The sequence below is a fragment of the Tympanuchus pallidicinctus genome, unplaced genomic scaffold, assembly GCF_026119805.1.
Source record: "Tympanuchus pallidicinctus isolate F22 unplaced genomic scaffold, pur_lepc_1.0 scaffold16, whole genome shotgun sequence".
Lineage (NCBI taxonomy): Eukaryota > Metazoa > Chordata > Aves > Galliformes > Phasianidae > Tympanuchus > Tympanuchus pallidicinctus.
The window spans coordinates 25681671-25825849 of NW_026294679.1; the positions used below are offsets into that span (position 1 = coordinate 25681671).

At 38.8% G+C, this 144179-nt stretch overlaps 2 long non-coding RNA genes across 2 annotated transcripts; both read right to left on the reverse strand.

Moving 5' to 3' along the window:
• Window positions 1–11983: 11983 nt before the first annotated feature.
• LOC128078131 (uncharacterized) lies at window positions 11984–15561 on the reverse strand. Its single transcript, XR_008205307.1, has 3 exons — window positions 13905–15561; window positions 13308–13490; window positions 11984–12464 (listed from the first exon to the last, which is right to left on the reverse strand). It is a non-coding gene; the product is annotated as an uncharacterized LOC128078131 (long non-coding RNA).
• Window positions 15562–24171: 8610 nt separating this feature from the next.
• LOC128078129 (uncharacterized) lies at window positions 24172–87774 on the reverse strand. The gene is made up of 3 exons (XR_008205304.1): window positions 87700–87774; window positions 29574–29747; window positions 24172–24670 (listed from the first exon to the last, which is right to left on the reverse strand). It is a non-coding gene; the product is annotated as an uncharacterized LOC128078129 (long non-coding RNA).
• Window positions 87775–144179: the final 56405 nt, after the last annotated feature.

The following is a 144179-nucleotide window of genomic DNA, read 5'->3' on the forward strand; positions in this document are numbered from 1 at the left end:
CCTTAAGAAGGCATGTCTTTATTTAAACAGTGGATAAATCAGATATCTACATGCTGGAAAATTTATGCCAGTATTGAGTTTCTTAATACTAATAATTCACCATTGGTAGCAGCAGTAACCATGCTTTGAAAACCAGTTCCATAACAGCAGTTTACCATTTCAGAATATTTTGTGCAGGGAAAGACATCAAAACCACATTAATGCATTTGTCTGCTTAAATAAGGAATTTGTCCGGCTTCATTCTAGGAACACTGCACTGGTACTTTGACTGGAAAGATCCTCCTTCACTTGTGTAGGAAGAAAAATTATACAGTTTAAATGATAATGAGCAGAACTGCTACAAGGAACCTTGTAGTTCAATGTATTAGGCCGTGGCTCAACTGAGAACACTGTGGATTTCTGAACAATACAGCTGGCTTCTTCATATATCACTGCAAGAAAAGAGCATTTAAGTAAATAAAAGGTCTGATCTCGCTTATTTTCAAGTGTGAGGGCTTTCAGAGGGCTGGAGCACCTCCCCTACAAAGACAGGCTACCAACAGCTCCATGCCGTTCTTGTGCTGGGAGCCCCAACTCTGCACACAGTACTACAGACGGGGTCTCACAAGGGTAGAGCAGAGGGGGACAATCACTTTCTTCTCCCTGCTGTCTCCCCCTCTTTTGATGCAGCTCAGGATACTGTTGGCCTTCAGGCTGCAGGAGCACAATGTTGGCTCACAGCAAGCTTTTTGTCTGCCAAAACCCCCAAGTTCTTCTCCACAAGACTGCTCTCAATGTGTTGTTCTTCACCCAGTCTGGACTGCACAGTATTTCATAGAATTCTTTTAATGTATTAGCTGAGCAGCAGACTTCAAAATATTTCACTTTATTAATAGATTTAACAAGCAGTAGCCAACTGCTGTGGAGTTACCAGCTGGCCAAGGAAATAACTAATCTGTAAACATATATTTCAAAATCAGCAAAACTGAGAGTCCAGTGGGCCAAGGACAATATAGCATACAAAGTTACACCATACACAGTGGTACTGAGCCTTAAAAAGAGTCAGCAACCGAAACAAGATTTAAAAAGTGTGAAAATCAAAACTGCATTTATTTATTAGTTAACTACCACTCATCCCCATCAAGTAGAAAGACAGCAATCTAGTAACAATTTGTAAAATAATTAGGAGACTTCTATCAAAAGCTTTGGTTCAAAAAAGATTCTAAAAGTCTAAATTTGGTTAGCACACGACAGTATGTTGAAACAGTATGTATCTTCTGTAAAATACAGAGATACAAACTGACCAAAATTCATGCCCTTCAAAGATACCGGTCTTGTCTTTGTCTGAAGGACCTCAGCAGTGTGTGGAAAATCTTTCAGGAGTAGCTATAATCATTCTTAGACATAAGTTTATTTAAATGCATGCACTGTAACTAATAAAGTTATTCATGAGAACTGTGTCTTAATTCTCACAATTACTTAGTTTATAAAGAGCTTAGTGTAGCCAGTTTCCTTAGAAAAGAAATTAGCGGCCATGTTGAATACAAAGAATTCTGTAAAGTTGACTTCTCTATGCACTTCTCCCATCAAATTGACTGTATTGCAACCTCACAATAGAAGTGCAAAGAAATGTATTAGTCCAAAGTATTCGTTTTTAAAAGTTATTTGTTTACCTTTCAGCAGTGAAGACAGGAAATAAAACCACAGACATGAGAAAACAAGACTGGCAATGAAAACAGTATACCTGTGGATGAAGGGAACATGAGCTGCAGGGAATACATGCAGCATAGCTTGTCTTTTAGTGAAGGAGTAGGGAAAGATGGAATAACAAAAATACAATGGAGTATAAAGACAAAAAAATAGGGAATGGAGATTATAAAATTGAGGCTCATAGTGCTGTCTGGATATCACAAGCACTAATAAATCCATTTTAAATAAAACGTCATCAAGTGGTTTTATACTAATCTAAAAGAAATACAGCAGACAAAATAAATGGATGAATATGACCAGAAAAGTCAAAAGGAAAAAAAAAAGCTTTTATCAGGAAGCATCACATGCTAAAACTTGCTTAGTTTTGGTAGGGGTTTTTGTTTGTTTTGTTTTGTTTTTTAAATGCCTGGCACTAAACAAAGTCAAATCAAGAGAACTTGCTGGCAAAAACAAGTTGATAATTGGGAGCCTGGCTTGGAACTGCACCATCAAAGCACCATAAAGTGCCTTACCTAACTGTTACAGTTATCCCCAATTCAAACATTAAAAGCTGGCTTTGAGCTCATACTGAAGAGAAACCCACAGGTATTAAAAGTGGAAATGCATAGTTAGGGCATATGTATATCCTTAATTATGGCACATGGTGGCACAATCAAGAGTGAGATTATATTATCATCCAAAATGTATCCATTTATTTTCCTCTAATGCACAAACAAAAATGTGAAGATACCCAAATTAGAGCCATATGGCTAGTGTACAGACTCACTGTTGGGTACTGTTAATGCAGTTTGACTGCCCAAGCTATGCTCATTCAGATGTTTTTGAATTACATTGAATAGTTAACAGATAATAGTAATTAACTCTGAAAATATTGGTTGAAAAGATCATTGGATTTGAGATAATGATAACATAACACTTGCACTGTGTCTAACCACATAGTATAAGCATACTGATTTGATAATAACACAAACACACATCCACAGAGTAGATTTGATTTGGTTATCCCCACAAGAATGGGTAGTTTTGGAAAGAAGCCCAGGAAAAAGCAGCTTTAAGTTAAATTACTGATTCAAGTCCATGTTACTGTGCCATAGTAACATTTGGAGATAGTGAGAAGTGGCAAGCAGGGTCTTGTAAAACCAGCCCCTTAGAAGAGTCAGAAGTCAACAAACAAGGGTGAAAGCAGTAAAATCTATTCTAAAATCAGAAAACACGGGGAGTTCAGTGGACAGTCAGTGCACAGGAACATTGGTTTCTGCTGCAGCAAAGGTGAAAATAACTGAGAGGTAGCAGAACTCCATTTCTCATATGATATTTTAATGGAGATTAAAATAAAATATTTTTAAAAAGGCAGTTCAAACATATTGAATTCTGCTTATGTATTACTTCATCACCTGACACACCAGAAGAAGAAAGATGTTTATTCAGCTTGCCAGTAATGAGGACAATGGGCAACTTAACAAGGTTCCTGAACTGAATGTAGGAAAAACTGTATGTACTAAAGCAATACTCAATTATAAATGTGGGACTATGGATGATCAACAAATAAAACCAGATAATAAATTACTTGTTGACTATTCACCTATTGATCATCTTGCCTCTGTCAGACTTTTCCTGTCTCACTGACCATATCCATAATGATGATCTTGCTGAGACAAACACTCCCTCTCACTGTTGCTGACACCTCCTTCAAGTCAATGAGATATGGTAATTTATATCAGCTGATGAGGTAGCACGGGCAATAAAAATTAGATCTCTGCCTTGAATTCCTTCTCACTGTAAACACTAGTAGTTGTTAATGAGAGATTTGGAATGGAGATTGAGGCAAAACTAACTTTTTAGCATTTTTCAGTCTTAAAAAAAAAAAAAAAAAAAAAAAAAAAAAAAAGAGGAAGCACTTTTATCACTAGAAAAGGAGGAAACTCTTTCTTTACAAAATCAGAATGTTTATAAAGGTCAAAGAAATAACACAAACAAAGAATCCTGTTCCTCTCTCTACTATCTAGGATGTTAAAATGTTGGGATAATATTGCATAGAGTAAAATGCCTTGCTGCTTGTTATTTTCTATTCAACAATAACAAGGGGTTTTTTCCTACATTTCTTCATTTAAAAATCTAAGAGTATTATCTTTGTGCGTTTACCACAAGACACCACAATAAATCAAACATGCTGCTGTATCTTCAGTGCTCCACTGCTATCAAGAACTGTCTGTTATTTCTATCATAGTCCTTGTATTTATTTCCCTTGTGTATTTTGGATATATCTCTCATTAACTAGAGGGAGTAAAAAGCTGAAAACGGAGACAGCAGAAATAATGAAAAGAGGGCTTCCTATTCTATGGCTGCCTGTAGACTGGTGTGCTGCCCCTGCTGTTACTGCAACTGCTTTCCGGCCAGCATACTGAAGAACTCATTTCTGCTTTTTTCCTTTTTCTAAACCAGATAACTGAAACCTCATCCAAAGACTCTGCTCAGGAGCGTTTTCCCCAGTTTTAAACTATTTTTTGATCCTTATATATAAATTCTGCAGACCTAAAGACCTAGCTAACACACTTTAGAGAAGTAAATGTACTTATTGTTGTTAACACTGATGAAGTGAATATACTTATACTTTCCTATTTCTTATTCAGCAGTGAGTGATAATGTAAACGGCAGTGGAAAGACAGTAGGAGAAAAGTGGTGTGGAAGAAGCACAGCACCATCCTTAAAAAAGATATCTAATATCTTGATTAGATTAACAGTGCTGCTCCAGATCTGGTCTCTCTCTTGCTAACCAATTGTCATTACCATGGCTACAAGAAGCTACACCTGCACCAACTAAGATCAAAACTCCTCAGTTCGGTAAAACATCTTCTCTCCAGCAATAGCCATGAACAGTTTCCCAGTAAAAAGTAAAAGATATGACACAAGCTGAAAGTGATGATTCCTCCATCACCCCCAGACCTCTGCCTGACTTCAGAAGACTGTAGGCCCAGAGCCTTCTGGGATGAGAAAAGATGTCTCCCTTTCAACAGTCATTGATGGATTTTTCTTTCATAAATTTCTTCTGATTTCTTTTTTTTATTTTATTTTATTTTAATTTTCTGGCTATTTTCATCTAAATGTATAACACTGCAATTTTTATTCTGGCAACTTCCCATTCATTGACTGATGAACCAATAATAAAAGAATATTGTAGGGGAAAAGAAAAAAATTCTAAAATTATATCACTATTACTTCCCAAATAAAACACTTGTTTATAGTTTATGATGAAACAGTGTTTCTAAAATCTAAGCCAAATTTCAAGTATATTCATAGCAAAAATTATAGATCTATTTTAATTCTTCATTAATTGTACATCCATGCAGCAAATAATGTTTCTCATATACAGAGATTCTCCCTACAAGTTTTTGATTTCCAAATAACATTTATTCTGTATATGTAAAATAAATATCCAGGAAAAAAAATAATATTTTAAAATTAAATTTAGAAGTAATGTTGAAGTAGTTTTAAAAAGTTTTCAAGTTATTTTCATGTTTCTCAATATCAGTTACTACTACTGTAACTATTAAAAAAACTTCAGCCTGGGTAGAAAAGTTCTTATTAGCAGAAGTATTTGAGAACATCTCACTTTAAAAGAACACAAAAACAGATCCTAAAAGGAAAAGGATAGCCATGGTTTTGATTCTTTAATGGTATTCTAGTTTTAAATGTTGAAAGAATTTGAGCTATTTTATTTATTTTTCATTCAGAATATGTGCCTCAGGAATCATTAAACCAGCAGTCTTTTCCCAAATATGCAATCAGTTATAAAAGTGTTTCATAAAAACTTAGTGATGTAATTTAATGCTGCTGACTGGCAAAACTACTTAGATAATTAATTGATGGGAGGCAATATGTAATGATAAGTTTAGTTTTAGACTTCAAGGAAAAGGTAAAACTGATAAGTTCCAGTTTCAGCAGATCTTGATGCTAACATTTTTTCCTTCAATCTGTTTATTTCATTATAGTGACATGTGCATATGCAAGTATATGTAGAGACAGTCCATTTGTAATTTCTGATTGTTCCAGAAATTAATGGGCTTATCCCAAGATCACATCTGGCAAACACAGACCAGTAGACATGATCTGGATCACAGCCCACCCATTACAGTTCAAAGGGCCCTGATCATTATCCCAGAACGAATCCCAAAAATCATAATTTGTCACAGGAAAGCAGTAGGAAATCTGGAGCGTCCTGGTGACATCTCAATTCTTGGGAATATGAGGTAACAGTTTAGGCAAAAAATGTTCTTGTGTGTGTGAAGTGAACTTTCCATTGGGTTGTGCAGACAAATGTCCCTGTCTACTGCAGACTCTCAGAGGAAAAACCAAGAAAAAATAACAATTAAACCTTCCAAGATTTTCATAAACACAATAAATAATGCCCTTAGCTACGATTATCATCAGACATTCAGAATCACAGCTAGGTCTCCACCCAAGTATGGGAATTGGTATGTTTTACTTCTTGATGAATTTGTGTACATATTGTTCCTGAAAATGTAAACAAAATGTAGATAACTTGGCATACAGTATTATGCTCCTTTGGCCTTGAATGGCTGCTTTCATACTTCTTGAGTGGATACACCGGATATTAAATTAACTTCACTTGTGACTTTAGTAGCACTCTGATGTAAAATTAAATGTTCTTTCCCTGCTTGAGCAATGGAGTTGGACCAGATCATTTCCAGAGGTCCCTTCAAACCTTAACCATTCAGTGTAAGCCGAAAAGAGGACTGTCCTGCTATCTATACACAAGCAGATCTGCCATGGCACAGAAACAGTATGGAAAACACCACCCAGAACAGTGGTGAAGAGCAAGAACTGCCCTGGCTTGCAGAAGAATATGCAGAGACAGCCTGATGTTCTGGCATGGCTCACCTAGCCCAGCCAGCCCACCTGGGCCAACTTCAGGCTCACACTCCTCCCCAGATAAAATAATGCTAAGTGATGGCAGAGTGAAAAGGGAAGCTGTATAATTAACTTTGCGGAAGAATAAGTGCCATGGAGTATGTGAGATTCATTTAAGGAAAGCAGAGAGCTTTTATGGCCATAGAAAAACAAATGCTGTCAAACCAAATTGTTGCTCTCATCCTCTGTATCTTATGAGAATGTGCCAGTTCATACTGCATTGCCTGGTTCTACACATGACAAAACTCTCTAGACTGGCGAGTTTGCATACTCATGTTAACAATGTACAGACCAGATACTACTCAGCATATCTTGAAATGCGATGTTAGTGTCCCAGTAGAAGTTCAAGATGTAGTCCCTCCTGTTTTTTAATATTTGTACAGACTGCATGGCTGATAAGCATTTTATCATATAATTATTTTGCTGTTAGAGTTCTTAACTATCAGTAACACTTCGTTTTAATGATGCAATGACGTAATGTATCACCTTATCATCTAAACAGCATTAAGAATTGCCAAAGTGGGGCTAGACTTTTCAATTTCAAAACCATCACGCCTTTAGCTAATTTTACACATGTATTTGTCTTCTGCCTTGTCTGCATGCAGCACCCTTCTTTTAACAATTTTAGTGAACTAGCCACACTACTATGGTTCACTAAAATATTCACTTACCCAAAGCTGAGACCAACAGCCAGAAATTGATGTTGTCTGTCCTTTCCCTTCTGGAAGCAGGAAGCTTTCTGGCAGTCATGAATTTTCCATCATCTCCATTCAGTGACAACAGTTATGTACGTTTAACCTCTGCTCTCATTGACTCATTCTGTCCTTTGCTTTGCTCTGTACATTGCAGGTCTGAGGTTACTAATACCTGAAAACAATGGGGAAAACAAAAACAAGTAAAAAAATTATGTGAAGCATAGGAACTACTTCTGTGTACTTATCTTTCATCTTCCCTTGCTGGAGGAGTAAAATGCCCTTGTTCAGTAGCTGGTCTCCATATTAATAAAATGAAAAAATATATCTATTTACAAGATACATAGAAAGTAATTATTGTCTCTTTGAACTACAGACTGAACCTACAAAAACTGTGGTCTCTTACAGAGATTAAAGCTGGTCTACCGCACTGCCAGGCTAGTAAGTCTTAGGACCTGGAATAAGTCAGCAAGCACAGTATTTTTAGTAACAATACTTCAGATTTCACAGTTCTATCAGCTTTTATAACTAGTCAGTTTAACATAATATCAATTTTCCAGCAAAAATCTTATAGGAGATTTATTTGTTCAGATTGTTGATTTTTGTTGTGTAAATACAGAGCTATCTGTATTTAATAATGTAACACACAACTATTTCCCCTGATCAGGTCTATGGATTTGCTGTACATGACTTTTCGCAAGAATGTTTGAGTTTAGATTTGTTTAGTGTCTGTGGAAATATTTACTTGGATTAGTCAGGAGATGAGGTAACATCTAAGAAAATCTCCATTTCTTGGCAATGTACATTACTGCATGAAGAGAACTGTTAAGAGAATAAATACTGAAAAATACACAAAATACAATTTAAGCATACAAAAAAAAAAAAAATCAAATGCTTCAGATAAGATTATTTCTCAGTTTAACTCTACAAACGTAAGTAAAGAATGTTAAGTCTCTCCCTATACAAACATGCATAGAATTCAGAAGCACATACTGCTTAATTTCTTGATTCCAGTGAACTGGTGAAAGAAAACAGAAGTATACATTCACGTTGCTGTTCTGTATTACATAACAATATAAGAAAGATAAGCAGTCTGTCTAAAACTCAAAGACTATGCAGATCCTTCACTGCAATTAGGAGAACAGAATGAAAATGGCTTATAGGTAAATTTTCTGTCTCACTACAATTCTTATTTTACTTTCTTGAAAGTCTAGGAAAATAAATAATTGAATTTGTTTGCATTTTGAAACTGAGACTGGAGAGAGACAAGGAAAAAAAACCAAAGGCAGGTTTTGATTCAACAAATGAATAACAAAAAAAATTCTGTATCCTTGGCAGATGACACAACCAGATCATGAGAGAAAAATTATACCCTAATCAGATTCACATTGGAATATATTCTTCAGGACAAGACAAAGAATGATAGCGGACCATATTGATCATGATGTCTGCTTCTATTCCAGAAAGAAAAAAGTAAATAATATATCTATTTTAGGGTTCATACAGTACAGGCTAACTCCCTGGGGGACTGTAGGAATTCTTCCTCTCCTCTATTATTGACATAAAAAGTCTCTGTTTGGAGAAACACTTACAAATTACATCCACATCCCTGAAGGTAGCTCAGGACAGGGACTGTCTTAGATGATTTGAAAACATTTGAATCTTGCCTTTTCTGTTGTAGTAAGACAAGAATATCTTTTAACAACACTGTAATGGGGAAACAGACATAGATGTCACATTTCTCTCCCCATGGAGGGGTCCCGCAATTGCCTGCAGCAGGGTCCTTTGCTGCTTTCTGGTAAAATGGCAGTGGTTTGTTGTTTTTTTTTTGTCAACTGGTGAAACTTTGCTGCTGCCCCATCAAATTATAGAGTTCAAACAATGTTAAGGGACTCCATAATCTCACACAGATGCACTTTTTACAGTCCACAGGTTAATTCAGTTCTATCCTTCATCCCCACCAAATTCTTCAAAAAAAAAAAAAAAAAGAAGCTGTGCTTTTTCAAAAGAGGCGTTGAGCCTTAATGCCAATACATCGATTATCATGGAGGGTGGAAAAAAAAAGCTCACGTCAGCAGTTACTACCTACATGTTCACATGACCAGTGTTTAAATGGGTTGTGTCACAGTTATAATCTGTTAGCTGACGATGCTGCCTGATTTTTTTTCTAGAAAGATCCAAAAGTATGTAGATGTGAAAAAAGATGTTCATGATTCTACATAGGTCTATTTATTTCCATGGAAACTGCAGCAGATACAAAGAGCACAAGAACACTACTCGATAGAGCAAATTCTCAGCTGCAAAACACTATTTTTCAGCACTGTCACCACCATTAGTCCTGCATTTTCACCAAAGACGAACAAGAGCCTGCATGCTGTGCTTGGAACAATCTACACCAGCAGAGGTGACTCACCGTCACCATTGCTGAAACTCATCACCCTCCACCTCACTGTGTCCACATCCACTGGTTGGTATCTACAAGTGATTAGCAAGTGTTGATGAATGTCAGTGGGTGCCATTTTTTTCTGTATGGAGGAATTCAGTTACAAACTTTTGCTTCATCTGCACTTCCATGTCAGATGCCATTCTGTCACATAGAATCAAAATATAATGAAATATTGTCAGGAAGGTTCAACCTCTACTGCCAAACCACCAACTTCTACATCTGATGTCATGAGTCAACAGAATAAAACAGGAGGCATTACTTCTGGATATATACCTTGTACGTATCTTATTTCTACCCCTCCTTAACTCTATTCCTTTGACAGCCTGACTCAGTGTCAGCAACCTTGAGGGTATTCTTATGTATTTCTACTTCACATTTTTTGTCAAAGTCTCTTAAGTCTGCAACTCAAATTTTCTTTTTACAAGGAAAATATCACTCTTAAGCATGCTGTAAATCTCTTGCCCTGTAAGTGAACCTTTGTGCGCTGCAAGATGAAGTCTGGCCCTTGCTGAATGGCTATTTCAGCAATCCACATATAGTGAATTTCACATGTCCTGGCTCTAAGGGTCTTCAATAATTCATTACAGTTTTCCATTAATATAGAGCTCAGACTGCAAGAACTGCCAAGGGAAATGAACACCCACAATTCATGTTTTCAGGACACTTGAAATCTTCCTGGTAGCGTTGAAAGCCTTGGCCTTCGTAGTTTCAATTTCTTTGCACTTACCAAAAGCACAAGATGAAATCTTGTTCCAAGTAAAAGCTGATGGAAGTTTTGTTATTGATTTCAAGATTTCACTCAAGAAATTCAACCAATGACGTTAATGATGCACTGTCTTTGACCATCAGTGTCTAACTATGTACCATGAACCAGGCAAGACATAGTGCCTCTGCCAGGGTGCGTTCATTGAACTCTGCTGACTGAGACAGTTGCCCTTGTCCCATTTTTTGTGTTATGTTCAAGTCCATCCTTGATCTGCTTTCCATACAGTGGCCTGAACTATCTCACACAGATAGAGATAGCTCCCTCAGATGTGGAAACTACTTAATATGCTGCCCAGTCTGTCCGCTGCCTAACTCTGGATTACTTTCTATTCAGTGTTTCTTCTTGTGAAACTCCTCTGCACATTTCCCTCTCTCTGTGCAGTATCTGGCATGCATACACAACAGTCCAGACTCTACCCCACTGTTTGACGCCCTTTTTCATAAGTACCTAGTAGGTACCAGAAGTTGCAACATGCATCATCTTGATGCATATAGAAATACAGATATATGAAAATATAGATATAGAAATACAAACACTTCTAGTGTTAAAATAACTCAGTACACTTTCTAATGCATTCCATGTACGTAGATGGTCTTTGTGACAAAAAGGGCACTGCAAAACATTCAACAGAACTCTTTCCATTTGGTTGTTAAATGCTTAAAATTGCTACAGTCACTAACGGGCACCTCTGCTAGTGCTAGAAGCATAAGTGCCCTAGCAATCAATCCTCTGCCACACATGTGCCCAGAGCAGAGTGTGACTGTGATATCTGCTCACTGTCAGAAGATATTCTTGGATATCAGGTATTTTGTACATTTGCTCTTCATCTCTACGTTGATTTAAGCTTCCTTGTCTAAAACCTTGATTAGAAAAAAAATAGTTATCCTGTTATCCCCTGCCTCCATGAGAATACAGTGTGGTCAGGCTCAGATGACATGGGTAAGCACACTGACATGGGTAAGCACACTGACATGGGTAAGCACACTGACTGACACGCTTCATAGTACAAGGGCTACTTCACAGAGAGATAAACTGAAATAGTTTTGCTATGGAACAATTCAGCCTTCTAACTACTGAGTGTTCTGAGGAGTGGCCATCATGATTGGGCAGCATTTCGTTGTTGCCTGTTGGTTTTCTAGATAGCCTAATAATTGAGAGATTTTTGCACAGAAGCAAACTGTTTGATAGCTCCTGAAGAGAACAGCTCACTGGATCTCTTCTTTGTAGTTACTAACAAGATAGTCACTTTTTTTTTTTTTTAAACTCACGATGCATCATGAGACAAAGCATAAGCTGAAATGCAAATAAAACAAAATACTTCTCAGTTTGATTTTCCTGTTTCTTAAATATACCATATAATTGATTAAATATACCATATAATTGCAAGTAAACAAACTGTAATTTAAAATCTGACAACTAAGTATTTATTAATAAAAATACTAACAAGAGAGAGATGTGGTTTTGAATCTGGACTTGAAAAAGTAACAAGCTGAGAGCTTTAGAAAGGATGAGAAATGACTGATTCAGTTTAAACAAAATAAGCACACCCTTGAGACAGTCCAGCTGAAACTTTCCATTAAAGTGTCTAGGAGTGCTCAGTACCTGGCAATTTCCAGCCAAATTGCCAGAACAAATTAGCAGCTGTGCTTTCACTGTGCATCTCAAACACATAAAATCCATACAAAAACAGGCACTATGACAATGGGTAAAAACAACATTAAGAATTGCACAAGGAAAAAAAAATCACTTAGAAGAAAGAGTTTCTGCTATTTTGAGTAGTGTTCAGAAAACGAGGAGTTTTATCAAACTAAACTTGATACACAGGAAAAAATAATTAGTTGAGTAACACAGAGAAAGCATTTAGTGCTATCTTCTTTCGCTTTCTGCCTCTCTCCATGAGAAAGACGAGAATGAGAAGAGAGGAAGATGTTACATCAACCATCTGGAAATAAAAGATGCACAGGAAGATGTTTTAGGCCAATTTATCAGAAATATCTTGCACAATCTCTAAAACGGGAAGGCAATCATTTCTTGTTTGGCTATGACACTTCTGCCACAAGTACTGACACCAAAGTTCACTGTCTAGGATAAATACAGCATTAAGTTTAGCAAGTACTGAATCTCTGTCACAAATACCCCATCTTGTACAAAATTCCTAGCTGGGGGTCAGAGCAGATGCGACAACTGTCTCTACTGTCAGCATTCAGAAAGTTTTATTCCCACATAGTTCCCTGTTTTGAAAAGTGCCAATTCTCTACTCTTCTCTTGGCATTAAAGTAAGAGATTTATGGTCTGCCATGTCGATCTTATTCCAATTGCTGCTTTCTTTAATCTTGTGAATCTAGATCACCACACACAATTGCACAGGTTTTTTTTATTGATTTTACTATTGGTTTATATGGCCTGGCTGACATTTCACAAAGTCAAATTCAATTTAAAATGTATGAAGATGTCATTATTCATCAAAATTTATTTAGCCTTTAAATTAAAGAAGAGGCTGAGTAAACTACAATATATAGTATGGGACAATTCCAGTTCACTGCTTTTACCCTTCTGAATTGCCTTACATATTCTGAAATGCATTTTACAGCAAGGGAAAAATTTCACAGACACTAATACACTTAAATATTTATTCAGGTCACACATCATTCTGCCATTCACTGAACAGTAAGCGTTAGTAAAAAACACCATTTCCATTATTCATTAGACATAGAAACTGGAGGGCAGCTCATGTAACATATCAGCTAGTGCTGGTCTTGATGTAGGGAGTTACCGAGCTACTCACAGTTAGGCACTGTTTTCAGCTAACAGGTGTTTGAGCTATGAGAGTTTCAGTTAACAGAAGTCACTCCTGAGTGCACAGCAACATCTTCAATGAGATCCCTTGTTTTCATTGGAAGTATTTCAGGCTTCCACAAATTCATAGTGTGAATTATTACTTTCTGGTACTTTCTTCTCAATCTTGGAACTGTAAAGAAAATTCATCAAAATTTTCAAGACCATTCACTAATCCTCTATTCTGTCACCCAACTCCAGGGCTGTTCTGCACTCTGAAAACATAGGCCACTCTGAAAGAAATTTGATTAATAACATTTGTCAGCATTTCAAAGGTTAAAACTAGAACTTAAGCAAGCATGAGCAATTTATCTTGCTTCTTTTTTTTAAATCTTTGTAGAGATAAAAGAAGTTCAAACTTCTATCATATATTTCTACATTAGCCTCCCTGCTTCTCCCATGAAATACTGATAATAAATTATGGTACTTAAAGCTTTTAGAGGACAAAACGGAAAGTAAATTCTAATGCATCATTTGCCTTTTTTAGAGAATCATCTTGCAGAGACAGAACAATAAATCTGCAAGACCAGCTTTGGTAAAGTCCCACCTTGCAGAAGTATCTGCTATTCTGGGCTAGCATAGTGGACATCATTCTTGGAGAGCAAATACATCTCCTTGTGTTGATTTTTAAAAATATTTCCAGTCAAAGCCTCCCATGCTGCCAGGTGCTGAATTCTGTACTACCAAGGGAGAGGAAAAGCACACAGGTCATACATTGGTCTCCAAACAAAATAAAAACTAAGATCACCACTGAATACAATAGCGCTAGCAAATGTCAACACTCTGCTTGGAATTAGATTTTTGCTCTCATTCTCCCTACACTGCAGAAAATAATTTCGGTCCACAATGATCCCACAGAGTGCAGAAAAAGTTTGATAGTAAGATACAAATCAACAAAAGCAAAAGGATCTGAATTGGATGCAGTGGCTTCCCTAAACAATTGTCAAAATTTTCTACAGAGTTTTGGTAGATGCTTTTTTCTAACTTTCCTTAGCTTAGTCAAAGGAGAGATAAATTAATTATTTGCGTAATTCTTCATATATAGCAGACATCGTATTTTAGTTAACCTGACAAAAAGCACCATCTGGTCTGGAGGAAGATTTTTTTTCCATCAGAGGCATTCAGAGAAGAGTTGAGAGCAAATCCTAATTAATACAGAAGTATACAAGAATACAAGACTGTATCATATATTAATTTAAAGTAAGAACATCACACTTGTTGCACCTGCTCAAATATTAATAAACCATAATGCTTTTCCAAATGAAATGTTAAACAGAAGTGCTATTAACAAAAGTTTAAGTTTTTTTAAAATGTTCAGCTATAATTATTTCCTTTGGGATTTTAACATCATCTAATAGGAGACAAAAAAAGAAACCTATCCTAATGTGCCTTCTTTTATGTTACTTTTGCTACAGATGAATAATATTCTTTGTCTCAAACTGAAAGACCTATTCAGTATTTGGAAAGTGAGTATCAGTGGAGAACTTCTCCACGAGTAGGTCTTGACTTAACTTCGAAAATTTTCTCTTAATTTTATTTAATGACAACACAAACACCTAATCACTGATGCAGGTACTGAGGTAAAATAAAATGTGCACTATTTAATCTATGGCATACTGATGACTGGACCAAACATTTTAAAGCCTGCACTTTGTGCTTAATACACAGCAAAAATTGATTTGCCTGCCGCAGCTCATTCTACAGCATAGTGCCTTAAGAACAGGTGAACAATGATGCTGCTTGGGATATGCCTGAAACAAAGCTTTGAGGAGAAAAAAAAAGGTACTGTAGCACAACTGGTCAATTATCACAGCTGGCCATTACAGAATCACTGAATCATAGAGGTTAGAAGGGAACATCTCTCCAACCCCATGCTAAAACAGGTTCCCTGCAGTAGGTTACAAAGGAAAGCATCCAGGTGGGTTTTGAATATCTCCAGAATCTCCAGAGAAGGGGACTCCACAGCAGCTCTGGGCAGCCTATTTCAGTGTTCTGTCATCCTTAAAGTAAGGAAGTTATTCCTCATGTTTGTACAAAACTTCCTATGTTCTTGTTCGTGTTCATTGCCCCTGGTTCTGTCACTGGGTACTGCTGAAAAGAGTATGGCCTCATCCAGTTGAAATCTGACTTTTAGATATTTATAAGCATTAATAAGATTGCTTTTCAGTCTTTTCAAAGCAAACAGTCCCAGGTATCTCAGCTTTTCCTCACAAGGGAGATGCTCCAGGATCCATCTTAAGACAAGATCTTTTGCAAGCCTTCACTGCTGAATGGTATGAAACTCAGTTTCAATTTCTCGTTACAGGCTTTTAAGTCATACACACTTATTCTACAGTTCACACTGAACATTTTTCCCCCAGAGAAATCAGATTTTAATAGTGTATATTAGTCATACCCATGTCACATTATTTCAGAATTTCTTTCGCTTCCTAAGAGGTTTGTCCCATTGAGAAACAAGTGAGCTTTACTTACGACACAAAACATTTCAACTAAGTTCAGCCTAAAGAAAGTAAAATGGGAAGGTAAAACTGACGGAGTCCTTATAAGAAAATGTTTTAGTTGGCTGAAATGTCATTTTAAGCAATTTCTAATTTTACTTTTTCTTGCCTTCAGCAAATGCAGCTTTAGCCTATTTAATAATTTGTGACTACTTCACAGAACCACAGAGCAAGTGACAGCCCACTTTGAACACGTGTTCTTTGCTACATCTCTTAGTGATGCACTAGCCAGTGATTCCAGTTTTGTAGGATTTCCTAAACTTTATGTGATAGCCCCCCAGTTCCTATGTATAAGAAATATAATACAGTAACCCAAAGATCCTCTTGCCAGCTTCTTAGCTACCTGAGGACATTTTATCCACCCATGTTTTACAGGCTACTTGTTGCACCACTGTGGGTTATTTCCTAGTTTATGTCTATAAATACCAGTATACAAGACTTACTCTGGAATGCCTCCAAAATACAGTCAGAGCTAAACTGTTTTCAAATAACTTCTTCCTTGCTTTAAGCAAAATCACATACTTTGGAATTTGTTAAGATTTCACATAAGACAGTAAAGATGCAGAGGAAGAGGGCAGTTCACTTGAAATTCAGTTTAATGAGAACTCAGTTCTTCACAATAACCTGTACAGACATTTTTTCAAACTTGTCACTCCTGTTACAGATCCACTCCTCTGTTAAAAATGTAGTTTACTCCTAGCTGAAAAGAGACATAGGACTATATCAGAAACCAGCTAGCTCACCTCAGTCATCTCACTCCAGTACTAAAACAACCACATTTTTTTTTTCCAAGTGGAGATTAGAATCCAAAGTTCACTCCTTTGACTGATATTGCAGTGAAATGTCAGTTAAGACAAAGCAATACTCACATTGAAAATCTCAACAGGAACATGCACTGTTGTGTACCACATGCACTGTTGTGTACCACATAGACGGGATTCTTCCCTCCCTGATTTTTCAGTAAGAGAAATATTCAACTGCTAACTAATCCTCAAGGGAGAATTCCCTATGCGGAATATGGAATCCTAAGATATATCCTAGGATGCTGTGACATTGCCTTTTATATCTAATTGTTTTTTGACACTCACATGAGACATTGGTTAGTGTTTTCTGCAGTTGAACAGTAAATTTCTCTCTGGACTACAGACCACTCTAAAATAAACAAAAATTCGACACAGTGAAGTACATTCACTAATTTAAAAAATATACATACATATATGAAAAATCAATTTCATCAATTCTACCTTAAAGATGTTTTGCTAAAATGAAAAATATACTCTTTCATATCCATCTTCTTATAAAAGAAAGATTCAAAAACCTTTCAGTTTACCCACCTTAATTCACATTTAGACTAACTGGTTTTGCTGACAGGATGATGAAGGTCAAAGACTGACACTGTCCATGAAAAGCATCTGAAATAGGAAGAACTGAGCAGGAAATAAATTTGAGGAAATAGAATCATAGAATTCTTAGATTTGAAAGGGACCTTTAAAAGTCACCTAGTCCAACTTCCCTGCAATGAACAAGGACATCACAGCTAGATCAGGCTGCCCAGGGCCTGATCCAGCCTCACCTTGAAAATCTCCAGGGACAGGGCATCAACCACATCTCTGGTCAACCTCTTCCAGCGCTTTACCACCCTGACTGTAAAAGACTTTTTTCCTTTCATCTAACCTAAATCTACATCATTAAGACAAAATCATTTCCCCATGTTCTTTCACAATAGATCCTGCTAAAAGAGTCTGTCCCCTTCTTACCTGTAGCTCCCCTGTAGATATTGAAAGGCCGCTATCAGGTCGCCTCAAAGCTTTACTCTTCTCCAGGTTGAACAGCCCCAGCTCTCTCAACCTGTCCACATAAGAGAGGTGTTCCATCCCTTGGAACATTTTTGTGGCCCTCTTCTTGACATGCTCCAACAGGTCCTTCTGTATGTCTCCTGAAGACTCCATATCTGGACACAGTTCTCCAGATGAGGCCTCACCAGCACAGAGTAGAGGGGCAGAATCATCTCCCTCAACGTGCTGGCCATGCTTTTTTTGTTTCAGCCCAAATCTACCTAGAACTCTTAAATTTCAGTGACCTTCTACCAATATTGTCTGGGGAAGAGAAGAGAATGTGCTTTTTCATTCGGTCCGGCAATCCACTTGAAAGGAGCTGATGCTGCAGAACATGTGGGCAGGAATAAAGCAAATAGCTTCTGGGAGGAGCACACCTCTGAGACAACTGAAATGGTCACGACTACTTTGTACCCATAATGTCAGAACCTGAGAACCAAGATAGCTGCTGATTCTCCTACTGTTTGTACTAATTGAGGAAATAGGAGATTCTGCCAGGGGTACAATTAATCTTATTTCTCTTTCTCCTCTGTTAGCCTGCAATGATAGCCTAACTACTGTAAAGGAGTATTTTGAAAGTAAGACCCAAGGGAGACAAAGATCATATTAGCAAAAAGCATGCACAAGGACTTATAGACTAAAGCCTCATTTTTCCTGAAAATATGCCTTTCTTCTACAGCATCCTTGAAGGAGAGAAGTACTGATACCCTCAGTGAGATGCCAACAGGACACAGAAAGTCCTTCAGAACTGCAATTCCACATAGACAAAATACTGTTCTGCAATAAGTCACTGCCATTATGTAAATATATATGTACTCTCCTTCCTATTTCTATAGAAGACATTTCAGAACATCTTATTTTTTTGTTTGCCTCCAGGGTAGTGGATGAGAAAATATTCTTCCTCCCCACTTCTCTTTGGAGGAGGTGACTCTTAGCATAACATTATTTCACCGGAATAACTTTATTATCAGTAGTCAGCTGGTGATAGAACCCTTTGTAAAGTAACATAGTTGATCTTTCAGAGAAACAAAGAACGGGTATTCCTGTCTTCTTCCTCTTTGAAAATTTCCCTTGGCAATGCTCTGTGACTTTCTGCTCTGTTTGGTAACAGCATCTAGGTTTTTTTCCTTCTTCCACTTGAAAGAAATGCAGGTCATCAAGACAGTGTAAGAGAAGCAAACAAAATAAAAGGATGAGTCACTTAGACATTCTCAGAGTACTTGAGGTTTGGGGCCATTGTTATCTCATGTAAAGGCAAAGTGAAAGAAGTGTAATGCCAGAAAAGACATAAATTTTGTTTTAACTTTAGTTTACACTTTGAAAAATGGAAACCACAGAAGTGCTCTACTTTAGGCAGTATTCATGCTGTAACTCCCCTACTGACATCTTTGTGGAGATGCTGAGAAATTTCATGCTTGAAAGCAATATAATTAGTAATAATGATTAAGAATTATCTTATAACTAGTACTTAAGAAAAACAGTTGCTCTTGAGAGCTTTCAATTAAAATAAATCAGAAGAAGATAAATAAAAAATGATCCAAATCAGTAATACAATACTTTGGGACATTAACTGGACCTGCTTTCATGTATTGGTAAGAGCCAGGCTCTAGCCATAATTCCACTGGCTGAAAATACAGGACTTAAAGATAGGAAAAACACTGGAGAATATTCCAAGTCAAGAAATAAATGAGCAAGTATTAGTCGATAAACAACTTCTTAAAAAGAAAAAATATGTATAAAATTTGGAAATAAGATACAATATTTTGCTAGCTCTAACAAAACTGATTAACCAATGCAAGGTTATTCCAATAAGATAATATCATATTCTTATGAAACTATCTCCTGGCAATCTGCTTCCAGCCTCTGAATCTTCGTGTCTAAAAGCTTTACTTGCTTGTTTGATTTCTATCTGCGCAGTACTAGACACTACTACTCTCTGGCTCACCAAAATGAATGCTCACTAAACCCAATCTCCAGCAGAGAGCTTTGTCTCTAATCTGAATAATCCATCTGCACTGATTACAAGACTGACTGCTTACAGCTTGAGTTACTCGCTGCCTGCTACGAACAATCAGTGGCTTTGCTCACCTTGCTTACTGTCAGTGACATTAGAGTCATTCTGGAACTGTTCTTTTATTATTTTATACCATATGCTGTTCCTCTTCAGAACACTGACAACATCTTCCGAGCATCCAGCAAAGGCATAAGGTTGTTAGTTCTCATATGTTCACTTTCTCAAGATTGTTGTCCAACATAAAAGTGTAAGTCAAAAAATCAGAGAACGGGAAGAGAATCCATTGTTAGCCCTAGAAGGGGTGTGAATCCATCCTGTTTCATTTTACAACCATATTGTGAAAGCACAGATCACCAAACCCACTGGTTTTCACTCTGCTGTCTCTATACACTCTTTTGTCTGCATAGTCTTCTTTTCAGTTAATGCACTTCACAGGCAAATCCCCATATGATCACCCGAGTACACACACACACAGCACTGTCTGGCACTTCCAAAATTCACAAGCTGACAAGATTTTGGGGCACTCCATGTCTAAAGTGATTTCTGGAGTGAGCGTTTGACAATTTGGGCTGGAATTTTTTCATAAAACAGCCCAGAGCATTCACATAATTAATCTTAATGTCACTTCCAGAAGGTTTCCAGGTCAGAGAAACTGATTTTATAGCAGGCTCCCATGCAGTGTTCCCAACCTCATTCTCTCTTGTTCATAATGTATGTACATACCTGTCCAGGAACTTATTGCTTGCTTTTACCTAAGTGCATTTTTCCACTTTTTAAGTCTGTAAATCTGGTCATTACCTTATACAATCTATTGCCCTCCCTGAATACTGCAGTGTTTAGCAGCTCTCAATAGTACTGCTGGTTTCAGATCTTATTTTAATACTTCACCTTCTCCTCTGGATCACTGTACCCAAAACACAAACTCCCTCTTCATCCATGAGGTGCCACTCCATGCTTCATTCACCTTCATTGGTTCAGAGATGTTACTCTCTCAGTCCCTAACAAACTTTCACAGCTGAAGACAGGCCCACAGTGCTGAGCACCTCAGGCTCAATCTCAAGAGATTCACATTTTCTAGCTTTTAATTCCTTCTCAAAAGAAAAACAAAAAACCCTTCATCTTAAAAACAATATCATACACCTTCAACTGTAAGCACAGATTATCTGCAAAAAGAAGAGTATTTATTTAATTTTCTCTAAGAAATGTTGCTGCATGTTCCAGGAGATGAGCTGCACTTTGCCTCAAAATCTGTCACCTGCAACTTTCCACTTCTTCTATAGCTCTGATTGTTTTACAGATGCTGCTCATCAGCATCAATCAGAAACAGATTTTCTTGCATTTAGGTTTATATTGATGCAACTAACAGAATCGGGTGCAATAACAGCAGCTGTGCATATGCACCAGATGAAAAATATTTACCCAATTTTCTGTTCAGTTTCTTTCTTATATACAGTTCTTTGATGTGGGGAGTAAGGTGGGTGTAGACACAACAAAAGGAAGTACTGATCAGATTCACACAATCTGTTAGGCCTACTGCAACAACTAAAAGTTATTTCAGCCACATGAGGTCAAAACTCTGAACGAATAAACTGTATTTGGTCTGTCCTTATTTTCATCAGCTGAGAATTTTGACCTTAATAACCTTGGTGATACAGACTTCAGGGACTATGAAGATTGGAGAACTTCATTTAGCTGCATGCCATAGCACTAAAATTTCCCCCTCTACCTGCTCTAAGTTTCTTTCCCTCTCAGCACCATCTACCAACAGAAACATAGCAGCCCAGTTACTGTCTCAGGTACACAAAGTGCTCTTGCACATGACATGCACACAGACTGCTTCTGAGCAGCAAAAAATTGCTTCGTGGGATACATAAAACGTAGAAGGAGCTGCTCAAAAGAATAGTTGTGAAATGTAGGTCCTTATTGTGCAAAGCTGTGCAGAACAGTACTCATGGCAAAGGAGAGTCAGAAGGCCCTGACAAGAGGGAGGGACCCTGAGCCACAGTGAGTCAGGTTGCAGTTAAGTGTTCCGCTGCTAGTGCATATGTTTGGTTGATTGATACAATCCTTCCTTTGCCTGTGGCAGGATAAAATCAATTTCATATAAATTGGAACATACACACAAATCTTATCACTGCTTGCAGATATATTGCCCTTAGTATATTTTCTGTTTTTTTCAATCAGCTTTATATTTATAGGGTAACTGAAAAAGAATGCTATACATTATTTATCAACATTGATTTTAAACAAGTCATTCCATTTATAATCACAAATTACCTAAGAAAATTGTGTTTATCTTACTTTTTCTCCTTAAAGAAATTAAGTATTTAATTATTAATGAAATTTTACTGTTGACCTCAGTAAACAAGTCTTCAAAAATAAGAGGGGCATAGAGATAACTAGCCATGGTACAGTTACATAATGTCATCAGTAATTCTAGTGTTTACTGCATTTCTTAATTTAAGAAAATACTGGTGCTGATTTAGAAAGAAGGCTGCATCTAATTAAGAACAAAAATAGTGCTCTGTTCCAGTATTTCCTGAATTCACATTTGAAAAAGGCTCATTTTTACCAGAGGCCTTTAATCTTCTGTCTAGACCAGTTCTGCTATGCTGACTCATTACAGTAACAGGTTGCAAAGAAAAATTCCTTGGAGGATGCTGTTCAATTACTCAATGACATTCACTTACGGATATTGATTAGACCACACATTGTTTGACTTCCCCTTTGATACTTTCTGTCACAAGCAAATGGCTACACCCTTTCTGAGAGGGCAGAGGAGGATGGAATTCATGAAAATGAAATGACTTCGAGGTTTATAAAACTTCGATTTAGCTTGAATGGAAAATGGCCAATTAAATACTCTACACAGCAAATCCCAATAAAAGAGCACAGGTTCAGATTTTCGCTCTCAACATGTAAGTAGATGCAGTAGATGATTTTGAACAGCCTCACACAATGACCAAACTAATAGTATCTGGAAATGCAAATCTGCCCAAGTACTAGTTTTCAGGTAGTTTCAGATAATACCTTCTTCAATCTCTTAACAGATTTGCATGCTCCCACTTTCAATTTCCTGAGTTTTTGATTACTTTCACCCTGTTACATTTGCTATCTTCTGATGATAGGTCTGTTATACTGCAAGAATATACATAGCTGTTCCACTAATACATTTTTCTGTTGTTTTATCAATCTTGAAAATGTCAGCTTTTTCATTACTGCAATGTTTTTTATTCTTCTAGAAATCTTAAAAGTAGCTATTATTTTTTTATGGCTTATCAGTTACAATCCATTTATATCCAGTCAAAGTGCAACAGTTCATAAAATTGTGTTGTATGATATGTGGCTGATGAGATGCTGTAAGTTATTAAGCAAACTATTTCCCTTAGTCTGCTCTTCTGAAATTATTCTTACAGCTGAGAAAGTCTTATGGTCAGGCCAAAGCCTAACTGCCTACGTCTGCTTTCCTGCTTGTTTTTATTGCTCTGGCTAATGAAGTGATCAACAAAGAGATGCAGCCTGCCAGAAACAGCATATCTCATAGCCTTAGCACTCCTGCTGACTTCCCAAGCCAAGGCAACTATAGGAGCACACAAGGATTGGACACTACTGCAAGCCCTCCAGGGCACCCACATGCAATTTCTCTCATGCTGCACGTTGCCAGTGGGCAAACAGCACACTGAAGCCAAGAGGAGATTTTGGTAAAAGTCCTACTCACGGTGTATTGCCCACCTTAAAACTTCTCTAGTGTGCCTGGAAATTTATTTTCCAGAAGGCAATTTCTGCAGCCTAACTTACTCAGATAACATAAGAACTATCATCACCACTGTTACCTGCTCAGGTCTACCCCAGCTTGTTTCCTGTGCTGCCCTTTTTTATGACAAATTTGAGTCCGAAGCCCTACTGAGTGCTCAACAGACCCCTCCACCACTGCCAGCACCCCCTTCTCATAAATGCCCCCTATGTCTCCCAACTCCACACAAACTCCCTCTATGACCTGCATCTTAACAGCGATACTTTTCCTCCCCTGCTTCCTCTCAAGACAAAGGCACCCTGCACTGCTAGCACCACTTCCCTGCTGTTATTGAGAAATCCCTCTCAACATCTGTGAAGCCATGCAGAAGGCAACGCCAGTGACTTCTCAGGACATTTCTCATCACCTGCCTGCACTTTCTTCCTTCTCGTTCTTTGCCATAGCAAGAAGACCGTAGCTTCACATCAGCTGTAAAATTAGAAGATCCTCAATCAAATGCCAAAAAACGCATCTCTATAAACTAAACGCATTAAGAGCCAGCCTTCAGCTTGTTCCTTACAGCTGTTTCACCACAATGTGTATCTGCTGAGAGTAGCAACAGGGAGAACAAAGAGTGTCAGTGGGAAAGGTATGTTCTCATCTGACCACATAGCTATTTGGAACTGGCAGGATCATTTCAATGCAGGTTAATTCCCCTTGAAAAAACAGAGATGTATGAATTTTATTACGGCTAATACACAATGACAACTAAATCCCAAAGGGATACCTGAATACAGGGGAGAAAAAAAAAAAAGAAAATGAGGGATTGCTTTGAAGTTTCTAATCCGCTGCTTTGGAGTTTCTATTTCAGGTTAACAGTGTTTTTTGAAGGACACAGTGTAGGTCTGATTGTTTAGCTTAGGGAGCACCAAGGAAGAATAAGAATAGGAATACACACGCATATAGTCTCAGGGACTCCTGACTGCACCTAGCTTTAATCCAGTAGTTGAATAAATTAATAAATTTACCAATCTGTTTAAAAATGGTCAAAAACCACTGCAGGCTGGCTGGTGCCTGCTCTGGCTTTTCTGGTCCATTCAGTATTTCTGGCACATCTGTGTCTTCACAGGGTTGAGAAATGTTGATTTTTGATAACACGGTGAGGGATTTACAAAGATATCTCTTTCCTGGAGTTTTAGGGCCGTTAGATAGAAAAGCCTGTCACTGTTGTCTCTGTAAGAGAAATGAAAAAGACAAAGAATAGGTGCTTCCATATACTTGCATCTATAATACAATACCTAAATCATGTTTCTTTCTATTAACATTTTGTTAGCTATTATGCTTTGTCATTGCTTATAAAAGCTATTGCATTGCAAATATACCAAAATCATTCTTAAGAAAAAAAATGAATAAAGATAGTAAATTCATTTCATTCCCACCCAGTTTCACTGATCAATATAGTCCATTTCCCACAATTCTGTTCCTCTCATAAAAACCTTTTATTCATGTCTTTGAGGATATATTTTAGAAAGTTTGAAGGTTTAGAAAATGACAGTCTGTCCAGGTTTTTTTTCTAACTTATCAATAATTCTCTTTTTTTCATGCAGAAGAGGAAGAAAAAAAAAACAAGAAATATAGTAGGTGTGTCACTGAACTTGGAAAGTAACAACCCGTAGATATGAGCAAGGTTTAACTTGCAGTGACTGCACTCTCATAAATCCAAACAAGTGATTTGCAGTCCACTCACACCTCCTGCTGGTCTGGGAAACATGTACCACAGATCTTCTTGCATATTATCTCTTAAATATCTCAATCTATCTCTTTTTTTTCATGCTCCTTTCCACCCAGAGCAAAAAGCACTCTCTGCCTAACCAAGAGCAGCAGTGAGTGCTGCTCTCCCACTGCCATGCATGTAGTCATGTAGTCGTGCCCTGCCCTTTCTGGGGGAACAGCTCTCATCATCAGAGCAATACTTGTGCCTTCGCCTTTGCAAGCATCTCTTCTGCCCCTCTGTCCCCTGCCTGCACCGTCATGTCCTGCACAGGGAGGCACTCTATGACTCTTTCCAGACTGGCCAACAGCTGCCAGGAGGAAATCCAGTCCTGGTGTCCTCCTTCAGCCCCACAGCACCCCCCTGAGCAAGTGGCCTGCAGCCCCTCCAGGCTCACTGTGCCCTGCATGCCCCACACTGCAACTGGGTTCAAGTGCTGCTACAAAAATCAGATAACCCCAAAGGGAGATAAATATGCTCCTCATTTTCCTTTCTATTTGCACAGTAAATTTGCATTTAGGTACAGGCATTTGATTAGAGGCGTGAAATGCGTTTTAGCATGTCCATTAATTAGTTTTCCATAATTTCAGTTTCTGCATAACTTTAGAGCACTGAGGTACTTTCACAGCTAAATACAAAGATGCGTGCAAGTATTTTTGCATCACACATGGACAGATTTACCCAACAGGACTATTGATGAGTTACAGCATACCTTAAATAATACCACCAAAAATTTATTTTGTAAAACAGAAGAGTACAGAAGTTGTGCTAAGTTTTGCAGTGTCTCATGGGAATGCTTGAAAGGAGAAATAAGTACAATATTCATACTTGGTATTCACGGCCTGTTCATTACACATTTTTAGAACCATATCTTCCCCCCCTCCCCAGTATTTAATTAAAAAGAAAGCAGAAAGAGTAGGAGGAATAAAAACCTTCTCAACTTCAATGACACTATTGGAAAATAATTATTTCAAAACTGCTTATCTGTTAAAAAGCTGGCAAGCCACCAGGATCTTGATTGCTGTAAGCAATTTTATAACTGCTCTACACAGATAAATTTAACAAAGAGAAATTAATTTCAGTCTCGTAATAAGTCTCATCTCATTACCAAAACAACGTCTTGTGCAAAGGACTGCAGGTAGAGGACTGGCATGCAGGCATTTAAAAACTGCCTCAAAAAAGTCCATCTCAGAACTCTGAATTTCATTAATGCTTCTCCTTCCTGAACATCATTTTTCCTAATTGTATAAAGCAAAATGAATCCATTTGATATTTTGCTCATTGTGATTGAGGAAGCCAGCTGACATCCTTTATTCGCAGCCTCTGAGGAACATACCCCTGGGAGCAGTAATAAGAATATCATTTCTTCGAAGAACGATATCAACTATGCTCATGTCTACCTGGTTTTTTTGTTTGTTTGTTTTTGGTTTTTTTTTTTGTTTTTTTGTTTTTTACATTCCAGAGCACATAACAGCATGTTAATTATCCATCAGGCTTATCTGTCTACAAATACAGTAACAATACAACTGAAGAATGAAGATATTCTGTGGGGAAATAGCGGTCTCTCTTCTTTATGCCTGCATACTGGCCCTTTCCTAGAAGTAGGCTTCCCATAGGACAGTTCTATTACATCCCTACATCCTTCAACACATATTTGAAAATCATTCAAAACACAGCATGACCAAGATCCAAAATACAAACTTGACATCAGATTCAGCAATAACTATGCTCTGCAAAAGAAAAAGCACAAAACAATCAGAGTACGTAATGAGCCATAAATCCTGCCCCACTAGAACTCGTGCTTGCAGCTCTCAGATGGCACTATTTGAGATGTTATGAATTACCTGCCTTTCTCCTTCTACCACTTATTGGTGATCTTGCTATAGCACATCAGCCAGGGTTTATAAAAAGGAACACGTGATGTATCCTGCTGGAACTTCTAATATGGATTTCAGCATTGCCAACACAAAATATCCCTATACGGCATTGCATCCTTGGGAGCCACAATAAAATTTTCTGCTACTAGACATCCCATTCAACAAACTGCAGAGAGCAGATACACCAGTACAGACAACATTTTTTCACGAGGCACTCCTCACACATTTGCTGATGTACTTGACCACGCAAATCAATACCTCTTTGCAGAGCACACACTGTGAGCAGCAAGAAAATGAACTGTTTTCTTTAATCCAGTATATCCTTGCTACCACAATTTCTAATTTCTTCATTAGTTTTTCTCAATTAAAGAATTAATTTGTTCATCAGTTTTGCTTCATTGGCATAAAGCCATCTACAATTTTATGGAAAATATATGCATTTAACAAAGCAGATGCTGTATTTAATCTTGAACTTTTCCACACAAGGAAAAAAAAAAAAACAAAGGCATGAATATGTCCCTAAGTTCCTTTGGTTATAATTAACACAGCAGATTTTCAATCTAAGTTTCTTGACCTATCACCTCAAAGATGTTTTTAACTGTTCCTTTTCTTGTTTCCACAGCAACCTTTCCACAATCTTTTTTTTTTTTTTCCCTCTTTTCTCTTAATTCTCTGAGGAATCAATGACTATTCAATAGTAACTTTGTTGTTGCTGCTTTTCAAAAAAACAAACGCAAAAATATTTATGTGTGTGTCTTAAAGCAAAACAACAGTTCTGGGAAAATTGTCCTTGTCCAGATGACTGAAAAATCTCATTTCAATCACAGAACTGTTGTTAGTATATCACCTTGATAGGTTTCATAATACCACAAGCTTCTTGCCTTCTAAGTTGGGGGTGAATCATTTTTGGACCCTTCTCAAATGTTTCATACTGGAACATCTGTCAACAGCACAATGCAAGACATCTTTTCTGCTTCAAATTTCTGAAGAAATGCTGAACAGAGTTAATGTCATTCTCCAGTGATTAATGCAAGCCAGTCTGTACCTAGGGAGAAATACTGAGAAGCTGTAGTTGAAAATTTTGATGGTGATCCATGTGAAGACCACCCACCTTTATCCACATTGTATGAGATGCCGTTTTAAAGGGAAAAAAAGAGCCTGAAGCAATAATCTTTGTCACTTTGTGCTGTTATTGCCATCCATTTCTTCCTTGTTTTTGTTTTCAGCACATTTTATAAAATGCACTAGAGTCAGCATTAAATACTTAAAGGCAAGTATCATAAAGTCATAGAATGGTTTAGGCTGGGAGGAACCTTAAAGCTCATCTAGTTCCAATGCCCTGCCATAGGCAGGACACCCCTCCACATCAGGTAGTAAAGATATTAGCTTTACAAGTAGAGAAAAGTTCCAGTTCATATAAATGAGTATTAAAAGGCAGACACTTTGAGACCCATTTTTTTTTCTGCATTTTGCTTGTACTTAATTGCCTAAGTAATAGATTTTGAGTGGAGAAAGGAATGTTCCTAATGTTGCGTTCCCCACACTGCAACTGCTGGTTTCTGAAGATCAGTTGAGTAGGAAAATGCAGCTGAGAGGATTACATTCCAGTTCCAGCCCAGATCTTTGCTAATAATACTTTGTTCTTTTCTTCACCATAAGCAAATACAAAGTTCAATCTCCCTATCTAATTTTTGCCTTTGAAAACATATGCCTGAACACTTTCTATAAGCCTCACTTTATGGACTGTATTTTTTAGAACAGGCTGTTAACAGCACCTATGTGGGGTTCTCCCACTGGGTTTCCAACACCTCGAAGTAAGGTAAGTTTTCAGTTTCCAGACCTCCTCAGGTTTTATGCTGCTTGCATCAAGGGGTACATTCACTATAGCAGCTGTTCCATCCGTATTTAATGGATTTTGAGCTTCTAAAATAGCTACCTGTAAAAACTGAAGAAACCGTAAGGTACAACAGTCAAAGGACTATTAATTTCAACAGCTTGGAATACAAAAATGCTTATCTTGGGAAAAAAAAAAAAAAAAAAAAAAAAACCACCCTCTTATGTTGTATGGAACAGAAGTAAAGCTGAACAAGTACTTTTCTTGAAAGATTTTTCTTGGGAATGCACTGACTTCATGAAATATTTTTCTACTGAGTCATAACCTTTAAGGAAAGTTAGCAATTTCAATAAAAGCTTTCACTGACAAGTATTTCTCAGCTCCAAACTAAACCTTCAGTCCAAACCCAGATAAAATAGTCATCCATGCCCATTGAGAGTACAGGCTGGCTTTCTGCTATTTAAGTAGACCAGAAAAGCAAGAGGTACATTTTACTCTCAGAGTGATTGGGGCTCTGACTGAATAATGCTTCAGAATTGATTTCTTTATCAGGATATGTTCTTACTTCACAGGTTTAACAGCTCTGCCTTCTGGCTTGCAGCAAACTGCATGAGGTTTGTTCTGTGCTCCCTAGGAAGTTTGCTTCTTTAGTACCTGGGAAGTTTGGCTGGGTCCGATCCCTGCTTGCCTTTGCAGCTTTTTCTGTGCAGGAGCTGCAGATTCTCAGAAGGTTGCTGCAAGTCTCTTCTGTCCTGAATCTCAGTGCACATGGAAATCTTCTCTTTAGGTCAGCAACCTAAAACTTCTCCAAATGCAGCACAACATTTACTGGAAGGAAAAGAGAAATGCATGATTCTAGGTGATCTTCAGCCCTAGAACACACAAGTACTGCTGTGAGACCTGGTAGCAAAGCACAGGAAATTAAATCTGGCAGCTTATCCTCTGCAGGGCCTATGAAGCAACTACTGGAGACACGCTCACAGAAAAATACAAAAGATAAAAATACTAAGATATGGTAAGTCAGCTTTACATCAGTGGATTTAGACTACCACTGGATACAGTTCTCCTAATTAGAGAACCGCAGAATTTGTCATTTGCTGCAGGCATTCTTCACCTCAGCATTTTGCCCACGCTTTTTTATTCTGTTCAGTTACCATTTTATGGCAGGCCCTTAGCAATACAAGTGTTCACACTCCAGAACTGTATCTATGGCCAGTGCTGCAGGACTTTGTTTGAATAGGCTTTGGTAGGGCATTTCCTCTCAAGCCAATGCTATTTACTTCAAATCATTTCCTATCAGAATCTGAGAGTCCTTTTTTACAACATTTACTTAAGTCAGTTTCCACAGTACTGCAAGAAGCTTGGTTATGAACAGTGCAGTTCATTCAAGCTAGTGCTTGAGTGAGCTGAGGCTCCTAAAACCTGACTGAAATGAGGTTTTTGTCTGATTTCAGTAGGGTCACCAGGTTTTTAATTATGTTCTTTCAGTGCCTTTTGGAAGATGCTCCAGACAAAGGCAGGACAATTCTGCCTATAAATTATCTGCAACTTCCTGAGGGGTCAGACCTCAGTAGATCTGCTGCAGTCCACTTAGAGCTAGAAGACATTTTTGAAAGATGTTACATTCGAGAGCTGATAAGGCAGAGCACAATGTGTGCAAAAATATGCTCTACAGCTGAAAATTGAGTACAAATAGCTGTGCATTAAGTCAAATACTTCCTTATTTAATTACCACATTTACATGTAAAGGTTCCTTTTATAATATCTATATTTTCAGACTAAGTCCAATTCTTAGCCCCAACTGGGTTGTTAAAGCACATTTAAGTAAAAATTACCTGGTTCCTACACTATTTTCAAGATCACTCAATCATCTGCACATAGAGACCTTCCATAAGTCTAACACAGGGCACATTTATATTTATACTTTAAACTTATTTCCTACTTTAACATCAGTGCTAGAAATAAGCTTAAGGCTAAAAAAAATGAGTTTTAAAACCATTATTGTCCTTCATTGATGCCAGATCACATCAGTTCAAGACATTTAATTTCCTCTGGCTTTTTTATTTAAATCAATCATTCCAAAAAGTTCATACGTGTTATTCTTGTAACTTTTTTTGAGTTAATAATTAAAGACACAATGACAATTACATCTAAAATAAAAATGCTTAAATATTCTAAAGCCATCTGATTTCATTATGCAAATTAGATAACAAGTTAATAACAACATTTGTAGCTTCAGTAATATGACTTGACTTCGTACTCAGACATTTCATTAATTATGTGGAAGGTAGAACAGTAAATTTAGGTCATAGGCAGGTAGCACACATATGGCAGTACACCATAAGATATACCTGTGATAACAGAATTAAAATAAAGTTTTAAATGTATATGTTAGTCACTCTCCACATTTTCAGCATTTCATATTTTTAAATTGTGCATCCTGTCTCCATACGCTCTACGGAGGCACACAAGCCCTCACACGAAGGAGCTGCTCCCTCCTGCCTGCAAGGAGACACACAGCCCTCCCATCCTACTGCCAGCTTACCTCCGTGTCCTGCATCAGCTGGGACAGAACAGAAAGACTGATTTCTTGCTAGGCATGTACATTCCATACCAGAAGCATCTGTGGGCTGCCCAGGACTTGCTAATGAGACAAACCAGGCCACAGATCCATGATCAGAAACCCGGACTAACCCACAACTACCAGACTGTTGTTAACTCAAGAGGCTGCTGGCAAGCAGCTGAATAACATCTTCAATTCCTATGCTGTTGTCCTACTTCCCTGCAATGCCACACATTTGCTCACTGTCCTACCTAGATATTACAGCACAGGCAGTGCTGTGTTCTAAAAGAGATGGATTGTGTCACTACAAAACGTAGGCAAATAACCTGCTATAGTTTTATATTTCTCCACAGCAAGGGCACATAGTGTAATAATCAACACTTAAAATGAAAGGGAGCTGACCAGTGAGTGTTGGGAAACATAAGGATAGACAAAGAGAAGAATTTCAAACTTTGAGGAAGAAATGAGATAATGCTTTCCTTCCAGAGGCAGACTGCTATTAAGACCGCGGGTTTAAGGATTGGGCACTGGCAAAAAACACAACCATTTCTGCTTAACTATCTCTCTCAGCTTGAATTAGGATAACTTTGTTAGGGAATGTAACAGCATATGGATCCGGTTTCCAGAAGACTTAACCAGTAATCATAGAGGAAACCATTGAAAATCCTCAAAAAGAGAAGGAAAAAAACACAATAAAAACACTTCAAAATATTTTTTTATTATAATGTCTCAGATAAATTTTTACCTGCAAACAAAACAAGATATTTGATGCAAGTTTTTTAAAGGCTACCTTGAAAGAAGAATGACCTTGAATAAGACAGGAAAACGTACAGTTTGTAATAAGGAAGAAGGCCCATTTGCATGTGTTTATACAAATCCAAAAAGAGGCATTCAGATCAAAGGAGCATTTGAATTTTGACTTAAATAAGCTGCAAAGACTGATACTGCGAAGTGTCAATCATTTTTGCGGCCTTGTGATAACTTTTTGGTTGAAATGAAATAATCTCTTACACTACAGAAAAAATATTTTCACTGCAGATAAAAGATCAAATCTTAAAAACATGGCAGAAAGTTTGCTTCTTGACTAGACACGTGTAGCCTTTCTGAAGACAGCGCAGATGCAAATTGCCTGAATTTTATCTTTGATTTCTATTTTCAGGTAAGATTTTTGTCATATTGTGAAATACAAAAAGCAATGAAGAATTTCATGTGCTGAACCCTGCATCCAACGTAAATATAGTTAAAACTGAGAAACGAAAACGAAATCAATAGCTTGGATGATCAAGTACTGTATACACTGATTCCGTAACTTCTCAGTAAGCACAAACAATTATAACTACAATTCCCACTCCATTACATATCTGTGTCCTGTTAAAGTATATGCTCTTTGTGCATGAATACACAGAATTAAATTCCCCACAAGCTTCTACTCTTTGTGCTGTGGCTGCAACTGGTTGTAACCATGATAAATTTGTTTTATTAGTTCATTACTTTTCAGAATTTTGCCATCATAAGAACTTCTACTCCTAAAGAAGTTGGATCCCCCACCAGGTTTATGAATTGGCCTTACAGATTTCTTGACCTTTTTGAGAAGGTGCTGAAGTAACAGCAGCTACTTGAAAGATGTGGGAACAAACTATGCCAGTGCCATAATAGTGATAGCTAATCATTAGCAAATGTACTCAAACAGTGCTTGAGCGTGGCACCCTATCCAGGATAATATAGTTTCTTCTAAAGCAGGTAGAGTGAGTACTCTCCCACAGCAATCCCACTAACTGGCTGTCTGGAGCTGTCTCACAGAACCATAGTGTATGGGAACTGCTGAGTCACAGCCTGAACCTCTGATGATCACCTGAGGTGAGCCTTGAGTCAGCCAGAGGAGCACAGGTGAAGGCAATTCACCTGTGCTACCGGAAGGGGTGGAGCCTGGCTGCACCTCTCCTAGACCTATTTAAGAGCTGACTGCCAGCAGGGAAGGATCTCTTCTGGAGATCCCCTCTTTTGGTATCTGCTGGTGAGCTCAACCCAAGGGTAAGCTCTTCCACTTATTCTCTTTTTGTGATCATTGTCTGCTTTGCCTTACTCTCTTGATTATATTGCAATTATAACATCTTGATATCTATTGATTATACACAATTATATTGTGACTATAACATCTTGGTTATACACATAGGCAACAGAGAAATTTGTTATTTGCCCCATCAGACCAGGCCACTGGACAACCTGTAAGCACAACAGGCTGATGATCAGTGGACAGGTCTCTACTTAGCTGCCTTTACAGAGGCTGCTGGTCAGCAGAAATATCTGTTTTCCACAGCAGTGCAATGACAGCACTGTTAGCTTGCGGCTCTTTGAATGACAGCAGGAAATCACGCTGGACTAACAGCAGCAATGTATCACAAAGATAACCTGTTCAAAGTGGAGCTATAACATTTTTCTGAGGCCTTTGGGGATGTACAGAAGGGTGAGGCCTCAAGTCAAGCAGTAGGTACCCTTGCCCTCCCCACTGAACCACCACCTCTATAGGAGAACACAGCTACACAGATAGTGGACATACCGAACCTGGAGTCCCCCATATCAGGGGCACCTGTTTCACAAGTGGATATCAGTTTCTTCTCCAGCACAGTAAAGCTAGGAAACTGTGGGGTTCATCCCTCTGTGGGGAGTCAAAGAGACCACATCACCCATAGGAGAAGTTGAAAAGTCCACATCTCCTGTAGCACGATTTCATTTTGGATTGAACAGTCGGGGCATGCAGCTTCAGCAAAGACCCAGAAGGTTTTACTTTGCTTAGAACTATAAAAGCCTCCAGTTAGCCATGAAAACGATGCAATAGCTAGCAGAATCTGATTGTTCACAGACAACAGCTGCTTCTGGGACCTTAATAACTCATTTGTTATGCTGCACCTTTTATGAGTGCAATTAAAAAGTTATGTCAACTTACAATGGAAAATGTGTTTCAATATTCAACAGCCTTATTTGTCCTCTCAAATATTCCTGTTACTACAACAACTTTGATATTACCTCAGGAGGTTTCTGATTCACTTCCCATCTTCTTTTACACTTTGATGGAACCTAAAAGTCGTAATCAGGATTAGACCACACTCTATGAAACTCCACATGTGCTAATCCTTTTTTAAAGCTAGTTATTACTCAGCCTCTGTGGGAGACGGCCCTTACCAAGCTTTTCAAGGACAAAGTAATTCCAGTACAGAATTCAGAACAGTGACATAGATATTCCTTTTTAACATTTTATGAATTGCATGTTGTATAGGATGCATAAATTCAATATGCATTCAGTCTTTATAAAGTAGTTTCTCCTTTTTTTTGCATTGATTACAGATTTGTTCTATGAACCAAGATTGAACAGGTTCAGCAGAGTCCAGTGTAAACATCTGCACCTGAATTTGCCTGTCATCAGTAGACTGGCAATTAAGGTAGCAGTAATTTATGGAGGACAGTACTTGCTCCATTTCTGAGTACGTGTAATGTGAATAAATCAAGAACTCCTTCCCAAGCGAATGAAAATACTGACATTACTGTAACTGCTGTTCAGCGTGAGCAGTGAACAGGGCAGCAGTTGTGTATGAACAAGATGCAGGATGCTGTCACACAGAGAAGCACAATAAAGAAATCAGGAGCAGTCTTCACTTTGCATTTACAAGCACAACTTGTTTACCAAGCAACATCCTAGATTTTGCTTTTCCTGAATTATCTCACTGTTAGTCACATCTTAGGGGAAAATATCAAAATGTCACACCGAGTGATACAAAGCCAACTTGAATTTTCAGTATGAGAATAAATAGCATCATCCACTAAGGAGAAAGCTGAGCAAACAAGAATCACAATCATCAAAGACTGCAGTCAGAGCATGCCAATGAACACAGCTGTTGTGCTATGACATAAATGTTGCTCAGTGTGACCAAAATAATTGAATAAAGATATAGATCTGATAATCATAACTCAGATAGCATTAAGAGCATGTATTTCAATATGTTTTTATTGCTCAATAAAAATCCTTCCTTGATACGAGTATCTTAGCTTAGCTTCTAATGCAACTCTGAACGTTCTAAGTGAATCTGGCTTTGCACTATCACAAATGTGCTTACAAATAAAAACATCTTAAGTATTGTTATAAAGACCTACTCAGTAACTTTTGGATGTCCCAGAGAAGGTCATCTCTTGACTACACATTTTCTGTAACATCTTCCATGAGCTTGTGTAATTTCTCAGTGCGACAGATCTGCAAACAAAAAGTGCTATGAAACGGAATAAGTGTCCATAAACTTCTTTGCTACCAGATGGTTTACTCATGCCTCTTGAAATTCTCCATCTTCCTTTTCTCCCTTAACCTGTATCCCAGAGCCCGAACTAACATTATTAATTTCTCCCAAAGACAAAGAAACAGGGAATATATATTTAGCATTAAGAGGATCCAAAGATAACATACTTAAAAGCTTTGTCATTTTCAGTAGGCAGAGAAAATTGGTTTAGGCCACCTTCAGTGCTTTAAAGTTTCTGCACAAGTCACACATCTTTTAAGTCAATGGCTATTTTGCAGTTATTACTTGTGTAAGCAACATCCGTTCTGCTCTATGTTGTCTGTGCTATCAAGGCATAAGAGCTTTATTTCAACAAATACTTCTCTGAGCCAGTAGAATGAACAACCAATGGGACAGAAGAGAACAATTGCAAATAAACTGTCAAATGATCAAAAAGTAATCTTCAGGTTGTTCTACCAATGGCTGGCAAATTTTACGTGGCTGGAAAGCATGACAAGATCTATAATCCTTAATTTAAGGGAATATGCATAACTGATTCATGGCATCAAGCTCTGTTGACCCTTCTCAAATCCTACTCAGCAACAAGAGTAATAATATCATGCATATGTAAATATAACAAATACAAAGAATACATGCCAGCAGTATTTATTTCCATACTCTATGATCATGTTCCCAAATCAACATCTGGGATACAAAAAGAGTTGATTTCCACTGTGGTTTTGGTTTTGTACAATCCTGTTTCTCTCATCTCTTTGGACGATCTCGTGTTTCTGGTTTGGTTCCCTTGCTGCTGTGTTGCGTGTTAGTGCCGCACATCACAAGTCTGTTAGGATTCCTTTTGATGCTTTGAAGTTTGAAAGCTCCAGCAATAGCCAAGGGAAACACTCACTAGTATCTCCCTTTTGGGAAAAAGGTCTCAGCTTCAGCAGGGAGGAATTCCTCCTGCTAACAGGTGCTCCTGATGGAGCCCAGCAAGCACACAGGTTTTCCTGACTGTGAACTGCAATCAAACCAACAGTTGTGTTTGCACATGTCCTTGATAAAAGCTCATTTAGACAGAACATTAGGCTGATTTTTTTTCCTACTGTCTTCTTTCATGTAGCTTTCACTTACACATAAAGGCATTTTTCTTCCAAACTATACAAAATAACCATGTTTCAGAGCTCCTAGTAAGTCTGAAGTATTTGTCATAACATCAGTTCTCAGAGGGGATCTACTCATCTACTACACCTCGTGAAGGCTAGAAGCCAAAGAGAATAGTGGGAAGGATTATTATTATTCTGTGCCACATACATCTGCAGTATAGTTAGCTTTGGTAAAGGAAAGCACTGGAACCACTTACAGTATCAATCTTAAGCCACAAGTGAGGCATCACTGCCCCTTGACAGCAGGTGACATTCACCCAGCAGCAGGCTCCACAGTGGCAGCACACGTGCACTGACAAGACTGCTGTGTCCAACTGCCAGCAGCTCACCCTAAGCATGGCTCAGCCCTGCATGCATCCCCAAAGCTTCTTCCGCACACTGGTCCTGCCACATGCTGCAAGACTCCCTGCTGGGGCTGACACTGAACATACACATTATTGTAAGAGAAAGAGTGCTATTGGGAAGTTTGCTGGGTTTCAGCATTCCTCCTGGTCTCCCAGACTCTTTTGCTGTAGGGTTGTCAGCTTGTTTGTAGCTAAACCTCCTAAGTGGAAACCTGCAGTACAGGGCTGAACTCCCCCACTTACACTCCTGAGCTGCTGCTACCGTGTCTTCCTTTCTCTTTCATTCCCCCACATTTCTGAAGCACTTCCACCCTCCCCCTTCTGGGATCCTCATCTTTCTACTCCTTCTGCACTGTCTCAAACACTAAAAACCCACAATCACCTCCTCTTCCTTTCTGCACTCCTGCCACCCCTCAGCCTCTGCTGTCATTTACAGTTGTAGAGGAGGAGATGCTCAAATGGGTCTCTAGCAGTGCCACATAAAATTTATTCACTGTAGACAGAAAAACAAACTTCTTAAAGTAGACTGTAAAAACACCCAGAGTAAATATCATTCTTAAGATGCTAAATCATCATCAAAGCAAAACAGGTATTTTTTTTGCATTGGGATCTTACTGTAAAAGTAAAGATTTAGGAAAAGAAAATGTATAAACCCTTGTCCTGGGTGCATTACATGCTAGACTCAGAATGAAATAAATTTAAGAAAGTGCATAAGAAAAAAACCCTCAAATGCTAGAGCTCACATGCAGGCATCATTCAGCACTGAGACATATTGTTCATATCTGTTGGTTCACTGTTTCTCCTGTCTCTTTTGCCACACCAGCAAATCAAAAGTAATCATTAACAAAGTATGGAACTTCACAGCTAGAGAACAACACAGACATATGAAGTATGCCTGTCTTCCCAGTGAACCCTGTGTATCTACGCTATGCCTTGAACACAACTGAGAACTAACAGCATACAGGCAACACCCTCTTTACTAAACTTTTGCCAAAACAGTATGAAAAGTATCCAACCTCAGACTACTAGCAACAGAACCATCCCAAATATACCAAAAATCAAAACAGTGCTACCAAAGCTTAGCAAGTGAGTTCACACGTCTAGAAGGGACATGAAACAAAAGCATAAAAAATGCCTCTTGCAAGTTACATCCAACATAAGGAATGCAGCAGTTCATCAGGCCTCTTTTCTGTCTTTCTTGCTCAAGAGGGAGCTTCACTGCACTGTGGTTATTCACCATTACTGCCCTCACCTGTCCTACATTTCTAGTGCTTAGTGCTCACAAAAACCCTATCACTTCTTGTTTGTGAACTGGCTTAAAAAAAGACAGAAGTTTTATCTTTGCAAATTATTTTTTCTGCGATTTTTACTTGGTTGAAGTCAAGCAATGCACAGGCTGTGTAACAATCACATAGACGTAGGGGGTTAAAAACTATGGTTCAGGGTAAAGGCACTGCAGGTGTGCAGTTTAATGAATTCTTAATTGAATAGTGGGTGAGCATAAAAAGGAAGTGCAGAAGGTGATTACAGGGTTCTTTCAGCAAAGGGAGCAGTGCAAGCACTGAACTCTATAATCAAGAATAAAGAAAAACAGTTCACCTCTAATTTTCTCTGTACTGCAGCCTTTGTTATTCATGAGCAGAATGCAAGATTAGAATTTCTACTCAGGAAAGTCTTTCTACCACCAAGTTAACTGACAAGATTAGCCTTCTCAGAGATGTACTTGTTTTAGGGCTAAGACTGCAAAAAATCAAGAACCAACTTTTACCTGAAAAAGATATTGCTTCCACTCCTGTTTTGCTAAACAGTCAGATTTCTCTCCTGCTTCCTCCTGGTCTCTGCTGCTGAATAGGTTTCACAAGAGAAATGTGCAGAGGAAAAAATGGGTGACTCTCCATGGAAGGAAAAAGGTAGCTGGGTTTACCATACTGCCCTACGTTTTCTTCCTCATCTCTCCAAAAAACAAACAGCCCAGAACCTCTTCCCTGCTCAAGAAAGGCCATCTGCAAGACTTACAGCAGACCACTGCCTAGGTTGGTACTGCAGGAAGGCATTGACACAAGGGGATGATGGGAAGGCTTGTGAGAATGCCAAGGAAATTTTCTGCATATTAAGGAGACTGTTTTGTATATGTTAAGCATTTCATAAATGCTAAAAAGAATTTATAGACCGCAACTGTGGCAGTTTAGACCTCCTGACATCCATTTGCCACCACGCATAAATGTGACAACAGATCAGACAGCCTCAAGCTTCAGTGGGGCAGAAAACAGTCATGGATAATACAGCTCAGTACCACTTTGAACAACTCCAGACTTCAGTCACTTGGATTATCAGATTATTATTGCTTTTTATAGAAGAGAGAAGCAAAATGAGGCATCATTTCAAGCAGATCTATGTTAAAATGTTACCTGAAATTTCTTTTTTATTCTTCAAATTTAGTATTTCAAACTATGAAATTCACAAGCAAGCATTATTTACTTCAGCCTCCAGGGAAAAATGCATTTTTATATATGAAGACTTCCACTCTATAATTTCCATTTTGTGAGAAAACTCTTATATTCACACTGCTACACCAAACTCTTATAATCATTCTGTATACTACATATACTTTTTGTCTAAGCACTTTTCAAATCATTTTACAACAGGCTTTAAGACTTTAAAGTGCTTTTGTGATTGTTGGTGGTGGTCTTTTCCCCGTAAATAATACTTCAACTGGTTCCTTTTAAAAAAAGATTCACCAAGCTGGTTGCAAAGTAACTGATATTTGTCCCAGTTTTGTGGCCTCTCTCACCAGCACTTTCTGACTCAGAGAGGTGACACAGGGAAGAAAGATGATGAGATTAATAACCACTGAGGCCCTCTGGAATCATTATCATCTTCTATTCCAATTTCCCCTATAACTTACATTACAGAATATCGCCCATTACTTCCTCCATCAGGCTCATAATGCTTAATTCAAATATCATTTCAAGAATCCAGTGCATTCATCTCCAAGATTCAGGAAATATAGCTGTTTAATGACATGAAGCCTGATCTAGAGCCCACTTATGTCAAATGGGAGTCTTTCAGCAGACTAATAGTCTTTGCTTAAGGGCCATCAGCTCCAATAAATCAGGAGGCAATTTTAGCTCTAATCAGAGAGATCTTGAGAAGTTCATGTAAACACATGCACCAAGTTCCATCAGCCATCCCAAAGAATCAGCAGCAGGGATGCTCATGCTCTCAGCACTCTCCAAGCAACTTCTCAGCAGCTCAGGCACACACACACAGGAAAACATGCCCAGGATTTAGTGGCACAAAACGTGTTAAGCTTGAACAGCACAGCGCTAGTAAGATGGTGACACTTGCTTAGAGCCACAGAAGATCTGGGATGTGTAGATTCTGCTCCCTGCTCCAAAGCACCATAATACATCTCACATTCTCTCCTTGGGGGTAGGCATAGCACTTTGCCAAGCACTGTTACAAACTGTTTTACATTATTTTGTTGCTTATGGATCACCAGTGCAAATTGCAAATTTGCCTATCACAAGCAAGAAATGTCTCACTGTAGTCATCAAACCACATGTGCTACCTGGAAGCTGAAAAACTGATTTAAGAATATCAGAAATGCTTATTTCCAATGACTGAAGCTTGCCTGCTGCCAAATGACCTTGCATTTCCTAAATGCCAGGCTCCCTCTAGCTGCTATTTCTCCTCTGTCCTGTGCTACAGCATACAGCTACATCAACAGCTATCTTCCTTGCACAGATCCATAAATTCATTTATCTACATTGAAATGTTAAACATCTGAAGGAAGGTTTTATTCTAACATTGGAGAAGAACATGGGGCAGGAGTCCTTTTCAGGCTGTCCAAGAGGTACAGACATTTGCAGTAGTGCCTTACTAGCTTCTGAAATTACTTCCATTTTGTTCATATAGTTGCTGGGTTTTTTTGTTGGTGGTGGTGGTAGTTTTGTTTTTTTCTAAATTGAAGGTCTGGTTCTTTAATCTTGCATGTATTGTCATTACTGATTATACTGCTTATGAAGTAAAAAATAAATTTGCTGATGTTAAAATCTATAAGCCGTGGTAGTAAATGAAAATGTGAAGCTGGTTCTCCAAACAGTAAGAAATCCTCATTCAAATCCTCGTTTACACCCAGATGACGATAGGTTTGAACAGTATGTAGCAGTGGAAGAAAACATTGATGATTCAATAATGGCTCTCTAAGGATGTATTTGCTTTATTTTTAAGCATTCTTCTCCAAATGCAGCTACAAACTCAGGCAGTTCCACCCCATTTCAAACCTTGCGAATGTCAGTAGTCCTCAAACTGCATGTACACATTTCACAGGAACAGTTATTAAAATGTTTAAGCCTAAGACACAACTATATATTTCAATGCAGTAATTGCTAACTTCCACCACTTTAATGGATACTTTGAAAATACACTATTCAAACTTTGTCTTTCCACCAAGGAAAAAGCATTTTTCATAGGATTGTGATAAAACTATTTTCCACAGCAGCTGCTGTACAAAGCTAAGCTTTTAGGATCATACATTGTGCAGTGCATTGCAGTAGTAACAGAAAAGTCCTTACATATTCTAGGGTAGAGCTACACTATTTCATGTATACAGCGTATGTTCTTTAAAGACATTCAGTGTGAAAAGTAAAGGAAATACTCCATAGTCTTTTACAGAAGGAAACTGAACTTAAAATCCCAAGCACATGGTCTTTGTAAGGAAGACCAACTGTTCCTCAGAAGTGAAGGTACTTTACAGGAAAGACCTATATAAATCTCAATGTAAAAAAAAAATAAAAATAAAAAAAATCATATTTGTCATAAATCATAAGCCTAACAATTTCAAACACTTTCTTCATTGGAGGAGTTTTACTACTTCTTTCTGGGCATTAAAGTAAAATTAGATGACTTTCAAGCCTTGTTGTTTGCTGTTTATTTTACCCAGTAGTTCTACTTACAAGGCCAAGCACTAACTGAGTCAGCTCAAAGATCAATGAAATTAGTGTAATAAAACCCAACCAGCTAAAACTTATCCAAGATAAAAATATTCATAGTGATCTTTCAAAAGGTGAAGGAAACACACAAGGGTATTCTACGCTAATTGTGCTGTCTGGTTTTCTTTTCCTTGAATCTTGTTAATTGTTTCAACAGAAGCTCTAGCGAGTGCATTCTGATCTCCTGGAAATGCTGCCACAAATCCCTATCCAAATGGCCAGCAGGGAAATTTCTAATGTTCTGCATCCCTAAAGTTACTTTCTTAAGCAAGTCCTGCTTCTTCATTTTCTTCATTCAATCTCTGAAACTTTATTAAACAAGACCCATGTGACTAAAACTGTGCAGTCTTTAAAATATGGTCTTCTAGTTCACTGACATCAAGATTAAAATGAATATGCTCAATTTTTAAAATTTTTTTATCTCACTTCAAATTAATAAAATGTGAACTCGAGGCTCTTGGAATTCTGATGTGGAAGTAATAAAAATAGATCTGATTTCTACAGTTTACACTGTAGCACTGTAAAACACTGGTAAAAAAAATCAAAATCATCCTGCCTTTCCTTCCAGCTAAGAAAGTACCCTCAATCCGAGTATATCCAAACCAAGACTTTGCCCTCTTTTGAAATTGCTGATGCACTATTTTAATTCCAAAATGCATAGCTGATGCTTTCTAAAAATTATGTTCTGCTGAAAATTTGTAACATTTAAGAACTACAAATGAAACACATTCTGAAGAAGAGAGAGTGAAACAAGTTGTAGCATTTAAAAGTGATAATAGCCCAAGGCTAGGGAAGGTTTTGGAACAAGGACAACTTGCTGTGAAAGTAATTGCAGGTAAGTGGCCAAGCTTTCAGATGGACCACTCAGAGATTTTGGATCCAGAACCACTGAATAAAAGAAATAATCTACCATAATGTGGCCTGTTATTACTATTATTACACAAAAAATGAAAGAGCAGCAAAATAGGAAGTTGCACCACTTAAACATATGCCACTGTTTAACAAAAGATTGCCATAGATTTTGTTTTGGTTAAATATTGTTAAATCAAGTTTAGACTTCAGACTAAATTAGTACTATGCCCTCAAAACCAAACAAACCATTCGAATTACTGAATTTGGAAGAAGGAACCTGTAGAAACTTCAGTGTGATTATGAATCCTGATTGAAAAAAAAAAAACAAAAAAAAACCACTGGATTCAAACTTTAACATGAAATCAGCTAGATATTTGGAAAGTGAGTTATTGCCTAATGAATCCATCACAATTTTAGAATCAAATATGGATTAAACATAGTTATCATAGACTGGTGAGTGCACCTTTCTTTCAGAGAGCAGCAAAACGTAGTCAGCAGTAAACCCATCCTTTGTTGAAGGAGCATTTGAAAAATGTCTTTTGTGTACACAAATATGTCTTGTGCTGCACTTCAAAATACACATTAATGCTTCTCTTTTCCTGGAACATATTTAGTGCTACCTAGCAGCTGTCTCAAACACAAGTACACAGATAAGAATACATATCTATACCTGTTAATACAGATCAGGAAGAACTTGGCTCTCCTCTAACCAACAGAGGCCCAGAGCACATTATGGGGCAGGCAAGGGCTACTGGTCTGCACCTTCCCAGTACTCCAGGAGCTATCTCAGTTAACCAGGCAGTGGGCACCGGCTGCTGCTCCAGCTCCACACACCCACCAGGATCTTGTTCCTAATATCCAACCTGAATGTCCCTCAGCACAATTTAAGGCCATCCCCTCCCATCCTATTACTGTTACCTGGGAAAATAGGCCAACACCCACCTCACCACATCCTCCATTCAGGTAGCTGTAGAGAGATGGATAAGGTCTCCCCTGAGACTCCTCCAGACTGAACAATCCCAGCTCCCTCAGCCACTTCTCATAAGACTTGTCCTCCAGACCCCTCACGGCTTTGTTACCCTTCTATGGACACACTCTAGGGCCTCAATGTCTTTCTCGTAGCGAGGGGCCAAAAACTAAACACAGTACTTGAGGTGCAGCCTCACCAGAGCTGAGTACAGAGGGAGGATCACCTTCCTGTGCCTGCTGGTTATGCTATTTCTGATACAAGCTGGGGTACTATTGGCCTTCTTGGCCGCCTGAACACCCTGCTTTCTCACATTCAGCTGAGCATCAACCAGCACCCCCAGGTTCATTTCTTCCCCACAGTCTTCCAGCCACTCTGCCCCAAGCCTGTAGCACTGCCTGTAGTTGTTGTGACCAAAGTGCAGGACCCAGCACTTGGTCTTGTTGAACTTAAAGTAGCAATACCAGCCACTCTGAATCCATCCATTAGAAGAAACAAAGAAACACCCACAAAATCAATCCTATTGTTAATACATACAAGAGCAACCTCTACCAAAAACAAACAAACAAACAAACCACATACTTATATTTAGGAGAGGAGCTGTAAATCACATAATTCTAACAAGATGAAATTTTCAAAAATAGGCATTTTTAAAATTAATCTAGATGTACCTTAAGTAAAAAAATAAAAATCATAAGCCATTTAGGACATCTCTTATTCATTTTTGCTTTCTCTCAGTCAGATGATGTCTTGATGACAAGAAAAAAATCTACAGGATACATCAGGTTTTAAATAGCTTCTTCTCAATTTTGTCCTGGAATATTTTATTACATTACCTCTCACCTTGCACTTATTTGTGCCCTTCTCATTAGGTAACATCCTCGAAGTTTCTACATGGTCACATAGAAAAGATATTTCTTAAAGTAAGCATGAAATTTGTTCTTTAACATGTCTGAATTAGGGGCAGCTTTGAAAAACACTGCTGATTCTCAGGGATATTGAGAAGAGCTGACCTGTAGGAGTACTACCATTGAACTAGCCACTGCAAAAATAACTGCCATTGCCCACATTTCCATGTTATTCAACTGGTAAATATATTCATTTTAAATTAAATTTTGAAAGTGCTGTTTTTGTCTATTGACTCTAGTTTTTAAAAAGGCCACTTTACATATAATTTTGTGCAGTAACAAAAAAACTTTCTCTTTTATTAAGACATTAATGGATTTCAGCCTTAGACAGTGCTGTCACTTAAAATCTCATATCACTTGGGTAGATATCTACTTTTTCACTATCATATCCACATGAGAAAAATTGACAAAACTGACAAAAAATTTTAGAATGATAAAGGTTGCCAGGGTAACAAATTATGCACAGGTAAAAGGGTAAAATATTATTATGTAAATGGCAAAATAAAAGAAGGTAATTTACAACTGATGCAGAAAATTGCTGGCACATTAAGCACATCCCATAAATCAGTTAGTTAACAACCTAATTTATAACTTCCTGAAAAACACCAAATATAAAATAGAGACCTAGAAAGGAATTTAAGTGCCCTGCATCTTTTATTTCAGTAATGCACCTACCGAGGGCAACATTAATAGACCAGTTGCACGTTAAATAATTGATGCCATATTATTACCTTCCTCCCCACCGCACTAATGAGCAATTACTTCTTGTGATGACTGACTCTTTCCAACAGGGAAAATTGTCAAGCTTTTGCAGAAGAGAAATGGCAACAGCTCTCAGATTTGAAACTACCAACCAGAACACCCATTTGTTCTCACACACACCAGCAGTGGCTGCGTGGGCCGTGATGAGAGAGGCACTTATGTGTGTTCGTAGGAATTCACTAGGAAGCACAATAGGAACTGAGATCTGCCTCCAACCCAGAGAAAAACATGCAAATTTGAGAATGTTTTTGGAAAAGCTGTGCACAAGAAGCCATGTACCTTCTTCACTCTCACCTTTTTTATTTTCCTAATAATAATGAGCTACTTTGGGAATTAAAACTCCAACAATTGCATAGCTCTGAAGAAGCGATCAAGGTCACAGTGGTTTACAGGCCCTTAACTCTCTCAGTTACTTCAGCAGAACATAAAAACTTCTAAACACTTGTCAACGGTTTATGGGCTGGTCCGGCCCAGTTCCGTGACCAGCAGGGCGGAGGGATCTGCGGATCCGCGCCTCTGGAAAAGGGGAAGCAGGGGACCCCAAAATACTTGAAAAAACAACAGCACTGATCTGAGGTGGAACAAATGATTTTACTAAATATAGTATTAGTAAACTACAAAGAGAGAGAGAGAGAGAGTCTGTTTGAATTGTATAGACCTCACCACAATCCTGGGGTGAGAAGTGCAGTCCAGTTGAGTGACTGAAGTACAGACGGCGAAGTGTAGATGGCGAAGCGCAGGCGGCGAAGCGCAGATAGCGAAGCGCAGACAGCGAAGCGCAGGCAAAGAAGAGAGCTCAGGTGACCTTGCATGGAGCTATATCCCCTTGCTGACCGCAAAGCCTCCTGGGGAAATGTAGTTCTTCTCCGACGGACGAACATTCGGCAGATATCAAACCCCACCCCCAGTGCATTACATGATGTTATGGTGTGGAATACTGATGACCAAAAATCATAAAACCATGACAACACTAAACTTCTCTATAAGTCCTATTGACTCAGGCACAGATCTAAATGATTTTCTGTATCAAGAGGAAAGCAAATGGGAGAAGCAAAGGATGAATGCGTAAGATAGGCAGATGATGTGACATTCTTCAACAGAGGAAGAGTACAGCTACTAAATGAGAAAGCAACCACAGGAACACATAGCACCTGCCAAAGAGACAACACGGTGGCAAGAAGGGTAGACTTTTAATTTTCAAGAAAATAAGTGATCTCTGTGTGGCAAAGTAATAATACCTAACTAGAAGATAGGTAGAGTACAGTGGTAGCTTACTTAGGCAAAACATACCAGCACCTTGCAGCAGATAGGGACTTTGATAAGCACTAGTGTGGCTAGCCTAGTGATGTTGCAGCATTTGCTTCAAGGACAGAAGCAGCAGCTGTACAAGTTTGTATTAAGAAACAGGCATCACTTCAGAAACAGTCCTGGCAGAAAGGAATAATAAGTAACTGCAAGGTCATCTAATTTGTGACATTAACTCATTAAGCTGATTATGTGTCCATCTGCTCTGCTTTGCAAACTGGCATTCTGTGTCCATCAGCAATCATAAAGCTGGATATATTATGACATAGGCTAGGAAATACATGTACAAACAGTCATGAGCACAGACCTGAGAGCACTGCAGTAAGTCAGCTACATAAATGCTAATTAATGACTTTAAATCATACAGTCAGCCTACTGGAAGTAAGCACCTTTATAGCAAGTCGACTATAAGGCAAGATTACATTAAGAAAAATGATTTTTCACTGTAATATGCACAATAGCAAAGCAACTTTTATCTAGCGTAACAGAGACGGCTAACAAGGAGAGAACTGGGAGCAGTAACAGTCACCACAACCACCCTATTTTCACTGGAACAGGCTGCCAAGGAAGGTCGTGGAGTCTCCTTCTCTGGAGATGTTCAAGACCTGCCTGGATGCCTACCTGTGCGACCTGGTGTAGAGAACCTGCTTTGGCAGGGGGGTTGGACTTGATGATCTCTGAAGGTCCCTTCCAATCCCTACAATTCTGTGATTCTGTGATTCTATTTTCTTTCTACTTGCCCAGTGGATTTCCCTAAGCTGTTCTCTAAAGAGATACCAGGCATTTGTTTCTGTTTCTCCTTCCTTCACCAGATGCTCATACCAAACATGCTCACACTCTGCTCTAAATAGGATTTTCTCAGCTGCTCTCTCTCCCTAAACCATGCTACACTGAGCTCATTTCACCTCTGTTTAGACACACACACAAACATCTGCACTGTGCCAGCATCAGATCAGCAAGCCAAATCCATTCCTGATTTCATTACAGAATGAATATGATGCAGACATTTAAGACCAGATTAAATACAATGTTATGTAACTAGAACTCTTCTGGCATTCCGAGAAAAGATATCTTCCCAAATGCTGTTTTTATGATTTGTATGTTATGATAGCTAATGGATCGATTATTCAGAGCAAGCTCTTGCACTGTAACGTATTTTTGTTAGCTACACATTCATGCCAAGGAAGGTGAAAATAGTATAGTCCTAATGGATACATTTCCATTCATGCATTCTACATTTTTCTCATTCTGCCCTAAGGCCATCGTTATATACGGTAAGGAAGGAAATTAAAATGATTCCTGTTGCCACTCTTCTTTATTAGTCTTTAGCGATTTTTAATTTTCATGTTTTAATCCATCCTCTCATGGAAAAGATAAAGCAGTAATATTTGAATGGCCTTTTGTCTTTTTTTTTCAGCCATACCTTAATAAAACAAAGTTTTCAAAAACCATGTAGGAACTTTGTTTCTGGGACATGCCTCCCTGTTCTAACAGCATTTGAAGAAGCAACTAAGGACTTGAACCTGCACTCATCACCAGCATATGGAGTGACTCAACAGAGCACATACGCCTAGGTTTCTCTTTAAGCATACAGTTAAGTTGATCCTTGTTCAACAAAGGATTTAAGCAAGAGCTGTTTCCTGTTAACATTGCTCAATGTCACAAGTAATCCTTTTTTTTTTTCTTTTTTTTTTTCTTTTTTTTTTTCTTCTTTTTTTTTTTTTGAAATTATGAGAATTAAGATAAAGGTAGAAATGAGACTATTAAAGGTAGACTATATGTTGCTTATTGGTGACTTAGGGGGAGAGCCCAAGATGGAGGAGCCTTTCTTTGTAAAAAGCCATGGGAATAGGCAGGACAGCACTAGGTTGGAAGCCCAACACATGCAGCTGGCTTCAGGAGGAGGAGAAGAGCATGGAAGGAAAACCCAGGCAGAATAAACCCTTCTGACCCAGACATCACTGCCTCCTGCAGTCACTGCTGAGCACCTGAAGCAAACCTCCAACTCATTCTATCTATACATCTGCTGTCACAGTTCTTACAGTCAAACACCTGTTAATAACTCAACCCTACATACCTAAGCACAACACTGCCATCCATTCACACACAAATCTTTGGGGTCAGGACAAGCATTTTCTTATTTCAGATCCACACTGAAAGCAAAACAACTGAAAAAATATAACACTGCCCAACGTCTCAGCATAGAAGCTTGGGTACTTCTGAATGTTTTACAAGCCTTGAGTATTCATGGCCCTGAAATCTTTCTAAGTAATTCCAGCATTTCACATGCACACTGCTTCCTAATAACACTTGGCAGAATACAATTTTCCAGTCTTTGGATTTCTTTATTTTTAATTTTGGTATTTCAAAAACTTAGCATTAGAGCATCAAGGCATAATTTTGGAAAGATCCTCTTCCAGACACAAATGAACAAAGTATCCCTTGCCTGGAGCCAGAAGCCGTGAAGCGTGAGCACGGGTCCTTTGGAGCCCAGATCTGAGTGGGCAGGGGAAGGACAAGTCAGCAACATGTCAGCTTCCAACTTCAAAGCAGGAAGTACTGACATAACAGCGGCAGCTCTCCACAGGCAGATTAACTGCCTCTAGCAGAGCACTGTCAGGACATTAGCAAAAATTTAGATGTTCTGATTCATCCATCTTTCCCACTGGAACTGTCCATGTATAAACACCCACGTGTTTGTTTATACCCTTATCTGCAGAGAAAGAGAGAAATAGCCAGGGGATTGTGTCTGTTTTCTGAAACAGAGGCAAGCAGATTCAAGTCCTCACTCTGAGAAACAGCAGGATATTTGTCCAGCAACCACTCTGCAAAATGATTGTTCCACTACTGTGAAGGGTCCCTTTCTTTGAACAGAAAAGCTATGGAAGCCTTCAAGTTCAATTAACTAGCTTTCATTTCACTTAATTTATCTTGAATTTAAAAAAACAAAACAAAACAAAACAAAACAAAAAAAACAAACAAACAACATTCTGACCCAGTTATTTCACACATAAAAGAAGCCTTTGTAGCAGGTGAAATATTCCTAGGAGGTGGTTAATGAGAAATACACATCAGAGATTAACTGAAAAGATTCTTTGATGTTGCTTGGCTTACCTGTTCTGGCACTAAAGAAGTTCACAAAGGAGAGAGTGAATGTACATTGCATCTCTACTGGGGGCCATTACAACAGGTTAAACTACAGTCCCTCTGCTGCTACACTTCAGTTCATGCTCTAGCTTTCTGAACACCATGCAGTCCCATACTAGGACACTACAGCCCAAGGAAACAGATTCCCCCAGCACTGCCCACAAAAGACCAATCTTCATCTGATGGTGGGGGGCTTTGATTTCAGCAGGTTTACTTCAGCATGAACACCATCAGGTCACACAGCTCTAAAGATAACCTAAACAACATTTACAGCTGAGATGGAAAAAAATACATTAAAATATGGTTCTTTTTTTCCCAGTGCATTGAACTCAACTGAACCAAGCAGAAGAAAGTTCATTTCTAACAAATGTAACTTATTCAGAAGATTTGCTTTCAATAGACATTCTTTAAATATACATAGTAGCAGAGGAGGGTTTTGTGTGAATGCCATTTGATGATGGTTAAGCATGAGCACTATTGAGCCAGAACATCAGTTAAGCAGAGATGTGAGAAAAACTTGACTGACACTGTGAGAGTTCTCCCTCCCATTTCAATTATTGCAGCCACAAGAAAGGAGGCACCTGTAAATTCCTGTGTCTTTGTGCACAAGACTATAACCATAGCAGGAACCCCATCTCCATAATAAAAACTTTCTAAATCCAAAATATTAAATGGCCACAAAATTCACATGTAACATGCACGAGAGAATGAGATATGTGACTGAAAACCATTAACAAACAATAGTACACTCTATTCATTATTACATATTCACTGTATACTGTTATAAAAAAACTCTAAAACACAGCTTCATGTTACTTTATCAGAATGACTATTTTTCATATGAAAAAGCATCAGAAAGGCTGAAAGGATTTTCTTGTTACTGGTTTAAAAGTGATTTTCATGCTTGAGTACATTATATTGTTTAATAAGCAAACAAATGCACTTTACTGAGTGAATATCTAATTCCCTGTGTGTCAGCAAGTAAAAATGAAGGAAGCTGTCAAGCACCCAGGAGACCTGCTAGTCCTGCCACAGTCAGAGTTCTTGAATATTCCTTGTAAATCACCAACGTTTGTGCCATGTCTTGTGCCACTCTGCAAAATGAGGGAAATCTGTGGCGTCGTACTTGTTTGTACTTGAGCTTGGCTTAAATTTAGTTCACTGTGGAGAGTTTGTGCTTGCCTAAAATATGAGTAGAATTTGTTTGAACATTATTAACACTCGCAAGAGAGGTGGGATTTAAATTTGTGAATAACAACAGAAGAGCGGGGCTGAGAGGAAGGCAAGGAGGATGAAAGGAAGAACTGGAAAAAGAGAAGAAATGTTAACAACTACAAGACCCTTACCAAAACTCAGTTTAGGAGCAGAACACAGAACTATCCCTTTATTGATGTATTAGGGCATCTCAGACTGTGCTGTCTAATGAATGCTTGCAAAATGTGCTTTTTGTCTTTTCAATTAAACGGGAACATGCGCTGATCTGTTTTCCAATACATTCAAATGAATGTGACACAGAGGTGCCATTCCAGTGGTGTATTATCAGTTCAAAGCAGAGAACAACAGGGACAAAACCTCTTTTTATCTCCAGGGCTGCCGGCAGTTTTGCCAGCTTTCAGCACAGTTCAAACCCAATCTAGACACCATTTATCTGAAAAAGTAGGGAATGCCTACTCTGCTTTAAACATTGATCCTCCTGCTCGATTTGCTTGCAGGAGTTGACTACTGCCTGCCTGCTTCTATAGATATTTGTGAACTCCAAGGGTTTGTCCAGCATAAGCCGCAGAATATTCCAAAGGGGCCTGGCAGGTGGAGGCCAAGACACTGGAAAAGAATGATGCTTTTACCTAAGAATCTCATAAGAAATAGGGGCTTAAAGAATTTCCACTCTTGGTCAGATCCATGTCTGAAATCACATCCCTGGCAGCACAGAGGTAAAGGATAAAGTGCTATCCACATTGACTATAGATGAGATTTGTTTAAGACTGAAAAGCCTGAAATTTTAATGCTCCTTTAATAAAAACTGGTAAGTTTTTGATGTATGTTATTCACTGTTTTAAAAGAACATAAAGGTATAAAGCGAAACACTGGGAAAGACCAATATCCAGCTTATGGAGATAACTCTGGTTTGATCCTCTTGCATGGTTCATTTATAACAAGAGAGCAGAACAGTCTGCAAGACTAATTTTCATGAAATTTCACTTCAATCTTTACATAGGTTAAAATAATAAGCACCAGGTCATTTTTTTCTGTTTAAGTTGTTTAATAATCCTATATAATTTAAATTCTGCTCTAAAAGTAGAAATCATAACTTCTTCCGGGTTCTCTTCACAATATTGTAGACAACTATTCAACATACATTCTGCAGAAAGTCTTCTTTTAGTGCTACTATCTTCACCAGCTTCACTACAAAGACATCCCAGCTTAATTTTCAGTTGTTTAACCTGAAGGCTGTTTAATTTGACCTACACGATGTTTCACTGAAGCAGAAAAGAACACTGACTGCATGGCTCATTCTGCTAGGATGAGAAGACATGACTTTCAGCATAGAGAAATTAGAAGCTGATGAGGAAATGACAGGAAGGCAGTAGGTTAAGCAGCTCAACTGCTTCAAACCTGCATGAATGCAATGTTTAAGTTTTCCATTCCAATTGTTCTTCAAAGTTTTTCTACTTTCTCAGCAGCCATATGAATGGGGATTAACTGGGACACCTAGGTCACTTCCCCTATTTCTCTGCATGGTACCTATTGTTAAAAACTTTGCATTTTTAAAACAATTTAGCCCTGATTTATGCCACAACTACAAGCATATGGAAAGTGGGCTTGGTTTACCAAAACACTAACTACAACTCTGAGTTAAATGACTGAACTTATCATTTTGGAAGAACTCAGTGGCCAAAGTCAGACAAGGAGCAGCTTCCCCTGTGCAGTATTCAGCTGGCTCAGTTACCACGTACACATCCTCCTGACCCTCCATGCTCCATACCCACCTTTCCTGTTCTGCAATAAACAAGAGAGTCAGTGAGCAGAAATCATCTGAAGGAGCCAGCTACATCAATAAGTATGAAATTTTGTTTTGGATCTGCAATTACATGATGCAAATTTTTGCTTGTAAGATTATTACAGTTGCAAAGCCAGGAAGGTCTAAGTACTGCTACACCTTTCATCTGATAATTAAGGCCATTCTACTCCTGGACCTCATCTGCGCTTCGAGGTATGTGGAGCTGAGTGAAGCATACTGATGAGAGATATTAGTTAACTCACAGTACTGTCCAGGGGCAATACCTGATCCAGGCAAAGACTTACTACAATTAGAGGATTAGAAACAGTAAAGTCAACATGTAGATCATCCTAAAGCTAATTGTTTTCTTATCTGACAGACTGCCAAGGCACCAAGGAGGCTTCCCCATCGTATCAGTCCCCTGGTTCCATGGAGTCAGATATGCAGTCACGGATAACATCTGCTTATCAGCAGAAGAATATGAAGCATGTGGGTTTCTCTGCTGCAACCTTCTTCTACAGCATAAACTTCTAAGTGAGCCCTTCCACTGCAGAGCATTTCCACAAAACTGCTGTAATAATTCTAGGATGAAATCTAAGTAACTAAACCACTGATGAGCAGATCAGTGAGCTAAGCATGAATATCACCGACCAACTTCAAAGACGTTGTGGTTCCTATTGGAAAGAAAAGAAGTTGTAGTTGACGGGGCCTGCATTAGCCAAAGACAAGTGGGTATCCAAAAAATTAAGATGATTTTTTCCTAGCTGGAAGGAAACACGCTTACTTTCATTTCAAATTCTATTAAAGAATACCACATGGCCTGCAGAAAAAGAGGAAGGAGTCTCAACAATTTAACAGAACAGAAACGTTTTATGAGGAAAATCAAGCCACCACATTTCCAAGACAGTACCAGTCCATTTAAACCTGCCCATTCAACAGAGAGTTATCTATGAGCCTGGATATTTGTCTGAGGCAGTAATTTGCCTGCCTACTCCAGGAGCCTTGTAGGAGTTCTTAAAGCTTTTTACAGGTATCTTAGATCTTTCCAGCTCCCAAGAACATATTTATCACTTTTCTTACTCTGCTCCTCAGCTGCAACCTCAGATTTGCACAGGTCTCTAAGTGCTCTGAAGGTCTACCTGAATAATGCCAGCCATTTCCAGATCAGCCTTCCTTCTCCACCTGGTGATAGCCAAGGGGAAAAAAGACATTTGCACAGACTTCCTAGGGAAAGGTCTTAATCCAAAATACAAATAGCTCAAGGATAAATGTGGGAGACTTGGGAACAGGGGAATCATTTTTTCTTCACAGACAATTATTGGCGATTAATCATTTACAAGGAGGATAATGAGACACTGGAGAGACTGCTACTGAATTAAACACAATTGTACTGATCTTTATCCGTTTCCATTTTTCCCCTTAATAAAATTGCATGGGATTTTCCTATACATGAGAAACTCTTGTTGGTAATTAAATTTTTAAGCTTTTGGAGATAAGACTAAAACATGGAGAAGTAACACACAGCCGGGTTGGATGAGAAGTCAGGAGAAAATCAAGCCTGAATCAATACGGTGTTATTTAATTTTGTTGCAAATAAGAAAATTGATTGCTAGCGGAAAAATACATTTTCAGGACAATGGTAGCTTTGTTAATACTTGTTGAGGTGACATTAAGAAACTTTGTTTTGACTGTTTGGTGGTTTACTGCTGTTCCTCATGAGCTGCAGGCTAGAATGGCCACAGTGTCCATTCACCTGAGCAAACTGCAACTCTTTTCCTCTTTTATTTCTTGCCCTCACAGTAAGTTTTCTCATGGCGTAGGTGTTTCTGAAGTTGACCTACAAGTTTGCATCCTGTTTGTTTGGTTTTCCCCCCCCCTCTTGCTGAGCCATCAGCCTGTATCACAACATATGGGTTCAGTTGGAAAGCAGCAACCAAGTTCATCCGTATTGCTGTTACCAGAGCTGGACAGTACACAAAAGTAGCTCTTCCATAGGTTATAAGGAAAACCAATGAAGTAAATACTTGAACTTTCCCAAAAATCAAGACTTTTGTTTTAGCTATTTGATCAGATTTAGGAGGAAGAAAAAAGGTTGAAATATTTTATGCTTATTGTGGACTAGAAATTCTAGCTTTTGTTCAGCTCTGTGCTTCACAAAAAAACGAATTACATTGCAAAAGAATTACAAACACAGGCAGTCAGTTTATCCCATACATTAGCCTGCTGTTTCTAATCTTAATAGTCTTGCTTGTTGCAATCCAGCATATTCCAAAATACTTACTGATAAATTAAAATTGAATTATAGAATTAAATAAATAAAAAAATATTTGTTCACTTTCAAATACTTTTTTGGGCACCAGAAAAAGAGGTAGATCTTTTCTACATCTTATCAGGAGGACAAGTCTAACAAAAAAATTTTGTCATAGCTTTAGTTTGCCTTTTTGTCATTCAGCTTTTCAGGCACCTTTTTCAGGGGCCAGGATGCCAACAAATACCTGCTACAGCCCCTTCCCTAAGTATTTTACCTCCAGTAAGTGACCATTTACCGGGCTCAGCACAGAGGTTATGAAAACCCGGGGAATCTCTTTCACCAGCATCATATCCAGTTTTTATCACACATCTGCCTATACACACAGGTAATAAATGAGATTCTTGCTATTCAAAGTAAAAATAGACACCAGGAAACATAAACCATTCCATTAAAGGAGGGAACATTTTTTCCACCTGAAGTATATTGTGCTTTCAATCATTTGCTTTCACAGAGATGGCAGTTACAGATAGTAACAGATGGTTACTACACACACGCTTTGGTGCGTAGCTCACAACAGGCACGTGTATGAATAAGGAGTAGTTTTGAGCCAGGGAACAAGGTTAGTATGCAAAGGAACAGTCAGCTGATTTTGCTGTCAATAAGTGTGACAATATGCAACTCAAGCCATAAAATCTTCATTCTTTCTTCTATAAAACTTTAAAAGAGTTTTGGTTTATTTTTCCCCACATTTAATAAATTCCTAGTATGCTGAGATATAATAACATATGCAACAAGTTCCAGCTCAATAGGATATTTTTTTTTTATAGCTGGTTGTTAAAGCTGAGAAAATATGGGTTTATTGCAAAATGCTGACACAATCATAAATGCAATGGAGAGAAGAGTGCTGTTCTATTTCTAATGCAATCCTATCCAAAATGCTAGTGGTCAAAGGCTGCATCAACAATTTTGTTTTTATGTTTTTATTCACTCCTTTGGGGGTGAATTTTTCTTAGAGTTGTGAGGGGTTTTGTGTCACCCACATGTTTTTGTTAAATTGGGCCTATGAAACCTCTTTGCCAGTGATACGCTGTTCACTGCAGATAACAAAATATTCAGTATTCTGAGCTGCAGAATCAACTAATGCAGAAGCTAAAATCCTTGGATAATAGTTATTCTAGGGACAGCCTCACACACGCTGAGATTAAATTAAAAATTGAATTTATTTGAACTCAAAAGAAATCTCAAGTGAGAGAAAGTGAACGAGATCTGTCTCATACACAGATGAAATTTTAACTTGAAGCTGATGAGCAAAAACCATTTTCAGAATTTTCATTTCAGAATTTTCAGAAACCCTACACAGCACAAAAGTACTTCTTTAAAACATATGCAACAGCAGGTTCGTGGCACAACATCGGCCGTTTTCCTAAATGCACCTAGAAGGGTCTAACAGCAGGACCTGAGGGGCTGTGAAAGTTCTTCTGTCCCAGTGTTCTTTCCCCAGAGATGGCCATGCCGCTGGGCCACCCACAGCAAAGATCCAATTGTAGCAGAAGCAATCCTCAGCCCAACACACATGGGTGGACAACGGTTGCAGAAAGGATAAGGTCACCAAACCACTGACAGTCTATCATTTCATGCTCAACACTGCAAGACACCATTTTGGATACTACCCTAGAATGAGGCAGAGCCACTATGCCTAGACTGTGGAGGCACAGAGATGTGATAATGTAAATTTGGAAATCCAGCCAGATTTGATCAGAACTGCAGTGTTCCAAAGTAGGCGAAAACATATCTGAAAATGCCCATTTCTTTATCATCAGCTCTTAAACCAGTGCAGTTGTTCTCCAAATAGGTGACAGCATGTGAGATGCTTTCCTTAATTTGCCTGCCACTTTTGGAAGTTGTGAACCAGATATAAACAAGCCAGTAATGTGAAGGAGATGAGCCACCACTAGGAATATTGCCAGTGGCCAGATAGACATGTCTGTGCACACTGCTACCCTGCTCATGTGAGAGAGAAACATGTCTGGGGCTGTTCCTTTTCCAACACAGAACTCCTACACCTCTGCCACACCCCAGGGAGAGGAGACCCCACATCAGCACCCCAAATTTTGATGATAAAAGTATCCAGCCACTCAGGAATGGGCTGAGACCAGAGGTTTACTTTAGATAAGCAAAATACAGCAGAGTTGAATTAGAATAAGCATTCCCTAATAACAGCTTTACTCTATTACAGATTACTTTCTCAAGATATAGCAGTTTAATTCTGTATATTTCGAAGCAAATGGAATTATTATTTGACTAAAGCAGGCAGAAATGAGACAGAGATAATAAACAGACCACACAGAGACTAAAAGAGAATGCACGTCTTCTGTTCAGCTGTATTATCTGCGAGTGAAGGATTACCTACATCACAATGCCAATTTTCTATGGGAATGATGCCCTCTGTGGCTCTTACCCATTCAGGTTACTATCAGTTACAGCCACAGTTGTAACTGTTCCAGTCATTCCTGCCTTTAGCTTTCAATTCTGCAAGCACATTCCTGCCCTAAACATTATAACTCTCTTTGAAAGGGAACAGTTAAAGAAAAATGCAGTTTCCAGTTACGTCCAAGTACTGTCATAAGCCAATTCTGTCACAATGACAGTTCTTTGCTTTTTTCATTGTTTTCATTGCAGCAAAAATGCCCCTTGTTGCCATTTTGATGCAGTAACCAGAATCATTATAAATTGCTGACAATTATTTTCACAGGACGAAGTTCAGCTAGCAGCAAGAGAAACCAAAGCAGAGGGACAATGCTGTACTTCTCTGAAGATGCAGCATGGCACCTACAGGTCCCAGGGGAGCCTGGGGTGAGAAATCCACTGCCAAGAATTCCAAAATGTCTTTCTTCCTAGGCTGAATGAGAAAAATTTCTTTCCAAAACTCTTGCTTTCCAGAAACTTGTCCCCAAAACACAGACAGCACCAGTTTCACCAAGGACAACCAGGTCCTTTGGAAACTCTTTACTAGAAATCAATGGTTTTCATCACTTCTAAAAAAAGTTGATGAAGTTTTGGGTACTGTTCCAGTTACAAAGAAACAAATCATATTTTTATGTACATTATGTATTTCCCTCCCAAACTAATCAGTTTCACCAATTTACATATGTTTGCTTCATAAGCAGTTAATTTCCTCATCCTTTATCCACTGTCAGTGCCTACATGGAAAAAATGAAGCACAATGTCACTTGACCCCAAGCACCATGTCTGGAAGAAGCTGCTGGTACTAGCCATATGCACACTTCTCCCAGTCTGAATTATGGCCAGAGAAAGAAGCTGTGCCATTCCCGCATGCTTGCGCAGGGCTCACCTGTGCTAAATCAATTCCTACACTACACCAGCAGTGAGGGTGAAGGGAAGAAAGAGACAAAATCTGAGCTTTCCTTCTTCATAGATTTGCAATAACAAAAAAGTCTCCTGTAATATTCCTGTAGTATTTTAATTACCATTTGTTTCTCTTCCTTTTCATTGCTTCATTTTGAATTCACATTTGTCTGAAGCTGTATTTGCACCAGACATTAGGGCAAATCATATCAGCTTATTTACTGTATGAAATTAATGCACGCTCTGTAAGCAGGAGTCCTTTAAACTTCTCGGGTGAATTTTTGACACTTTTCTCTCTTCATGTTCCTGCTCTTAAATCAATCTTAAGTTACCATTTGGAAGCACTGATTCTCACTTAGAAATGAGAAATTCAGCTCACAATTTCCCCTTGCACTCAGTGATTATGATCACTTGAAGATGATCAGGGGACTGGAGCACCTCCCCTATGAAAACAGGCTGAGGGAGCTGGGCTTGTTCAGCCTGGAGAAAAGAAGGCTGCAGGGTGACTGTGAGAATTCTTCTTTGTTTTTTTTGGCTCAAAGCTTGCTTTCTGAGGTATTTCTTGTGATAAGACTGACTTGTCTAGAAGATGAGATGGGTGTTGTTGTGTGGCAAACAAAATCACTGTGTAGACAATTTTAGCTGCTTGCCTTTGGAAGATAGTGCTCAGGACAGTTTAATGGTGGAAGATCTAGCCTGTGATCGAATAACTCCAGTTTGTTACGGAAAGCTGGGGGATGATGCCATTGTATCCTATGAAAGCAAGATACAAGTTGGTACCTCCCTGTTCCCTCTTATCTGCTGGCAATGCCAGGAAGATAGGAACAAAGGAGTTTCCTGCTGAGAACCCAAAGCCAGAAGCTGCCACTCCAAAGAGAGCTAACTCAACCACTTTGGATTTGAGCTGTCACTCCAAAGACAGCTGACTCGACCACTTTGAAAAGGGGCCATCATCACCATGGTCACGGTCGTCATTGCGTTGTTGTCATCGTGGTCAACAGAACAACAATGCCCAATGACCCATCACTACCAAAAATCAACAAGTGAACAAACCACGCTGGTGACTATGCCCCTCTTGCCTCCTATGAAGACTCCTTGCTTCTTCTTTCCTATCTTTTCTATTGCCCTCCTTCCCTTCTCCATTACCCTAACTCATAATAGCATCTGTCCTCCCCTTCCCATCTCCCTAATTAAGATCTGTAATAAACTGGTCAGATCAGCATTTGAACCATTGTTTCTTAATCTCACGCCGGGTACACAGATAATAAAAAAACCTCATTTCCCTCTCATAAATTGGAGTGAGACAGTGACCTCACTGTAGCCTTTCAATACCTAAAGGGAGCCTACAAACAGGAAGGGAATCAACTCTTTGAAAAGGTAACTGCAGGACAAGGGGAAATGGTTTTAAGTTGAGGGAGAGGAGATTTAGGTTGGATGTCAGGGGTAAGTTCTTTACAGAGAGAGTGGCGAGGTGCTGGAACAGCTGCCCAGAGAGGTTGTGGATGCCTTGTCCCTGGAGGTGTTCAAGGCCAGGCTGGATGGGGCCCTGGGCAGCCTGGTCTAGTATTAAGCAGGGAGGTTGGTGGCCCTGCACGTGGCAGGAGGGTTGGAGATTCATGATCCTTGAGGTCCCTTCCAAACTTGACCATTCTGTGATTCTATTATTATTTTATTTTGTTTCTTATTATTATTATCCACAGAGGAAACCTTTTCCACTTTGACTGAAACCTGCAGATGAGTGCCTGCCTGGTCTGTTAGGCTGGCAAAACAGGTTCAGTTTCCACCCTTTCACAGAGCAGTGGTGCACCAGGCCAAACTATTCCATTTCTTACTAATATTGGTTTTCAGCCATCAGAAGAATCTCTGCAATGTCCTTAGAAGACATTTTGAACTTAAGGGCTTGAGCTCCGATTGACTCCCATTGTAGGCTTCGTGTGTATGAAGAGTAGTTAACACCAGCATTCCAAGATATAAGGCTTCCATACACAGCCAAGTTTTGCTGTTAGGGCAATTCTTTACTATTTTCTGTCTTGTTTTTTATCCCTAAGGTAATCATTCATTCTGATTTCCTCTCTTAGGTGTAAATTTCCTGTGTGAAGGTAGCTCATTGCTGCTGCATTGTTTTCTCTCCTCCTACTTCAGGGATTTCTAAGTGAGAGAGTACTGCATGTCTCTCCTTACATCAATTCTAGTTGGTTTCTTTTATCAAGGTGACATCACTCACAAGTTGCGCAGAGCACAAATAAACTGAGGACAACTATGCCATGCTATTAAAGTTTAAAGGATTCTGATAAAGACAAGAGAAGGCATTCTGGGCTTACTTAATCTTGTATACAAGCACTAGAATGACACAACTGAGGATTGCTTTCTTGTTTTAATTTTACACTTTTGCTCAGAGGGTGCCAACCACAATGCTTTCCTAACACTGTCCCCCCTCAGCACATCTGCTCACTGAAGCCTGTGGAACTGAGGCACTGTTCCCCTCCCCAGCTTTGATGCTCCATGTGTTTCCTGGCATTTTGCTCCAACTCAAGGTCTGCCCTTAGCTTCATCTGATGAAATTCGTGCACCCTTCTGCAAAGTGTTCTTCTCCTTTAGATTTCAGCCAGTTTTGGAGGACTGAGATATGACTGAGTAGTTCAGCCTTTAGCAGACATATTTGGTACTGAAGGGTTCCCTTCACAGGGCTGCCATCAAGGTTGCTCACATCCCTGGCACCAGCTACAGATGTGACTGCCAGGTTATACTGTCTCTTTATCAAGCTGATCCCTGTAAAGCTCACCAACCCCTTAATACTTGGCAAACATACTGTTCTATATAGCTGCTGATATGACACTTTTAAGAATATCTACCGCTTCTGTGTTGTTGAATTTTCCTCTCAAGTGCAGACATATCTTGTTCTACTTTTCCTACCCTACTTGCTGGTCTGAGGCTCACTGTTTCTATCAAACTCCTATGATATTCCTGGTAGCTCTCTTCCCTGCAGGTATCATTACAGCATAATCACAATACACATGCAGGCACACACACTCAAACACATCCCACCCTCAGTACAAGACATCCACACCCAGCCATTCCCTCTCCAGGAACAAACTCCATCATGAAGGGATGGTACACAGGCAGCCACTCCAGACATTCTCTCTTTCCTTCCTGATGTGTCTGTGAAACATCTGACCCCACAGAGCTCAACACAGCTACGCACCTCAAAGCGTGATGCAGTACCATTGAGCCTGCAGAGCTTCCCTTTTTGGCCTGCCTGTGGGAAAAAAAGCACTTAAAGCACAGCCACTTCATGTTTTTTTTTTTTTTCCAGAGAACCCAGATTATAAGAAGTGCTGTGTCAGGCCAGTGCTAGCTGTTACAGCTTTGTTTACAAACAATTATAATGGATACGCTATATGCTCACCCTCAAAGTTACTATTTATTCTATCCTTCAGGAGTTATAAATGGATCATTATTGCAAAATGATACATATCAAATTGCAGCTAATATTTACCTGATAATAGATCATAACGGAAAGGACAAACAAAATCTGTTGAGCACACCTGAAAAAGAGGAATTACACTTACTATAGTGTTTATAAGGTAGTGAAAGCTTCTGCAATTACACATTTTCATGCCAAGCGCTTCTGTTTGAGTTCAAGAATTTTGTTTTTCATAGAATCATAGAATCACCAACGTTGGAAAAGACCTAAAAGATCACCCAGTCCAACCGTTCACCTATTCCCAATAGCTCCCACTAAACCATGTCCCTCAACACAACATCCAGTCTTTCCTTGAACACCCCCAGGGTCGGTGACTCCACCACCTCCCTGGGCAGTCCGTTCCAGTGCCTGACCACCCTTTCTGAAAAGTAATACTTCCTAATGTCCAGCCTGAATCTCCCCTGCCTTGGGGAGCTTGAAACCATTCCCCCTGGTCCTATCACTAATGGCACGAGAGAAGAGGCCGACCCCCAGCTCACTACAACCTCCCTTCAGGAAGTTATAGAGAGCAATGAGGTCTCCCCTGAGCCTCCTCTTCTCCAGGCTGAACATTCCCAGCTCCTTCAGCCTCTCCTCATATGGCCTGTGTTCCAGACCCCTCACCAGCTTTGTTGCCCTCCTTTGAACATGTTCCACACATTTTTTCTCTCTGTCTTCTTTTTATTCTCTCCACATACGAGGTTTGGCAGTGCCAGTGCAATCATTTTGCACAACTAGTTCGGTTTGTAAGCATTTTCTATCTTCCAACTATCATTTAGTTATCAAGTACACCTGCAGTTTTCTGTTGTTGTTTTTTTTTAATATAGCAGGAGATGAAATACAGAACAAAAAGGTGAAAAATGGGACAGACATCTCTTAATAGTTGCTAGCCCTAAATATCAAAATTATTTCTGTATGAGAACAACAGAGGACATAAAGAAGGTACAGATAACCTATTCACCAGTCATCTTTGAAGAGGCTGGCAGAGATCAAGGAAAACCACCATTCCATGGCTTATTTTTGGAATGCCAAGTGGTCACCATTTGCTGCAGCAGCCTGCAGCCACCAGACTCTTCAGTAGGGATTGAGCCCCATAAGGACAGTGGAGATGGTGGCAGCCAGGGAGACAGCCAGAGGCAGCATGTGTGACCTGGTTTTGTGGTATCCATCTCTGGCCAAAGGCAGCCTCAACAAATATGATGAAAGTAGATATGTATTGTGGCTTCCTCATCTTTTTTTTTTTTTTTTTTTAATGTCCAATTAAGATTTTCCTTTACTGTGAGTCACTTATTATAAAGCTTAAAAAAAAAAAAGAAAAAAGAAAAAAAAAAAAAGAGGAAAAACAGACTGTAAGGTAAGTACACCAGACAGTAAAGTTCCATTGTACAACTGACCACACTGCATGTAAACATAGCTGACATTTCAACACATTTCCTTATCACAGTTGTGCAGACAGTCTGCTGAAGGCAACTTTAATTTCAAATACAGATCCATACATTTCTGCCATATTTATGAGAAGCATTCTTATGCAACTGCATCTCTCTATCTATACTTAGCCCCACAAACTGTAGAAAATTATTAAAAAAAAATGTTTGAAATCTGATCTCTGCAATGAAAATACTTCTCAAAAAAAAAAAAAAAAAAAAGCAGAGGGAAGGTAGACGTCTTCAATATTCTCTGCTCTCCTATTTTTAGCTCTTTAAAATGTTTTCTTGTGAGGTTATGTCTGGGAAGATACAGGTACACCTCCAACAGCAGATATTCAGTAGTTGAAAAATCAGACAAAGGAAATCAGGGAATTTATATAACAGTGAAAAAAATTCTACTAAGTACCTCTTCTATATTGAGATGCTTTAATTATCTTAACCAGTGTTATTGTAACTAGGATTTCAGAGATCATTTCTACCTTGCTTTGTTTATGTGAACAGTAACTGAATGGCAGTACATACAGACAAACCTCAGGCTCATAACCACAAGTGGATTAATTTTACTAATTACTTATCAATTTTTCTTTCAGCTCATTTCTCACTCTAACATCCAATGATCTTTCCAATTCACAGAATATGGCCTATAAATGTCAAATCATGGAAAACAAAGGCATTAGAGAAATCTGCACAGTCATCATAAGAAAAAGGGCAGAAAGTATAGGACCACCAAATTGCCCTCTATATCCTCTCCACTGTAGGCAGGAAGCCATGAGGACTCACCTTCTAAATATACATTTTTCAAAATAACCCAATACAGGAAATACACATCAACAAGGGCTCCCAAAACGAAAGTAAAGGAACTACAGATGCTGAAGCTGCTGCAATGGTTGTTGCTTCACTACAGCCTTATCCCTCTGCCCCTAGCTACATGAGAGCTCCTGGAAGAAAAGGTGCAGAGCCCAGGAGACACAACCCTCTCCTATTTAGAAGACTACAAGCATACAAGCTACAGGCTACAAGGTAGCCCCATCCTGCTTGGGAAAGGCTGATGCATCCTAATAACAAAGCATTTTTTATAGTAATTCCTCTAAAACAAGTTGCTTGCATATGCATAATTAGGTATTCTAGCCCTGATATGTCTGATGATTAGGATTAATCACTTGGTTGATTAATTGGGCCAAGCAAGATGTTCAGTGCAGCTTTCAGCTCGATAACAAAGCTACGTGCAAGTGCTAACTATATTCTTGGTCACCTTTTCTGCCACTATCCAAATGTAATTAAGATGTCACACACACTTTCTTTGATCTAGGTATTAAAAGGAAAGTTCACATTGTTCAGCAGTAGCGAGTTGGATGAGACTCTCCATCACCATACTAACAAGGACCCTTAATTATCACAGCCATTAGTTTGCAAAGCTGGAGGGCAACACTTGTACCTGAGCATCTGCACAAGCTGGAATTATCTCAGCAGCCAGAAATGGTCAGCATGAGAAATACTCTCCGCTTCATTTAGATTTGCTTACAGCCCAGTAATCACACGGGAAGGAATGCTTTGGTGGCTAAACAAGGGTGCTCCAAAGACACAAATACTCCTCAGGTTTTATGTGGACATAACTGATATCTTCCAAGATATCAGTCCATCTTACTCTTCTAAATTAATCTACATAAACTGCTGCGTTAGGAGTTAAAAAGAAAAAAACTCAAAGCAAAAAAAAGAAAACAAAAAAAAAACAGTCAAACAAAACCACACAAATCCCTCAGCATGGAAAATAGCCATGAATTTACATTCACTATATTCAACATATAATACTCTTTTCCCTTAATAGTTAACAAATACAATGCACACATCTACAGCTCAACAAACTTAGCAAATGAAGTGAATACTGTGCATTCTGAAAGGCTGCACTGAACATCCATCAGCATTGCCAAAAAATCATTGTCCCTACATTTTCTATAGAAAAACACGTTCTTTCTCTCTAGGGATACTAATGATCTCTGGTTGCCCACTTACTTTAGAACAATTATTTTCACTTTTGTTTGTGTTCCTTTAATGAGAAATAAGAGGTAATTGAAGCTTTCTCGAACTGTATGGTCATTTTGATAGTTTGTGCTTTCTTTAAACTTGCAAGAAGAAAAGAGAAAATTGAAAAAAAGAGTCTCATCTGAGTAAGACAAAGTTGCTACTTACGAACTTTTGCTTAACTCAGCTAAATATAATGCTTGAGTACAGTTGCTGAACAGAGCTTCCTTTAGGAAGGAAAGAACAAACTAAAGAAAAGAAAACCAAGTCCTCAGGGAACAAAATCAGCTGTAGTTGCTCCTGCCAACAGAGAGGTTATCAGACTAGACTAAAACCAAGACTGTTGTGGTTGTGTGAGTAACTAGGTACAATGGGCAGCTGCCCAGTTTGAATTTCAGTGGTTAGTGTATATAAAGATAGATACGTATAGATAGAGAGATATAAATAAAAGCATGCTCACTGCCAGCATGCCTTGTTATTCATACAGCCACAAGTGTCCTGGCATCCTCTAACTAGCCAGTCTCTTTGCTGACAGAAGTTACTCGCTGAGTTACTCACCCATTGGTCACATGTGGAGAAATGTTTTGTTCAGTTTCTGCCCATACTGGTAACAACACAGCTTCTAGTCTGTGCCTTCCCTGGCTCTCTCAGCAAGCTCCCACCACAAGGCAAGGCAGGAGCAGCACAGTAGCCCCTGCTCACCTGGCCAACAGCCCAGCCCACACGCACCCAGACAAGACTGTTTGGGCTGCACTCTGCAGTGAGAAGAGCTGAGGCCCCCAGACAGCAGGAAGTAAATAAGCATGCTGCAAAGAATCGCTATCCTGAGAGGTCAAAAGACAAAAAATTACTGCTTAAAGCCAGTAAGATATTAGGCCCAGGCTCAATTTATTTTTGAAATTATATTTCTCAAATCCAGCAAGGATGTATTTGGGCCAGTTCTTCCACTTTCCACTACTCTTTTCACTTGCACACTCCATCTTACAGACACCAGCCAAGAAAAGCAGCAGGCAGCAACACTGCTTCTTCTGTTTATAAGGACCATACCCTCCAGTAACATATATTGAAGCAGTGAATGTTTGTCTACCCCTGAAAAGAGAGAACACTGAAATCCTCACAAAATGATTGATGAATTAATACAGCCATCTAGCTAAAGCTATAGGAACTCAGAATATTTACATGCAGCTACAAGATGAACATACCCTTCTTTAAGAGACTCTTTTAGCCCAGTGATAACACTGCAATCCTGTGAATCCCAAAGTTTGATAAATTATCATCCAGATCACAATCCATAGCAAAAAGAATTTCAAACAGCAGCAAGGGGTCAGGTCCAGCTTCTAGGGCTTTAGGAGTCAATATAAACTAGGCAGAAACTTTGCTATTAGTAAATGACTTGAATTGAATATAGCATGCCCCACTGTCTGCCACCCAAAGTGCTGTTTACCTGTTTAGGTAAACCATTAGTTCCATTAGGAGGCATTTTACAGGTACCACGTGCGCATGAAATTACAGAAGTCAGGTAAAGAACAGAACAAAGATTGACAGATTCTGGATTTATCTTTTAGAATGGACAAAGCACTCTGGGAATATTTTTCCTCATTGGAAGAAGAGCAATGCAATTCCACACAGAGAACATACAGACAAGAAGGGTTCCAAGCTCTCTCTTCAAAAGCAGCACATGAGCCTGGTAGAGAACAGGGCAGCACAGCCTCTGCCTCCCACTGTTGTGGCTTCATTACATTTGCTGAATCTCTTACAGTAGCCCTGATTTCAAATTTATCTTATAAAACGTGCAATTGAAAGGAGCCAAACTCTCAGAAATTCTGAGGCAATTTTCTTCTTCTTTATCCCCAACATGTCAGTCTGCAATAAACTTTAATAAGAGAACCTACTTCCCTACTTTCACATATCCCCCTGGTCTGATTCATAATCAAATTCCTTGGATGAAGTTCTATATATAAACTACTCACAGTGTGATATCAGCTAGTATGAATAACGAGACTGAGACTCTTTATTGCCCAGTGGTGGTGTGAGACAAGGTTTTCCCTTTTCTCAGCCACCCATGCTGTCAGTTAATTCTGCTGGAGTTATGTCACCACACTGCACCAATCCTTGGATTTGGTTGGTGTTTTGTTATTGTTTTTGTCTGAAACCTGGCAGAAGCCTCTGAATGACTGTTATGTGTTGAAGAACTACTAAAGAATTATGAACTTATATAAAGGCATCACAACTGAACAAGGCTTTCTCCTTCACAAATGAAAGGTTTCCATTATGCATATTCCAGTGGTTCGTAGGGATCTTATAAATTCTTTTGGACCCTCTTTTTTTCTTTTTCTTTTTTTTTTTTTTTTTTTTTTTTTTTTTTTTTTTTTTTTAAATCTTTTACGTCATCAGGCAGAACTACCTCCAGGGACTTGACATTTCTATAAAGGTATTGTCAAATTTCACTTTAAAATAATCACCCTTTGTCCCATTTGCTGCTTAAGCAATGCAGAATTGCATGCAATACACACAGCTTCACCTCATTGAGTGTTATCTGTAATTGTACGTTTTGCTACCTCAGCATCTCCAGTAGAAACATGCTCCCTTAAATCATATTTATATATATGAGTGACAGTGCAATGAAGGAAGAAAGTGTCTGTACTTGGAAAATTATCTTTAGAACTTTGTTGGAAAGGATACCCAGAGTGTAACATTCCTACATACCTCTATGATTCAGTAATGTAGCCAGGTCATAAATTAATTCTTAATGGTATTTTGCTAAATTGAAAAAAAGACAGTTCCATTACTATAGCCCATAACCTAAATCTCTTGATACAAAATGACTTCACATTCGGTTATAAAGAGCTGAAAGACAACAGTTAAGCTTTAAAATAGGAATATATTTGGAAGCTAACCCATTACAAGTAGTAGCATTGATAATACTGGAAGGAGTGGTCTTGACAAACCTTTCTGCACACAACTGGTGGGACCTACATATTCAGTCTTGAGAATTTCATTTATGGCAAGTATTATTACCTTCTGCAATTTCAAATATATCTGTACCAATATACAAAGCACTGCTGCAACTAGACTGGCTAAGACAGCTGCTACCTACATATCCTTTATTGGAATTAGAAGGTAGCAGATATGATATATGGAATTGTTTATTTTAGGTTTTGCTAAATTATCACCACCATTAATCTGCTTCTTTGCACCTTTTGACAACAGACAAAGACTCACTTCTTAAGAAAAACAGGGCAGTGTGAGGGATGAAACTACACAGAGAGCAGATACATGCATTTGCCTCTCATATTATGAATAGTGCACTGACTGCTGAGCTGAGAGCTGGCCATTAATTGGTAATTGACACTAATAGGTAACTGCCACTGATTTCAACACGTTCGTGGATTTTAAATCCAAGCTTGAAATACCTTTGGTCTAGTCAAAGGTTTTAGACTTCCTAAATTCTGAAAACCTTAAGGAGCCTAAACAAACAAATAAAATGACAGGGTAGCAAGCTGGGCTACTCATGGTGTATTACGGCATGCCAAGGAAAGGTCAGAGTCAAATCCAATTAACACATCGATCATCTCAGCAAGTAACACTGAATCCACATGCCTTGAAAAGTCTTGCTAAGGAACAGCAGTATAACATTAGGTCTGTGCTACTTTCCAGCTGAAACAGTGCAGCTACACCAACTGTGTTACACCAGGAGAGACTTGAAAGGGCGGGAAACAAATCAGAGGGCCTCAGTCACTGTCACAGACATCCCAGTATGACAAGAAGCGGAGAAGACGTTTACTCAGATGCCACCAATAACTGCAAAGCAGCTTGATGGGAGCTCACTAGCAAAGCAGGAGTCTTTCCTTGCTCCTGGGTAGGTACAGAAGTGCCACTGGAATGGAAACAATTGGACAATATTTTTTATTAGTGTTCATTGTGGAAAAGACAACAGACAGTTTCACTTGGAGCTGAAATGATTGCAGGATTAGATGTAGAGTAAGGAGGTGACACGAACAACAAAATCGCTTGCACTAGAGGAAATTTTCACTCATTCCAGATGAAGCCAAAACTACAAAAGCTGATTTGCTAAGTAGCCTACCTGCTAAAATCGCCTTGGTTTGTACCAGCAGGTGACTGGTTAGTATCAAATACAAAAACAGGAACTAGTGTGGATTAAAAGGAGTCATGGGCCTAATATTGCAACCAAGAAAATTATAGCACCTGTGCTACAAATTGAAACTAGTGAGTGCCTGAATAAGTAAGACCACAGTGCAAAGAGTTACCACCATCTTTGTAAAGGAAAGCTCTCCTGAGAGGTCAACAGGCATGTGAAAAGGGTGAATGACTTGATATAGCCTGCCTTGATCAAACACAGGTACAGAAGGACTGGCTCTGCACACAGTAGGTAAAAATAGTCATAGGACTCCTTAAGAAAATATTTGCTAGATGCTAAAAGCTTACAGAGGTTCAAGCTCACGGAAAAATGCATTCACTGTGAGTTGGTAAGGTAAGCAGAACAAAACCACATCCACGTCAGGAATTATCAGAAGATTAATAAGGTGAAGGCTGGAAATATGTATTTACTTGACATGCTTTCCCTCTTTCTTGCATACCTACTTATAGCCACTGTTGCAAATGGGACACTGAGCAAAACAAAGCCTGTTTTGACCCCTAAGGGACAAGCATCTCCTGTGGCCTTAAAAGAGCTGAGTGAGCAGTGAGAGACATACTTGTCATATCCAGAAAACACAGTAGATACCCAGAGCTTCTTTAGGTGGTATTTACTGCTGGGTTCTCAGTGACGTGCACTCTCCTGGTTAGTGTGGCACAGAAATAACAGCTGGCCATTATTGGAGCATAATCCCTAAGTCATGTGGGCCAAAGCTTAAACTGCAAAGGCATAAAATAACACATCCCCAACATTCACATATAAATGAAGCTCCCACTTCATTTCCTGCTTTTCCCCTCTGTAAAAAGACCTGTTGGAAATATTTTGTGAATCCATTAGAGAAATGGTCTCATGACCCCAGTATACTGAATCACATCTTGTTGAAAAACTAGTTTATTTTGAAATAAACTTTCATTTACACTGCAGAGGAGAAAACTGGGGTGCTTGATAAAATGCCATTTGTATGAAAACAAGTGAAAGGGAGAACCTTAAAACAGTATTCATAATTAGAGTTAGAAAGGTTATCATAACTCCAAATAAAATACAATCATGAACACAAATCCTTTCCTTACACTATCACCCTTTTTAGTTATTTAGGAAGTCTTTATTAATGAAGGTAAATGAAGGTAAGTAAGCACTGAGCATGGAAGTAATCTCAAAGGGTAGAAACAAGCTTAACACAATAAACAGTAAATAAATCAGTTCAGCGTTTCTGGGGTGATAATGAGAAATAGTTTCCCTCTGTCTTGTGAGAGACTGGGACTTACAGTGACTGCACAGCTGTTTGGTTGGTTGTATTTTTTAATCATGGGGGTGAGAAGGTGAGTTTGCAATCAAGTTTTTCCACTTTCACTTGTCAACATCAGGAAATCAGGAAAAGGTAAAAATGGTTAAAGCACTTGTTTATGCCTCAGACCTTCAGTCAGAACTTGGCCACAGTGAAAATCAAGGAAAAACCACATGCCATCTCATGGAAAGTTTTTGCCTTCTTCAAAGAGATGCTAACAACTATGTTTGCACTGAATGATTCCCATCACTTCACATTGTCCACTTCTGCACAAAAAAGAAGAGGAAAAATTACCTCCTCATTAGTAAAGATCCATGTTCCACTTGTGCCTGTAAAGTTCTCTGCCAGGTCATATACATGATCACATCAAAACAGATGAAATAGAGAAAACAGAAAGTTACTTCACACCAAAGAGTTAACCTGCTGATAGCGGTAGACAACATGATGATAGAGGCCTTTTTTCTTTAATTACAAATTATAGTGTTTCCCCACAAGCAAAATACTTCGAGTTAGGCCTTTTCAACTAAGGCGGGCACACGAAATGTGGTTTCACTTTGGAAGTAACAAACGCAAAGATGAAACAAAAGGTTGCACCCAGAGGAGAAGAGGGTTACACAGAATTTAAAGACAGCTATATTTTAAAAGAAGAGGCAAGAACAGTGAGGCAAACAACTCATTATTGCTGGGTAACAGTGACCGTTTCTTAGTGCTTCAAAAGCAATGTCAAAAACAAAGCAAACAAAAATCCCTACAGTCAGCACAGTTGATAATTTAAAACAAAGTAAACATTTATATATACACACAAGTATACAAATGTAAATGAAGCAATCTTGGAAGATCTGACTGGAATTACTCTTGACCAAATTAAGAAATATAGTACATCATGCCAGACAATGGGAGTCCAGTGACACATCTCAGTATCAAAGAACAGGCAAAAACATTCCTTTTAGTTTGAAGGCTTGTTAAAAAATACGAGTCACAAATAAAAAAAAAGATCTTTCAGATTTATTTTCTGGAAGCAGCCACAGTGAATCTCTTGCAGTGCTGTATGCTGCTCTCTGGCATCTCCAGGCACTTCATAAAAACGTGCAGTTGATTAATCCCCTCGATACAGTCAGTAAAGCAGGCTCTCATTTATTAGGTACGGGAACTGGCACAGAGAAATACACACGTCAGACTTGGTGCCTGAACAACTAAGAGACTTCCTATGCCATTAACTCCTGTGACACACAGCACAGCCAGCAGCAGCAGCTTGGGGCCTTCGTGGAGTCCAGGTGTGCTGGGCTGGTTCCAGTGTGCTCACAAGGGAGGCTGTGATTTAAGTGACCTCTTCAAGGTTACGTAAATCAACCTCCCAGGTCTGCTTTAGGCACTGGTCCTGTCTTGCTACACTCTGCAGAATATAAATGAAATACATGCCAAATATCCTAATGGTTTTACTGGCTGTCTTGCCAATTGCATTTTGACGGTCAAGAAGTCCCTAGAAGGAAGTGTATAATGAGGATGTATATAATCAGGACTTTATTTCAGGAGTTCTGTTAACAAAGGAATTGATGGGCTGACCCCACACAAAAGAAGCTCTTAAGAATGGTGAGTAATACAGGAATAAAGAAGTTCAGCAAATATTTTGGGCAACAACAATCTAGAAACAGCAAATCCCACTCAAGACACATCATTATCTACTGGGATCTGCGCTAAGCAGCTCTGGTTATTGATTCCATAAAAAAGGATAAGAGCATTCAGTTTTGTTTTCCAGAGGCAGTAAATCTAAAGCTGTTCTACCAAATGCAACAGATGACTCAACCACCCTTTATTGCTTTTTTAATTCTCAGCTTCCTATTCACAAAACTGATTTTTAATGTAGCCCTACATAAACAAAAATGAACTCCACATTAACACCAGTGGCTTTTAAAAATGCTTTAGAGAGATTATTTTGCTGAACTGCTTTTTCAATGCTAGAAGTAGTGTCAAAATTAAAACATGTTACTTATCTTTCCTGTAGATAGAACACTTAGTTCCAGAAACATCACTTTAAAGACTACTTGTACTCTGAGTGACCTTGTCTTTGAGGATCTACAGGCAGATAATTTTATGCCACCTAAGTCTTATTATGTAGTAATTATGCTGTTACACAGGATCTTAACTGATATTAATGAAATACTGTTAAATGAGGACAAGAGCTGTGGGACCCAGTAGAACTCTCCCTATAAGCATTTTGATTTTCCTATTAAGGCTTCTCACATAAACTCCTATATCAAGCATCTAAATAAATACAAAATCAGTGAAGTTAGATTCAATACACAAATGTTTGCATCAAATGGTGTCTTCAGTTTTAGACTTTTCACTGGAAGTTCTGTAGACAAGGAAGAAATTCTGTAGACAAGGATAGAAACTGATGGAAAAGTTAAAAATAGAGAAGAGAAATTAGGAAGAAGAATGAAAAGACAGTTCTGTCTTCCTGATCAGTTTCAGGCAAACAGGAGGAAAAAAATTACCCAAATACAAAGCAGCTCTTCCTTGAGACATACACAAATAAAAGCTATAAAACATGATTATCTGTACAAACCTGAAAGCACCAAATACTGATAATCTGATTTGATCACTAACAAGAGGAAGGTACGAACACTACAAAGCAGGAATGATCTTTTCAGGTCTTGGTTCCTGAGTTAGGGTGGCCATTACAGTATGGTTATTACCTTGACTCCCCTAGCTCTCCCCACTACTCTGCTCCCTCAGGCTCAGTCTCATCACAAAGCACCCCACCAGGTCTCCTTCAGTGAGAAGTACCTACTGTTATTTTCCTATATTGATTGACTGTAAAATTATATGAATGACCAGACAAGTAATAGCCACTAAAACCTCCCACATAAACAAAATGAGCATTTTTACCGTGTACACAAATAGCTTTGAGCAAAGGGAAGAGTACTGGCATTTCCATCACACTGTGCAGCTAGATTCAGTTAAACCTCATTAAACACATCCAAAGAGATAAAGAATAGTTACAAGAAGCTCAAACCACAGTTGGTCAAGACAAACTCATTGAACACGAACACAAGAAGCTACCCATTTAGAACTGTGTAGCAGGAGAGCACATCACACACAGCTCTTATTGATCATACCCAGTTTTAACATCGCAATTCCTCAGACTCCAAAAGACAGATGAGCAGAGAATATATAATCAAATTCACACCAAGCTGCTGATGCATCCGAGATAAATTCCTTACAGGCAGGTAAGTGACCCCATCTCTCCCAGCAGGTGCAGCACGTTGCCTCATCATATTATGCGATGGAGAAAGCCGGCAGCCTCTCCCAGTCACACCAGGATTTCATCTGGGATAATGATAACCACAAATGCAGAAGAAAAGGCAGAAAAACCAGTGCAGCCTCACAGGGACTAAGTAGCTGGTAAGTCCGAGCCATTCAAGCTGTTTTCCTTTGTGTTATTATATTCAGCTAGAGGAAATTATTTTCATTATCACCTAAGTGCACAACTTGAAAATGATTTGAAATGTAGCCAGCCTAAAAACACTTCCTGAAGTAACTGGTATCGTGCAGAAATGTTAATAAAAGTTTTAGTGAATGAGTATTATGAAAATTTTAGTTGTTCCCTAAAGAGTTTCTAAATTTTAAGATTAAATTCAAGTCACTGAAGAGTGAAATGCAGGAGATGTAAATTGTGCTTAAGTACTGAAGCTCCGTAGCATTTTCACCCAGAGCGACACAAACAGTCACAGTGGCTATAACTTCCTGAACACAAATGAAGCCTCTTTAGAGCAAAAAAATCATTAAGACGAGCACAAAGGATCTCTCAAGTCCACCAGCCTCCCTCTGCTAACAAGCTGCGCATGCCTTAAACTCTCAAGTTGTTGATAATATTGGATTTTTACTCCAAACTGATTTTACAAATTACGCTCCATGCATATTTTTCCCTGATACAATTATTAATTGAACCAGATCAAGTTTGACCAGTTATATTAGGCCAATTTAATAGCTGCCTACATAGAAATATAATATTAAACTTAACATTAACTGAATTAATGGTGTCATACATAAGACCTGTTTGAACACAGGGGACCGCCTCTTGCCACATGTCAGGCCTCACAGTGTGCTTGGCAGGCAGTTTGTTTGACCCTAAGATAGAAACACAGTTCTTCACCTTCATGTCACAGACTGCATTCAGGAATACACAACACACTGTACAAAATGTAACACAAACGTTAGATCTCCAAGTTAAAATTAAATTGGGCTCTGTAACATACAGAAAATATAGAAAAAGTGCTGTGGAACGAGCAAATAGTGAACGTATCAGTATCTAGAACTACTAGTGGGCAAACATCTAATAGGTACAAAATTCTGCATGTTTTCCAGTGAGGTTGCATACAAGATTGTTTTTTTTTTTTATATATATATTTCAATCTAGTCCAATTCCAAAACTGAATATAAGGTAATTCAAAATATTTACATATGCTTTTTTTTTGTATAATGAAACGGTTCAGACTTCATCCATACATGTTCTGGACTGTTTTCCTTGTTTCATACTTAATTTTCTATTTCCTCTTGGAAGTTGAGTACTTAACTAGAAATCCTTATTGGAAAAAAACAAACAAACAAACAAAAACAACAGTAGTAAAGGGTTTTTAAAAGGGCTTGAAAATGATGAAATTGAAAAACAGAAAAGCAGCATTAAAGCAAAGACTTGATCTGGATTTATTCAAGAAATTTCTGTCCACGTTTCATGAATGTTTTAACACAGAAATGGAGCTGTATTTAATTTCCAGATGCAGACCTAACTCAGCTTGGCATGAATTCAAATTCTTTATCTAAATTTTGCAGCTAGATTCAATTGCTCTGGAAAGTAGGGAAAAGGACAACAAACAAGAGACTCACATCTGCATTTTGTAACCCTCTTCTGGTTGAAATTATTCCATCAATCAAGAAAAAAAACAACTTTTTCAAATAGCTTAGTTTTGCAAATATAATTGCTTTCAGTTGTTGATACTAATTACCCCTTTTCAATTTCTATGGTAATTCCCTTTCCTCATAAACTGGCTCATAGTAGAGCCTATGTAAAAGCAGTAGAAGGGTCACATAGTTTACCAACAAAAAAAGCCATAAATAGCAGTCAGACTACTCACAGCAGCATCACTGTCGTACTAACAGGACATGACTTTTTTTTTTTTTTTTTTAAATACACACCAGATCATCTTATTCAGTTTTGTAAAGTTTAAAGACAGTTAAGTAATTCTGTCAGATCAACTTCTTTTTTTTTAAATCCAGACATTATACTCCATCAGTTTACTCTGGATTTCTGTATTCCTTGTTACTTTGAGAAAGTCAACAGCCTGACCTGAGACTCACCTTTCCTCTCAATAGATAATGAAAAGAAATGATGAGTCCTTTCTCTTTCACTTATAAGTAGCTGCAGCTAATAAGTAAGTCATCGGTTCAACACCATTATGTCAAACAAATGACATCACCAGATTGCACTTTCTTTTGTAATTGTTGAAGTTTTTCTACCATATTAACTCTGGAACCTTTGCTCAAATTACTGTTGACTTCCTTAAAGGAGATAAAGATATCAAACTCCACTGTAGGACAACACTGAATTATTTCAAAAAACAAAACTCCCCCACATATGCTCAGTACTGTCCACGTTCCCTCTAAGGTCATTAAGTGATAACAAACAACAAGCAAAGCAGCATTTTCCACGCCAGCCACCACAATAAAGCAATCACTCCGTAATATACACTCAGAAACAGAAAATGAGTATCATAAAGCAATAAATGACGTGACCATCAGCCAATACGTGTAGAGGACGATTACTAGAAAAGCTATATTGAAAAAGGAAATCTGAATGATTGTGATATATGGGTGTCATTCTCACTTGCTGGCAAGAAAGATAAACTAGAATAACTGCAGAACATGCAAAACTACTTTTCTTACTATAAATTTAAGCTAAAAGTCTAGGGACAGTATTAGCTTCAGGACTTCAACAGCAAGAAAAATAAATGCCACCTAAGTAGAAATTTTGACTCAGGTCAGATTACATCTGCAGAACACATCATTTCCCTCTACCCATGAAAAGCAACAGGCACACAGGGGGCTCCACACACACAACCCTCCCACATCACCACTTGGCTTTTACATCCTGGGACTCATTGCTGGGCTGCTCAGAAGAATACAGAGACAATTGACAGCCACTAAGGCTTGTAGGGGCTGTAGCACCTAGGAATTGATGGAGGGTGCCAGTTAGGGAGAGGGGCACTGGTCCACATTGCAGCCATGGAAAGGAAGGCTCAGGGAGCTGAGAGGGAAACAGATGTTTGAAGAATGAGAAAACTGAATGTGAAGCAATCTCATGGCAAACATAAAAATTATTCATACAATATTTACTCCAAAACTAGTATTTTCCGTTTATGTACCATGTGGAATTACTTATACTGGCTTAGCACTTGCAGAACATCACTGTTGTTTAACAGGCACAGAACAGTATAACCATGTTCATTAACTCTGTCAAAAATCTCACTTGGACTGCACCTGGTGTCCCCGTGTGAAGTACACCACAAGACTGAGAGACTGGAAAAAGTAAAGAAGAACTGATAGAGAGCCAAAACCATCCTTTGCAATCCAGTCTCTTCTGCGTTTATAATAGCAGTAAACAACTCGCAATCCAAAGTCCAGGACAGGTGGAAAAAAGCTGGAATTTTGAGCTCTGAAGTTTGGAATAAACAAATATTTTTTTCTGCGTTTATCTCTACAGTTTCTCCCAACTTCTAAGGACAGGTAGTTATTCCAGTATGGGTGGGCTGACTTCAGAAACTATTACAAAAGCTATTATAGACTGCTATTTGATTGTATTTAAATCCCTCTGAATTGAGTTAGGAACATCACCATAAAATTACAGCATTAAATTTTTATACTTCATATTCCCCCCCAAAAAATAAAACAAAGACAGCAGGTCCTAAGATCACTTGACTGTGACAAATTGTCTCTTTCTACTCACTTGAAATTGGTCTGTGAGACACATCAAATCCCCAGCTTTGTTACTGCTGGAAGAATTGATTTAAAAGTGCACACTGTCATTATATACTTACTGAGGGGTATATTTTAGGATTATGCAAGTGCTTGATATATAATTGGTTCTGCCTTTTTGCTGCATCTCAAGTTTTCTGACTACAGAAAACAAAAATTTAAGCTGCATAAAAGAAAATCTGAGCCACCTTCATAAAGCAGTGGTAGAAGGGCTGAACACAATCTGTAATTACACTAATTTGTAAACTTCTTTAATTTGTCAATCAAATTAATTCCCTATGAAATAAAATACAAATGGTTCTTTGAAATGACAGTGGTGTGTGTGTGTGTGTGTGTGTGTGTGTGTGTGTGTGTGTGTGTGTGTAGGCATCAAGCACTGTGATCTTCTGGGACCCCTGCTAGTAAATAAATCAACCTCAAAATTTGGGACATTGCAATAAGTAGCCACTTTCTGTCAGAAAACAAATGCAAAGCGACAGCAGGACAAGAATGAGGATTCAGCAAGGTGTTACTGCTTTTAGTGCTCAAGGCAAGGGCAATTAAGCTGTCCCACTGAAAGCTGCCTGGGCAGTGGCAAGACTCCCGTTCCTTCAGTCCCACAGCAGGGGTACCTTCCTCAGATCCAGCACTAGCGATGCGTCTCAACATGAAGCATCAGATCAAACTCCGTATGCGACACTGGCGTAATGTGCCAGATGAATTCCCCACCTGCTTGCCTAGTAAAAACAGAACTCACACAATTTCAAGTCAACCCCAAAGACCCTGGCTGGAACACAAGACTCTGTTAGAGAAGTTCCCATTCTTCTGCAGATCTGCAAGAGCATTTGGTCAAAGCATTTGCAATACAAGTTTTTAAGCAAAGAAGCGTTACTTGTTCCTCCTACTTGCCATTTGCCCATGCAGGCTGCTGTGCCAGCACCTCCACACAGTGCTGTTCTATGGGAACATGGATGTGCATTAAACCACCTCAGTGTAACAGCTGATGTGCCCCTGCTTGTTTCAAGTGTGTTATTTATGTACAGCATCATTCAGAAATGGGAGAAATTCTCAGCCTAGCTGAAGACTCCAGCTCTACAAAGAGAAACAGATTCTGATCTTCTATTCAACCTCCAAAATATTTCAGTTTATAGTTTTGATTGGTCTTAAAAGCAATGAGCAAGAAGGCAAACTGACACCATTCCCAGAAAAAAAAAAAAAAAGATCACATTTCTTGAGAAACAAGATACGATCTGGATAATCTGTAAAGCATACTTGTCTGAAGAATATATTTGTCCAACAATAATTGTAAACAAGTATATATGTTGTATACCAAAAGGTCTTCTAACTGCACACCAGGAGAAATCTGATGGATGTTTCAGAAGACTGTGAAAACATTCTTGTTTCAAGAAATAGTACCAGGGGTAGGATCAAGTCTTGAAGAGTTGATTTTGCTCTGCAGAATCCGTGAGTATGAGCTAACAAATACAAATATACAGTAGGATGCAGAATATTGTTACAACTGATACTTGCAGTCAAATATTTATTAAGAGTATAATGCATCTATATTTTAAAAAGCAGTAACCAAGACAGATTAAAAAAGAAAATATAGCCAATATGCCAGAATTTCTTTTTTTCAGTTTACAGTTCCATGACTGCTGTGTTCCAAAGAAAACCTTGAAAAAGGGTTATATGCTGTGAAAACAGTGATAAACTGTTTGCTTGCTACCCTTATTACTTCTCATAGACGATTTCCAAACTTCTAAGTGCAGGAATAACCGTCATGTCCTCCTGAGGCCCTCTGCAGACTGGAAGAAAGGTGTGGCAAGAAGTAACCACTACAGAGATGGCTCCTTCTCCAAGAGGGCCATCAGCTTTAGAAGCCCAGCTGCAGGCTGGTAGAAAAGATACAGATATCTTAGAAGCACAGAGCTTTCAAAGATGAGCACTGAGCCATACAATTAATAACTGCACTTAATTATAATATTGCTTCCCAGAAATGTTTAATAACTGATATAATTAAAGCCTTATTAAATATTTTATTCTTGACTTTAACCACCATCAACACAATAAAATGACAACTGTTATCTGTCTCTTTACAGAGATTACAAGGAAGCAGCACTGAGTAGCATAGTAACATTAGTTTGTATTTTCTTTTTCCAATCTGCCTTTTGACAGACAACAGCGTAAGCAATCATTTGCCATGGCACTTCCATCGCAATAACAATCTACACAAAACATTAGCATGATATAATCCTCAATATGCCAAAGCAGAGTGAAAAAAAGAAACTAATCAGCCTACTACTATTTTTCAGTACCTGATGTGTTTGCTCAGTATGCTAACGAAGACTATTCACTAGTCCAGCGTGCGCTGCTTCACAGAAATCTTTCTGCACAGAGAAGCTTAATGAAAGCACAGTGCAGAGAAGTTTCTGTGAGAAAGATGCCCAGAACCAAGAGCCAGTAAAACCCGATAGAGCCATGGCATTGATTTGTACTTCCCTGCTTTCCTTCCTGAGAAATGCCAAGCTTTGATATCAAGCTTCTAAGATGATACTTGACAAGCAGTACGCAGTAAATTATTACATGCTTTAAGAAGTACTATTAGGGTTAAATATAACACCAGCATATTTTGTCAACACATCCCCAAACATTCTCAAAACTGTTTCTGTTCAGCTATCTGTTGGTGAACCTGGCTGATGTGCTCTTTTAGGTGTTATACAACTACCAGTCTCCTGCATTTATTCCATTCAGATTCTACACCTTTATATCACCCCCACAGCTCTCTTTCCAAGCTCCTGAACATACTTCAAAATACCATGCAGTTTCATTATCCCTTTAAGGAGCCTCACTACAAGTTTGTGAGCAATGAACACTGAATGAAGGATACCCACTGCCTACAGTGGTGCAAATCAGATCAGAAATTTAAAATCACTTATTGAAAAAGGTGATTTTTTTTTTTTCCAATTTACATATGCATCTTTTCCTAGCAGAATCAGCTGGATTCTCATCAGTTGCCAACTAGTATTGCTCTGTTGCCATTGTGAATGCAAAACAGCTTCATCTTTTTTCTATCCTGCTCTCAAACACAGATCTTAGCTACTTCATTGCAGACATTTGTTTTGCTGTTACTCTCGTTTGTATTTTGAGAAGATACTTCACATGCTACTTAGGTCTCTCCAAATGTAGTGCCTCTTATTTTATGCCATGGAAACTGCAACGGATGCAATGAGAAAAACAATGCTTTTTTATAAGGCAAAGTCTCTGCTACAAGATGTTGTTCTTCAGCACAATCACCAGCATCAGCTCTGCATTTTCACCAGCGACAAACTAGAGCCTGCATGCCACTCTTGTAAAAATCTGCACCAGCAGAGGCAACCTGCTGTTTCATAGCTGCTACGACAGTGCCATTACTAGGAAAACATTGCCCATGCATTCTATCCTTCATCAGTTCATAGAGATGGAAATAAGAAGGCAGACTATACAGTAGGTGTGGCAGGACAGTCCAGCCAAGACTGGCATTGTGCTCCACAGCCTTCAAAAGCCTGCACGTCACACTTACAAAAGCCTGAACCAGCAGAGCTGACCTACTGTCACTGTTACCACTGCTGAAACATTATCTACCACTGCACTGTGCTCACATCCACTGGTCAGTCTCCATAAACATTCACTCGTGTCCATGAAGGCCAAAGGATGCTGTTTTTTCCACACTTCTTCATCTGCAACTGTCAGATGCCATTGTGTCAGACTGCCCTTCTGCTGCCATCTGTCACACTGCAACAACATGTAATGGAATACAGGCAGGAATGCTCAACCCCTTCTGCAGTACCATCAACATCCACATCTGGTTTTGTGTGCCAACAGAACAAAATAGGAGGCATTGCTTTTGGAGTAGCCCTCATTTGGATCAATTACAGCTTATTAAGAGTAAAACCATTTAAAATTAACACTGCTTGTTTTTGAAGTGTTTCAGTCTTCTCCGCCTTTATACATTTTCAGCTATAGTTGAAAATTCTTCTCCTAACAGTAAGACTTTTCTTACACTCAGTAAAGCACAGGAGTAAGCAGCTGTAAACAATTTATTAACCTAATTGCAAGTCCAGTACTGTTACATTCTGTTTCACAGAGCCCTGTATTTCTGACCCATTTAATGTAAGAGATGATAGTTTTCATTAAGGTTCCCAGAGAATTCTAGTTAACACAACTGCTTACTTGAGACCATTTTATTTTGTCTTGTTTTTAAAAGAGCTTCAATTCCTCATTTCTATTTCTGCCCCAGTTCACAGGAGAACTAGATTTGAGGTCTTCATATATGGGATTAACCTCTGTCAGGCAGTTCTAAATACAATATATAGCTACATAAAATAGTAAATGACTCAAAGAGAAAATACTGCAACACAAACAAAAAGCCATATGCTCAAGAGAACGTATTAAGGAAATTCTCATGGAGACAGTTTGCTTTTGTTACTCTTCAGCAAGGTTTCCAAAAACTAGCATTCACTAAGTGGATGTAATGTATTCTCTTTAAAAATTCTGTGCCAAATGCTCTAAATTAGCATAAGTAATAATCCCATTGCAACCACAGTGAGTAGAACAAGAACAAAGGAGCGCCTACACAGTACACATCTCAATTCAAACTCCATTTCCTTATAGACTCAAAGCATGCTCCCATAGCAATTTAATTCAACAGACAAAGGAACCTGAAGACAAGATGGGTGCCTACAGCAATAAAGGATTAGGGCCAGCAGGGCCAGTAGCGTGAAGCTTCAGTGAGTCGGTCGGTCTACATTGTGAAATACCTTCTGCACTATCATGCAAGGTGCTGGCACTGCAGAGAATACACACTTTGTGTCAGAAGACAGTTGTAGGATGCTCAGGCAGTTAGAAGTTACACAGTAGAGATGGAGCCTTTCCCCCAAGTCAGTTAATTACACCTCTACCTCAAAAACCAGCCCTCTAACCCAGAACAAGGTGTTTGCTCACTGCTACTAGTTGTGTTTAGACCCAGATGACAGGCTCAATAGGCCTGCAGAAGATAAAATCCTGCACTAGGTCTCCTATAATACAAAAACAAGTAGTATATTTCATGCGTGCAGTTCTGGAAAGCTAAACAGCAAAAGAGAACAATCACCAATGAAAGCCCCATACTTCCAGATAGCATTGCTTGTAGATGCACTAGTTACTGTGTAACAAGAAAGATAGTCAGAGAATTCTGGACTGCAATTCTTCCACATCTGCAAAAGGGAAATGCTTTCCCCACAGCATGCATGTAATGCAGACAGGTTGGTCTCAGAATGCAGCCTTGGTATCTGCTGGTAGACCATAAAGAGGAAGACTCTGTCAGACTAAAGTTGCATCTAAACCTATACACAGAACATGATTTTTAGATGGAGGAATTTTTTAAGTGCTTAGGCTTGAGAAATCATCTGAAAGGTATGATAATAAAAGGGACTGGGGAAGGGGTGCCTTTTTCTGCATGGATTCCACCATGAAAGTTAAATATATTAAAAGAACATTTGTTATGGAGAGAGGATGAATGAGTTCATCAGCAGCAGAGAAATAAGAGACTGCAGCAAAAGTGTTCTCTACAAAAAATGAAAAAAGGAGAGAAAAATGTCTCAGTGAAGTATAATGAACATATCAATCAACAAGAAAAGATTAGCAGTGAGAGAAGGAAAAAAAGGAAAGAAAAATTAAATTAGAGACTCCAGTGGGAATAAAAATGTCTGAAGAGACAAATACCTCTGATGCTTATTTTCCCTATTATTCTTGTATTTATAGTTTTGGCAGAATGCCATGAGAGAAAAGCTCACACAACACCAAGATGTACATACTGGGGAAAGGTTTGGAGGGTTCAGGGTAGGACATAGCTAAGATGCCACTGGAGTCATAAGAAGTATTGGTGGGCAGAAATCTTCAAAAGTTGTCCTCGAAAAAAAAGCAAAATTAAGCCTTCAACATACACACAAAAAATCCAAACGGTGTCATTGCTATTGAGACTATAACAGCAACATTTCAATTATTCTCAGAGGGAACCTGAATATCAGACTAATGCTGAACTGTAGGTAGCCTTCAGAATTCAACAATATCCTTGTGGGGAACCATTACATTGATGTCATTGTGCATCATGTGGTCTGTACATCCTCATTCTTCATTTAAAAAATACATAGCAATGCTACCAATAGCAAATGTGAGTGATCATTAATTGAAGCTATTTGGGACTTCCAGCCAGAGTTTTCATTACATCCACTGGAAACTGGCAAACTGCTTTAAATGGGCAGCAGAGGTATTGCCACAGTGAGTTCCTCTGTAACCCAGTTTCATGATGGGCAACGGTGTGGCAGTCACAGTTTTCTGAAGGTATCCATCCCAAGAACAACAACATTTTTTAACAAGATTTCCTCATCTGATTTTGCAGTTGCACTTTATCCTAGCCAAGGAAAGTATCAAACCCAGCCATTTTAAGTGTCAAAGCAGCAGCTTCAGAATGAAGGTTAGATGAAGATTTATGAGCTCTTGCTAATTCTACAGTGCATCACTGCACACAAAATTGTTCATACAAAAATCAAGATTCTCTCTGAACTACCCTGCAGCTTAAAAAGGCTTTACAAAAGCCTTTACAAAAAAGTAGCAAACATGAACACAAACCAACAGTATCAGGTTTTTTTCAGCATCTTATGAATATCCTTAGGCATGATTTACCCAAATTCCTCAAACTCAATACAGACATCACTGTTTCTCAGGTGATGTTCAGATAAGCCTGCTGCATCTCATGAAGCAAACCAACAACTTGTAAGGGTCACGGTGTGAATAAATTAAACATGACAAATTCTTCCATCACTCTCCTGTACTTCTATTTCCTACAATTAATGACAAATCTGATAAAAAGTAGCGTAGGTTTAAGGCCAAAAAAAAATTCAATTTCAGTCCAAGCAAAAAAGTGCATTTTTAACCTCACAAAACTAATTAATTTTGCTCCAAAATCCCCTTCCCTTCCCTTCCCCCCCCCCCCCTTTTCCCCAGAGGAGTCTGTTTTGACCAATTTCTAGCTTAATGAACCAAGCAGAGGAAATACAGCACTAAAAGCAAGTAACTTTCCTCTCGTTACTTTTGTCCTGGAAAGTTTTTGTTTCAGCCTCAAGATGGCTTGACTTGAGTTGATTCAATTCTGATCACTGAATGCCTCTTGAGCAGTGAAGAGTGCTGTGTGGTTGCAATCTTTTCCCCAACAGAAAAGGGAAATCAAACAATTCAGTTACCTTACAGCCACTAATACCATAAGACAAACAGCTATGTAAGTATTAGTCCTACAGACCAGCAGATTTCGGGAGGGAGGGGGAAGAGTATCTGGAAAGAGACACAAACAAAAAAGGAAGCAAAATATTCCTCTGTAAGTATATCTGCATCATAGCTAAATGGCATGTCAGATTTCGTAGCTTCCTCCAGTGAAGGAAATGCTACAGAAATTCTCCTCACAATGCTACCAAGATCTACTTTTCCTTTATACAGAAGCCTCACAGCTTGTTTTACCCTGACCCATGACAAAGGGTGGCAGTGTGACAGCTTGGAGCAAGTCAAGCAGCTCAACTTCTTTCAATATAGCCTGAGTATTTTCCATGAGTCCAATGAGGAAACTCACTTGGAACTTCAATAAGAGCTACAGTAAACTTCTTGTGTCTGAGTTACAGCCTTCCATTTGAGTATGAGGGTACCAATGCAACCAGATACCTCCACCTACATACCCTGTTACTGGGTACTGAATGGTACCTGTGCTAACTCTGATAAAGAAGGCCTGGAAAGTAAAGAACAAGCTATACAAACTGGTGTTATCTCTGCCAGTGTCACAAGCTTAATTAAAGTAGGTGCCAACAGGACCTATTTTTGTGAAGAAATCCAGAGGAATGATAGCCACAATACACGGCATATAATGACAAACAGGGACATGGCTTCTACTGGGGATGTCTCAGACATCAGGTGACCTGCTTGATCAAAACCTTAAAATTAATATTTGCAATTCAAGAGAGATCTTTGTCTTAAAAGAACTCCTCAATTTATTCAAGTTGAAATAATTGTAGCAAGAAAAGAGAACTCTCTAATTTACTGAAGTGAGAACTCACAGAAGACTAACTTTCTCCTCTTGAGAGCACTTTAAAAAAAGATGTTTAATTATTACTGAAGCTCAAGAGAAGTACTTGCAATCTGATGAAAATGCCACTGGTGCAAACCCTTCACACCTTCCTTCAACCTCACAGCATAGCAGAGTCAATAACTGTACATTTAGTATTTAAAAGTATTGCCTCCTAAAATTCCATAGCAGTTTTATATAATAAAAACTTAGAGCTACAGTCCAGATAAATTATCACAGTCTCTCATTTAACTTTCCCTCCCACGATGGTAGTAGAAACAAATGTCTTTTTGGCACTGTCACTTGAGCAGGTATGCTGCAGTGATACAGACAAAAACACAGAAGACATACTATTAAAAATAATGGTGCCCTGTTGCATGTGGATGCAGCACAGCTAAGCCTCAACCTCAGATCCACAGCAGCAGATGACTGGGAGTCATTGGTGATTCTCCACATTTCACTGCAATTACCAGTACATGAGAAAGTAAAAGGCAAACAAGGTGAAAAAAAAGCCACCTCTACTTAGATATCAGTACTAGCCACTGTCCTCTCCTGACTTACTTCCACTTAGTAACGTGGATATCACAGAACCTTCAAGCATTACGAACCTTTTGTGACACAAGTGCTCTCCAAGTTCTGCACAACACAGAACAGTAAGCATGCACACAGCTGAATAAAACATCACTGAAAACCACAAATAAACTATTGTTCAGTAGCCTCTCTACACCTCAAGACTCTGAAAGAGCTACATAGCAGTAAGATAGATCAATATGATGGGGAAGGCAGTTCAACAAAAGTGAGATGATGATAGGACCAGCAAGATAGAAAGATACTATAAAGGAAGGGAAGAAGATTGCTCACCTCTATCAGAAAATGCTGGGTTTGCAGGGGAAAGCTTCACCAAGGAGGGATCTCCAGATCCAGCCCTTAAATGGCTCCCACCCCTTCCAGTCACACAGCTGAATTGCCTTCAGCTGTGCTCCCGGGTCCTTTCCCCAGGTGCTCAATCAGTGCTTTTAGGCCATGACTCAACAGTTACCATACAAGCTACTTATTGAATTATACAGCTGTAGCAGAAGAAGAACTGAAGGAATGCAAGAATTGAATGTAGACAATGTGCCCCATATAGGAATCCTTTTAATTTTAGATTGTTGCCCCTCCCTCACAAAATAAATAAATAAATAAATTACAAGCTTTGTTTTCTTCCCCTGCAGAAGAGGTAACAGGTTACAGCTGCCAACTGTAGGTGGGCAGGCAGAGGGTAAGGACAGAAACACAAGGTAAATTATTTCATTTTCTGATATCTAAGCAGCACTGCAGATAGGCTGCATGCCTTGTCTCAAAGGGGACAGCTACTAATTTCTCTCACAAGAGGAAGAAATAAGCATTCAGCTCTGAATCTATTCAAATACCTGTCTTCACTTGAAAATTCCTGAAGGGAAGGATCTGGAGTCAACAGAATGAATGGCCTTCTTCCAAGTCCTGCCTCGTTCCTCTGAGTGCTGGAAACAACATACAAGGCCACTTTAATCCGAACTTGCTCTTTAGATCCTTTGGTTCTTATTTCATGGCTGAGTGCACAGTTTAAAATGCTGATCATCAGCTTTCACAAAGATTTATGGAACTGCTTGCTCTTTGTCTGATTTTTTATTTATTTATTTTTTACTTCTTCATTAAAACTTCATACTTCCAGCTATGCCATCACTGAATTATATTTACTTTCTGTGGGGAGAAAACATGGCTAATAGTGGCAGTTCTGGCAATAGGTGCTACCTTGGTTGTAAGCTGCTGTGGAAATGATGCTGCAAAGAGAAATGCACTGAGTTGTTGGCTGTTTTGGGTAAGCATGCAATGCCTGGCAGCCTCAGGCATCCTGTTCTCCAGGACAATTGTATTAACTTGTTACCAGCACTCATTCCAGTTTGGTGCTTCTGAAATTATGTTTGAAGGTTAACAGAATCCTACTAGGAATACAGACAACGCCTCTGGTTTGCATAAAACTCCTTCCCTGTTTAAAGGTGTTTATTCAGGGGAGTTCCCTTCAGAATATAACAAACATGTGTTTCTGGAGAAATAAATTATCTACCAATTTCATCATCCAAACTGCTACACCCAAATAGGCAGTTATATGTACTCTGAATACAGATAGATTTCTATTTATAGAGCATTTATTTGTCTGAGATGCATTTGAATATAAATCGCGGTATCTAATGCCAAGTTTTACAACATGACATTCACAATCCATTAAGTATTTTACTACATGTTGTACAAGAGAGAAACTCACATTCCTCATTTATAGCGTTAATAAGGAATGATGAAGCTACACTAAAGACGGATTGCTTTTCGGTTTATGTGGAGGTTTACCACATATATGGATGCTTCAAGCTTAGTTACAATCCTATTTTAATGTTTTATCATAATAAAATACATGATCCAAGTGCTGTAACGTGCATAAAAATTAAGAAAAACACTACTAAAACTATATAGGTTTTCATATTGAGGAGGGAACACAGATTTAATATACTCCCAGCTGTTTTCTAAATAGAAATAAATATTTGCTCATTTAGAAGCATTTACCAGGTGCCTCATCACAGCGTTTCGAACAAGTATTTCACCTTGTTTGAAAATTGGGGCAGAGGGAAGGAAGAAACACATCATAATTTGTTCCCCACATCCTTCTAAATCTTTCTAGGTCATCCCTCAGCTCAGGTGCTTCTTTTCCAACACTTGCTGATTGTCAATGTTTGGAATCAGCAAGGAAATGCAGACTTGCCTCTTTTTCTTAACTTCCTTCTCACAATTTCAATTCCTCTTACTGGCAGGAGAAAAATCATATAGATGGGAGAAACATCTTAAGTTCTGTTGTTACTGTCCTCAAGAGATGACCTCCATACTTGATCAATTCTCATGCTTGCCAAGCAAGCAAGGAGAGAGAGAGAGATCATCTTTGTTTATGTGGAAATAGCGGTGGGAAAAGGTGGTTGGTTTTAAAATATAATTAAATTCAAAAGTATCCAGAGCTGATTAACGCTTTCCAGAAAGTGCTGCCTTGAGATTTGATGGTTGTTTCTCTCTTTACCAAAACCCAGGTAAGTGAAAGGAGATGAGAGAAGAATATTTTTTGATTCTCTGTAGTTTAGATCTGAATCATTACTATTCTTCAGCCACATAGATCTGGATTCTATGGTCTGTGTACAGCCTCTTCTGGAGGCTTCTGTATCACCAGCCTTCAGTCAATCCCCACCCAAGTACAGTTATTTCAAACACCATGTACCTGAATAAAATCTCAAGCAAAGCTTATTTGAACAAGTCTTTGTAAAATTCTCTGATGTTAAATTGATGTCTCATGTATAATTACTGGTTGCCTACGTGTAGAAAACGGGAAATGAACAACTTTTTACATTACTTATTGGTCTTCCCATTTTCTGTCCCTGTAATACTTAACATTTCTCACCAGCAAAGGAGGCTTGAAGGCAGCATTCCTGAGAAAAAATTATTTCACTCCATATCACAAACAGATGCAGAAGTAAGTTGCTCAAAATAAACACAACTGCTGTGTCAAGCTAGTAAAGAAATGCTGATTTCTGCAGCAGCAGTTTAGAACTAATGCACAGAAAGCTATGACCATTAACTTAAGAGATTAAAGATGCAAGTATACAATACTCTGAAAGATCACGAGATAGAAAACACAGAACTTCAAGTATTCTGATTTTAAGGATCTTTAAATTAATAAAACAATTTTCCTGAAGAAAACTATTTCAAGATCTATTTCCAACGAGAAAAGAAGTTCACAAAATAGAAATACTGTGAGTGAGAATGCACACCTAGTAATTTCTTGCTGTTTTTTTTTTTAAAGCATGACTTCTTTTTATTACGTCAAGGGCGATAAACAAAAGCATGGGGAGGGTAAGAAAGTTACCAGCCTCACAGTAAAACAAGTAAAACAGAAAAAACACCAAAATCCTGGGTCACAGTCATACACACCAACCAAAAGCCCATCCTCTAGCCTTCCTCTGTTTTACATACCAGCTTTATTTGGAATGGCATGTGCTAGTGATATTAATGCTTTTTCAACTTTGCAAATAATTTCATAAGGTAGAGAACTTTGTCAAAATCATTTTCTCTTTCAACTTGTCGCATACATCCTATATTTATGTATTAAGAGACAATATTCATTTTAAGACAAAAAATATTGCTTACAAGGAGTTTGTTACATGGAAATACATCAATGCCTTTTGTAGTGGTGTTATTATGATTGCTACTTCAGTTCTCCATAGTACTCCATTGATCTTACTTTCTCTACAGTCATCTGTAGTCTCATAATTTTAGCCAACCTCACCAAAACCCATTTGTTACCCCTGTGTTTTTTTTCATTTGCTCTGGGCAGGTATTCTAAATTCCTTTGTCCATTCTGCTGCTTCTCTGTCACAAGATGTCCTGGACCTCTTCCAATTTATTACCTCCATTCTAAGCTCCTGAAAAACATTACAAGACTAAGCTATCCAGCCATCTGCTCACACTAATCTTTCATGAGAGAGAGCTAAAACACAACTGAATCCTTATCTGGCACACATCTAACCAGTAGGGTGCTTCCTAAGTAATCTAGCATACAAGAAAAAAAAAAGAAAAGCAATTTAAAAAGCAGAAGAACACAAAAAATAGTTCTCAAAGATACAAAAACAAAAAAAGGTCTGAAAGGAAGCTGCTTTCCACTCTAGGTCCATGCAAGGTTCACCATGCTCTGGCAGTGATATGTTTTCTCCTCTTCCTTCCCCTCTGGCAGTGAGTATGGTCTGCACAGTAAAGATTGCATTAGCTGCATTATCCTAAACAACTGCAATTTTGTTTGTGCTTGAGGCCATTACATACACTCACAACGGGTTAATTAATCACCACCCCTGTGCCCTTCAGAAAATTCATAAAATATCATGGACTACTCCCTGTTGTGTTGGTTAAGCAGTGGTTGGAAAAGGTAGTATACAGCAAACTCAAATTCATCTTGCTGATCTTGTAGTACTATACTATTTATCTTGATCAAGCTCTCTGTCATTCTCCAAGAATAAAAGGATCAAAGCCTGGACTTCTTCCAGAAGACATCCAAAGAAGTCAGTGGTAGACTTCTGGGGGCAACATTTTTATCCTTTAGTAGGCAAAAATTTCCAGAAGATTAATTACTGAAATTTACAGTGCAACTCCCACTTCATGAAGCCAATTTATTTCTTGCACCCTGAGAACACCATTTCAAGCACAGAAAAGAAAATAGATCCAAAGATGAAACCCACAGCAGCAATCCCACTTGAATGAGAGCTCAGGGAAGAACCAGACAGGAATGACTTCTCACCAAGTGGGCAGCAAACAGCTCTTAAATATCATTCAGATACCAGAACAAACAGCACCCAGTCGAAAGCATCTTTCTCCAATAGGCCATGGTCATGTTCAGTGCTTCTTCTAACTTAAATACAGAGAAGAAACAGCATTATCTAGAACATCCAGGACATGAGGAAGAGGCTATGAGGTATGATAAAGCTGGAGGACTGCTATTTGCTTCTGCTCCTTCAAGCTGGGACACAGGAGGCTGCAACTACGAAATAGCAAAATATTAATTTAAATAAATAAATAAATAAATAAAAAGACAACCTGGGAATGTCCAATAGGAAGATGTTGAAGGGATCAAGACATTACTACAGTCTCACAGAGGACCTTAACTTGAGCAGAGTTACTGACATTCCACAGAATAAAGCAAGTAGTGGGCCAAAAAGTTTGTTCCCTTTCCATTACATCAGGAAAGGAGGAAATTCAGTACAGATAATAAGCCCATTTATGTTACAAGACTCAATCTGGCACTGCGTGGGATTCTTCATATTTTTCAACTCTAAAGGGAAAAATCATTAATTCATTACCTTGAGTCTGTCATGTCACAATTGAAACTGTTCTTTCTTTTCATGAAACCAAAAATCCTTAATTCTAAGTAAAAATTCTTCTTCAGAAAGTATGCTTTTGAAAGGCTCCAGGAGCACAAATAAACAGTAATGGGGATCACAGAGATCTCCTGGAAATATCCCTCCATATGACAACAATCGATCAATCTTGCTGAGACAAGAAGAAAGTTTGCATAAGGAATAGTAAGGGGAAAAGGAAAAAGTGGAGGAATTGCTGGTGTGTGTAATTTGCTGCCTTGGTGAGCCCTGGAAAACCAAGCATAAGTAACTGCAGAAGGCAATCTTGTTAGTATTCAGATGCAACATATTAAGAGCTTCAACCGTAATCCTGCAGGTTTTTGCATGCGACAAGTCTCATTTACGTGATTAGAAATTCATACCTAGGCACTGGTCCTACCCCACAGGAATAAAAATTTGCAGGATTACTGTTAAGACAGCTGGACATACAAGATAGCAGCTGTATTAAAATTCTTAATTTATTATTCATTATTAAATATGTTCCTGATATCCACCAACAGAAGTGGTAGTAAAAGCCTCACCTGGATCTTCAGAGTGCATCCAACACGAGTAGCACAACAATGGGAGTCCCACACCCCCTTTTGGACACAGCAGGAAGGAGTCATGAGCCAACAACTGACTGGACATTCTGCACTGTAGTAGAGACACCCCTATTTGAAATCTCCTGCATCGTTTCAGTTCTGCTTCTTTTGAGGCTTCGTGTTAATAAGACCCTTCTCTGAATACCTGCAGCTTTCTCAGAGCAAGGGAGTCTGTTCTATCCTTTACAGATCCCCCTCTGCAGGTCATTACCCTCAGAGGCACACATGAATGAGATTTCTTTTACTTGTAAGAACCCTACTTGTTCCCTGGAGTGCAACTGATTTAAATCCTGACTTTAAAAAAAAACCCAAACCTCTAACATCTAAACATCGCAGCACCTCCTGGGAGGCAATCACTCCCAGGCTGGGCCTTCATTTTCCTCCTGATGTACATACAGGGAAGTACATATCAAACGGGCCATTCCAAAGTTAGGTTGTGATTAGTTGTTCACAACGTCATTTCTAGTACTCAACATTTCTTGGCTACTGTAGACTCCTTCATTTCTAGATTCTAAAATACACAAGCACTTATACCCCTGCCCCCGATCCCTCAGTACTGTCAACAAAGCTTCAACATTTTCTTCATGTAGCTGCATGCTCGTGGAAGGTTTTCACTGATATGCAGATGTTCTCATGTATTTGCCTTCTACAATAAAAGATCACATCATGACTAAAGGCTCTAAAAAACCCTTATTCTGTCAGGGCAAATGTCATTCCCTTTCTTGTAAATTCCAGCTCCCACCATTACTGCTGTTCTTGGCTTTCTCACGGGGCCAGGAATCACAATCCAAAATCGTCAGTCAACATATACCCAGCTTGGCCAGGTGCCACCAAAAACATTTCAAACAATTAAAATCTAAATGTCTCTCAGCAAGTATGTTAATAGGGCTTCTCTCTTCCATCCAGCTAGTGTCTCTGTGTCTCTGTATGTGTCCTACAGAGACCTGACACCATCAGAGACTTCATTCCTGTTGCAGGCTGGAGAAAGCAACGGACCAAGAGGTTTATCACTTATTCAAAAGGAATAGAGAAATCATATAAGCCTGAGTCCCTCAGAAAAAAGCACTGAATGCTCAAAGGGGGAAAAAAGATGAAGAATATTAACTGAAATGCTAGAAGTGCTGGCTCCTAATCAAAGCTACACAGAAACGCTGGAAGTCCTTCCAATAAATGCTAAGTCCCCAAAACCAGGTTTCAACTTCTTCCCTTGCAGCAAGCACTTTCTATTCTGGTTATTCTGCCCTTATTGGTGAGAGCCACACAGTCAACTATCAAAAAATTACTACCCAAACTATACAACTTTTGTCTATTCAGATACAGTTTAGAGCTCTCTTATCTCCTCCTGGTTTTGTTTCTTTCTGGATGCATGTTTAAGTTCGTCCTTGAGTCAAGCTACCGACACTGGTGTTATCTGTGCTTCCCGAAGAGCTGTTGCAATATCTGCCCAGACTGCATTGATTTGGGGTTGTCTGTTCTTGAATATGATTATATTAGAGCAGAAAATGGTCTTAATGAGGAACAAATTTCATTGCACAGGACATTTCTTGCCCTTTTCTATCTCCTTACTTAAAAGGCAGGATGTGCATTTCCTTTATTTTTACCGAACACATTTATTTTAAAATTGAAACATGGTGTAAATGTACAGAAAGGTGTTAAAGGGTTAAAAAGACATTTGCTAAACTACCAAATCTACATTTTTAGTAGCAGATAGCTAGTATTTATATAGTTAGCAGATTTGTAATTTGCCTCTTCAAAAAAACAAAAATCACGTAAGAATATAAATAAATATGATCAAAATCCTAAACTTTTGCTAAAATGGTTTAGGAATCTATGGTGCTCATATTTTGGTAGTAGACAGAAAACACTGTTTTTAGGCTAGTATCTGAAAAAATAACATTTGACAACTCATTAGCTATTTTTCTCTTTAATCTACCATTATTACTTGCAAATCATCATTTGCAAATGTTTAAGCTCAGAGACAGGAAGATGTACATCATCTTGATCCAAAACTGGAGGAAATTATTCACTGACCATTGAAGAGAAGGCACAGAAGAGAAGGAAAGCAGCATGTGACTGGGTCCCAAGTTACACAAAAGAAATCCCAAACCAATTGTGATTTGATGAGATTCAGGCATTTGAAGCATTTATACAATGTTTGGAAAAATATGAGCCCATGGCTTTTATGCTCTCATTCTCTCCATGTAAGAACAGCTGTGTATGCGCATACAGACTCGTTTATGGGAAACAGGCACTGGTCAAATTCATAATTATATGAATTGAAGAAGTATTTTTCTAGTGCTTTCGCTTTGCAAAAATCAGAAAACATACTACTTGAACTTCAAGTTCCATTTGGTAAAAAAACCATACTTTTGCTTTCAGATACAAGTGTAATTAATTCTTTGCCTACAATAGATTGAACACGCTGTGTTATGCAAACGAATACAGCAATGCCCACAGCTAAAATAAGTCAAACAGTGGGAGAAAAATTGCCCTTTCTTAGGAACTGAACAGGCTTTGTATATTCATTTGAACTACACTTAATCTTTGCCACAGACAAATATTCCAAATAGTTTTAACAGCACTTTAGTTGTCTAAGAAATTATCAAGCTTCTCTTTTGCTGTTCACATGTTGCTATTTTTATACATCTTTTGTTTCCACATATTGACTTATTTTTTTTCTTTTTACAGGACTCTACTGGAGACCATCTGAAAGGAAATTTGGTTTGAAAGCAGTGTTTGAAAGACACGGGAGAATTTTTCTGCTTCCCACTTAAGGAGCAAGATGATAAATGACCACAGACTACTTTCTAAAGCTCTAGTTGCAGACATCCCTGTGTAGTTCCTGCTATATATAATGACTTGCTAAATTTGAAGAAAAGTCTGAGGTCAGATGGGATTAATCTGTTACATTACATGCCATCATGCTTCACAGATATTAGAAATCTCCAGCTTGGAAGCAGAGATGTGTTCCTGACAAAGGGAACGGTTTCTCCAGTAACACAATTACCAAATACTTATTTTCTTTAAATTCTTGGAAGTTCACTCAGGTCAACTTTTGCCATTTAAGGCACAAGAAAGTCTGCTTTGGTTACAGATTGACTTGGATTTCTCCTGCAAATGTGCACTTGTCTCCTCAGAAGGCCAAGAGAACTAGCTGTAAGCAAGCAGTGGCTGCAGGGAGGGTAGAGAGGGACCAGCCCCACCAACACCCTGCAGCCAGCACAAAGGTAGCTCCTGTGCTGGCAAGGCCTTCAGCATGTGTAGATGGGAAAGCTTAACATAGACCATAGGAGAGAGAAGGCAGCAGCAAAAATAAAAAAAGACAGCAGCAGCAGCAGGTCCAGGACACTGCATATACAGGGGCCCTCTTGCTATCATGTTGTCACTCCACCAAGCAGGCAGACAGAAGTGGTGCTCCCCTGGTGCAAGCAGAGACTAAGTGGCCACCTCAGCCAGAAAGGCTGGACGCCACTGGCACGTTGTATGGACCGAGCTCTCCCACAGCACTACTGTAGTTATCTGTGCCAGCAGATCTTTGAATGCCCTTTGCAGTTTATTTTACACTAATAGGAAATCTTTCAAACAGATAATGTAAACAGAATCTAACTAAAACAGATTTTAAGCTTTCTGTGGTATCTTTTTCAGATGGTTTATAATCTCATCTCCATTACTACTCAGATATTTTTTTTAAGGTCAGATAAGCAAAAACAAACAACAACAAATTATTTAAAAAAAAAAAAAAAAAGGAGGCTTTGCTTAAGTTTTGTTAAGTTTTTGTATCTTACACATAAAGAAGTATATAGAGTCTGTTTGTTAGGGCTTTCAGCTAGCATCTACAAAGACAGTGTGTCTCTGGAGACAGGGAGATCAGACTTGATCAGACTGGCACAGGGGTCTTGGTTACAAGTTGAGGGATGGTGTAGAAGGGAAGAACACTAGCTGCAGCTCCAGAGGCCAGACACATAGGCCACTCAGCAGACCAAAGCTTGCCTTCTACCAAAACTTCCTAGAAACAAAGGAGCAGGCTCCTCAGCCAGCAGCCTCTGTCACCTTCAGCATGGCTGCACTGATGTTGAGAGTGCAGCCAGTCACAGCAGAATTAACTGAAAATGAACTAGAGCAGACAATAAATTACAGTGTTTTCCATGAATATGTTACAATTTGCTGAACATTTTCTTATTCCAAGCAAACATAAAGACAGTTGTTGATTGCAGTCAAGCTTAGGCCTCCTTTCCAGTCTTCATGCCATATGAACATCTGGCTGCCACAAAGTCTTACTACTGTACTCATCTAGCATGTAGACCTGAAGCTGTGTGCAGACTATTGACTATGCAGCTGGAAAGCAATCTTTGCACCTGTTTCTTTTGAGATCCATTCTATCCAATTTCTATGAGCACATTCTCTGAAAGGTGATGTTTTTCCTCCTATTACAGCATTTTAAACAAAGAAATAGAGGCTTCTAAAAGATGTGATGAAAAAACATCCAAAATTCAAGGTGATACTTCCACTAACCCTTGATTTATATTAATCCCTTTCAGCAAGAAGCATAAATTGCAAAGGAAGTCAAGCTTCAGTTGTCTCAAGGGCCAGTTGTTTAAGATCATTAGAACAGTAAGCCTATAAATATACACTCTATGAAGGTAAATATCATCAAGAAAGATGGACAAGGGTTTTTCTCTAAGGCTTAGCATTTGTCCAAATGCACAGATCAGTATTTGCTTTTCAAATTCCAAGGCAAATGTATTTTTGGCTGCAGTATTTTATTTTCAAAAAGAAAGCTTTAACAAAAAGACTACATACTGCAGAGTAAATAATTTCCTGATATTCTTTTGTTAATGCCAGGCCACTTGTGTGTTCAGGTTTTCACTAAAAGCAGATTTTGAGTTCTTTTGGTTAAAAGAAATAACTGAAAGCAACCAGATCTCAGGTCACACTGACTGTTAATCACTGTCTGCTACAACAGTAAACCAAAGAGACTCGCCATGACCAACCTGTAATGCGCAACGCAGTGTGGAGCAGGGCTCTGTAGTGCTGGCAGCTGCTCACCGCCTGCATCCTCACACAGCCACCTTAATTCAAATCTCTCACCTCTATGATTCAGGCTGTTGAGTTTACTCAGACTCTTGGCTTCTTTTACCAACTTTCTCGGGGTTATCATCACCCCGAGGAAAAACTCCTTGCAATTTTCCATGTTTTTACACGAGAAGCTGCTCACAGAGAGCATATTTAAGTGATTCTAAGTAATATACTAAAACAACATGTACAAGAGCACATAGCTGGAGACTGCTATTGACACAAACCAGGTTAGCATATTAAAATTAAAGGAGAAGCTTGCTGTTTCTTCTCCAGAAGAAGGAAGCATTTAAGACTGGGACAAGGGGGAGGAGAGATTGGGGGTTGAAGTTGAAACTACTTGATCTTTGACGTCCTTTTCAACCCAGGCCATTCTATGGTTCTATGAGATACAGAACTTGAATTTCCAGCTACAAAATTAAAAAAAAATTAAAAAAAAATACAAAACAAAACAAAAAAAAACACCCTAAATTTCTATATGCATTTTCAAGGAAGGCAAGGGGAGCTTTAGCCTGCCCATTAATTACTGTCTTTTCCTCTCCCCAGAGCACACACCTATGCTTTGCAAAACTCAAGATCACTCTTTCATGCCTGAGGTAGCTCCCTTTCCTCCCTCCCTCTCTCACACCATGTAGTGGATATTCACCTGCAGTTGAAGCCCTAAACACTTCCCACTTGTGGTGCAAGTCTCACTGTTTCAGAAGGCATTCAGGCTGAAACACAGCCAAGGAGCACTCACACACTGCCAGGCTGGGGAGCTCTTGCATGTGCAAGCACTTGGCCTTCAAACTCCCAATGAAACTCCCAGTTTAACAATCCCTGCCAGATGCAGCAAACTAAACCTGGATCATGATCTGTAACTAGATGAATTGTTTTAATTATTAGACTATTAAAGCAATAACAGAGTAATAATAAATTCTTGACTTCACATATCGGTTTATTCTTTTATAGCTACCATAAACACGATGAATGCATTCTTTGCCTGCTAAACAAACTGTAGTGTCTATTCTCCTTCACAGGATAGCCAGATCTCTTCTGTGCTTTATCAAATGAAAACATTTACTTCATCTTTACTATATAGCAATCAGAAGATGGAGTGAGTTTCTTTCTGCCACAATACACAGGACAAAAATCTCACCATTGGTCAAAGGCTGGCAGATGGCTGATTCCTTTCCATATCTTTAATTCCTGTTATGACAGGGAAACACACAGACACTGTGTTCATTCTCTGAACTTCATTCGTTTCATCCAGCCACAAATTCAGTTGTGCAAGGCTCAGATACAAGCACACTATGGACATAGGACCATTACCTTATTATTTTGTTTTCTTTCTCAGATACTGCAGCAGTACCCAGTAGGAATCTATAGGTTACATGCACAGGCTATTCTTGCTATGGTAGGAATATCTTTTAAAAGTTGGCACTAGCAAAGTATATAAAAGTTGTTGAAAAGCGACTAGACTTGTGTTGCCCTGCCTGTGTTAGCGCTTTTGTTATGAGCTACAGCAGAACAAAAAGGTAGAAACAAGTTGAGCATATATTACTATATTTCTTTGGTCTTCACAGATATTTTGGACAACGCAAAAATTTAATAAATGATAATTGTTAAAATTTCTTACAACTAAAAACAAAAACGAATACTTATTTTTTTCATGAGGTCACCATTCCTTCGGAAAAACATTGGAATTCACTGAAAGTTAAAACCTACTCTAAAATAGCAGCACAAATAACTTTTGTGTGCAAGAGAACTATGGAACAATAGAATAGCTCATGTTGGAAGGAACCCATAAGGATCATCAAGTCCAACTCCTGACTCCACACAAGACCACCAAAAACAACCAAAAGCATTGTCCAGACATTTCCTGAACTCCAGAAGCTTGATGCCATGACCACTGCCCTGGGAAGCCTGTCCACAGTGAGGAATCTTTTCCTGACATCCAACCTGACCCTCCCCTATCATGGTTCCATGCGTTTCCTGCAAGCCTTGTCGCTGTCACCAAAGAGAAGAGCTTGGCACTGTCCCTCTGCTCCCTGTGAGGAGCTGCAGCCACCATGAGGCCTCTCCTCAGCCTCCTCTGCTCTGGGCTGAATACACCCAGGGATTCAGCTGTTCCTCATACCTCTTCCCCTCTAGATACTTCATCTTTGAAGCCCTCTTTTGGGTGGTCTCTAGCAGTTTTATGTCCTTTATGTCCTCCTTTGGGTTTTATGTCCTCCTTTGGGTGGAGCCCAAAACAGCACACAGTACTCAAGATGAGGCGGCACCAGTGCAGCGTAGAGCTGGACAATCACTTCCCTTGACCAGCTAGCAGTGCTGTGCTCTGTGAACCCCCGGATATGGTTGGCAAGAGAAGTTGTGCACCATTCCAAAGTTCACAAACAGATCAACAGGAAATATTGCCTACCCTCGAAATCAGATTGAGATCTTCACTATTCTACCACTCCAGCAGAGCACATTTCAGACCTGTGTACCTCACTAGTGTGCCTGTTTCCCTCATGGCCAGAGAACCCTTCTCCAGTGCTCACAGAATACAACCACCAGGAGCTAACTCCATGCTCTAGTGTGCAGATCAGGTCATAATTTTAGCGGAACCACAAGGACACTTGTAGAACAAAAAGGCAACAGCAGACCTACAACCCCAGGCTCTGCAGCCATTACATTTTACAAGTAGCAGTAATACAGCGGGATATTTTTTCTACTATGCTACTAGCAAATTTAAACATCAATCACCGGAATAATTACAAGGAACTTCTAAAAATTAATTAAATCTATATTCATCAGCATATTTATGCCAACACCGTAACCATGTGGTATCGAAGCATCTTACAGAATTTACGACCAGAAGAGAGCATTAGTATCATATTCCTTGGCTTGCTGAATAGTACAGGTCATAAAATTTTATACAATAATTTCTACATCACGCTTAGTACAGTGAGAGCCTTGTCCCCCTATTAAAAATTCTAACAATTTAATACCAAGCAAATAAGAATTCCACATATCCTTAAAAATTGGTTTTGTTTTCACTGGGAAAATGCATACCTTAGTACATGCAGATTTCAGCACCCAACTGATGGATTATCACCACAGCTCAAAAACTTCAGTAAGCGCTGTGTTTATGCACACACTTGAAGATTCAAGTTGACCAGCAAACTGGACAGAATAGCTGTACTGCATAGTAAAGAACTTAAGTTCAACACAGTTCCTGCTCTTGGGAAGAAACAAGGTCTTTTTCCAAGTTTTAACATCAGAGGTATGCTTGAAAAGCTGCTCTTCCCATGTTGGGTGAGGATAAAACAACTAAGGCACTGCAGAACATGACCCCACATCAAAAACAGCAGATAAACTGTAAATAAGAAGACATCAGTTTTTCTGGCTTTTAGTGTTGCTCTGGAGTGCCCATAATGCTCAAGTGCCCCTAGAACTTGTCCCACATGCAGGGCACCTGGCATCTTATCAGAAAATACGTCTCAAAAGAGTTACACCAAATTGAACAAGAGAACAACACTTACTACAGCTTTTGGCTAGGAATCCAAAATTAAAAGTGGGATTTGTCAGCGTGAAGTGATACATGCCAAAGTGTTATAAAACCCAAACACAGCTGTTATTTGTCTGGGCTGTTTTTTATACTGCCAACGAAAGCTTTACTGTGCTATAATCAGAGAGCAGACATCACAGAGCTCTTTGGGCTTGAAAGTAACAGAGAAAAGATGTATTTATTAAAATAGAGAGGGGAGAAAATGCTATAGTTACCAGTCTGAACAAGCAGAATTATTAGTTCTGAAAGTGCTGACTGGGGTGAGAAAGCAGGAAATATTTACCTTCCTGTTCATATACTGCATTTTCCCTCTCAAGGACCTCCTTCCATGCCTAATATTTCTCATGAATGAGGCAGTTGACTGAACACAAATCAACTTATCTCTGTTCCTTGTCCCTTCCACAAAGAATGACAAGACCTATGGAACGAGAGGAGGGCTGCAATGCTGAGTAGAGACCTGCTTTTTTGTCTGAACAGAGTACCTAATATTTGGGGCACTTCCATAAAACTAGAAGGACATTGGTGAGCTAGAAGGCAGCAATTCATAAATTCATACAAATATCATCCATGTGAAGCTCAGTGACTTTACTGCCTTCACTTCAAAGTCACCGTGCCAATAAATTTGACCTTCATAATATCCTGAAATGGTTGACTCTATAGACGCCTTTTGAAGACATCCATATTTATAGACTTTAGAGTAACTTCTGTTCTTGATCATCTCTTTCTACTTACTGATTAATATTGTAAATAATTATTCAGCTCCATTACTAATATTCTGAAAACAGGAAACTAAAAATAAAATTTTATTTTTAAACAAACTATTTTCCAAGAAGAATAATTAGTTGCACTGAAAAATAACATTAAAGCACTAAAAAGTAATGGCATTTCAAATGTACAGTTCTCCTCCTTCAGGCTTTCTTAAAATAATTCTGTATACCAAAACATTTGCTTGCAGCCATTATTAAAAAATACAGAATCACCAATTTAGCCAGAAATGAAAGCAGCATTTCATAAGCTGTGAGGACAGTCTCCAAACTCGTGTTTGTTTTTTTTGCACATGACATACACTGGAATATATACAGGGTGATGGAAGCAGGCTGCATCAGTGCCACTAAATTTGCTAGAAGAGATGATGACATTTATCACCTTCAGCTGCGGTGCACTTAGAGGCAAAAAGATAGCCCACGTGTTCTCACAGCTCTGGTGTAAATTTAGTGAAGTTGCAGATTGTATAGAGTTCCTAGCATTCCTCAGTTGTAAAAACATGGAAATCTGTCGATAACATTCCTTATGTAATTAATCCCCATTCAATAAACTGAGCAAAAAATAGAATTATAATCTCACCACAAAGTACAAGAACATTCTAACCTTTAGCAGCAATTGTTATCAGTTTACCATTTGATGCGTGTAGAACATAAAGAATAACAGATCTCCTTCCTTACAAGGTAATTTGAGATGCTTTACTTTCCTATAGAGGTCCCAAAGGGCAATGCATATTGTATAAAAATCTAGTCATTCTGCTTATTTAGCTTGTTTTCAGTATTTCGTTCTCATCTTGGGCTAAGAACTGATGAGGCCCAATTTGTTGCCAGATACCATTCACTGTCACTGCTGGAACCCGTGACTCACAGCTGCAATTTTAACGTGAATGCTTTTGCTGAATACTTCCATTGCCTCTCAGTACATTTTACTGGAATCTGGCAAATGCAATCACACGATCAATTCTATGGACTTCTGAATGTCCATGAAGAACTGTATATCTGCCTAATATCATGAGCCCTTCAAATGTTTTGCTGACATAATTCATTTCTGGACAAGATGCATTTCATTTACCATACAGATGGGTTTTCGGAGATTTTAGAGGTGCTCAGTCTGTGCACACACTCTCTTTCTACCTAAAAGGAACGGGCTACTGGAACGGGCTGCCCAGGGAGGTTGTGGATGCCCCGTCCTTGGACGTGTTCAAGGCCAGGTTGGACGGGGTCCTGGGCAACCTGATCTGAATGTGTACGTTTGGTGGCCCTGCTAGGCAGGGGGGTTGGAACTACATGATCCTTGAGGTCCCTTCCAACCCAGGTGATTCTGTGATTCTGTGATTCTGTAAAAGATCCCATTTACATTATTTTTGCCAGTGACCTGTGAAGCCAATATGCTGCCACCTAAACAAGCATAGAAACATGAATAATTCAAACTTCAGAAAACTCAGAAGCAAATCTTGTCTCACTTCAGGACACATAATCAATGGGTTACAACTCTAAGAGGTGCCTAGATCAGCAGTCATATTTCAGTTTCAGATGCTGCGAAAAAGAATGTGAATACAGTACCATTGATTTAATCCCACTATAAATGATGCATGAAACACAGAAAAAAAAAACAAAACAGACAAAAAACCCAGAATATTAATTTGAAGTCATTATAATAAAAAGGGCAGAACAGCAGTAACTGAGAAGGGAGAAAATCCAAAAGTCAATGAACTCAGCCTACCTATTAGGAGATATGAACTGCATAAGGCCCTCCCCCTCACATCGTTAAAAGCAGTGATAGCAGAAAAGTAACAGAAGTGACATTTCTGTGTTGGATGTATATGTCAGTTGCCATTCTCGAAAAAATCCATCCCTGTGAATAGACTGTCACAGAGTAAATTAAAACTTGAATAGGCCATGCTAATAAGATAGCTTGGCAAGTTCTGGTGCCTTGAATGACAGCACCTAACTTACTGGCTCGTGGACAGCTCTCAATAGAAAGGTTTGCAATTGCTGGAGGCAAACCATGGAAAAGTTCTTCCAACTTCAGTGGCTTTGCCCACACTACTTCTTCCAATGGTTATTCACTGTTAAATTTAGGTAATCAGGGATGGAGGACAGGGTATAAAGTTACAGCACAAAGATGGAGAAAAATATTAGTACCGTAAAACAAAATGAAGGAGTACCAAAATCTTGACCTTAAATAGCAGTACCTCAGGATCTTTCAATAAACACACACCAACAACAAAAACAACTTTTTACTGTGGCTTTTTATGATGGTATAACTGTGTCGGTGGACAAGGGAAGGACTTCAGTAATGTCTTTGACATGGTCTCCTTCTCTGCAAATTGGAATTTGAGGGGTGGAATCTATGATGGATAAAGAACTTGTTCCAAGATTGTACTGAGAGAGCAGTCAGTGGCTCAATGTCCAGATGGAGATTGGTGATAAGTGCTATCCCTCAGGAGTCAGTCCTGGGATCAGTGCTCTTTAACATCTTCATCAATTATATTGACAGTGGGATCGAGTGCACCCACTCAGCGAGCTTGTGAATGACACCAACCATGTGGTGTGCTTGATACACCAGAGGGGCAGGATGCCATCCACAGGGACCTAGACAGTCTTGAGCAGTGGGACCAGGAAAACCTCATGAGTTTCAACAAGTCCGAGTGCACCAGTATCGTGGCAATCTCCATTATCAATACAAGCTGGGGAATGCAAGGATGGAACACAATCCAGCCAAAAAGACCTTGGAGTATTGGTGAATGGGAAGCTAGACAGGAGCCAGCAATGTGCCCTTACAGCTCTGAAAGCCAGCCATATCCTGGGCTGCATACAAAGAACATGGCCAGCAGGGTGAGGGAGCTGATCCTGCCCCATTGGTCTGCCACTGTGAGACCTCACCTGGAGTACTGCACCCAGATGTGGAGTCCTCGGTTAGGACAGACATTAACCTGTTAAAGAGTATCCATGAGAGAATCACAAAAATGATTCAAGGGATGGAACACTTCCTCTGCAAGGGCAGGATGAGCTGGGGCTGTTCAGCCTGGAGAAGAGAAGGCTCCAAGGTGACCTGAAAGCAGCCTGTCAGTATCTAAATCGGAGCTATAAGAAAGGACAGACTCCTTAACAGGGTCTGTTATAACAGCACAAGGGGAAACAGTTTCAAACTAAAAGAGAGGAGATTCAGGTTGGATATGAGGAAAAAAATTCTTAGAATAAGGGTGGTGAGGCTTTGATACGGGTGGCCCAGAGAGGTGGTGGATGCCCCATCCCTGGAGATATCAGGCTGGATGGAGATCTGAGCAACATGATCTAGCTGTAGGTGTCCCTGCTCATTGCAGGGGAGTTAGACTAGATGACCTTTAAGGGCCTCCTCCAACTCAATTCCATGAGCAAATCATAAATCAGGATGGATCACACCTCCATAAAGGAGTGATTTCTGAGGAAATCAAATTCAGTCTTCTTAAAGTTTGCAAGACTTTGAGTGAGACTGCGCAACTGCTCTTCAAATGAGAACACAGTTAAATAATTCTGTGCTTTCCTCCAAATGCCAAGATGTTTTGACACAATTGCCAGGTGCCTTCTAAGAGTTGGATGTCATGGATGGTAATTAGCCAGGTATTTGGAGAAAATGTTGCTAACGGCTACAGTGCAGTTTCCAAACTTATTCTGCAACACTGGAGCACTCATGTGCTGTGTCCTGCTGCTTTCCTATTAAACATTAATAGGTAGAACTAGGAGGCTAAGCACAATGGAGCTCTGGCAAAATGCATTATAACTGCCAGCAACAATGCACATGCCGTGTAATCACCTTTCTTCTTTTCCTGAAAAGTAATGTTGCTCTTCTAAGAACACCTGTCCGTACAAAAAAAATTGTAATTTCTAAGTCTCTCTGGAGTGCAACAAGCATAAAACTTCAGAGAGCTGCAAATGCAGCTTGCCCTGACAAAAGTTTTATACTTACTTGTGAGTATATCTCCTATACTAACATTACATAAAACGTATGGGGGTTTTGCATAAAAAAAAAATAACAAAAATGACCATTTTTTTTCCTAACAAGGTAGAAATGAAAGGAAGGCAGAGTAATTCCTATGTAGAAAAGGAGATTTTTTTCCTTTAGTCTATTGTTTGAAGTAGATTAAATGTGATCTCACCTTCACCAGCTTCTCAAACTGTATTTAGACATTTTCTTTCAAGGCTGTGAGTAACTACACCAAAAAAAAGTAAAAATGTTATAAAGAGCCAGGGGTGAAGGGGCAGAAGGAAGAAAGGGAGAAAAAACAGACCACATAAGGTAAGAATTGAAAGGCAGGTATCTGAACACAGTTTCAAACAGGATTTTGAATCATTCCCATAGGCTTGTCTGCAACACTTTTGTGTATGTGAAGCCCAGTCTGAGATGATGCCACCCTTCATCTAGTGTTAAGCACTCCTACAACTACCACAGGGATCATTCAACCGTACATTGCAAAACAAACTTTTTATAGTTACTTTTTTTTCCCCAACCAGAAATCTTAATTCTGAAATCAATGCAGCAGACATTCCGACTTGCACACCATTTCTCTGCATTTCTTTGCAAAATAAGGAAAATTAGAAAAAAAATTATGTAAATGCCTACTTTCCTGGAAGATGTTTCAGGACCTTTGTAAAAAAAAAAAAAAAAAAAAAAAAAAAAGCTATTATTTCGTTCTGTAAAAAATGCAAACATCTACAGATATGAAAACACAGGTTATGTTTTTGTATAGCCAAAATCCTCCAATACAATCAAGCTATTACACTAGATGATGGGAGTAGAAATGCTCTGAGTAATGGAAAAGGCAGATGGTATACATCTCAGGATCAGCAGGGCAGACTGATCACCAACCTGGGTTTGGCAGAGACTGCCGAGAGTCAGAGCTCATCAGACCTGCCAGTGACAAGCAGACTCCTGCAGAGCTATTTCCCGTCTCTGCATCCAATTTCCCTGCATGCCATCCAAAATGGGCATAAAGCTGGACCCAGGTTGCTTGGGTGTGCCAGCGCCAAAGAAAACATGCCCTCTTGGAGCAGCCAGGGCAGGAAGAAATGCCTTAGGCCACGGGGATACATGGTTTGTGCACCATCCAGCATCTTCACAAAAGAGCTCCAATTTCCCATCTTCCAACACTCCTCCTGCAAGGATGGGTACAGAAGCCACCACATTATTTTCTGCCAGGTGAAGCAAAGCTGCTTTTTTCCCTTCCAAGAGAATTTGCTCTGGTTTCATACCTACCACAGGCAGCCCCAACAAATGCTTCAGTGAGCAGCCAGCCATTAACATAAGGTCATACAGACAGCGGGCATACTCTTAGTAAGATCACACTTACTGAGGTATCAGGTCGCTATGGTCTATTCTCAGCTGTGAAATGCTACCTCCTTGTCATGGGAGGCTGTTGTTTAAAGAAAAACAGTCCTGAGCGATCCAAGAAATTATTATCTGAAGTCAGATTTTCTTCTATTCAAATATGGGAATAAAGGAATTCATGTTGAGTCTTGTAATCTTTCTGCTGTTTTTCTAGAAAATTACACGTCTCAAAAAGTACTGTTAAAAAAAGGGTAAGAACATTTTTTTAATTTAAATTTAAAATATTTCATGGATTGATTTAATGCAAAGGGTTTCTCAAACCGCAAATTTGCACTTTTTTTCAGAAATCTGATTTGTTTTTATTAAACCCAGTCTTCATTTCATCTACAGCTTTACATTTGAAATAGAACCTTGACAAACCCAGACTCCCTTAAATAAGGGTTTTCATCCCAGATTTTAAAATTTCCAGAAACTGTAAAATAAAGTAACTGTCACAAAAACCATGTGAAAAAAATCATTGCCAGAACCAACTATTCCTAACTGGAGAAGGTGGAGGCAAAATAAATTTTCTGCCTCCTTCAAAAGCTTTGGAAAAGAAAAAAAATAGAAGAGCAAGATCAAGAAAATATATATTGTTGCTGTTTTGTTTTGGCTTTTTACTATTTTTTTTCCTGAATTATATAGGAAGGAAAAGTAGAAGTGGTAATATGAGAAATGAAATTATATTCTCACAACTTGCACTCTAGAAGAAAGTTAAAACTGGTCATCCTGAGCTACTTCACATTTACTTTAACTCTTCCTTTGCTTTCCATCAGAAACAGAGAATGCAAAATGCAAGGACTGGCCAAATCCAGTGGTTTAAGCTGCAAAGGTGCAGCTCAAAAATGTGTAAGCAAACATTTTAAATTTCTTGAGATTCATCTTGTACTGTAAGTTCTCTTATATCAAACACTGCAAAGATCTATCATAGCATGTGTTGTTCTGTCATGGAGAAGTTCTCAATAGAATCAGCAAAATAAATAGCTGTTCTGTATGATCACAAGAATTGGTTTCTTAAATATTCTTATTTTCCTATATGTACAGCTTCATTTTTTATGCAAGAATTTGTCTGACGATGTAATATTGAAGGGAAGCTGATAACTATGAAACCATTTTTAAAATCTTCAGCTTCCCATTGACCTCACATTCTCACTCTTCATGAGTTTACTTGGATATTAAGAAGGAAAAATCCACAGGGAAAAGATTCAAAGATGCCAAACTTTGGCTCAAACAGTTTCCAGGGAGCGTTCCAAGGAACACGCTGCCTGCCTTTTCTCTTACAAATGGCTGGTTAGAACAGGCAACATCTGTTTGGGAGAAGAAATTTTTATTTTTTCCTTCCAAACATGCATTTCCATTAAGTGGGTATTTTTTCTTTATAAAAGCAACAATAGTTTGGCTGTGATCCACATACTCTTACTGAGTATCATTTTGATTAAAGGTCATAAAAATAAGATAGAAGTGAGCCAAGAGCTTACAGCTGAATCCACCGTACCATCCTCCCTACAGTCTGGCGTCAGACCAGGCTCCAGGCAGACACCATGTTAGCAGCACTAACAGATGGTCTCCTAATCTCAACAGATGATAAGCAGACTCTACTCTCACCCTTTCACATCTCTCTGAACCTTTCGACACTATTAATCAAGATACACTGCTGCTCACTCTAATAGGTTCACAGAAGCCAGGGGTGATTTGCTAGAGTGGCTCTTAGTCCATCCATGAGAAATGCTCTGTATGGCCATACACTAGCAAGGAACGTGGACTTACAGCTGAAATTAATTCTCACAAAATTATTACAATTAAAAACAACATTGTCAGTGCTGCTTGCTACAACTGGAAGCACCCTCTTAGGAAACAACAAATAGGCCCTAGCTATGATTTCTTAGTTTCCTTTACTTGGAAATGCATTTCTGGCATGCATTATTCAGTCCTTCAAAAACTACAGAAGAACATATTCCTGCTCTCTACTGTGGCTTTCTGCAGAACATTAGAGTAGGCTCCATGTTTTTCTTAAAGGCATTCAGCTGCCTGCCTTCTGGCTTCAAAAATCGTAGAAACTAGCTCTTGAAGCACAGGCAGACTCCAAAGTATGAACAGTGTCTATCCTGGGCACAGTTTCCTTAGATGTCCATCCCAAACTGTTATAAGACAACCAGAAAAATAAGAAGCAATATATATATATTTTAAAAAAATTTGAACTGACACAACAGAAATTAGTTACAGTGAAATACATTTTGGTACAAAACTCACAGGAGTACTGTGACAAAAGCAGGGAAAGAAAATGTATGAAGTATCCTTTAAAAGAGATGGCATTTCTCACCATCTTAGGACCTTCCTCTTTGTTGTGCAGATTCCTGCCTCAGGTTGGAATCATCCATTGTAAGATATTGTAAGGAACACAGCAGATAGCAAAGGTATTAAGCCGGAAGTCAAACTTGGACTACCAGAGCTATGATCTCGAATGGTATGATTCATGAGAATCTATCAATATGCCTCAAATTTTATTTCTTTTCACTCATCACTGTCTCAAAAACATACACACAAAATTTTCAGGGTTCAACCCTCAAATACATCATGAAAGAAAACATGCTCATTAATTCGCACTGAAAATCACCGCATTCCTTGTTTACCCTCTATAAATGCTATACATTAATTCAGGAGGTTATATCTTACTGGTTTTTTATGTCAACCACTTTTATGTCACCTTTTACTGGCTGCTCTTGACATTGACCAGCAGTAAATAACTTCTGCTTACCTTTAGATTTTCAGTTTCTCTTTTCACTGGTTACTACTGACTCCAGTCTCACTTGTGCAGACAGGTAATTTGCCATTAATTAGGCACTTTGAGCATTCTCTGAGTTCAGTTAACTGTCTCACAGAGATCAAGTGAGAGAGCAGTTAATGATATGAACATACTAAACTGGACAGCAAAACAGAACAAGCCAAAAAAGTCTCTACTTTCAGGTTCTCTAAGATGGAAAGCAAGAGAGATGGAATTAGCAAAAGAATGGACATGAAGTAAGTATAGAGGGAGAAGGAAGGAAGATTCTGTCCATCTCCAAGTGGTGCACACCTATGGCAATATTAGGAAAAAAGATTTTAAAAGATTCTAATATTTCTGAGTTAATGGCTTGTATTTGTTCGTGATAATACTGCAGCCTTTTGGGGAAGCATCCCTGTGAATCCATGAAGATATCAGATGTTACTTCTAGCAAGCATATAGATCTGAAAGTCTTTCTGTGCTGGGTGGCTCACCCAGCTAACAAGAATGCTCCCCTGTTCAGCTGAGCATCCCACACAATAATCGTTTTCACATGCACTGAGGCACAGCCCTCTGGGTGGAGAGCTCTGACAGTAGCACAGGCATCTTCCTGTCAGCTGGCTGAAATGCCTCAAGCTGACAAAAAGGGAAGTGACTGCACACCAACGCTGCTTTCCTGAGCAAAATCTTTTATACTTCAACTACCCCAGTTTTCACCCATAAAATTTCAAGTGTTCTTTACAACTTGTACAACTTGGTCTTCAAAGAAATCTGTGTTCTGCAGGCAAGAAGATCAGGAATTTCTTATTTCATTTTTGTTGATTACAAATGTTAAAATTCAAGCAATATTCATTAAAAAATTGTGCTTGGCAAAAATTATCAGTGTTAAAAGAAATCCAAGCTCACTAACACTGCTTTACAATCAAGCTTCTTGCGTGTTTTCACCTCATTAGACCTCAGACAAGCGCTCTAAACAGCTTTGCAGGTTCCTGAAAGGAAGCACAAAGGAGGGACTCCTGCACAAATGATGAGAATGCACGCAGAGGGCAGCGCACAGCCTTTGTGCTACTGCAGAGCTTCAGAGTACCTGCCCTGGGGAGGGACCTGATTCTTACTTTGCTTCACACAGCAGTGATGTCCATCTCACCAGCACATGACAAAACAAACTCGTTTTCCCATAGTACCTCCCAAAGTCTGCTCTTTCTTTGCAGGATTTTCTCATGTTTACAGTACACTTCTAACCCAAGCACACACTGCTGCCTGTGTGAACCTGAGCACCTGCTGATGGGTCGACAGTGATTACAGGTAAGAAGAATGTGATAACAGAAAGTACAGGAGAGGGAAGAACAGGGAGTGGTGTAGAGATCTGGGCTTGTAACAGAAGGAAGATTCAAGACAGAATAATTCCTTTCTTCCACAACATTTTTCTCCCATTTCCGCTTTCACCTCGAGATATCTGACAGCAAACTAAAAGAGACAGAGCCAGGGCATGCTGGATGCAGATTCAGACACTAAAACTATAATCAAAAGAAAGGATTGTTCTTCCTTCAGGCTGTGAATTAATTCCCCTCTTTCTGTCACTTAAATCAATGTGTTTTGGTTTGCTTTTTTTTTTTTTTTTTTTTTTTTTTAATACACACATGGATATTATCTATAAATAAATAAGGACTGCCTCCAAAGGCAAGATGTCTGTCAGTTTCACATAAAATAATTCTGGTTGCCAATGGCCCAAACATAAAATACACAGGCTGATAATACGAGAAAAAGTACAAACTTAGACTTGAAGAAAGAAATGGTTTACTTTTCAATGTCAGACACTTTGACATGAGTTCTGCAAAAATCTTGTAAGATTGTCTTGTTTAAGTTCCAGATTGAAAACTGGAATAGTGGTAGGCCTTTCTTATTGGAAATTCCTAAGTCCATTCCTGCAGCCAGTTTTAAAACTAAGGCACACTTCTATATACGTGTGCACATGGATGGATACACATGCAATGTGCATTTTACTTGAATAGCTTCTTTTAAAATTTTACTGATGCATTAGACTATAATAGCTTTGCTTGGATTAATTGTCAAACGAATCAACTCTCATGCCTCTTGATAACAAACTTTCCTGAAGTTGGAAAACATTATAATAAGCTGAAGTACATTACATCAAAAGCCTACACAGTACTAAATTAACATAATGTGATAAGATACAATGTGACATAACATCTTTATAAACTTCAGCATGTCAGAAAATAAGATATCTTTCTATTGGCTTACTCTGAATCTAATCCATATTTAATCAGCCAAACCACCAGCCAGCAACCTTTAAAGTTTATTTAATAACACCATCACCAATTTTCTACGGTGACCCAGTTAGAATTATATGCACAAGGTTAACGAAATACCAGGATAGAGAACATGTAAGTCTTCAGGAGCTCTGCATGAATGAACTAAAAACTCACTTTCAGGGTTTATTTTACCTGGAATGAAAAGAAAGGTTTTGTTTGTTTGTTTGTTTGTTTGTTTTTCCATCTTTTCTTCTGTGTATAAGATAATGCATCGTATTAAATGACCATGGTAGAATTTAAAATCAGATAAATAGTAATTGATGATTCCCTAACAGAGGGACCAGGATTCTGTGGAATAATAAGAAATCTGAAGCATTTCTGAACTCTAAACACCCAGAGCAAGGCAAGGATTTTATCATCTGAGTTCAAAAAAATATTGCTGCAACTGTGACTGGAATGTATTTCCTGTCCAGTTACAAATATTTTGGCTAGAATAAGATTTTTCATGGTATCTTAGAAACTGTAATTTTATCCAAGCAAACGCTGCATAGCAGAAAAGCTTAAGTATGACTTCCCCTCAAAAATATTGAAAGGGAAAGAAAAACTCAACAATAAGTACAGTAAATTATTATTTTTACAGTGAATTATAAGTATAATTCACATTTCAGGGGAAAGAAAATATGCATTCCTACTACTACCTGTATAAGCTGCAGTGCCAGCTGCTAGCTGTAACAGCTGGAAGGAACACGCACTGCTAATGGACATAAGGTTCTGCTCATCCTACAAATTCTTGTGCTTCCTGTGAATGTACAATAGGCTTCAGGGGCTGTTTGAAGAAGTAAGAAATACATCTATTTTGAATATCTGACAGGTATGGAGGAGCCCTTAACTCTGGTAGATTTGTCTCTATTTACATCAATTTTCTAAGCAAATCTAAATACAGTTTCAGCTTTTGGAGCAGAACTGAAGAAAACAAACATAAGGATGAAAACCAGACAGTTCCTAGAGTCACAGTTTTTTATGCTATGGTCTGGATTCATTCAAATTCAATCAAAACCATTAAGACTCTTGTACTACTTGATATTTTCCTGACTGCAGGTTCTCTGAAATACAGTAAAGAGACTTAAGAAAAGCGCCTTTCAGAAGGTCTATGTTTTATAGCTGGGAATTTGCTCTAACAAATAGTACTCTTGTGCTCTTTGCATCTGTTTTAACTTCCATGGAAATAAATAAGAGGCATTACTTTCAGAGCAGTTTAGATACGCAGACATTTGGGCAGTTTTTGCTTCCAATAAAAAATTATTTTAAGTAGAAGAAGAAATGAACTTTCATGCATCCTTTTCCTGAAGCAACAGTAAGCCCCAGCTACATTCAACAACACTGTTATAGCCTACACAGCCAACTAGAACATAATCAATTCAGGTCTTGTCAAAAAGGACATCTCAAGCCAATTTCAGTGTCAATAAAAATCTTATGTAAGTTGTCACGCACTGAGAGCAGCTCAGAAGGGTGCTATTTTATCATCTGGGAGCATACAAACCAGAAGTATATTTTCTAATGCCAAGGAACATTCAAGTATTATAAATTAGCAGAGGTATTTTCTTATATCTTTATGACTGCTTGCCAGCAGTTTTAATAGTGTTTTTCTAACCAAAATAGAATATTTTAAAGAGCACGGTTCAAAGAGGAGTAACCTCACTAAAACAAGAGTTCTGAAATTCAGGCACAGCCTTGTCCATGTTACATAACCAGTATTTGATCACTAAAGCGATATACCTCTAATTTAAAGATGAAATCTAAGGGGTAAAAATTGATCAAAACTCTACAAGGTCTAATTTATAATGAAGCTCTCCATAAGGCTGCTTGCAAACTACATAATACTGTTCAAGGCAGGGAAGCTCCAACTATATCCATTATTCTGTTAATATTTCCAGATGAGCAGAGCCTGGCCATAAGGTCTGTTGTTACCTAAAGCAGAAAACAAGTTTTGTTTAAATTCAGAAATACTGAGATTCACTCAATTTTGACTTTCCTGAGGTGTATCTGTTAATGGCAGTAAAGAGGAACAGGACAATTTCGAGTTGAAATTGAACATCAAGTAAGAAAATATTGTTCATTTCAAAATTCAAAATGAAATGCAGTATCAACTCTTCCTAGCAAAGTAAAAAAGGATCCACGTTAGTGCCATCAACCATAATTTAGAATCACTTCTCAGTGAAAAAGTATTAAATAAAATTAAACTAAGCATTACACAGGTGTTTCATCCAGGAACATTTAAGATCCAAAAGCACCCACTCTGTGATCTCCCCAGGCACAGATGTGAGGCTCACCTGTCTATAGTCCCCCAGGTCAGTCTTTCTCCTTTTCTTAAAAATGGGAGGGATGTTTCCCTTTTTCCAGTCACTGAGGATTTTGCCCAACAGCCATGACTTCTCAAATATGACAGAGAATGGCTTGGCAATCACATCAGCCAGTTCCCCCAGAACCGTGAGATGCGTGTTGCCCAGCCTCACCGACCTGTATACGTTCACCCTCATAAGGTGGTCTTGGATTTTTTCACCCTTAAAGTGGGAGTGATTTTGCCATCCCTGCTTAGAAGTTCAGGTACACAAGAGGTGTGAGAAACCTGACTGGCCATGAAGACTGAGGCAAAGAACTCATTAAGTACCTCAGCATTCTCCATGCCTGAGGAAGCCAGCTCTTCTTTCCTTAACAGAGGAAGTAAACTTTCCTTTGCCTGTCTCTTCTGTCCTAAAGAGTATGGTATCTAAAGAAACTCTTCTTGTTTTTCACATCCCTTGCCAAGTTTTGTACTGATCCACAGATTGCCTCCTGCCCCATTATATTTTGTATGTACTTTCTTAAAAGCATCTTCCAACAGAAGACATAAGAATCACCATGTGTGTCATCTTTGGATATTCTCAATAACAGATATATCCAAAATAATTATTACCAGGCATTGCCTGTTGAAGAAAGTGTTTTTCTGTTGGAAAGTACTAGTTAGTCCTGTCAGAAACACTTTGAAGAAACACGCTGCCATCAGATAAACCCTTTGGGACAGGACCTGTCAAGGTCCTTTCTGTTGTCTTTCTGTTGATACTCATAGAAAGACTCTGTAGAGTTCAGGACTCTACCCTGAGCACAGATGATCCGGGCACAGCATAGTTCATGTCTGACAAGTTTCTTGACAAGAGGTATTTGCCAGTTCACATTGTTGTCCTCTCTCTGCTGAGGCCAATCAGTTTTAAATTAGGGAAGTCAAGACATTTTTCAAATTTTGTTGAACTTTCATGTCTTAGAATGCATATTCAGAACATATGAGGATTAAAAAACACCCACCTAGCTATATATATATATATATATATATATGTATACACACACACACACACACACATTTTTAAACAAATTCAGTTTCAAACACCGTATATTTTTTGTTTCATTATATTTAAAGTAATTGGAAGAGAAATCTACTAAGAAAAGAAGAGAAAGAAGATGTAGTTACTAAGTACTACGAAGATTATATAAACCATTCCTTCAACATACAGAGCCTACCTGAGATGGAATTTTAACACACAAAACTGACTACATTAAAATTATTAGAATTGAGTTGTAAATAAAGCATCTTTCTCCAAGTCTGACGCACCTTTTTAAGAAAATTATATAACATGGTGACTACCCACTATGCCACTGTCTACTGAAATGGGTAAGAGCAGTATGAAATAATATATTTTTGTTCTTGAGACACTCTAACACCACACTGATACCTGTCCCAGCCAAGCTCATGAACTTGCTTCTTCTTTTCAAGTTCAGTAGATCTGCAAATGATTTGCCTGATGGAAAGCCCACTGATAAAGCAGGCCATTGCTTAATGCTCACAAAAGCTTTCAACCCTGTTAGAAACAATAGTGCTGTCCTGAGTCCATCTTTGGCATGAAAATATTCTCAACTACTCTGCAATATCTGCTTCCCCAGCCTCTTTTAGGTAGATCTCAGGATTTACGTTTACTAAATCCATATGAAAGTATGGTGTGTTAAGAGCGACAGTATTCTAGTACATCCTTACAGACAACTGGTACCTTGCAGACAGCTGAAACTTGGCTGTGTCTTGAGCAGAAGTTCCAGGAGTTCATAAAAGCAGTGAGCTGCAAATTTCCCTGGTGACCCCAGGCAGATTCATATGCTTGGTCTATTAAGAATGAACGCCAAGATTCTGTTTACCACCGGAGGCTTTGGGAGCTGATGGCCTCTACATGTTTCAGTTAAAGGACATGAATGAGCAAGCACAAAAGCTAATAGGGGCAATCTGGGAAGTCAAAGCTCTGACAAATCTCTGGGAATTGAACTAGAGCAAGATAGACAGAACATTTTTCCTATCCCGGTTTGGCTTCTGGAACTTTCATACAAACGTGAAATGGCAGACATTCCTGTTCAGTGCTGATGACATTCTATTCTGCACGAATGTAAAAAGAAGCATGAGGATCACAGTCTAGTCCTAACTCATGAAAGAAAAGAGTTCAGCCTCAATAATTCCATTTCCAAGTGAGTTACTCACTGGTAAAAGCATGTAAACTGCATTTTGACAGCCAAGTATGAATTATACTGCTCACATACACGCAAAATCAGCCAGGTGAAAGAGAGTTTGTCAGCAATTTAGCAGCAACTGAGGACAGACTACCATATGCCTCACTAACTTGGTGAGGTTTATTTTCTTCTTGTTCTAATCTACAGTGAGTCCCTCTGTGGGACAGAGGACACAAATCAGGGTGGCAAGCAGCGAAAAACTTTTCATACACCACTGAATGCTTTAATCAGATTATTCTACAAGCATGCCTAGAAAACACAGTAGCAGAAGTTGTGTGAGGATTGTCCATTAAAGTCTCTGGCCTTTAAAACAAAAAAGACTGTTTTGAAACTGACAAAATATAAGATTCCTTTCTGTACTATCTAAAGTCTCCATGCCCATGACCTGCAAAGGACACCAAAGCCAAGGAGCGCCTTGCCAATTAAAGCAGTCATCTCAAACCACTTCATTTCTGCCTTAAATGTCCAACTGACAATTCTCTTCAGCTGGTTTCCTTTTACCTAGTATCTTCCAAGTAGATAAGAAACAACATACATCATTTTTTCCTCTTTTAGGTAAAACTCTTTCAAGTTTTACCTAAAAATTGTGGAAATAGTAAGGCAGAAAACACACCCAGAAAATTCAAAACTGTTATTTTAAAAGTTCTCAGTTTCCTCCAGTGAAAATGAGATTTTGAGATTTGCAGATCTTAGTTTGCACCAAAATATACATATATGTGTATATTACTCCATTTAGTGTTTTTTTTCAATTATGTTGAAGCTTTTGCATCGCTTACAAAACATATGTAATGACCATCTCCACCTACATTATATCATTTTGTTTTTGCTTTTATAACAGAAATCCCACATTCCTGATCATAACACATTACACTCCTGTGCTGCAGTGGAAATTTTGAGTACGTAATGACAACTTGGAGAACACTCAAAGCACAACAGAGCTGATAGCAATGTGGCTTCTGAATACAGAAGTTGTACTGCTTCTGGGATTACATTTTTGTTTCTCCTACCTAAGCCATCTCTGTACCAGAAATCACACCCCCACAAGACTCAGACAAAAACCTAATCTTGGAAGTATGGCTCTCACATTCACCAACAAACACTGCAAGGATTAAGCTAATTTCCAGTACAAAATTTGCCAATATGTACTCAGCTCTTCAGCATAGATGAGGTCATTACTTGTGTTTTCTACATGAGATTTCTCTCAAGAAGAACTCCTTCACTTCCACCATGATCTACATACAGGCTAGATATTTTACAGACAGTTGTCTTTAATTCCTTCCACAGATAAATGCCAAATACCTTCAGAACCTGGTGGCTGAGCTCATAACACCTCTCTGGGATGGGGCTGCACACTGGAGGTGTGGGGAGAATGGAGCACTCTTGCTTCCTCAAAAGAAGACACATCTTGGGCAGAATTCACTCTTGAAAGCATCTATTTTGAATAATGGGACTAGGTACAGTTGTGTGGCCACTGGAGATAAAAGCAACATGGGAGTCAGTGAAAGCTAGTCATGCTCTTATCCTGTCAACAGACATATTGCAAAGATGGGGCCAGACTGAGAATTTAGGATTCTTACTGTTTTTTATACTCCTCACTTTTTCCATTGCAGTCAAGAAAGATTTTATGAAAAAAAAACCCTACACGGTGCATACCACTTGTACACACTGTGAATATTGGGCCATCACTAAGATCAGAATTTTTTTTATACCTGCTGCATCTTAATTCACTTTGATCAGTGAGAATTTATAAAAGCTCTTCTGTTAACAATTGCATCTATAGCATGAAGTTCCATTGAATTAGCACTTAAACACCCTACTGTCTTTAACCTAGTCCATGAACTGTTCCAGGCAGCACTGAATATAGGCAAATGCCAAAGCAATTTGACGAAGTAGGTCTTACGATTCCCTCATAGATTAAACTTCACATATAGTTGCCAGCACTCCAGATCAGATCTGGACTTTTATTTTAGATACAGCCCAGGGTCTTAGAGAAAGACATTAGGTCAGGATCTGTAGAACTGCACCATGGGGATGCCAACATAATCCAAATCTCGGTACCTTAAAAGGCTGCCACACAGTTCTCACTCATTTATTCATATATAATCAAGAAGAAACACCAGCATTTCATTACCATTTTGTGAAGAGCATAAAAAGTTAATGGTCAGATTAAGAAGAGAACAATTACACCAATGTATCTGAGATTTCTCTGTTATAGCTGGTACGTATAACAGTATTTCACATGATGGGCAAATTATGACTCAAAGCCCCGAACACTAACTTAATTTAAAGTGTCTAGATGGAAAATTCAACTGACAAGTGTCATTCATCCCAAACAAATATATTCCACACTGTTAAGCAAATGATGAGATAGTAAAGCAAAATGGAACTTAAAAAGTGTTTTCCCTTCCCATTTCAGTGAAGCACAAAATGCAAATCCCACTTCTGCTCTCTGAACAATTTCTGCTAATATACCATTAATGAAGCACTCCAAAGAAGTTTTCATTACCTTAAGGCAATACATTCATTCACATTTCTTCTTCTTGGCTACCGTTCATTTATTCTTCAATATACTATACAACATAACACTGTCAGTTACTTAATATATATGCCACAGAGAGGGGTGTGACAGAGACAGAGAGTTTTTTTTTACAAATGAGCTGCTCACAGAAACAAGCTGATTGCAGGCACCTTGAATAGGAAAGGAGAAAGACTTCTGAAGGATTTGAAGAGGTTAAGCCCATGTTTCAGCTTTCAGCATAGCAGGCCACCCCTCAGTGGATACAAATCTCCATAGCTCTATTTCAATCAACACAGTCACTTCAGAAACAGCCTTTTTCTCTCCCTCCAGATCGCCTGCTTCACGTTCAGCCTTAAGAGAAAGCTCAGAGAATCTGTTTAAATGTAATTCAAACTCTGGGTATTTTAGTGGATTTGTGTTTGCTTACAGAATCCCAATCTTTTAAAGCTGTACGTCTGAGTGGAAAGAAAAGCTTCTTTTATAAAAGCTTCTGATTTCAAAGGAATAGGCTCAAGGTCTTAGTACATAACAACAGTTTTCCACACAAGTTGCTTTCAAGAGAACAGAACTCCCTTTTTCATACAATCCTCAGGTGAGACCCCAGCTACCCGCTGCAGCCCCTGTGCGAGGCAAGCCTGGGCTGCAGCTAAAGGCAGCCCCACTTTCACCTGCTTGGCTCACCGTTGCTTGCACAACTGACTGCTCACCAGGCAGGGAGGCATCCAGACGTTTCTTGTCTTCTCTAAATCACTACCACATCCATCCTTCCCCAGCCTTGCTATTACACTGAGGGAAAATATCGTGTCCTGCCGTTCTCTGGGGCGTTCCCAGAGGCTGAGCTGCGTGATACACCTGGCAGCAAAGCCTTCCGCCTCACCTGCAGGGCGACACCGCTTCCCGCTCTGTGGGGGAGAGCAGAGAAAAAGCCCGCTCCCTTCCAAACGCCAGCTGCATAGCGCCTCGCGCTGCGCATTGAGCTCGAGCAAACTCCCTCCGCTGCAGCGACAGAGACTGGCTGGATGCCGGGAGCAGGGCTACGGTCGCTGCTGCGGAGGCGAGTGGCTGCAGCACGCGGCCAGCAGCGTCAGCCTGTGCCTATAAGATAACCTTTGTACTTTACCTGCGTGCCCTCACTCCTACCAGCTCACCCCCCTTCTTAAATCTCCACAGTCACAGACACTAACGTTCTTTCAGCGAGCGTTTCTGCTTCTGGCTCGCGCCACCGTGAGCAGCGCCGATGTCCTTCCACCAGGGCGGAGCTCACCGTTCCATTGTTCACACGTAAAGAGGCAGACAAAAAAGCAGTTACATATCGCCTGTAGGGGTCTGCAAGACCTGCTTCTGCCCACTGGTGTGTAACATCCTGGAAACATTAGCAAAGGAGTTGCTTTTCTCCTGACCGTGAGGTCACAGCCTTATCTCTTCTCTCAGCACAAAAGTGACTTTTTCATGAGGTGTGGAAGGAAGGAGGGGGTCACTCAGGAAAGAAAAAACTTAAAAAAGAGAGAAAAAGGCCATAGACTTTATTGTAATTATGGAGTTAGGACACTCCAGTACACAGTTCAAGAGAAATTAAGAAGTGGCCAAGGTCAGCAGTAAGCTGGGGAATGCCTTCTCTCCAGGCACAGAACTGGGGCACTGCTGGTTTTGAAAGTTTAGCTTTTTCTTTGCTCCATCCCTCATCGCTTCACTGTCTGGGCTCCTGCTACTCTCACATTATGGCTGGGTGTTTTCAGCAGTTAACATTTTGGAAATAGGACAAAACTGTGCTCTTTGGTGACTGGAAAGCGTTCGACCCAAGGAAAATGAGATTCAAAGTAGGTAGCTTTGGTACATCAAGCAGGCACTGATGATAATATGACTAAGGAACAGATGCAGTCGAGTGGCTTTAGTGACAGCTAAGGACTTGAGGAGGATATGAGGGTGTGCATGGAGTGGTGAACTTCATTTAAAAAAATGAGAAGCAGGAGTGCTCACATCTCTTTGAGTATCTCTTATTTAGAATGAGAACTGCTGGGATTATGGTGTGTTCCTCCAGCCCTGTCAGTCACACCGCTGTGTGTGGCCAGGATATGACTGATACATCCTGACACAACATATCAAAATGCCCAAAAAATTGAAATTTGGGTCTAAATATGTAACAAGATCATGTTATTTGGGACTGTCATGATCTTTGGGGAAAAAAAACAAACATGATATTCAAGACTTTTTAACCTATGGGCCAATAATTATAAAGTTGGGCAAAAGAGTTAGTCACCGTCTTTTTTTTCTGATTCATACATCAAACACAGACCATGAAAAACTACCATAGTAAGAGTACAAATCTTTAAAAAATTCACACTCAACTGTATCTCAGAGGATTGCAGGGGAGTTGGACTAGGTGACCTTTACAGGTCCCTTCCAACTGAACAACTCAGGGATCCTGTGAATAGCACAAATAAAGCAGGGAATCTGGTGGGGCACTGATGATCAGAACAGTGGGATTCCTAGGAGAGAAAAAGCTCTAACACAGCTCACAAAAAAAAAAAAAAAAAAAAAAAAAAAAAAAAAAAAAAAAAAAAAACATGAAAACATCTAAGTCATTGCTTTAAAATCATAAGAATACTTAACGTTTCCTAGAAGGTTAATTCACCAGCATGTAACCTGGGAATCCAGGTATGTATGAGCTAATTAACAAAATATTCTCAAACACATCAGCAAGTTCAGTCTAACAAACACTCTGAAAATGAAATTGAGCTTAGCAATAATTTATACATTCAAATTTATTTCACATACCAAGATATTAGGCTTCTAGGTTGAATGCACTTCCTGCGGTTTTGTTTCTATAGTGGGTAATTCAGCCTCTGACATTTACAGCTCTAATTTTTATATTATTTGTATTTGAAAATTAACAAATAAGCTCCCTCTGAGAGAAGAGGAAAATCAACACATCATTAGCCTGAAAACACACAGCTGCAAAAGCCTGCAAGTAACTATCAGCACGTTCTCCTGAGGGCCTGGCCTTTGGGTACCTCTCTGGTTGAATTAACACACTTAGCTCCAGAGGACACATTCACAGCTGTGTTCTTTGGTAAACCTCAGCATGCAGTCACACTATGGGTCACCTTCAGCACTCGCAGGCAGGTGACACCCTTAGAAATCTGTATACACAATGCATGGGACATCTTCCGTCAGCAGTAAGAATCTGACTTAAGAGCCAATGATCTATTTCTGTTGCCCACTTAATCTTTTGCTGTAAAAATGACTTTACAGTTCTCTGCTCCTATTTACTTTCCTTCAAGTACAACATCCTTATTGTTGCAATACACGATTCCTTGCAAGGGAACAGCCAGAATCACCAGGGTATTACTTCTGTATTTTCACCAGCACAGCTGTGTGAAATGAAAGCCACAAAGTACTTTTCAACAGGCACAATGGAGCACTGACATGCAGAGATGAGCTCAGGACCCACGCTGTTTCTTCTCCTGGTAGTTGTGTTCTTGCTCTGACACCATGTCAGGGGTCTCCCTGTCTGCACCACAGCTTGAGATCTGCCACAATACATCCACACCAGCTGTGGTGACCATCTGGGTAGATGGCTGGAACAAAATTGTACTTTTTCACACCAGGGAGGGCAGTGAAGTGACCTGGCTCAGCACAGGCAGAGCAGTTTGCCTGCACTCTCCCAGCTGAAGAGAAGAGCACTCTAAGGCTGATTTAATCGTGGTGCTTTATTTTCCCAAGTGAGGGAGGCCACCAATTAATTTTTTTTTCTTCTTTAAAAACTGTCAAATATAATCTGTATTTATGTATTACAATGCTGTACAAGTCTAGGGAGCTGAGAAATTTCTAGCTAGGGATTCTTAGGAAACCCGAGTTAACTAAACATCCATTTGCAACTACTTTTCAGTCAGATTTAGATACCTAATTCCTTTAGTTCTGTTGAAAGTCCCACTCCAAACCTAACAACATGCGAAAATGAGCAGCATCATAAACAGTGAAAGTGAATTGAAATCAGTTCAGCCTCAACTATAATATATCTGGTTTGCATTAATAAAAATATAGTTAAATCATCATGACAGCATGCCTTCAGTCTTGCATTTATTCTCTGTTTCTAAAATAAAACACTATAGCTATGGTTTAAAGTGAGTGTGTAAAGCTAATCAATTACACTCACCTAAACTTTCCAGTCACTTGATGTGCTAGGCATACTCATATTAAACAAAAAAAAACTTTTCAACTGTTTTTATATCTTGTCAAATGTTCTGCTTTGTAATTGGTCTTCTTTTGTAGGCATTATTTTAAAGTGTAGACTCAAGGTACAATGATATTCTGAGGATTTGGTGTAGTTCACAGTGATTATATCTCACTGCAATAGTTATAAAGTTTACGATCCCTGCTCTACATCATTCTCTTCAACATCTTTCGACATGAATTATGCACGGGGTCAGAATTTAGGATTGCTGAGAGAGAAAAAGGGCAGAATTCTATGATTGTCTAAACTAATCTCTTTCTAAATTATTGCTTTTTGCCAAAATGCTTCAGTAGATGATTTGATCTAGTTACATTCTTAATAGAACAGGTACCAGCCACACTCAGGATACCGGACAAAACGCAATTTTTCTAGTCATTGGGCTTGCACTTGCTACATACTGACTAAAGATCTCTTGTACTCTTCTCATTATTCCTACTGTTAGTATCCACAATGTGGATTCTGGTAGGACAAAATGAACAGGCAATTTTGCTAATGATGCATGAAGCAAAATAAAATATATTGTCATTTTCAATAACTGCAACATATTTCTCTTCAGAATGCTTACTGGGTGAAAAAATATTTTTTACAACGAGTTTCTAATTATTTTTTATGTTTTCAGGCTTTCTTCACAGAAAAACACTGAACATGAAACAAAATATATATCACTGTTTTTCTACTAAAGACCTGTGCTACATATTGGTAATTCTGCAGCAACCACATGACCAAGTTTGCTATGACACATTTGCCAGAACATAGCCAAGTCCCAGCAGAAAAGTACCTTTCACACAATGCAGTCCCTGTAATTACAGTGGCCATCTGCAGGGGTTACGTGCTCTTTGTAAAAGGATTCAAATAACTTAGGAAATTGGAATATGTTTCCTACAAGAATAAAAGGGGCTGTACCAACCAGAGGTACCTAGATAGGTTTGAGCAGTGGGCTCAGATGAACCTCATGAGGTTCAACAAATCCAAGTGTAATGTCTTGCACCTGGGTCAATCCTCACAGCAAATGCAAACTGGGGATGAAAGGATTGAGTGCAGCCCTGCTAAAAAACCTGGGGATTTGGCTCAGAATGCCAACTGTATCCTGGGCTGCATCCCAAGCAGTGTAGCCAGCAAGGCAAGGGAGGTGATCCTTCCCTTCTGCTCTGCCCTGGTGAGGCCTCACCGGGAATACTGTGTCCAGTTATAGAGTCCTCTGTATAGAGAGACATAGATCTGTTGGAATGTGTTCAAAGAAGGGCCACAAAAATGGTGCATGGAATGGAATGCATCTCCTACAAGGACTGTGAGAGCTGTTGCTCATCAGCCTGGAGAAAAGGAGGCTGCAAGGTGACCTGATAGTGGCCTTTCAGTATCTAAAGGGGAGCTACAGAAAAGAAGGGGACAGACTCTTCAGCAAGGTCTGTGGTGATAGAGAAAGGGGGAATGGCTTCAAACTCAAAGAGGGTAGACTTAGGACAGATATAAGGAAAAAATCTTTCACAGTGAGGATGGTGAGGCACTGCAACAGGTTGCCCCCTGATGTGGTTGATGCTCCAATCCTGGAGACTTTCAAAGTGAGGCTGGATAAGATCCTGGGCAATCTGAACTAGCTGTGGTGTCCCTGTTCACTACAGGGAAGTTGGATTAGATGGCCCTCAGATGTCCCTTCCAACTTTAAGGATTCTATGATTCCATTATTTAATCCTCATTTTTATCCAAGAAGGTGAAATACTTCAGTGTTGAATACCTTATTTTAAGAAGTATCTGTAGAGCATAAAAAATGTTAAGTTGCGATACTTGAGAACAAAGTGAAAAAGTCTTCTGAATTCTGCATAAGAAAAATCAGTTAAAAGTATTAAAGAAATGGAGGAAGAGAGTGGAGAGAGAGGAAGCAGTGGGTCAAATTTTCTTCTCGGCTGAATATTCCTCAATTCCCCGAGGTCAGTGTGGTCATACTGTTAGAAATAGGCAAAAACAGTGGACTATAAAACAAAAATATTTAAGAACAAATATTTAGTCTGGATGATGCCATTCTGTGCCAGCTTTCAGTGAAATGTAAGATAGGAAACACCATTATATAAGCTTTGACTTTAGAAAAAATACAGCAATCAAAATTACGTTCAACATGAAAAATAGTTATAGAAAATAATGGAATCCAACATTAAGAAATCATTTCTGTAAGGCTTATATTCATCTGACTCGGTTAGGAAAGCAACACTATTTTCATAAAACATTCAACTAAAAACAGGGGCTATATTCACAAAACATCTTGTTTGTTAAAATACTAAACACTGCTATGGTTCACTTCTAACTATCAGGTTCACCAGTGGAAATTCCAGCTGTGAGTTGGGCTCCCAGTGCATCATGGAGAGAGACTCACAATAGGATTCAAAGTACAGACTTAAAAAAACATGTATGCTGTCAGGAAGCCACCATTTCCTGCAGCTATTCACCTGCAAAAGCTCTTCCACTCAAAAGCAGCTGAGAAAGTCATGACACCACTAGATAAAAAGCCTGATGAGGGGAAGTAGAAAAGAGAGCAGCTTAGTGAGATAGAGAGGATCAGACACGGTCGCGCAGCGATCAAGGCAAATGTTTTCCTGGCAGACCAAGAGCTGCTGAGGTGTGCAGGTACCTTGCAGAGCAGTGGGAATGTCAGTGTTCAACAGCTTGATTCTATTATCACTTAACAGTAATTGAGGCAAAAATTTATACTCCTGAACTTCAAAAACAAATATGGTTTTGTATCTTCAAATTCGGCAAAAAATTTCCAAATATAAGCAACATAGAGATTTTTGAATTAGAGCAGAAAAGTAAAATTACAAAGATGTTATTCCACTGCTTTATCCCATTTGCTTTAAGCATTTTATAATGTGTAATGTAAGTGTTTTATGAGCAGGAATGCCCCAAAGGGCAGTACGAGCCTAAATGTTTGTCATACATGCTTCTTGTCTTAGATGGCGTCTTCCCGCCTTCAAAAGCATTGTAATTAACTCCACTAAAGTGAGATCTTAGCTGGAAAAACAAAAGGGCAATTAATGCAATATGATTTATTTCTGTCTTAAATTGAAACTTACAATAGCCAAATTTATTTGCTGTTGTGCAGCCACACTGCAACAGTCCTGTATTTCCATGGTCTGCCATTATCAAATGTATGTTCTAACAAAATATGATCTTTAATTGGAATTTTGTTATTTCTTTTATACAGTCTTTATATTCCTTTGTGGTGTTTCATAGGTATTCTAATAACTTCTCCAACAAAAAGTACTTTTTCCCCATGACCCGAAAGATTATTTGGTTTAAGGAAAATAATCCATCTCTGACATTGCCTAAGATCCACCTCAAAGTCTGCAAGGTGTAAATTTCTTTCTCAGAACAGGCTAGATCAAGTAATGTTTTCCAAGTTTCCTTTCTTTCTTTAGAATCATCTTAAACTTACCTTTCTATGTCTTATCTCAAAAAGTTTCTAAATCTGTTTTCCACTCTGAGACATTTTCTTTCAGGTTTGGTGTAGTGAGCAAGTGAAACTTGTCAGTAACTATAAGTCTTATTTTTTTTTTTTTGTCTTCTCTGGCTATTCAATTGGACAGCATAGCAAGCTATTTGCAAACTCTGCTACAGGTATTTCATTTAAACTCTTGAATTATCATCTGAAGATACTGAATTCTTTTTGCTGATGACATTTATAAGCAAAGGATCCAATTTTCTGAGATCTGAGTCTCAGCTAAATTGCCTGCTTCAAGTGCACAGCATGACTTCTCCCTGGAGACAATAGTGAAAAGGCAAAGCATAACACCAGTGTCTGTGAAGTCCTTATTATTTGCTGCTTCTCTTTTATATACATTGGAATATATACTTTTAAGATCTGCCTGCTGTCCAGCACTGGTAATGTTTGTGTTGTCACAAATCAGCTGTGTGTGGATTGAGAAAATGTATGGTTTAACAGATTGAAGATGGCATCTCCTATGACTGAGATATATCCAGATTCCAGGTTGGGTGACCCATGGGCTTACTCCCCTTTCCTGTAGGTGTCCTTCTCCTTTCATGCATCTACTTTGACCGATATTATTTTTATCCACATCTTATACCAGATCTACTTGCTGTTTTGGAAGTGCAATGTTTCCTTAGATAACTAATACTGAGACCTTGCTGAATATACATGGAGAAAAGGTTCCATCCTCCTGCTATTTATCACACCTCTTGTATTAAGATGGGCATTTTGGAAACTCAAGTCTAATCTTTAGCACAGATAAAGGTAACTGAAAATTGCTTGTAGCAAGAGAACTAGTTCTTAGAATCTTTGTCATGCTAAAGTCAATTCTTCTCTAAAACAAAATGCGTAAGGAATTTCAACTAGCAAAATCTTGTTTTCTACTTACCTGTGTTTCATAGTTGATACAGTGTAAGTTGATATGTATGTTCTTTCTGAAGTTTATGCAAGGTTTAATCATCAACTTTCATTCCAGTGTGGATTCTCCAAGTAATAAAATATGTATTTGTGTTGCACCTTCCTCCAGCTTCCAAAAAGGAAGAGATTTCCTTCCTGCTAATGGAATCTATAGGGATCATGGCTCTATAGAATTTGATTTAAACTGCCCAAGTAGTTCAACGAGCTGTATACAGAGAGGGGATGTATGTAGAGAGTGTGGAATTGTAAGTTGATCCTCCATAGGTAAACCAGGCTAACAAATCTGTAAAACCGTCCTGAAGAAAAATTTTCCTCAGGTATCTTATATGTTTCTCTCTTTAGATAACCTTTTTCCCCCTCTATTAAAAACAAAAACAAACAAACAAAAAAAGCCAAACCAAAACAAACAAAAAAAACCAAAACAAACAAACATAAAAACCTATCATCTCATACTTCTTTTCTGCTTCTAGTCTTTTTTCCTCTCTGTTCTCTTTCACTTCTTATTTCTTTTCTCTGGATCAAACCAGGATGAAGGACAATTGAGCATCAATAGTTTGTGGACCTACAGGCATACTTCACGTTGTGGCAAACATCACAAAAAAACAGGCTCTACAGCTAATCCTGAGGAAAGAATGCTGGCATGAGCACCCAGTGGACAAGTGCTGTAATTCTTGAAAGAACACTGTCTCGCTGAAGATGCTGACAACTGTCAAGTGGAGTGCTCGCTAACATACATATGGCACCAAGGCAACACAGATTTTGCTAGTTGGACTACCACTCTGGAAAGGTCAAGAAAATAGCTTAAATTTTCTGTTCTAGCTTTTATAAAGTTTATTTTTGTCTCTGGGAAAATTGAAAACTTCAAAAAATCAGTTTCAGTTTTCGAAGAAGGAATATTACTATACTTGCTCAAAATTCCATGTAAAAATTCTTTCTTGCAAGTTATTTCAGAATTATCATCAGCTCAGACAAGTTTCTTGCTGTCCTGAAACAAATTTGGAGTTAATTCAGCCTCTTACATTTGGAACATACTTCCCACCACTTTGTTTTTAGGGAGGCAAAGCTCAAATTCTCAAATATAGACTCCTTTCTTTGTCATATTCTGTAACACTTGAAAATCTACAACACTCAATAAATTCACCTAGTAAAGTAAAAAAAAATTATGCCAAGTATGAAACTGTGTAGAGTCTCCTTGTTCTCATTATGGAGTGCTCCATCAGAATGAGAAGTTGCTGTCTATTTTTGACAAGAACACTTGAATAGTACTGCATGTGCAGCATTCCTTTTAAGATGTCTAGACTTCAAGAACCTCTATGGTTCACTTTAATTAACAAAAACATTACACAGGAAGCTGTAGCGTGTCCTCAAAAACAAGCTTAGAATGCTTTCCAGTAACTGAAATTTATACCAGAGCTTGCCACAAAGAGCTCCTTTGGAAGGAGACAATAGGACCAGGAGGGCAAATTTCAACAGTCTTCAGCGTCACAGAACTGTTCATATCGGAAGGTGCCTCTAGAGACTGGCAAGTCCAGCTACCCTGCTTAGAGCCACGTCTGTCAGGTTTTGAACATCTTAGTTTCCTAAGCAGGAAGTGGCTTCAGGGTAAGCTCAGTGACTCATATTCTAATGTATTGTTTCACAACTTTTTAAAGTTGGCAGGTCTCATGGAAGACTAGTTTCTGAAGTTTATGACTGACAGTTGACATTCATATCTTAATTGAACATCTATAGCATCAGTTACTGACTCTTTTCAGTATATAAATGAAGAAACAGCATATTTTATCTTCAGTGTAAAAGACCGATTGCTTCCTTTTGGAGGAGCAATTTATACCTAACTGGACTAAGCCCGTGTAGACAACATTCTAAAATCTCTATTCACATGTTCTTAATAAGGATTCATGATAAGTTTTATTTGGAGAAAGGAATCTAAGCTTCCCGACAAACAGTCACAAACATACATGTAAATTATTCCCTTTACAATAGAAGAGCTAGGTTTTATCATCTCACAAAGCAATTTTCTCTAGTCAGAATGAAAAAAAAGATTTTTTTTTAGAAAGTCTTAGTTTGCACTTGTTACATTTATCTGTATTCTACTTCACTCTGAACAATGGGAAAAACTCAAGTGCTTCAGACAAGCTTTATTTGGGCTGAAGCGGCCCTGTAAGACAACAACCAAGTGTTCTGATGAGCAGAGTCTAATAAAAGGAGCAGTAATAATTAGCCTTTGCAGATCAGTGCAGATACAATATTTAAAGTTAGCATTAAAAGCTGGATGTGTACCTTAAATTATGATTTTATTTAAAGAGATGCAGCTAGGCTTTTTTTTTTTTTTTAAATAGAGCTACAGAAAATCAACACTGTTTAGATTTGCCTTTTTCTGTGGCACAGCACATTCTGTATGTTTTTTCTTGTATTCATGGAACAGACTGTATAACTAGATCTTGCAAACCAAATGTGAAATATGCTATGCTGATCTGATTTCACATTCTATATAATTGCCTGACATTAATTAATCAGGCCATATTAATTGCTATTCTAAGTCTCTTAAAATCCACGGAACTTATTTCTGAATGAGTTTGATTCATCTATCCAGAAAGAAGCAACCAGTGGGCAAAAGTTTCCACTAGGCATTTGTGACCTCACAAACTGCAAACATACATATGAGATCAAATTAAGAAGCCTATGAAGCTTGTAGTTTGTTGCTTAAATAATCTTTGAAAAAATCTTCAAGCATGCTTCCTGAAAATTCATCTGCCAGTATTAAAACACAAATTACCACTAGGGAGATCTTAAAAATACCTGGAAAGATTAAACATCCAACCTTCAGAACATGGCAAGTATTACCAAGAATTAAGGTGCATTTAAAATTCTCCAATTAGAAACCCCAGGATATTAGTACACGGCATGCCCATGTATGTGCATGCCAAAATTGTACTTGACATTACAGTTTACTAGCAAAATGCTTCAATACCTCTGTCAGCTTTATTCTTTTGCACTGGAAGTTTTCAGGGAGATGGACTCTGTATCATACACAGGAGAAACCTCTACAAAACTGTGCCTTGCCTGTAGACTGGGCATGTGTCTTATGTTGCAGTGTACATTAATTCAATATATTAATATTGAATACAGGATCTACATAGCTGAATCCATGTTTCTAGTGAAGTTATCATTAAATAAGATTACTTCTTATATTAGCACAATGAAATAAGGTATGGAAATCTAATACCGTTCTCCTAATTTTTTTTAGAGCATTAATACTGTTTTGTGATTCAAACATGGCACTGTTCAATGCCTTGGTATTATTCACATTATTTTCCTGTCTTGCAGTCACAGGAAGATTTTAGAGTCCAGCCAGCTGGAAGATTTACAGCAGGTAATGGAGAATGTTGAAAATGTCTTTTAAAGAATTTCAGATATGGTTCTGCAATACACTGAGGTTTTTTTCTTATTTGCTGGTTGAAGACATTACAGCACATTCCTAGCTTTCTCCCAGAATGGTTTCCTTTCACTAACAATCCTTGCAGTCTACTAAGTCAGAAGTCTTACGGCAATGCAATGAAAGAAAATATTCTGAACATTTTTTCCTTCTCCCTAAGAACAGGTAACTAATCCAGCATACATCAGTTTTCATTTCAGTATAGTTAGAGTTGTTGGCAAGTGGCTTTTTAAATGAAATATGCGCTTTTTCTTCTTGGTATTCTTTATTTGTGAGTTTATTATTATATGTGAGTTTATTTCATCTCTACGGTTTTAACAATTCCACCTTCTTCTTCTGCCCTAATAACATTTATATTTAACATACTTTTCTACACGGAGTGATAGGTAGGCTGTACACTCTTTCCCAAAGAAGAAATTTCAGCTGCAGGAGCTCTGGTATTTTGGGAGTTCAAGAACCAGGTGGTCTCTTTCTCACTGAGGCGCTTCTTTCTGCTCTGAAATTGTTCCCCTTTACTTTTCCTCCATCCTGAAAATGACTTCTTCATCTACAGCCTTTTTATTTTTTTATTTATTTTTGCATTAAGGGTCTTTTTTTCATCTACATGAATATTTGCCTGCTCCTCCTGTCTACAGGGGCATTTGGGTCTCCATGCTCCATCAGAATGAATCAGATTTACTTCACAGAAATCCCCTCGATATTATACAGACTGATGAGCTGGCCTAAGGTCTTAAAAGGTCTTACAGTTACTTTGAGTTTTACAGTTACTTTGAGTGGAAGAGACCTCTAAAATGATTTCCATTTAAGCTTTCAGCACAGAGAAGCTCTTTGTCCTTTTTTATTTTTCTTATTTTTTTGAATTAGATGCCATCCTCCCTAAGATTAGCAATTTAGTGAAATTGGGATTCTATCCTCTTAACTGTATTAATTAGCAGTAAACAGCATTGGATGTATGAAGTATACTTCATCTCTGAAAATCAAAGCCTTCCCAATGCCCTCCTCCCCCAGTTCCATCATACCTCAAATTTTAACTCTTCCCATGGACAGCGTTCACATCCAGGTTGAGACAAGTAATGCAAACAGAAAGAGAAAAAAATAGAGAGTGATTTTGCAGTTCAAAGACAAAATCCTTTCTACATAACTTTCCTGGGTCATTAACTCCATCTTGCACATTCCTAATTTTGGCTATGATTAAATAAGGAAAAAAGTAGGAGGAAAAAAAATGTTCCAAAAAATCAAGTTGCTTCTGAGAAAAAGTATTCTCAATTATTGTTTTAAATCCTGTTTTGTTCCACTGTTACCCTTGGCATTAATTTCCTCAATGAACTCCAGAAAGCGAGGACTATTTATGAACCAAGACCATTACGAAAACCTAGTTTTAAAAATTATTATTGAATTATAGAACAACTAAGTTTGGAAGGAGATTCAGGAGGGCTCCAGAACAACCCCCAGCTCAAAGATGGGTCAGCTACAGTGTCAGACCAAATTACTGTCACATCCTGGGCATTTTCAAGGATGGAGGTAGCTCAGCCTTTGTGAGCAACTTTCTTTACTGCTGGGCTGATCACCTGGAGAAAAAGGTTGCCAGCCTGACTCTCTCTCATTGCAACCAATGCCAGTTACCTCTTGTCCTCCCACTTTGCATTGCTGTAAAGAGGCTCTATCTTATCACAGAATCATAGAATGGCTAAGCTTAGAAAAGCCTGTAAAGATTATATAGTTCCAACCCCTTACTGTGGGGCAAGGAGGTTGCCAACCACTAGATCAGGCTGCATAGAATCCCCTCAAACCCGGCCTTGAATATCTTCAGGGATAGGGCAAAAACCTCCCTGGGCAGTGCATCACCATCCTCTGAATAAGAATTTCTGCCTAGCATCTAACTTATTTTTCCCTCATTTTGTTTAAAGCATTCCCCTTGTCCTTTCACCATCAGACTGTGTAAAATGTCAGTCCCTCTCTTGCTTATAAGTGCCCTTCAAGTACTGGAAGGCTACAGTGAGGTCTCTGCAGAGCTTTCTCTTCTCCAAGCTAAACGACTCCAGCTCCCTCAACCTGTGTTCCTGAGAAAGGTGCTCCAGCCCTATGATCATCTTGGTGGCCCACCTCTGGACCTGCTCCAACAGCTATGTATCCTTCCTCTCATGGGGCATGGATGCAGTACTCCAGATGGGACTTCACAAGGACAGAGCAGAGGAGGACAATCACCTCCCTTGCCCTGCTGGCCACCCCTCTTCTGGTGCAGCCCAGGATACTGCTGGCTCATGTCTAGCTTTTTGTCCATCAAACCTCCTTGATCCTTGTCCACAGAGCTGCTGCCAACAAATTCCTCTCCCAGTCTGTACTCACATCTGGAACTGCTTCAACCCAAGAGCAACACCTTGCTCTTGGCCTTGTTAAACTTCATTAGATTATCATGTGCCCACTTTTCAAACCTGTCCAGGTCCCTCTGGATGGCATCCCTTTGTTCTGTTGTATTAAATGCACTATGCAGCTGGGTGTCATCAGCAAACTTGCTGAGGTTGCACTCGATCCCACTGTTTATGTCATTGATAAAGATGTTGAAGAGCAGCAGTCATTTCCAAGACTGACTTCATCTGGACATAGAACTGTTGATACTGTTAATCATAACCCTCTGGCTTTGACCATCCACCCAATTCTTTATCCACCAAACTTTCTAGTCTTCAAAACTGTAGTTCTGCAATTTAGAGATAAGGATGTGGTATGGGACCATACCAAAGGCCTTGCACAAGTTCTGGTAGATGACATCAGTTGCTGTTCCTTTGTCCACTGAGGCCATCACTCCATTAGAGAAGGCCATCGGATTGTTCAGGCAAGATCCACCCTTGCAAAGCTATCTTCTTCATAACCATCTCCCGTGTAGCAATGGATTGCCATTAAGTACCTCCAAATCCTTCCCATTATCAGGCAGAACAAGATCCATTTTCTTACTGTCTCCTCACAAATCAAGTTCTCCAAGACAAAATCACCTTGCTGGCCCTGTTTGGAACTGATTCAGTTTATTAGCATCTTGCCTGTTTTGGGGGGCTTAAAATTACACACTGTCCAGATGTAGCCTCTTGAGTGACAAGCAAAGCAGAGTAATCACTTCCCTCAGCCTGCTGGCTCTGCCATGGTTCATGTGGTACCAGATGCTGCTGGCTGCCTTTGCTGCCAGGACACCCTGCAGGCTCCTGCCCAGTTCACTGTCTGCCAAGTTCTCAAGTCCTTGTCAGCAGAGCTGCTCCCCAGACAGGCAGCCCCCAGCCTGTATCATTGCTGGAGGTTCTTCTTTCACAGCTGCAGGACTTTGCATTTGCATTCATTTTTGTGTGCCTCTGTTTTTCATTTGCAAACTTAATGAGCCTGCACTTCACTGCCTCCTGCAGGTCACTAACGAAGAAGCTGAAAACGGTAGGTTCAAGCAGAGACCCCTACTGGGGCTCATGGGCCTGTACAGAGTGTCCCTTTAACTGCTGAGGCTGCCTCTCCATTAGCTTTTACCTACCCAATTGTTCACTCATCTAGACTGCAACATCTCAGGTTGGACACAGGAATACAGTAGAAGGGTGTTGACTACTATCTTCAAAAAAGTTCTGTATTTAGCAAATACAGCATTTGGAAAAACACAGCATGGAGTAAACTTTATCAAGTTTCACTCATAGAAAGACATTCTTTTTGCCCCAGTGTTTGCAATAATGCACTGGCTTTAATGGTTTTGATGAAGTGCAGGCCTAAGGGTATCAGAGCAGCTCTTCATTAACATACCATCACAAATACCACAAAAGATTTACATCAGTGTGTTAGCAGTGTCAAACTCTAACCCTCTCCTTATTAGTTAACTCAGGGTAGCAATAGTTACAATTGTGTTTTTCCAGCCATTTTGACAGGACATTTTATTTGTGGTGAAATTAAAATATTCTGATGAGATTTGGAGCTGGGAGTATGTGTGTTTCTTTGAATAAAGCATTTTGAGCAAGCCATTAGAATGTTCTAAATATGACACGTGCTAATCAGAACAGATGACAGCTCTGATTTCTGAGCAGTCCTAGGGCACTTGCCTTGTTTTAGTTTCTCTATTTCCATATTGCTACTGTAGTCAAATACAATTGTTACAATTAAACCACGTCAGTGTCTTGCATAAATACAATGATCCCTACAGCAATATGTAAAATGTCTCTTTTCACATCTCAAAGCTTCTATGTTGACTTCCACAGTATTGCAATTAAGTCTAATTGAGTAGACTTATGGAGTTACACTAATGATTATGTATAAGAACATGTCCCCCTCAGCTATTTGTTCAAGGCATTCTTCATATCATTTAACTTGCTTCAATTATGCATATTATAATTTGCCTAGTGATGTTTTTGAATGATAATTTAATGAAAGTAAATGTGACCTACAGGATTTTCAATATCATTAACTTAAGATCTAAAGAGATTTGACATACAACTCAATTTCTTTCCACTACTTTTTAAATATTATTATTTAGTATTAAAATTATTCCCTGCGCTTTTAAACTTTTTTCATTTGTACTGCAATTATACCAGAGTAGAAACAAAATAATAAGAAAATAGATTGAATGAACATTCCTCTATACTTGATATAACTAATTAAAAAGTTTTGAAAATAAAAGTCTTAGAATAGTCTTTATATAAAAGGAAGTTCATTATTTGGGGCGCAATTAAAACAAAAACATTGAAGTGTATTTCTTACCTTATTCACACAAACTATATTTTGAAGACAAGAGAAATATCAAATTGCAGGTATTCTTTGGGAACTCTGTACAGTCTAAAACTGTTAGATTCAAGAAATGTTAAACTGCTTAGCAAAACTTGAAAGAATAGCTTGAAGATAGCTTCTTATCTTCTTTTCCAACTCACTTTAAGCAGTACATGATTCTCCCCACAAAAATTAATCCTGAATTCACTTCCTACATGTAAGAAAGTCCTGAAAATACAATATCACCCAAAACTATGCACACACTTCCACTAATAAATTCTCTATCTACAGATGCACTTTTGTGTTAGGAGTGTTTCATGTCTTTTGGACCCGGATTCAGCAAACCAACAAACTAGTAAAACCAACTCATCAACTTGTTACTTAGTGTAATTCTAGACTTGGCATTTTCTATGGATGCAAAATCCATCTAGCATCTGTTGGCTGAGGGGAAGCATCTCTGACACCTTGCTGTGCTTTAAAGTGTCCACAGCATTTGCTCTGAGGAAGTTTTGCTACACGTTAATGTGTAACATAAGACAACATATGTGAACAGCACAAAATTTTAACAAACCTATAGTGTGTCTGAAGGCACTTAGGGTGCAAATAACTTAGGAGAGAAACCCAAAACACGCTCTAGCATCTCACAGTCTGAAGTGTCCACAGACATGGTCCACAGAGTTGTAACACAGCAGCAATGCAGAGAAAATTCCCAGGGGCAATAAAATGACAAAAGACTTTATCTGGGGTGAAAAACACAAAGAGAAGAGCGGCACATCTGAACAAACTCGTATAAGGAAGTAGAGTACCATAATAAACACTGGAGTGAACACAGGTAAAGTAGGACAGTGCTGTGAGTCAACTTATGGAGACCTGAGGATGTCCTTGCATAAACGACACAAGACTTTTAAATGCAAAAAAGCATAATTTTGTCTGAACAAAAAATGAAATCTTTCCTTTAAAACTGAGAAAATTCAAAGCAACTGGAACAGAGAGGGAATCTAGGATTTATACAGAACTCATTTGTCTGTCTTTGCTTTTTATCAACCCAATACCTTCCTTAGCAGCAGCAAACTCTTGTCACCAGATCTCTTAATTCATGAGAAGGTCTGTCCAGCCACTCAGTGCCTCTCCTGACAGTCCTGCAGTCTTTATGTGAGACATAACTGCATTTGGATCCCTGTTGCAACTCCCTTACTTCCCTAACCTTGCTGTTCCTTAAGCCTGTTCTCTCAGGGATACTCAGTGGCTCTCCTAATCTCATCGTCTCCTCTGCCCTAGCAGATCCCACCTTGCTCCATATTATAAGAAGAGCATAGCATACCTAGTAAGGAGTACACAAGTAAAACAAAGATAAATTGTAGAATACAGTTCACTCTTTTTTCTTCTTCTTCCTTTGTGATGATTACTGCTGAGATGAGTAATTTAATCAGCCCCAAGGAGCCAAAACATGAAATTCTACTGGGAGAAGTAAAGGATTGTGAATTTCTGCAACCTAGAGACTTGCTCAACATGGCATTAGTCTCTTAGGGCCTACTCTATCCACATCACTGAGAAAGAGACCAGGAGATTTGGGTTACACAGATATAGATGTCCTGAAGCTCCCTTTTCTAATAAGGTGCCAAATACTCATTAAAAACTTTGAGGCTTAAATGGCGAGTATATACATCAACAACTAATCTACATCAGGGAAAGAAGTTAAACTGAATTGAAATTAAGAATCAGATGCATGTAGAAATTGAAACAAGCTGGTATTAAAAAATGAAATAAAAGGCAGTAGAGGAAAAGGAAAAAAGACAGCTAGTAAGAAAAAACAGAAAACGTATATCTACAATTTCCCAAATCACCACTTAAATACCAATAGTCTATCAAGTACAAACCTCTTCTCCCCACACTCCTGCTGAGCACATGGAAAAAAAAAAAACAGTTAAAGAAATGATAGCAAATGTAAAGATCGCAGACCTATTCATCACAGCAACTGGAAGTGAAGAAAAACAAACTGATAAGCCTTTGTTTCTCAACAATTGCATGATGACTGCACATAACACAGAGGGAGCTTTCCCGTCTTCTGCAGCTGTTAGCTGTGTTCTGAGTTTCACCCAAGGAATAAAAGCAATAGTGTTTAAGCTATGGTACAAGAGAACCCACATTTGCTATCCTAATTTTTACATGTTTTTATTATGTAGATACCATCCTTATTAGATGCCTGAGCATATAGAAAGCAATGACAGCAGATACCAATATTGGGACAGACCCTCTCAAATCACCTAACAAAATTGGTACTCTCTGCCTAAGATGCAGACTCGATCCAGACTACAGGAGGAAGACAGATGCACCATTTAACAACTGACAGCATGACAAGTCTTAATTTTAATTTTTCTAACCAAATGACAGGGGCTCCTCCTCCAGTGAGTCAGTTCTCAGGAGATGCCAGATATGTTGGCCTCACTGCAGAACATTTACTACAGGCCAGAAGTTAATATTATATCTTTTAAAACATATCTAGGGCAGGATTCCTACTTCAGGATATCAACCTTGAGCAAGTAGTGATTTGAAACATGGCAATTGTATGCTAAGAGTCATATACAAAAGATGCTTGAAAGAGTGAAGTCACAGATGTGTAATTAATGTTTTGTACAACTTTTGTTTGAAACTGGGAGCCCAGCATAGAAGCACAAAATAAAAGACAGTGACGCCTTTAAGTTTGGGCATTTCATAGTTACAAATCTAGACTGCACAGTTTTGGACAAGGAAACAAGATCTTGACATTGGACAAAGTCATCAAGATCAAAGAATCAATTTGAAGACCAAAATATTTTAAAATAGAGGCACAAATAAACTGTATGAAAGTCTATTGCAAGTGTTATTCTTCCAGATATTCAGGTGGCTGCATTTAGATTTCAGAGGAAAAATTCTATGACATCAAAATATACAAAGGAATAGCAAGTTTGTTATCTTGCAGAATTATCAAGTACTTTTTACAGAAGCATTAAGAAACACCATTTTGCTAAACTTATTTGACAAATACTCAAGTGTACAACTCTAGATGACAGTTATGTAACTTCCCAAGGCTTACGTACAGCCAACAGTTTTCAAAGAATGCAAATAAGAATGCAAATAAGAACCAATAAATCCAGATTAATTCAATCCTGGGTGTCAATCATTTAAGAAATGATTTTATGCCTTAAGAGGAACAAACACTAAAAAACTTTCATCCCTGTTGCGTTCTACTTCATTTTGTTTTGTTTATTGCCTTTGCTATTGGTGCCGTACAATGTTATTGTTCATTTTGGTATTTTTAAATCTCTCTTTTTAAAAGCTGGCATGTGACTGCCCTGCAGTGAATAAGAGTAAGAAGCTGTCAGTTTGATAGGACTGCTTAGAGATTGCTCTTTCTCTGTGCTGTCATTGTATGTGAGACGCACACACAAGAAAGCTACTGAAAAAAATTATTTAGGAATGAAACAACTGCCTTCATGCCATTGTTACTGTTGTTTTGTATTGTGTTACTGTGAAGTTCCATTGTATTAAATACTCTGGAAACTCAGAACAAAAGTTTGCCCCTGCTACCAAGCCCACACAGCATAAGTCATGAAATTAACTTCATATCATGGATCACATAAGCATAAGAAATAAATCAGGACACATGGGAGAAAGCTGAAAAGCCTGCTTTGCTACTCAGTATTAGGTACATGTCAGGCAAAGTTCATGCCTATTAGTGAAAAATTGATGGGTCTGGGGGTGTCTATATAGCAAGGCAGCACCACCCTTCTCTAGGTGATCGAGGGATATCATGCAGGCAGCAAACAACAAAAAGACAAAGTCATGAAGACTTTTACAGACTTGCTCAAGATTGTATTGGTATGTAAATCACAAAAACATGTATCTGTACATTTTTTTTCATGGATGGGATAGATTTGGTCTTTCTCATCCATCTGAAGGCTTAAAATTCTACAGACAGTACTGCTGGAACTGACCACAGGAAGATATCTCTGCCAAAAGATATCTTTCTGCCAAAAGGCAGGATCAACTACACTTGATGCAGTTCCTGATGATCTGTCCCACATGCTCCAACACACCAGCAGCAACTCCCTAACATCCCCCAAATCCCAGTCACCTACTCTTGTCCTCTAATCCCAGATGTCACCTGCTAAGCCTAAGAAGTTTTAAGCCATAAGCAGGAGAGATGGAGACTCACTTCATGCAGCAGTGCCACAGGCAGATGAAAAATAATTTCATGTCTGTTCTCAAATTTCTTCTTCTTCTTTAGTTCTGAAGAACTAAAATTCTTCAGCTCTTCACTATAGCCTATGGTTCATGTTTTTGATGCCTTTAATCATTCTTACACCTGCCTTCTGGAATCTCTCAAAGTTAGTTTGTAGCTTTTTTAAAATACATGCCCACAGCTGGACTTCGCACACTGTTTGGGGCCTTGAAAATGTGAAGTAAAGCAGATGAATGCCTTATCTTGGTTTTGCAGGCTCTTTTGCTTATGCAGAATCATTGGGATGCTTGCCTTTTTCTTGCCAGTATGACATTGTTGACTGATGCTCAGTCTGTGAGCCATTAGCATGTTCAGATCATTGCAGCAATGATCAGTTGTGGTTGTGCAAATCATTACTCCTAAGTGTTGAACCTTACTTGCCTGTATGCCATTATACTGCATCCTGTCTTTTCCACCTACTTTACAATTTCTCATTTTTTCCTCACACTCTTTCTCCAAACTTTTTTATTTCCTACCACCACACCACATCTTTGCGTAGGTATTGATGAAGTCCATCCCTTCAGTGTTAGCATTCAAACCCTTTGTAACAAGACCCTTAATTCACATTTACCAGAGAATGAAGTACATACAATGGGAACAGCCACACAGCCAGCAGGTCTCTATCCCTGCCTTACCCAGCAGGCTTCACTAATGATACCTATCCTGAAGCAGGAGCAGTATTACTGAACTTATCCTACCAACATAACAAGAATGCTACAGACAGTGAGTCATAATGATTTTAATACTGTGAGAAGATATTTACAATACAAACTGAGGTAGAGACTTCAAGGTCTCCAACATAATATATTACAATTCTGACAAGAGTTCCAAAGGATGAACTGTCAACAAAAATGCACTAAAAACTCAGCACCTTGTCTTTGGCATGGAAATCAGTGGGAAACACCTGACTAGTGAATTTATAATTATAATAGGCACAAAAGAGACCTGCAGACTAGGCTGACCCTCTTGATATTCAATTCCTATATGGACTTGAGGCCCTTCAAAAAGAATCTTTTTACTATGAGAAACTAGTTTAAATGCCGGAAATATTAGCACATTTATTGCTGCTCTTTATGGTATAACAGCCACTTTGTAACTTAGGAAAATGACTCTTACAAGAGTTCTACAGAGCTGGGAAGTTGAAAAGGTCAAGTTGCATTACTGTGAACTTATCCCTTTCATGCTTTGCCATCAAAAAAAAACACTACTACTTTCAATACAGATCTAGTTCTGTGTAAGAAAACACACAGTTAAGAACACCAAGCCATTCCTCTAGGATTAATTAATTTGCCAGAAATCAATGAATATGTTTTAGAATTAGCTGCAGGCAAATGTTAACAGGAGATTAATCTTTCATGCCTTTAAGAACTTCTTAGACAAAATAAAGATACATTCAACATCTCTTTCAGTTCAAAATGGGAAGAAGACCAACTAGTTTAAACCCTAACTTTTGTGATAAGTGGCGCATTTATCAGAATAGAAACAACTTTTGCCCAGGGCAAAAAGACTGTGCTTCCTTGTTAAGCCAGTTAACACCAGCAGCAAGACAAGTTTCAGCAGCGAAGCATATAATAGTTGCGTCTTTTAGGTGGACACAAGGAGAATAGCTCACACCTGTTTCAGTCTGAGACCTGCTTTGAGCCTTCTGAAGCTGATAAGATCACTCCTTTGCAAGCAGAGGTGGCCATTTTTTATTCCTTTGTGGCAATGAGACCATGCTGCTTTCATGAAGTCCAGTGATGAAGAACTTAATTCCTGTAACTGAAGAAAGAAACCACTTTTTAGAATGCTGACAGCTTGTGTGGAAGTGTGAGAAGCAGTAGCAGTGTCTGGTAACCACAGCTGTGGCAGTTGGTACTTCTCTCCAGCACAGATGTCTGGTCCCTTGGGAGTTGCCCAGATAGGAGTGTAGCCCAGCCCAGGCAAGCAGAGACCTTTCTCCCCTCTCCCAGAACCTTTGCTACCTCTAGGTGAGCCTGAGCCTCATTCCCTGCCCAATTCATTCCAGAACAGACTTCTGTACCAACATACTGTTTTTCCCAATCAAGGAGTCTTTCCTAACATAGAAAGCATAGGGAATATGCTTTCTATATAAACCATCTATACACATGGTTTGTAAGATGACACACCATGAAATCCACTTGATGCACAGAGAATTCCTCTTTTCACAGCATTAGGGCACTGAAATCTCCTGCTACCAGTTCTTGAACCCTAACTTAAACAATAATGCCCCGATGTTCCTTGAAATGAAACTTCAGTGCATGTCACCCAACAACTGAGTGTAGAATGTAAAGATGATGACAAAGTTGTCAAACGAAATGGCTGGCTTTGCATTATGGCAGTCTTACACATGTATATGAGATTATGAACAACATGTGTTTTGACCAGTATTGCACCCTAAGGTTGAGCAATCATAATTCTCCTCATTCTCCTCTCTTTATAAGATTCATCCCTCTGAAGAAAAATACGCTTGTATTCAATCTCTCTTCAGAAAAAAAGATCCCTTAAACACCAGGATGATGCAAGTGATTAAGATGCTGAGATAGCATGTAAAGAAAAAGTTTGAAAGGCCTATTAATCAGAAACAATAAATAGTTCAAGCCTATGAATGCAGCTCGCATGTTACTGCTTTTCAGAAGTTTCTGTTCTGTGATTAATTGTTTACATGTGTTCAGTGTTAGGCACTAGATAACACATTATTCTTAGTGTTATGACAATATTCCCTGTTGACATCTTCTAGCTGTCTACACTTCTTGCAGGCAGACTTGGCAAACATTTCTTGAATATATAATATTTGCTCACTCCTGAGTACAATGTTAAAAATTTACTTAGGAGAGATTTTAGAATCCATTTTTGTAGCATGCTTGCTTGTCCTCTTGCACTGTTCTACATTATTAATTTCAGATTAATTTCACCCTCTGGTTGTACACGGTTAATGGAACTCCGTGTACAAGTACTTCAAGCAAAATGCTGCATTTATAGTATTTGCCAGGCACATATATCAACATTGATAAAAACCAGAACATTACCATAAAATCTGTGCATTTCATACTGGAGCAAATTTATAGACTGTATTTCTGTGATACACCTCTATGTTCAGTGAATACAACCAATTAGGTTTATCTACAGCAGGACTGTCTTTTGTGTCTGAAGCACAGTAACAAAGCAAGTACTTCTCCACTGTTTTCTTCACAATTTTCAGGGTGCAGTATCCAAGTACAGTAGAACTAATACCGACACTCATAGCAAAACTGTGTATTGATCTTTCTTATGCCTCTCACTTCTCTTCCCCTATCTGACTCCTTTACATCAGAGATTGGAGAATCAGACTGTGCAGCTGTTTACAAATTCATTGAACACACCACTGGCTCACAAACCTGCTTTAGATAAAAGGTGATTATTCTTCAAATGAAAATAAGACAGCCCAAAAAACTGTGTTGTTGTCATTTACACTGTAATAAC